The sequence below is a fragment of the Dipteris shenzhenensis genome, chromosome 17 (genome assembly GCF_047967505.1).
Source record: "Dipteris shenzhenensis isolate YYH24624 ecotype China chromosome 17, Dip_SZ_1.0, whole genome shotgun sequence".
Lineage (NCBI taxonomy): Eukaryota > Viridiplantae > Streptophyta > Polypodiopsida > Gleicheniales > Dipteridaceae > Dipteris > Dipteris shenzhenensis.
The window spans coordinates 35829991-35974169 of NC_141612.1; the positions used below are offsets into that span (position 1 = coordinate 35829991).

A 144179-nucleotide genomic window follows, 5' to 3' on the forward strand; every position below is an offset into this window, starting at 1 on the left:
CCAGCCTATGTGCCAACAATCTTGAGCTCCGTTCACCGAGCCGCCTCTTAAACAGCTACCTCTCTCTAGCCTCAACAACCTTTTGTCCTAATAACAGTGACAAATAGTAGTCTGGAGCCTACAGACTCCAAGACACAAGCCTCTCAGTGGCTATCTCCATGAGCAAAGCCTTTGAGGCTCGAGCGATGGACACCTTGCTGAGGCTCCAACTACAAGCGCAGCTCTATCAATGGACTTCCAGCCTATAGGCTCCTTCAACAACAAACACCTTCAAAGCTCCTCCATACGAGCTCCTCCACATAACGATAGCTTCTCCATCGCTTCACCAGTGCAAAGGGCTCTCGAGCAATGCTCTAAGCTAAAAAAGGCTCCGCTCCAATCTCTGCTCCATAACGAGCTCCAGTGACGCCCATGCTCCATCCAACTAGAAATCCACAGTTGACAAAATCTTCGTAGATTCTGGTAGCTGTTCTTCTCGAACATGTGGCAGATCAAATCTAACTAGGGTTAGGTGAAGATGACGCTAGGTTAGGATGTTGGTTAAGAAGAGCTCCACGTGGCAACCCTATCCCAAGGTAACCACTCAACTCAGGAGTGGGTCTACAATTTGACACATGGTAGATTATCTGCCACATCAGCAAGTACACCTAGCTGCCACATCATCTGCCACGGTGGCAGCCACATCATCACTCCAGTTCAATAGGCCAGCTCATCTGCCATGTCACCTCTAACATGCCATCTGCCACATCATCAGTGACACATCATCTGCCATGTCACCTGTGCCACATTATCACTGCCACGTGATCAGGGCCATGTCATTAGTGCCACATCATCTACTGACATCATCATTTGTGCCACCTCAGCTATCCAATCAGCACTAACCTCTACAAGCACACACAGTGCTCCATAGTCACTTCATGTGACCACTCCTGCCACCTCAGCACAAGGCTCCACTGGCACACCTCTTGCTAGGCACAGTGCCACATCATCACTGCATGTGACCCACAGTGACACATCATCATTGAGCACCATTTGCATTCCTTTTGCCCCTCCACATAGATCAAGTTGTATCTCTCGATCTAGGAAGAATTTGAGGGTGCTCCAAAAAGGAAAGTCGCTTGTTTTTTTGTGCTCTACGCGTCGTCACATCACACATACATTTCGATGCAAGTTACACTCACATTTTAGCCTCGCTGTCAAAACCACTTCCTTCACGCACATTTGCCTCTACATCGACGCATCTGACCCAACAGTTAAAAAGAACAAAAGAAAAGGAATTATTTGTTGTTCTTTCATCGATCGATGGTTGGTATAGATCTAGATCAGAGTAGACTAGATCACCATAGAGGGGACGCTTTGAATTTCCTCGAGTTGCCAATCTAAGCCATGCTCGAAATTCCCAACTAGTACCTACTCGGAGTTAGTCCATACGCTCACATACAGTTTCACATCATTACATTACCTGAAACCTTACGTTCATCAATTCAGTGGGTAAACTTCAGAGAGTACAGAGGCATTGCAGATTGTTTCAGTGGGCAAATAGCATTTAATTTCACACACACATGCCACCATTGTAAAGCCTATTCGGCTATCTCATGACATCATGCACATCATTTCAGCGTTGTAAAGCCTCTTGGCTATTCCTGGCATCATTGCCACAAGCCTTGTAATACATATCAGATTTTATATATTACAATTCTATCTTCACCGACGGTTCAGAGATTTCACTTGGCATAGTCAGTGTATTTGCAGTTGATTCATACATAGATTTTCATGACACTTTTGAGTACATTTCTTACACCATGTTGACTAGCAACCTCAATCTAGAGGCATCTGCTAAGTTAGACAACTCCAATTATGGTACATGGAAATACCAAATGGAGACCATTCTTGTACTTCAGGACAAATGGCAGTATGTCGATGGGTCTACACCTAGACCATTGGCCGATCCAGCCACAAGTAGCTCTACTCCATTTGTTGTCACAGCACCAGCAATGGGATCTACAACGGGATCTAAAACTACATAAATAGTTTTCGCACCAGTAGTAGATCCTGCCATTGCCCGCTGAGCTCAAGCAGAATGGGATAAGAAAGACAAGTATGCCTATCACCTGCTCAAGTAGAATGTGCAAGATGTCATGTTAGGACAACTCAACATAGTCAAAACATCAAAAGAAGCATGGGATATGTTCACAACTCTCTATGAGTCCAAGAACACATCTAGGATTCTCACACTGAGAAACCAGATCAACCAGAGTTTTCGCAACAGCAGCGAAACTGGTCATGCTTAAGTACTCTACATAAAAGACTATAACAATCAACTTGCAATAACAGGAGAGACTATGAACCCCGTAGAAATGGTTCAAGTAATTCTGAATGGACTAGGAGAGGGATATGAGAATCTAGTCTAGAGTATTGCCATCCAACGGCAAATTACGACACTGGAAGAACTTCAGTCAGTCCTACTTGGTGAAGAACTCAGGACTCAGGCAATTCAAGCATGTAAAGGTCATTCTAATGATTAGGCATTCACAGCTTCAGATAGAAGCAGAGGCAGAGGCAGAGGCAGAGGTAGATCATATCAAAAAAGTGGTCATCATCAGCAACAAAATCAAAATCAACATCAGCATCATCCTTAGCAACATCAGAATCAGCAAAGAGGAAATCATTCCAACCAAGGAAGATTTCAAGGACGAGGGAACGCATCCACCAATGTGTCAAACATCCAGTGCAACTACTGTCACAAGTTTGGACACTATGAAAGAGATATCCGCAAGAAGCAGTTCGACCAAGGCCTTGCACCATGTCTACATCTAGCAACCTCAATCTAGAGGCATATGCTAAGCTAGACAACTCCAATTACGGCACATGGAAATACCAAATGGAGACCATTCTTGTACTTCAAGACAAATGGGAGTATGTTGATGGATCTACACCTATACCATTGGATGATCCAGCCAGCAGTAGCTCTACTCCACTTGTTGTCATAGCACCAGCAACGGGATCTCCAACTACACAAACAGTTTTTGCACCTATAGAAGATCTTGCCATTGCCCAAGCATAGGAAGAATGGGATAAGAAAGACAAGTATGCATATCATCTGATCAAACAGAATGTGCAAGATGTCATGCTAGGATAGCTCAACACCATAAAGACATCAAAAGAAGCATGGGATATGTTTGCAGCTCTCTACAAGTCCAAGAACACTTCCAAGATTCTCACACTAAGAAACCAAATCAACTAGAGTTTTCACAACAGCATCAAAACCGATCATGCTTATGTATTCAGAATCAAAGACTACAACAATCAACTCATAGTAGCAAGAGAGACCATGAATCCCGCAGAAATGGTTCAAGTCATCTTGAATGGACTAGGAGAAGAATACGAGAATCTAGTCCAGAGTATTGCCATTCAATGGCAAATTTCAACACTGGAAGAACTTCAGTCAGTAGTTTTAATTAGTGAAGAGCTCAGGACGCAAGCCATTCATGTCATTCCAGAGAAGTAGTCATCACCAACAACCAAATCATCATCAAAGTCAGAATCAGCATCATCATCATCCTCACCAACATTAGAATCAGCAAAGAGGAAATGTTTCCAATCGAGGAAGATTCCATGGACAAGGGAATGCATCCACCAATGTGTCAAACATCTAGTGCAACTATTGTCATAAGTTTGGACACTATGAAAGAGATTGCCACAAGAAGTAGTATAACCAAGGTGTTCAATCTAGTAGCAATCGAGGGAATTTCCACGGAAGAGGAAATCATCATGGTGGACATTCTAATCATAGTCATTATGCAAATGGACATGGGAATATGTTTCTTGCAAACAAGGAAATGCAAAAAAATGATACAGTGTATCTAGATAGTGTATCTAGATACTTATTTCAATACAAAAGAAGATTTCAGCTATCAAGTCAACCAAGCAGATCAGGATCGTTAGTACATCGACAGCAGTGCATCATCTCATATGGCAAATCATCAAGAATGGGAATGGTTCATAGAGATGAAACCATTAGAAAGTCAAAAGAATGTCATCCACACAGCAAATAATACATCGAATCGAGTTCAAGGGACAAACATTATCCCTATGAACAATTTCACTAGTACAAAAGGATTGGTGAAAGATGTACTCTACATTTCGAAGCTCAGCAAGAACCTCTTGTAATAAGGTCAAATGACGGAACACAACTACCAAGTCATCTTCAACAGAGATGAATGCACTATCAGAGACAAATCTAGAAGATTTTAGCTAGTAGTAGTAAAAGGGAGTCAAGGAAGGATGCTTATATAGAATGCTAGCTACAATACCAGATTTGCATGCCATGTTAGCTCAACCGCAACAGATGCCACTATCTACAAAATGGCATAAGAGATATGGACATGTTAATTTCAAGAGCTTGATAGATTTCAGGAATCAGAATATGGCAATTGGGATTCCTAAGCTACACTTTTTTTGAAAAAGTTCGCGAAGCATGATGCTTCGGCAAACAAAAGCGAACCAACTTCGGTAGAAGTACCTCTAGAGCAAGAGGTATTCTTCATTTAATACATACAAATGTATGGGGTTATGCCTAAACCCGCAACATCAATGGTTCACTTTACTACTTGACTTTCATTGATGAGTACAGTAGATATTGTTGGGTCTACTATCTAAAAGAGAAATCTGAAGTGTTTTTCGAATTTCAAGAATTCAAAGCCATGGTAGAAATCCAGATAGGCAGAAAGATCAAAGTCATGAGATCAGATAGAGAAGGTGAATACATGTCTTCAACATTCATGAACCGACATTCGAAGACAATTCACTTGTGCAGATACTCCTCAACAGAATGCAAGAGCTGAAAGGAAGAATGGTACTTTAGCAAACAGTGCAATGCTTAGTGAGAAGCATCTTCCAAATTAGTATTGGGTAGAAGCAATAGCCACTGCAAACTAGTTGCTTAATCATCTTCCTACCAAACCAATACAGGGTATGACACCTTATGAGGATTCACTAGACACAAGCCACACATTGGTCATCTTCGCATATTTGGTTGCATAGCATATGCCCACATACATGACAACCATTGTAGGAAATTGGATACGAAGTCACACAAATGCATCATGGTTGGCTATAGTGAAGAAAGCAAAGCATACAAGTTGTATGATCCCATCAACTATCGCAAGGTCATTACCTCTAGAGATGTAATATTTGATGAGGAATCAGATTGGAAAACCTCAAACACACAGGAGATAGATGCACCGATTCACAGTGATCTACAGAAATGGTTGATGAAGAAGAGTAAGAATTACCAGAAACACCCTAAGCAGAGCCACAGCAACTCAAACGGTTTACTAGGGAAAGTAGACCGCTAGCCCGATTGACATATGCTTAGAAAGGCAAAGCAATTCAGGTTGAAACCACGAACTATGCTCTTATGACTACCATCATGGCTACAGAAGAGCAAGTGTACTTTGAAGATGCAATAGACAACCTATATGCAACAACTAGCAGGTTATGTTGAACCAAGAAAAGAGAATCAGGTTTGACATCTCAAGAAAAGTCTCTATGGCTTAAAGCAAGCACCAAGAAGTTGGTACAACAGAATCGACAAGCATTTTGTTGATCTGGGATACATGAAGTCCAATGCAGATCATACTCTCTACTACAAAGTTTAAGGGGAAGACATTAGTATTGCACTTTTGTATATAGATGATCTGATTGTGACCGGAAGCAAGGATAGCTGTGGGGGTTAAAGGTCACTCTGCCTTCACCCCAGTTATGTACAATACTCAAACACATATATAAATGAATGAAAAAGAAGATTAGGGTGGTTCTGCACCCACCAAAACTTGTGGCTCTCTGTCTTTCTCTCTCCTTCTTCCATCCTTGCTTCCGTTGAGAGCACTCTCAACTGGTATCAGAGCTCGGGTGATCTAGCTGAGCGTGTGTGAATGCTTGAAGCTCAGCAGCTCTGTGAGAGGAAGGAGAAGATCTGTGGGAAGCTTTGTGGGCGACTTTACTTGCATCCGAGTGTGCAGAGACCTTGGAGGAACATTTGGAAAAGTCACTTTGGCTTTGCGAAGTGGTTTTGAGAGCCTGTTAAGAGCTTTCAAAGAAAAAGTCGTTTTTTGAGCTTTTCCCTGTTCCGTTCGATGACAGAGACTCCATATTGACTTGTAGAGGCAACTATTGCTTGCTTTTGGTGTCCACATTACTTCAGGAGCTTGGAAACACCTTCATTCTTGAATTTGGGATCATTTCATTGGATTTCTGACTCACTGTGTCAGTTCCTGCGTTTTTTGCCCGGGTGTTGGAACTCAAGTTTGGAGCAACCATTTGCAGATCTGTCAGTTCTGGTGGACTTAGGAGGTCCTAAAACTTCTATGTTGCTCATCATTCACACTCCGGTGGATGGGACAAACTTTTCTTTGTGGAAAGAACAAATAAGGGATGTGCTTATTCAAAAGTAGCAGATTAAACCCTTGGTAGGTATTGAAGCTAAGCCTGCGGATATGTTTGAGGATGATTGGAATGGGTTGGATGCATTAGCAAAGTCTACTATTAGACTTCATCTTGCAGAGTCAATTTATTTCACAGCAGTAAAATGAGCAGACTACGGAAGATTTGTGGAAGAGACTGTGTGCCACTTATGAGAAGGAAACTGCCTCTAATAAAGTTTACCTCATGAAGAGGTTGTTTGAGCTGCAGATGAAGGAAGGGGTCTCCATTGCTTCTCACTTGAATGAATCCAATATTATTTTCAGCCAGCTTCAGGCTCAAAAGATGAATTTTGATGCAGAGACTAAGGCAATATTTCTCTTATGTTCATTGCCATCCTCATGGGGTATAGCTGTCAGTAACTCTGCACCTGGTGGAGTACTGAAATTTGATGATGTTGTGGGTAGCTTGTTGGCCGAGGAGATTAGACGGAAGTCTATGGATTGCAACAAGCAGGATGCAGCCTTAAATGTGCAAAGGGGTAGATCACAGTTCAGGGGGAAGTCCCAAGAAAGAGGGAAGTCTCGTAGCAAATCCAGGGCACGAAACATTGAGTGTTACCACTGTGGCAAGAAGGGCCATATGAAAAAGGATTGCTACAAGTTGAAAAGAGAGCGAAAGGATAAGAAAAAGAATGCGAATTGGGGTGCAAATAAAAAGGAAGAGAGTCCAAGGGAGGACAAAGCGAAAGTGAAGATCGAGGAGATCAATGCAGTCACACATGATAGTGACAATGACGTTCTCCCTCATCTCCACTCTTCTCATCTCCCCTCTTCATATTTAATGGTCCATGCTAGTTAACATTATATAGTTAATGAGCCATGCTAGTTATCACACCATGCAGATAGCTAGCATCTACTTGGAAGCATCAAATGCTAGTTATGAGACCCTAGTAGTTAGCATAATGTAGATCAGACCCTGCTTGTTATATTAGACCATGCTAGTTAGCATCATCAAGCTATCAAACCATGGTACTTAGCAACCAATACTTGCAAGCATTAGATGCTAGTTATCAGACCATGCTGGTTAGAAGACCAATCTAGATACCATAATGTAGTGATTAGCACATGCTAGTTAACATACCCTTCCTATTAGTAGACCATGCAACTTGGCATTATCTAGAGCTATTGAACTATGCTAGTTCTCAATTGTGATGCAAGATATCACAATATGCTATGCTATTTATCATAAAAAGTTATAATTTTATGACATGAAGCACTAAGTAGCATGAGTTATTCCTGCAGTCTTCCTGCAAAAATAGCAAGTACCAGGACATGTTCAGCATTACGATTTTATAACATGAAGGACTATGTACCATGAGTTACTCGTCCTAAATAGCATAGAGTTCAGAGTAGCAAAACATGCACAAGCATACAATTTAACAAGATTGATTGTACCTAAGGCTCATCGAGCAGGTGCATTGGGTGTTTTATGTAACTTTTTGTTCCCACTCATTTATGACAAACATCCTTCTTGTCAGGGGATACATGCGTCTCATCTTTCCAAAATGTGAATACCAATTCTTTCATTTCATTTGTGATTGCCCCATGCCTTTATTGCTTATGACATGCAACGAATGAGAAAATTTTATCAGCATCAGGTTCCACTGGTGTTTTTGCCTTGTACAGAGTGCGACGGGGAACTCTAAGGACTCATGAGATTTTTGCAATAGGCATGTTCTACTTTGTATTGAGCATCATGTATAGTGTTGTATTCTTGAAGAACAAGGCCTCTTTACAATATGGCTGCTTGACAAGAGCTAATGTGTTGTGCACATTGGAAACAATAGCAGTTTGAATAGCAGCCTCCTCTAGTGTAGATTGTGCTTGGATTTCTTGCACAACAGGTTGTTGATTAACTAGATTCTAGGTTTCATTTCTCTCTTCTAAGACAATACCCTTAGTCCTGTCCTTGAAAAACTTTAACAACCGAAGTGGATATTTCAAGATTTTCTATCTTTAAGAGTCCGCACTCCACCATCGCACTTCATATGCTTCTTCTGCCATTGTTTCTTCTTCCTGTCTCTCTCATACTGCCTAATGACAGCAAGATCATATGGGTCCTATGGGTTGGGATTCATTTCTTCTTTCTCATGAGTTTGGTGAAGATTTGATGTTGTTTGATAGAAGATGCATCTGCAAATCATATTTGATATTACAGTTGGAATGGAAAGCAACGAGCAACTGTCTCCATGTTAGATTTTACAGATTAGTCAAGACCCATTGCTTAGCATACGAGATCACAACAGTAGTGCCTGAAGGAGCGGGATGCAGATCCACGAATCATTGAGCTAGCATTAAATGCATAAGAATTGTTAGGGGTGGCTAAAATTGTCCCAACGGTGTCTTAGGATGCTGCTGATACGACTCCATTGGGAGACTAGCTGCAATGTGATATTTTCTTAGTAATCAAAACTATGGCATTGGCTAAGTGGCAAACCAATGATCAATTATGGGACAACCCACTTCAAGTCAGAGGGTCTGGACAAAAGAATCCAACCATAGAACTTGAGGATGAGGAAAATCATACGTCAGTAGTAGCAAAAGGATTTGAAACTATGAATTTATTAAGGAAAAACAATTCCTTAGCACCCATAGTAGCCCACGGTATCCAAATCTAGCAACACCTCAAGGGGTAGCCAGAACTATGATACTCTGGGCTCGCTCTGGGAAGTTCTAGAATGGTCCAACCAAAGACATAAGGCTAGAGAGCCATAATTTTAGACGTATTTGTTACCTGAGGATTTAGCAAGACCAAGCACATAATTGAGCCCATTTTGAGAATTCACTTTTGGACAACCAAACATAGTAAATTTATTGAATCTATAAAATCAAAGAGATCTGGTAAGCCAATTAAATCCAACAACGTACTTAAATGTAGTAAAGCCAAGAATTCTCGTAAGTTAATTAAATCTAGATTGATGTCCCCTTGAATCTGGTAAGGCAATTAAATCAAAACACAAAGTTTAATTCATAGCCAAATTTGGACCTAATGAAATCTCCAAAACGAGTATTGAATCAACTAGGCCCAAAAGTGCCACCATTGCCAAAAATGCCACAAGTGCCAAAAGTGCCACCAGTGCCGACAGGTGCACATGTTCCACCTACTGCACTAGCCAACCCAATGAATCCAAACACAGCTAGTATGAAGTGTAAGCTCACTGAATTTAAGGGTCGTAAGAAGGATGATCCGGATAGCCATGTGGTGTAGTTTACTCGATGATAGGTGAGTCGCTTTGATAGTATGCTTGGCGATCCAGAAAAGTTACAGTAATTTGTGGGTACCTTGAGTGGTAGGGCTATGAGCTGGATTAGCCCGTATGGTCTAGTACAGTTTACAGACTATGAGGAGTTGAAGACATCTTTCCTACATAGGTTTTGTAAGCAAAAAACACCAAATGACATTCAAAGGATGTTGTGACAGCTGCATCAGAAGAAATGGATGGTGGAAGATTATGCGCAAAAGTTCCAAAATTTCAACGCATGTTTAGATGTAGCAAAAAGACCGCAATCAAGATGTTGGAAGAATACTTCTACAAGGGTTTATAGAAAGAAATCTATAGTGCAATGAGTAGATTGGAAATCCATGGCTAGAATGGCTTTAATGACCTAGTGGATGTTGCAAAAAGAGCAGAAAGAAGGTGCGTATTGTTCAAAATTTTATCCTAGGATGACTCAAATATAGATGAATTTGACAACGACATGGATGATGACATAGTGAGGAATTTGAAAGTGATTCAAAACACAAGGACAATAAGTCAAAGAAAAGGAGGAAGCATAGGAAGAGGAAATCGACCAAGAAGGAGTCAAAGAATGGAGAAAGCGAGGAAGAAGACTAGTGAAATGGAGAAATTACTAGAAAACTATGTGTCACGATTTTAAGATGGGAGGGGTTGGATGGTGATTCAAAGGGATCCATAGGGGAGGAGGGGTGGATGGTGAGATAGAGGAATACATTAGGGAGAATCGGATGGATGGTGAGTTTTGGAACTCATTGTGCCTAGAGGTATCCATTGTGGGAGAAGTGGATGGATCACGAGTTTTGGAGCTCGTTGTGCCCAGAGGGATCCATTGTGAGAGGGGATAGAAGTTCAAGAGGGGATGCAAGTTGGAAGATGGTTGAGTGCAAGGGAGTATTTAAGTATGAGGGAGTGTGCTAGGAGTTAAGATGACTGAGTGCAAGGTATTCTATAAAGGTGGCAATAATTCAAGTAAAATGCACCACGAGGCTTGCATGTAGAGTAAGTAGTTGGCTGGCATGCATTGGATGCAAGTATATGGCTCAAAATTTGATTGATTGGATGTATGCAAGGGGGGTACCAAACTATATCCATGATGAAAACTACTAGCATGCATTGGATGCAAGGGGGAGTCTGCAAGGTTGGCAAAAATCTAAGAATGTACAAATCACAAGTTGAATGTAATGACGATTTGAGCTGAAGTCATGATGATACCCACTATTCTTGCATGTAGAGTACGCAGAGTGAGTGATCCATTAATGACCAGTCATCATGACAATCACCATTGTTGCATGCACCACCGAGCTTGCATGCAGAGTAAAGTAGATTGAGCAACTATTACAACCACTAGGGTTGCATGCAAGCACCATCGGGCTTCTTGTATGCAGAGTAAGTAGAGTGAGAAATTATTAGCAATCATGATGACAATGAGCGAGCTTGCATGAATGCATAGTAAATAGTGTGAGCCATTGTGAGTCACAATAGTAATGAGTGGGCTTCATGCAAAGTAAGTAGAGTGAGCTATCACTCTATCTTGCATGTAGAGTAAGTAGAGCAAGCAGCTAATTACCAGTCATCATTGAGCTCAATTTAGTGGCCCAACCCCACTGGAAATGGAGCCACCTCGCTGGCATGCATTGGACACAAGTATATGGCTTGAATCGAGTTTGTGCAAGGGTGGCATCAATTTAAGAATATAATGATTATCCAAACTATAGCCACTATAAAAACCACTAGGCTGCATGCAAGGGAAGAGAATGGAGAGGGAAAGAGAGGAAAGAAGAGGGGGAAGGAATAAAGGTAAGGAAAGAGCAAGGGAAGAGAGAGAGAGAGAGAGAGAGAGAGAGAGAGAGAGAGAGAGAGAGAGAGAGAGAGAGAGAGAGAGAGAGAGAATCACACTGCCATGATAGCGCGATGAAAAAAAATGTCATCGTCGCACTACCGCGGCAACGCGACTCTCTCTCTCGGTCTGTGTGTGTCGCTGCTGCACACTATAGAAGAAAGGGAGGGAGAGAGAAGACGAGAAAGAGGAGAAAGAGAGAGAGAGAGAGAGAGAGAGAGAGAGAGGGAGACACGGGGGGAGAAAGATAGAGGGAGAGAAGGGAGGAGAAAGGAGAGGAAGAGGGAGAGGGAGAGGGGGAAGGGAAGGGGAAGCGGAAGGGGTGCACAACACGAGAGAGAGGGAGAGGGAGAGGGAGCGCAACACAACACAAGGGAGAGGGAGAGGGAGAGAGGAAGGGAAGGAAGGGGAACACGATGAGAGGGAGGGTGTGATTGAAAAGGGAGAGGGAGAGATGAGAGTCAATATACTTCCCTCAAGGAATTCAAACTTCCCGCTCTAAAATTCAAACTTCCCTTTCCCATTCCCCCCTTTTCCCCATTCCCCCCTTCCCCCATTCCCCATTGCCCATTGCCCAATCCCCCCTTCCCCTCCCCTCCCCACCCCCCCTCCCCCTCCTCCCCCTTCCCCCCTCCCCCCCCCCCCCCCTCCCTTTCCCCCTTCCCCTATACCCCTACACCCCTTCCCCCCATTCCTCCCCCTCTCCTCTTTTTCCCCTCCTTTCCCCTTCCCCCTTTTCCCCCTCCCTTTCCCCCCCTTACCCCCTTCCCCTCCCCCCCCTCTCTCCCCTTTTCCCCCCCCCCTCCCCTTTTCCTCCCCCTCCCCCTTTCCTCCTCCCCCTTCCCCCCCCCTCTTTCCTCTCCTCCATTCCATTAATTTCCTTTCTTCCCTACCCTCCCTAAGATAAATTTTAAGGGCAAATATTTTCCCAAAGATGAATTTAGGAGCTTCTCCAAACTAGTGTGGCTAATCTTTCAATCTTAAAATTTGATAAATTCGCCCAAAAATTAACATAACTTTATCATATGAGGTCCAAATTTAGCCCTCCAAGTACTCAAATTCATCGGCATAAGCCATCTAAAGTCATCTATAGGGCTAGAATTTTCAAATTCCAACTTATTGAAAACCTGTGAATGAAGTTTAACTATACTTGATAAATTCGCCCAAAAATTAACATAACTTTATTGTATGAGGTCCAAATTTAGCCCTCCAAGTACTCAAATCGATTGGCATAAGCCATCTAAAGTCATCTATAGGGTTAGAATTTTCAAATTCTAGCTTATTAAAAACCTGTGAATGAAGTTTAATTATACTTGATAAATTCGCCTAAAAATTAACATAACTTTATTGTATGAGGTCCAAATTTAGCCCTCCAAGTACTCAAATCAATCGGCATAAGCCATCTAAAGTCATGTATAGGGTTAGAATTTTCAAATTCCAGCTTATTAAAAACCTATGAATGAAGTTTAAATATATTTAAACCAAATTCACAGGCTAATATTTGTAGCACGGCTAATATTTATAACTCTACCCCATACCCTAAATCCTAGACCCTGATCCCTATAGCCTAAACCCAAATTCCTATACCATAAACACTATTTCCTACAACTTAACCCTAAAACCTATACCTTAAATCCTAAATCCTATACCCTATATCCTAAACCTTAAGCCAAAAAATAGTATTTGAGGTGTGTTATTTGACCGTGCACATAACCGATGGGCACAATCCTTTGCACATGCATCAATCAAATCTATGTTAAAGCACGTGCAAAGTATAATATGCATCGGGCTTTTGATGGTCAAAGTCCCGACAAATTCCATTTTTCACCAGTGTTATGCACAACCCTCAAAAAATAGTATTTGAGGTGTGTCATTTGAACGTGCACATAACCTATGGGCAATGATACTTTCTACACATGAATCCAACCTATGTTAATGCACGTACAAATTATCATACCCATTGTATATGCTTTGGATGGTCAAAGTCGCCACAAACCCCATTTTCCATCAAGTGAAATGCACAACAGTTAAAAAATATTATTTGAGGTGTGTTATTCGTACGCACACATACCTAATGGACACAGTAATCTTCACTTATGTCAATCCAACCTATGTTGATGCCTATACAAAGTATCCAGCCCATCAGATATGCTTTGGATGGTTAAACTTGCCACAAATCCCATTTTTCACCAAGTGTTATGCACAATCACCAAAAAACATGCTTTGTGGTGTGTTATTCGAACATGCACATACCTGATGGGCATGATACTTTGCACGTGTATAAATATAATCTATTTTGAGCTATTTACAAAGTATCATGCCCATCAAATATGCTCTAGATGGTCAAAGTCACCACAAACCCCATTTTTCACCAAGTGTTATGCACAACCGTAAAAAAATAGTATCTAAGGTGTGTCATTCAAATGCGCTCATATCCAATGGTCATGATACTTTGCACACACATCAATACAACTTGTGTTGAGGCGTGTGCAAAATATCATGTCTATCGAATATTCTTTGGATGGTCAAACGTGCCATAAACACCTTTTTTCACGAAGTGTTATGCACAACCACCAAGAAATAGTACCTGAGGTATATTATTCGAATGCGCTCATACCCAAAGGGTACGATGCTTTGCATAAGTAAAAATAAAACCTATTTTGAGGTGCATGCAAAATATCTTGCCATCGGATATGCATTGGATGGTTAAACGCATCACAAACCCCATTTTTTACCAAGTGTTATGCACAACTACCAAAGAATAGTATTTGAGGTGTATTATTCAAATGCTCTCTACCCTATGGGTACAATACTTTTCATGTGCATCAATATAATCTATTTTGAATTGTGCGCAAAGTATTATGCCCATTGGATATGCTTTGGATGGTCAAAGTCATCACAAATCACCTTTTTCATCAAGTGTTATCCACAATCATAAAAAAATAGAGTTTAAGGTGTGTTATTCAAACACGGACATACTAGATGGACATAATACTAAGGTTTCAATCTTTCCAATAGATGTTCAAGATGTGTTGAAACAGACAAGGAATGCTTTCCTAAAAGGACAAGAACCATGAAGTTCTGGCATGTTCAAGCAGCAATAGAACAATTGAGTGGATGTATTTCTCTTTCTCAAGGGATATATCCAACATCATGATGACTAAACTTGAAGAATTGCAAGGATGGAAAATCTAGATTATTATCTCATTAAACTGGATGGGGGACCTCCCTCAAATCCTTTTTTGAGCAATACTATAAGAAGATGACTTTTCTACATATGGAAGTGACCGATGTAGTAAAGGAAAAATTACACGAGAGAATGCTCAAGGAGGGTGCAGAATCCAAGGTAGATGAGGTAGAAGAAAAGGACTTGTATTTGAAGATCAAAGAACCAAAAAGGAGGTCTTTTACAAATGGCTCTACAACATGCAAACAACTTGAATATTGATAAAGATAAAATGATACAGGAACTAAAAAAGGAGAATACAATAACACAAGTAGTGATGCATGAGCTACAAAAGAACTTCAAGGCCAAGAAGGACGTAAATAAGGCTGAGAGTAACCACGATGATCATGCAGAGAATAGCTAAATTAATAGAGAATACAATGAGACTATGCAATATTGGCAAGACAACTACATTTCGTCTTGAATTTTGCCGAGCCATCTGCATTGGGCAACATCTCTTCATCATGGGGCACTTGGAAAGACTTGCTATTGGCTAGTGTGGTGACTTGAAGCATGGCTTACTTGCATCAACACCACAGGTAGTACCTCTACATCCTTCTCTATTATGGATCTATGTTGAAGAGCATTTGTGACAATTCAAGGACATTTATGGATTTGGAGTGTAACCTCACCATTTGCAGTGTTACAAAGAGTATGCTCTCACTTACCAGTTAGATTTTGATAATGTAGCTAAGGCCAAATATCCTTGCTCCTCATGAGATTCTCTCCAAGTTGTAGGAAGCACAGTTTGTGGTGATCATATGTTGGGCCCTTAGACGTAGCTTTGGCTTTGCCTTCCGGTAGTAGAAATCTGCCAGAAATCTTGTAGCTCCAATTGGGCACTTGTATCTCTTCCAATCGACCCCTCAGTGATGTTTGTGGTACCTTGAATAGAGGAGGAATAGAGTGTTGTGGGGGATTCCCTCGATTGCAAATCCAATGTGCTTGAAAATGCCAAAAGGGGACTTCATTCTTTCTTGGAGAACTCCAGTTGCCTCACCAATTCAATGAATTCATCTTTGCGGTAGAGGATCGTGGCCGATGTTCTCATCTAAAAAATCATGGCAATTTAGGAGCTTCCATTTGCCTCATCGACCTCCTCTCTTTGTTGTGCTTGCAAGCACTTACCACTAATCTTCATCCCTCTTGTTCCTTAAAGGTCATCTTCATCCAAACTAAACTTCATATTTCCTTATACAAGATTGGCCAATTCTTCCTACTTCCATGTTCCTTATTTCTATCGTTCAAATACCAAACCTACTATGGCATTTGTAGGTGTCGTAGATTGTACATGCCTTCTCGATGGAAGAATTACCAACAATGAAAACATATTCATCAAATAAGTAGTTTCCTCTTCATATCCCCATTCTAAGATGCCACTCTAGTGCTTTCCAATAGTTGAAATCTTTGTTAATCAACCTTTCCTCTCCCTTTCGTGAGCTAAAACCCCCTGCTATCATTTGAACTCTCAAGAACTACGAGTTTTAAAGCATCTGGTTGTATGTACCTAGCTCATACTCCCATCTATTTTATCGTCTATACCACTGCTCCATCTCCATGTCAACTAAATGTGCTCTCCAATGGCTCCAACCCACCCAACCCATGGGAAAATCCCTCCCTTACATCTTCACTCAATGCCAAATCGAGGACTCAAACTCACATATGAAATGTTACCCACTGCCTTGGTGAGGAGATAGCTCCATGAGAAATTATTTGAGCAAGCAAGCCAATTGTTATCTTTGCAAGCAGTGCTAGTCTCCCTGAAAGAGGGAACATAGTGACCTACAATGGTAGCTAATATCATGTCCTTGAGGACATTGATTTTGGCAATGCATTAGATATGGGCGAGAGGGGTGTCTTGGCAAGGAAAGATTGACCACATGTGGATGGCCTAACAACATAGTGACCCACAATGGTAGCTAATATCATGTCCTTGAGGACATTGATTTTGGCAATGCATTAGATAAGGGCGAGAGGGGTGTCTTGGCAAGGAAATATTGACCACATGTGGATGGCCCAACAACATGAATGCTTCTGAAAATCAAAATGTGACACGAGAGAAACCTTGATTAATTTCATACTTTTCACTAAAAGCCATCAAACTGACGATGTTCGTTGAAAGATTCGATGTTCATAGAAAGAAACCTTTGCACTCATGTCTTGAAAACTGTGCTGCTCATAATGGTACATCAAAGAAAGCATGGATGTCATCTCCCATCGCCAAATAATTCCAACAATTTGGGTTAAAGAGCTAAAAGTACTCATCTTACATAATTCTCCCATGGAGGACCATAACGATCACATATTAGCCTACCTGCTATGTTGGGTGAGAAGCAAAGAGAAGGTCAAAGGAGGAGAAGGTGGAAGCAACGTCGTATGTTGTCTAACTGATGATACTTATTCTTTAATAAATATTTATATTTTGAGAATATATAGTGGGTGCTATATTGTGGATATAAATGAAAAGCTCAAAGTGGGAATGATGGATTGTATAGACTAAGTGAGCTTCTAAGTAGTTTTGTTGTCTCTCACTTTAGTTGGAAGTTTTGTTCCTTAGGAAACAATAATTGTGATCAACTTGGAACCACTAGAACACTACTACCACTTCAAAACAAGGCTAGTGTTGCCCTATTCTGTAGATGCTCGTCTTCAGCAAAGTTATCCACTACCTCAAATGTAGAAAAAAAATTGTTTGCATGAATGAACATCTTCATGGGAATGCATTCTAAGGTTCTATTAGAGCACAACCATGCGTAGGTTGTTGGCCATTCAAACATTGACAGCCATATAGCCATCTCGTGGGTTATCAAATGATGGCTTTGTAGCGAGGCTTGGATCGCTTCACAGGGCCCCATGCACTCTCTCCCTCCCAATCACTATGGGAACTTGGACAAAAATATGGAGTAAAGAAGTCCAACCATCAAAGAATCTTAGAGTGATACCTTTGCAGCCTCCTATGGGACAAAGGACTGACATAACCATTAATAGATGAAGCTTTGGAAGAAACAGAGTGGTAGGAGAAAAACCATGTGATAGAGAAGAGAGCATAAGACTATCAGACAGCTCCCATATTCAAGGTCAGAAAGGTGGAGGAAATGGCGAGCTGATCAAGGGAATGCAGGAAGGCCAGCCTTCCTCCTCCTCTTGAGAATGATGAATCGAAGGGAGACTACCTCCAATTGCACATGGGAAATTGTAGAGAAAGAGAGGGTGAGAGAAGACCTATTTTTTGAAAAAGTAATGGGTGTGAATACCATTCCCTAGTGTGTTGGGCAAGGCCTCCAAAGAGAGGTGCCACGTGGAGCCTTCCTTTGCTTAGAACAGGATTCCTCTCCATCCTCCACGTGGCACCTTTGCTTTAAGGAAATAAAGATATAGATATAGAAGATGTAGTGCATGCAAAATGTTTATTTGTTTACGTTTTGAGCACAATGCCTCTTGATACAAAAATGGTACTATTCTATCATTAATATATTTAATGAAGCTTTGTTTGATATGAAAGAATAACTAGTTACGAGGTGTGTGCATGTGCGTGTGCATGTGTGTACGTGTGCGTGTGTGTGTGTGTGCATGAGTGTGTGTGTGTTTAAAATATAAAACCTTTTAACAACACGAGGATGAGCATTTTCTGAGCGAAATCTTTCGAGCGTCCGAGCGAAGGAAAAAAAAAGCTTCCAACTATGCATAAATATGGCAAAAATCGATTAGAAGAAAACATAGTTTCACTTAGAAATATGCAAAGTATTATAGCAATGCCTATTTTATACAAAAATCTTTAGGTGAATCTGTAGGAATGGTGAGAGCATAATGGGATGGCTTTTGAAGAAACCCACATGTAGAGTAGACTTCTCTATGAAAATTCCCTTATGATCCTTCTTACAACTTTTACTTAATAGGGGGTGACATTGAAAACCCTCTCTCACCCTATCTTCATGAAAGAGTTTCTTCAAAGAAAACTCATTGAAGCAAGCCATCCAGGTAGTTTCGCCAGCGAAACCCCTTTGAAGCAAGTCTCCCAAGGTAGTTTCGCTGGCGAAACTACCTTGGACAGCACTTTAAAAGTGACATAACTTTCATATCCAATGTCCAAATATAGTCATTCAACCACTCAAATTGATTGGAACACCCCATTTGAGCACATCTATGAAGTTATATTTTGGAAAATCTTTCATATATAGTATTAAATATCACATGTATTTTATGAGAGTGATATATAAGCCCAAGTTAATACTTATTTATAGTAATTTAAACTTTAGAAACATGTCCATAAATATGCTATAAAAACACTAAAAAGATATTGCCATATGATATAAATGTGTTAATAAGTAATTATATATGCATAGTATTATTACATTGAGAGTGATTATGAGGAATGCTTCTTAAAGGAATCAACACTTTTTTAAGGTAATAACAGGGGTACAAAGGGATGTCTCTAAATAAGAAAATTATGTTGTGTAAAAATGAATGAGTGACTAGTCTGTATATTTTTATGATAAAGGGATCTAGTTCTAGTGAAAATAAAAGTGTTAAAACCATGTTTCCTAAAGAAAAACATTTTTAAAAATCTCTTGAAAAACATGCTCAGATAAACCTGCTCATAGGTTTTTGCTCGTAAAATTGACACATCCTAACAACACGACACACAAAGCTCAAATAAGGGTGGATTAAAAATTATTTATTACATGGGTGTTCATGAAACAAAAGTTGGTACAAAAGTGTCAAATCCTTCAGGTATCCAGGGTCAGGGTCCACTTACGAGAATGTAAGAGTTTATTTGGCAAGGAATGCCAATAACGTTTAAGCAAAAAACTATTTGCAAACAAAAGTAAAGCCGGTGAAGTCTTGACAAGCATCTCATTACTATAGAGGAGAATCTGCTTTTGAGAAATTTTTTGGGTTCACGGATTTTATCTTGATTGATTGGTCCTTTAGTTCTAGCAATGAGGGCAGAACTAGAACATTTTGAAGAGTCAATATCTGAGAGTTTAATCTAGCTAAGCTCAAAGCAAAAATCATTAGAAAGAATATGTTTAGCTTGAATAGTAGCTGATTTACAATAATCAACAAACTCAGAGGGGAAACTATAGATCAAAGCAAGAGAGGTGATAAAGAACATGGCTGTATGATTAATAACCTCAAAGTCCCATAATTTATGTTCCAAACGAATGGAGTCCAACTCAAGTTGACGAGGTGGGGGGAGAGGAACGGCACCAAAAAAGGCTTTGGAAATACCTTTTTGACATGAAGTAGTGAGTGGTTGGGAAGTCAGAGATGAAAGTGCCTCTTTTTCATCATTATCCAAAAGATCAAAGTCAACAAGAGGGTTAACAATGTCAGGAGTATTTCTTATTTCTAAAGGGATATTAGGGATACTATTTAATTGAAAGAGTTTGTTAACAATAGAAAGGAGGGTTGAGAAATAGAAATTGAGGTCACATGAATTTTGGCAGTCTATCATAGGAAGAGAAGAAAGCAGTTTATTGAATGCTTCCAAAAAATCTATCTGATCACATTTTGAGGCAACTAACAAAGCAATCGAGTCATTAACAGACGCTATGGTGAAGGAAGAGGGGGTATTTTCAAGAGAGGCTATTTTTTCAAAATCTAAAAGCTTCTTGTGGAAATCTGGCCCCTTGAAATAGGAAAGGATGCATTGAGTGCCAATAGGAGGAATGGGTTGACTGACATTAGTTGCAGAGTATCCCAACTTAACTAGAGAAGGAATTCATTGAATTTGCATAAGAGAAGATGATAAATATGGACAAAGAAAAATTTTACATGTGATTGAAAGCAATACTCACTATTGAAAGAAATGCATGGTAGTAGCCCGGACCAAAGGCTACTTGGGAAAGTTGTGTGTATGTAGACAATTCAGTATCCCACACATCAATGAACCATACATTAATTTCAAAGTAGTATCACAAATAATTGCAAATAATTTATAGCAAAAAGATAAAGTTTCAATTATTTATTTGATGAAAAAAATAACACTTGGAGTAACATATATGAATAGTCATGTTGTAGCCAAGGTAATTGTGTCCTTGATGTCGATTATTCAAGGAGGAAGGAACTATACCTACCAACCAACTAGACAATAACCAAAGTTAGAACTTTACAGATTATTGAATGGGTGCCAGGTGTCCAAGCATTTTTCCCTCGCTTTTCATTGCTGTCATGAATTATTCTCATCAAACATACAAGTACCCAGGCTAATAAATGTCATACATAAGGAACAAGTTAGAAAGAAAGAGTTAAAACCTATTAGGTGCAAAAAGATAAAAGTCAAATTATTTAGAGAAATAAATTAATTTTCTAGCCTTCCATAAAGGAGGTATGATAAAAGTAAGAGGAAAAAAAATTAGCCTACCATATAGGAGGCATATTAAAATATACTTTAGTGAAATAATTTCCTAGCCTACCATAAAGGAGGCATTAAAGTTTTAGAGAAATAATGCAATTATCAAGCCTTCCATAGAGGAGGCTCAATAATTGTTAGAAAAAAGTTAGAGAAATTAATTTACTAGCATTCCATTAAGGAGGCACAATAAAATTTTGAAAGTTACAAAAATAAAAAAACTACTCTTTTGTATTGGGGGCAAAAAGAATTAAAACTTAGGGGTATATATAGATAGGGAATATTAAGTAGGAGGTTGTTCATATCAGTGTGTCATATTATTAAAGTTAGGTTAAGGGAGGGGGTCAAAAAAGAAAGAAAGGGGGGTTAGTAGATTAATATATATGTTAAAGATGATGTGTATGTGTGATAGTGTGTGCATGTAAGTTAATAAAGAAAAAATACGTAATTTTTTGGAAAAAACTTTAACTGAATTGTGTGTGTGTGTGTTTGTGTGTGTGTGAAACAAGACAATAATCAAAGTTAGAACTTCATTGAATGGGTGACAGGTATCCAAGCATTTCTAGCTACTTGTTATTGATGTCACAAAAACAAGTATAAAATTCCATAGAGAAGAGTTTATAACTGCACATCCACCATTATTTCAAATGTGTCTTGGCATTTCTAGGGAGGTAATAAGCTCTAGTCCTAATAGTTTCTCCAATTTTCTCATACTCTTTTCGGGCATTCTCCATCTTTTGGTTGAGAAGGGATAATTTGACAAGGTCCAAGATAACTGGCATTCTACTGGTCCTTTTATATGTAGGGATGTTTGGTCCTAACTTTTTCTATCAATAATCATATAAAACCAAGGTTGCAAGAATAATAAATTTTTATTTAAAAGAAGATTGTCTATATCCAACTATAGGAAACTAATTATAAGACAGCTTTTAATTTGAATAAATGAGACCTCCACATAGGATATTATGAACATTATTACAAGAAAGGCATAGAGTAAACTATTGATGGACTAAGAAGCATACTAACATTTATATATATATATATATATAAAGATCCAAAAGAATTTATAAGGAAGACATGAGCGGCTCCAAATAGATAGAAATAAGTGGGGTGCATCAAGCATATAGTTAGTCAATCATGTAAGATTAACAATTAGTATGTAAGGAAAAAAAATGTTAGCATAGGATCGGTGGGTATGGTTAGTAAATAAGTAAGTATAGTAAGTGTAGGGGTAGTTAGCAAGCATGAAGCCTGCATGCAATACTCAGAGAAAAGTTGCACCAGCTAATGGAGCTAGGAACAAAGCAGTAGCAGGGTAAGGGTAGCTAGTGATGACGATGATCATCTATGACAATCATCACAAAGCGGCAACAAGCAATGATCATATACGGGTTTGTATGTAGTATTCCACATATATCTCTCAAACATGCAATAACGTTACACCACGTGCGCAGATGACTCTAATAAACTTGGGTCGTAGAACAAGGAGCTATAGTAGCAATCCAAGCATGCCATAGCCAAGACCCCGAAAGCAATACAGAGGAATTGAATGCAAGTGTGATGCTATGGTTGGTGTAGTCGGGACCCCGAAAGCAATATAGAGGAGCTAGACGCAAAGGATACTCATGCCCATAATCTAAACAGAGCAAAAATGTCTTCAAGGTAAAATGCCAACTTCCAACAGTATATAATGGATCTTATAGAGTACTGTGAGGAGAAAGAGCACAAGGAACAGGTTGGGGGATATCGAGGGTGAACGATAACTAAATGAAAGAGAGAAGAGGCTACGAACCTGAGTTGATGCCATCACGTATGTTTAGCAGATAGTTGAGCTTAGAGGGGGATGGAGTAGTGGCAGAGCTTAGAAAGAAATGAAGTATAGGTAGAGCTTAGAGGCGAATGAAGTAGCGATGGGAGAAGGTGATGGAGGCCGAGTAGGAAGTAGTTAAATAGGTAAACACATAGCATAGAATAGTGAGGGCATCGCAAAGTAGGTATGTCCAACCTTATCCATTCATTAAATTGAGAAATGTCTAAAGGTAGCTCATTTTAAAGTCCCCATATTAGGGTTGAAAATTCATTTGCATAATAAAGAAATTCTATAAGGCACAATGTGCAAAGTATTAGGGTTAAAAATTTAAAGGTAATTGCACAAAGGATCCAACCAAAAGTAGCTGCAAGTTACAATGATGTTTGAATCAGGCACCATTCTCCATACCAAGCAATGATGATACCATGGCCTCTAGGTAAGCTGCATCATACCAACACAATGTATTAATAATAAATGTGCTTTGTATTAGGGATGACAGTGTGTAAGTGTGTACGTGAAAACATATAGTAAGTGTGTGTGTGTGTGTGTGTGTGCATGTGTTTGTGTATGTAAGAGTATGTACTAAGTGTGAGCATGTGTGTGTGTGTGTGTGTGTATTTTCAATTTCTTCATTCATAGCAATTTGTCATTTTGGCTTATCAACTACGTCCTTGAAGTACAGTGGCTCTCCTGTAGTCATGATGGTAGTCATAAGAGCATAATTAGTAGTTTTAGTCTGAATTGGTTTGCCTTTCTAAGCATATGTTGACTTCGATGGCGGTCTATTTTCTCCGATAGACTGTTTGAGTTGTTGCTCTTCTAGAGGGTTCTCTTGCAATTCTTTCTCTTCTTCATCAACCTTTTCTATAGGTACTTGAGTAATAGGTGTGATGATCTCCTGTGTGCTTGATGTTTTCCATTCTGATTCTTCCTAAAAAATTACTCCACTGGAGATAATGACCTTTCAATTTTTGATGGGATCATACAACTTGTATGTTTTTTTCTCTTACTATATCCAACCATGATTCATTTACAAGACTTACCATCCAATTTTCTGCTATGATCATCATGTATGTGGGCATATGCTATGCAACTAAATAAGCAGAGATGCTGAATGCATGGCTTGCAGCCATTGAATGCCTCATAAGTTGTCATACCCTAAATCAGTTCGGTCAGAAGCTGACTAAGCAAGTAGCTTGCAGCTGTTATTGCTTCTACCTATAATATTGATTTGGAAGATGCTTCTCACTAAGCATTGCACTAGCACCTAAAGTCCCATTCTTCCTTTTCACTATTGCATTCTACTGAGGAGTATCTGCACATGTGAATTGTCTTTGAATACCATTACTTCTGCAAATTTTCATGAATGGTGAAGACATGTATTCACCTCCTATGTCCGATCTTATGACTTTGATATTTCTGCTTGTCTGGTTCTCTACCATGGCTTTGAATTCTTGAAGTCTGGAAAATACTTGTGCCCGCACCTCGATGTGACCTTGCATAGACTTTGGTTTGCCATTGTCTTATTTCGAGTAAGTTGTCTTCTATTCTTTGCTTGCCTCACCAGCTAGGTTCTCTGGGTCTATTTTGGACTGATCGTGGCCATGGCGTCAGTGGCAACATGCAGCTTGCCATGGCTTGTAATAGAAGTAGACAGAGGCTTGAGATAAGAAAGCTAAAAAGCCAAGTCAAGGCAGAAGGAACAGAGTGCAGGTCAAGGAAAGCAGTGGCATGGTATCGAATCAACAACGAAAGACACTTTTGCAACATCTGTGAAGGGAGAAACAATGAGAAGAAAGGATACTCCTTGCAGAGCAGCAACAAGAAGCAGTTGCAAATGCACGCATTCAGTCATTTCCATCGGAGTGAAGAGCATGAGATGTGGTGTCACGATTGGTGGGAGCATTCGAGGCAGCGACATCAGGCCATTCAGGTGATTACCAGTCTCAAGTCTTCACAAGCTATAGCCTGCACCCTAAATTTCATAGAGTAAAGACCCCTACCAACACCTCAGGAGATGCACGCCCAAGCGGCGATGCTCTGTAATCTGAAAAATGGCCTACAGAAAGTGAAAGGGGTGCACAACTTAGATCAACTAGCTACAAAGAGGGCAACATTAGCTATGTTGGTGTCCCTTGAAACAAAGGAGAAATGGCTTGGGTGCACAATGTTGAAGATGTTGTCAATCAGAAGGACCAACATGGCTCCAATGGTTGAACATAGAGTAGAAGCAATACACAATCATCCCAATCCAAGAAGTCTGTGGGCTTCAATAGAATGTAAGAAAGGAGAGACAGCCTAAGTGCAAAAGTCATTGCTACAGTGATGACGTTTTGGTACAAAAATATGAGAGTTTCTCCAAATAGAAAGGGCATATGTAAGAAGTGGATGGGATGCAAGGTGTTTGAGGACCACATTATACACATGCTAGATACAACGTAAGTCAGTAGTGCCTAAACCAGCCCGGTGGTTGTTTGTGATTGAGCTTTGGGATAGTTTACTTGTTTCATTTCTTAAACCAAGCTTGGACTAAATGTGATTGTCCTAAACCATCCCGGTGGTTGGAACATTATGCAACCGTAGGCTAGTTCATCTTAATTGCCAGCTATGTGATTGTCTTGAACCAGTGTGGTCCAATAGACCCTAGTTCGGCCTGGTGGCATGGTTGAGCAAAAATTAACAGCAATATATTTCGCAATATATTGTTATTTTACTAAACCATCATGGTGGTTTGAACATCATGCAACCGTGATTGCTTTAGCTCAATCACCAGTTAAGTGATTGTCTTGAACCAGCGTGGTTGAACAAACATTAGTTATTGACCTGCTTGGTGGTTGAAATTGTTGTTCTTTGCACTCTATACATCTTCGCGCCTCTATCATGTCCTGCCAAAGAAAACCTACATCATGAGCTTGACAAGGACCTTTGAGGAGCAGGAAAAATAATAGCCAGGGAAATTAATATTCATCGTCTTTGTCAACTCCAAGTAATACACCCACCACCAAAGCATGTCCTCCTTGCAGCTATTTTCCTCCTTCTCCGGGTCTGTTTCTATGAGGATGCCATACAACATCATTTTCCAAAGTTATTTGGGTATGCCATATATTCGCTCTAGGTGGATTGGCAGTAGGTGGATTGGTGTATAGAGTTTTGGGGCTAGATTTCATAATGGGCTCTTAGTTGTGTCTGCACTGCACTTAAATAGGGAGAGAGTTCATTAAGCCCAATCTTCTCAATCTTTAGTCTCATGTTAGTTTGGTAATCAAAATATTTGAGTTCATTGAGCCGGACCTTCTCATTCTTCAGTCTCATGAGGGCTCCTTTCCTTCAAATTATATCTTAAGGACTCCTTATTGAGCTCCCTGACTGCAAGCTCGGCCCTCCTTGCTCTTTTCTAGAATGGGATTGGTTCCTTCCTGCAGGGGCGTGGCCCCTCCCTTCATGCTGCTTCCTCTTTCCTTGATTTGATCTTCCTGGTTGCAGGATCGGCCCTTCTTGCTCCTTTCTTGAAGGGGGCTGGTTCCTCCCTTCAGGTTCCATTTCCTCGCAGTCAGGCTTGATCTTGGCCTTCTTCAATTTGAGCTCATTGTTTTTTTAATCTTTTTCCCAAATGGCAAATTGAGTTGTAGCATCTACTTTCTTGTCATAGATAGCTGTAACAGGGGCACATTTAATCTATCCATGACCTAGGCAATGGCAAATGGCATTCTCTACATAGCGATTTTGTATGCACAGACACCCCAAAGCAAAAAACATGCATAAGGTGGTAGCACGCAGGCCATCGGATACAATTGTCGTCTATGATATAGGTATGGCAGACCATGCATTTTGGACCCTATTGCATAGCACGATAGGCATCCGATTTAACTATTGTGGCCGTCAATACCACATTCTTGCTCTATACTTGATGAAGTTGCTTCTTGATTCCTTCCTCCCTCATCCTAAGGTTGCGGATGTTCTCCTTCATCTCCTCCACTTTTTGCTCACTCTGTGCAATAGCTTCATCTGAATCCCTCAGCTTGTGTTGAAGCTACTTAAATTGCTCAAAAACATCTTCATGGGCCATTTCCAAGACTTCCACTCTAGTTTGGAAATCTCTGAAGATGACAGACTTCTTTTCATAACTTTCAAAAGCCACGGCAAGCTTGTCCATAGCCCTATCATAATCTTCTTGTTGGGTATTGTAGCTTACTCTTTGGACTTTCAATAGTGTTTTGAAAAACAACCCTCACCATGGCTACTACAATTGCTCCACCATGGCTATTGCTTGGGGCTGCTCTTTGCATCCTTCCTAGCCTGGAGAGTTGCTTCATTGTCTTCTCCACTCTAGCTGCTCTCTTCCCCATCCTTCCTGGCCTTGAAGCTCTTGTAGTTCCTGCATCACCCTTTGGGTCCTGCATTCTCCCTTTTTAGCTCTTCCATCATCTGGTCTTTTTCAATGTTCAATGCATTTTGCATGTTGCAGAGCCGTTTGTAAAGACCCTCCTTTTCACCTCTTTGATCTTCAAGATCCTTTTGCATCTGTTCTAGCTCCTTGTCCACCATGTCCTCGTCGTTTCTCACTTCTTCGAGCCTATCTTGGAGCTCCTTCATGTGCTTCTCTGCTTCTTCTCTTCTATGCCTTTCCATGTCAACCATTTTTATAGCGTCCTCAGCTTGCTCACGGTGCCTGCAAGGCCCTCGCTTGTGCCTCCTCTACCTTGGCTTCTGCACCTTCCCTGAGACTTTCCTCAAGTTGCACTGCCTTTGCTGCATCGGTGGCTTTCTCTTGTAGGAAAGTCACCGTCTCAGACATCTACTTATTGTATTGCTCAAAAATCCCTTTGAGGGTAGATGCCATTCGGTGCATTGCAACTCCAGCGGACTGAGATGAAAATTGGGATTTGCCATCCACACAATTCTTCAGGTTGGTTAACATGCCCTTGGAGATCGCCCTTGAGAAAGATACATCACGTCCTTTCAGTTGCTCTATTGCTGCTTGAACCTGCCAGAACTTGCAAGTTCCTCTCGTATTGGGAAAGAAGTGAATGGTCTTCTTTAGCACATCTTGGAGGCCTGTTGGCAAGCTCAAAATCTTGACTCCACCATCTTCACTAATCTAAGTGTTGGGGTATACATCTTGAATATCTTGTCTCTTCCACTGCTTCTTGAAAAAGTGTGCTTGCAAACTGCCTCTAGAAATTCCTAGAGCATTTTCAATCACGCTTTCATTGATAGTAATCTTCTGATCTTGACAAACAAGTTGCCCCTCCATCTTCACCTCCTATACCAACTTGGTGAAGTTTTGGAGAGCATCCAAATTGGGCTTTTGAAGAGCAAGAGAGTAGCTCCCATATGTCATGATTTCAAGATCAAGGTAGGAGGGGCTCTCACACTATGCTATAGAGGGGGAGGAAAGATTGTGTGAGGAACTCCTGGATTGTGCAGGGTCCATTACAAGAGGGGATAGAAGTTGCAGGAAGAGTGCAAGGGAGATAGAATTGATCAAGAGGGATAGAAGATGAAACTGTGAAGGAAATGGAATAGTGGAGGCTTGAGTTTGTAGTCTAATTGCAAAAGAGAAAGAAATGGTTGAGAGGGATAGACGATGAAATAGTGAAGGAAATGGAATAGTGGAGGCTTGAGTTTGCAGTCCGATTGCAAGAGATAGAAGACGAAATGATTAAGGGAATGGAATAGCGGTTTGTAGCCCGACTACACTGTCAAGGTGAGAGCCACCACGATGGTTGGCACAAATTTTGATTAATTCAAGGCGGCAGTATCGACTTGCATGTTAATGAGTGATTAGAGGTGGTGTCATCTAAGATTCCCAGCCACATTTGTGGTAGCGGCTAAGACCCAGAGGGCTGGCAGTTAATTACTAGCCACCGTAGTGGCCCGCAATTACTCACCTTCCAATTACTAGAGTGCATGGCAATGAGGTATTAGAGGTGATTAGGATTCAAGATTTACTTTTGTGGGAATTACTGCCCATTGGTGGTGGCTGTCATCAGCCTCAGCTTAAGCATGCATGATCACTACAAGTGTAGTAAAAATAACCAGTCACCAGGCTCGCATGCTCAGTAGAGTACTAGAGTGCATGGTAATGAGTGATTATAGCTACGTCTGTCGTGGCTACGATTCCACTGAGCTGGCAGTTAAAATTACCAGCCACCACTCACCCACCACCAGGCTCAAGCATGCATGATCCTCGGGGCATTCACCTCTAAAACATTTAGTGTACCACTACATTCAAAAGGAGAGGTATTTTAATCCCACTTTTGGAAAAAATTTAACAGGATTATAATAACAAGAGGGGTTTTTAAATTCTAATTTAGAAAAATTTCCATTATCTCATAAGTAAAGAGGGGTGGGTATATTCATGAAAATATTTTAGTTGAGGGGTTTTTAAAATATCCCTTGAACACACGTGGTACCTAGGATTTCTTAGTAGTATACCCCCCGAGGCATGATCACTATGAGTGCAATAAAAATTACCAGCCATCGAGCTCGCATGCTCAGTAGATAACTAGAGTGCATGGTAATGAGTGATTAGAGCTTCATGATTTATCTTTGTGGGAATTACTACCCGGTGGTGGTGGCTCTCATTAGCCACATCTGTCGTGGCTAAGATTCCATCGGGCTAGCAGTTAATTACCAACCACTGGAGTGGCCTGCTCACCCACCACATGGTTTTTACTTCATGATTACCAGCTCGTCTAGAGTGGCGCCTAAGATTCCACCACGGTGGCCTGCAATTAATATGGATGGAACCCCAGGCTCCAGCCACCACAGTGGCTCGAACTTTATAATATATAAAAGATCTGTGGCATTTGGCATTTTACTGCGTTGCTCTCATCATTCGTGCTCTGCTACTTTGCTCCACACGCTCTGCTACTTTGCTCCACACCCCTCCTCCAGCTCTTTTCTATCCTTGCTCTACTTTTCTCCATGCTCGCTCGTCCAACTCTCATCACTCATCTGCTCCCCTGCTCATCTTCTACTCACCCACTCATCTTCACCATGCGTACTACCACCCCCCCTCGGTGCTCTGTGATCCCAATGTTATCTGCCTTCTCATATAAGGTGATTGTAATGCACTCACCTAGAGTAGAAATGCTAGCACTAGTGGAGACCCTTTGTTCCCACAGTCAATTCCCCACACATCTGCATGTCACCACCTTAGATGACATGCTCACAGAGGGCCTCTTTATGGCTGTGCTGTATGGGTTCCACATAGATGTCAACAAAGGCCTCAGTATTTTCATAACAGAGTACTCTCTACTTGTTGGGGGATCCATAATCTGAGTCCTGGAAATGTGCATGGTCTTCGGACTATCCATCCTATCCTCCTTTGGCTCCCTAAAACATTTTAATGCAATAAGATAGACTGGTAGAAAATTGAGTTGTACAAATCCCCTCTTGCTTAGATGAGGCTCTCAGCAATGGGGCTGGATGTAATATTTTGGCATCTAAGGCTCTCAACGATCTTTTGGCTCACTGGATGTAATTTCTTGGTCTTTAAGGTTCTCAGCAATTGATAAGGTTTTATCATAGTTATGTAATCTCTTTTTATTCAATTTGAGGTTCTCAGTATGCACTGTTGTTAACTTTTATATTTGAATGGTTATGGTTGCTAGCTGTAATCTTTTGGCCTTTAAGGCTCTCAACAATTGCTGAATTTTTATAAATGTAAGATCCTCTATTCAATTTTTGCTCGGTATAAGCTGTTGATGTTTATATATAACCTGATATTGGATGTAGATGTACATTGTAATCTCTTTTGCTCAATTTTCACTCGATAAATTGTACTTTTTTCCTCATTTATATTTACTTCAACGAGGACTAAAATGCCAGGAAAGAAGGACTACAATTTCCTCGGTTTATGATCAAAATAGCGCTAAAGTAACTCCAACAACCCACCGCTGTGGTTGCACATGGAGTTACATCTAGAAAAATACAATTAAACTTTCAGAAAATGCAATTGATGATATGGCCTTTGAGGGGTCCCCTCTGGGGGCAAGTGTCATATCGACATGCATTATACAATATCCAAGATGCCACTGGACATAAATGGCATGTTGATATGGCTAAAGGGGACCCCTCAAGGGCCATATCATCGATTGCATTTTGCTTGGAATACATTTTTCTTGGTGCACAAATATATAACTCCAAGAACTAGCATGGTGGTTGTCATAGATCTCCTTCTATTTGCTAGCACACTGGTCATCATAGAACTCCTCCTGTAATATGTAAAAATAGGTAATGAAGCTATAACTCCAAGAACCAGTGCGGTGGTCTCTCCAAGACAACCTTGAATTATGGGTGATGATAGGTCTGCGCTGAGGTGATGCTCAGAATGATAGATTGCATCTCATTATTATGCCAAAAACCAACACGGTGGTCTCTCTAAGCCAACCTATGATTTGCATGTGATGTGCACAAAGATGCGGCAAAAGGCTGCATGATGATGACAGATGATCAAGCCAGAGACTGCACTATGGCAGTGTTCAGAATGATAGATTGTGTCTAATTATTATGCCAAGAACCAGCATGGTGTTCTCTCTAAGCCAACCTTTAATTTTAATGATATGTATGGGTGCGTTGCCCAGTGACAGTGGCAAAGCTGCGGCAAAATGCTACGTGATGATAAGTGGTCAGGTGGCTTAGGCCAGAGACTACATTGCACGAAGCAGTGCAAAGATGTCATGTGTCGAGCTATGTGGTGTTCAGAACAAATAGATTGTGTCTCATTATTACACCAGTGCGTCTTCATGATGTCAAGAAAATTTTGACGAGAGCGCGGGTCTGCGCAAAATTCAAATATTCACCCAGAAGCGCATTGCGTCGTGGCTTCGAAAATAGTTCCACAATTGGCTACACCCAAGCAAACATTGACCCATACAAACATTACCCTTGAGTGTATAGACCATAACGTATCAAGAATTGAAAAGCCCCTAAGCATTAACTTTAAGGCATACTCTTTCTTTCTCTTTCTCTTCCTCTCTTCCTCTCTTTCTGTCTTCCCATTCTTTCTCTCTAAGACTTTAGTTTCTCTCTTTCTCTCTTTTTGTCTTCCCCTTCTTTGTCTCTTTGTCTCTTTTTGTCTTCCTCTCTTTTTTGCATAAGTTTTTAGCACAATACTGCATGATTTGTCTTAAGATGCAATTATCAAGGGAGAACATAGTTAATATTTCATAGTTTGGTGAATGATAATGTAGTTGTTTTTGCCTATTTCTCTAGTTTTTCATGGAGAAAGGCTACAATTTCTCAAAATATTTCCAAGCTAGGAATTGGGATTTTCACGAATTATCTAATATAGTCTTCATGCTAGGAATTGCAGGAAATATAGCCAACATTACTATCCCTCGATACAACATGATCCGAATCTTACTACCAAGAGCTGCAAGAAACACATCCAACATTACTACCCCCCTTCAATATAACGTGATCCCAATCTTGTGTGCTTTCTCGTACAAGTTCATTGTGTTGCACTTGCTAGGACTTGAAATATATACTCTTGTGGAATGTCTTTGTAATCTCCATCGATTCCCCCCACATCTCCATGTCGCCTCCTTGGATGGCATGCACACAACTAGTCTCTTTATGGCTGTGCTCTATGGATTCCTTGTAGATTTTGATGAAGGGATGAGCATTTTCAAAGTAGAGTTTTCTCGTGTTATTGGGGGGGCGAATTCTGATTCTTGCATTTGTGCACGGTGTTTGGCCTCTCCAACTTTTCCTCCATTAGTTCCCAAAATCTCAAACACAACAAGCTGGGTTGGCCTCTGAATATGAGTATGTATAGTGGTCTATCAACAAAATTGGAAATATTGAGTTATACAAATATCCTCTTTGCAACTTTTGCTCAACGAGGCTCATAACCAATCAATAATGGTTGAGTGGTTATCCTTGTCGGATATAATATTTTGGGCTTTAAGGCTCTAAGAAGTTGCTTGTTTTTGTAATTATATTGTCTTTTTTTCAATTTTTGCTCCATGAGGCTCTCAACAATTGCTGAGTTGTTTTTTTTCTCGATGATGTAATGTTTTTGGCTCTAAGGATCTTAGCAATTGCTGAGTTTTCATATTTAATGTAATCTCTTTTATTCAATTTTTGCTCCATGAGGCTCTCATCAATTGCTGAGTTATTAGTTTTTATAAACTATGTTTAGATGTAGATGTAATCACTTTCGTTCAATTTTTTCTTGATGAGACTCTCAACAATTGTTGAGTTGTTATAAATTATCTTTGGATGTCTAGTGTAATCTATTTTTTAAGTTTTAACTTTAATATAAATAATATTATTATCACAGTCATTGCTAGTAGTAGTCATTGCTAGTAGCGATCATCGTTGCTAGTTGCAACATGTAATTAGTGGACAAGGAAGCATAATTTCCTTGGCTTTAGGATTAACTGCAAGCATTAGTCTAAAATAGTTCCAAGAACTAGCATAGTAGTTGCAAGGAAATACATTTTCCTTAGTTTAGGATTTACTACTACAACTCACACTACAATAGAGCCAGCACGGTCGTTGCACCAATAAATAAATTTTCACTCATTTTGCATTAACTTTTAACCACTTGATTTTTTCAAACCTTGATGCAAAATATATGAACAATTTTGGACTCCAATGTGGGTCTCACGTGACCTAGCCCTAAGGCAATTAACTTAAATACATTTTCTTTGGTTTGATTAGAAGTTGCTACAATCACCTCCAAGAATCATTGCGGTGGTCGCACCAAGGCAACATTACCATGGTGGTTGCGAACCCACATCAGCATGGGAGAGATCTGTGCATAGATGATAGGTGGTGAGCTGTGGGTAGATGACATGTTGAAAGCTATGGGTAGATGACAAGTTGAAAGCTATGGGTAGATAACAAGTGGTGAATAGCGGATAGATGACAGGATAGACTATGGCCAATCTGATGTACAAAGTTGTAGCACAGAGATAGTGTGAGAGGGAAGAATTACTCGCTAGTGACATGTGCCGAGATCTGTGGTGTTCAGAACAGCAAGTTTTGACAGATTGCATCTCATTACTACACCAGTAAGGCAATCATTAAGTTGAAAAATATTTTGGCCAAAGTGCAAGTTCACCCCAAATTCAAAATATCGCCCAACAGCACATTGTGTCGCAGCTCCAAAATTGCCCCACAATAAGTTCCACGATTGGCTACATCTAGTCATGCATCAACCCTTTTGGAAACCCAAAGTACTATGGAGGCCTTGCAAGGGGCCTACAATGAAGTTGCTAAAGAGTTTTAAGCGGTTCAGCTACAGCAAGAAGAATTAGATACAGATGTTGTCGTTAGAAAGAAGCAAATAGAGAATCTTTTATCACATGGTATGTTTGTGTGCACAAATACATGTGATATGTTCCATTAGGAGATTACAAAATCATATTCCTTAGGGAACTAGTTGAGATTACCACTTACTATCCAAAAATGCATTTTCCCCCAACAACTAATTCGGGTATGACACCCTTAGCTTGCAAACACCTTGGAGTGTTCCATTTGCATGAGGGGAACCAAAACTATGCAACCTTAGTAGAAATCCTAATATACATCCTAGTTGACCACTTTGAAATGAAAGTTGGTGATGAACTCTAGCATTGGAAAGTCTCAAAATCATTAGACTGAATCCCCAAAATTGAGAGAGGAATTACATGTACAAGTTCAAGAAAGTATGCACAATAGGCCATTGTATCCTAGATTTTTTGCACAATATAAATTAGAAACACACCCATATTCAATTATTTCATGGCTTTATTTGCCCAAAGGAGATTGGAGTGATTAAATTTGGTCTTCTTTGACTTTAACCTTCTCTATTTTGGCTTACATTTACTTCCCAATTCAAGTGGCATGATATAATCAAATTTCTTTAAGAACTTGCTCAGAGTTGCCTTGTATAAGATCTTGTGGAAGCATTTGTTTCCGATATAATTTGGTGTTATATCGTTTCATAGTATTTAAAAAAGTCAATGCAGCAATCAAATACATTAATCATAATATCTCTTTTACATCAATAGGTATTGTATTCAACACACTACATAGCAAAGATCTTGCATACACTACATCTTGCGATGCATGAGAAGTTCACCTCTCCATTCCAAGCCATTAATTAATTAGTTTTCATGCATGGAGGCTTAATTGACTTATGTTTATCTATGGCTTAATTTATTTATATTTTAATAAACCTATGTTTCTTGATTTATTTATGCAGTAACTAACCTATGTTTCTCCATGGCTTAATTTATTTAATGCATAGACCATGTCCAAGGGGGGCTTCCCCAAACATTCAAGACAAGATTTGAACCCAAAACCTTCTTTTTTCCATGCATGAGCCCTATCACTATGCTAAAAAGTAATATTATATGCACTTTTCTTATAATAGTATTATAGATCCTCCCTCATCTTGCCCCCCCCCCCCCCCCCCCCTTTGGGATGTCTTTTGCTCTTTAATGCCCTTCATAAGTGGTCCCCCGCTCCCCAATCTCACACGTCCCTTCCCCTTTAATGCCTTGTCCCCCTCCCCCTTTTTTTATTCAAGCTCTCCCCCTCCCTGGAGTGAGACTAATTATTTCCCCTCCCCATCCCCCCTTTATTTAATTCAAGCCCACCCTCTTTATCCTGAAATATTTTGCCATCATAAAACACTCCCCTATTTCCCCCCTCGCAACTAACTAATTAATAAGGGGTTTTTTCTCACTGGGGGGGCCCTATTCAATAGAAGTTCAAAAGACTTGATAAAAGCTGAACTGGTATCCGATTCCAAACAAACCATTGCAAACATGTTGAATACAACACATTATAGTCATGGCAATTGATAATCACAAAGAGCAGTGAGGTTGCAAAAGCAACAATGGAATTCTTGGGGCAATGATGATGACACTTACAACAAATACTAGTAGCATCCAAATTCCGTCCTTTGAATCATCTTGGAAACATTTCAATTGCATGAAAAGAGAATGTGCAAGAAATTTTTAGTGTATAACTAAAAGTGTGGGACTTTCTAGGAAACTTTATTGAACATTAACAAGCATTAAAATGAAATTTGTCCTTCAAACCAGCACTTTTTTGGAGTCCCAAACTTGAGAGATTTCCCTATACTTCCTAACACAATCCTAATGACATGGAAATGTCGTTGATGTAAAGTTATGGTGACCTTATGTGAGAGTTATTGAAAATCCAAAGTTTATGTCCATAAGTCATTCTATAGATTGTACATATGGTTGTAGTAATCATTGAAATCCATTTGCTTTTATTTTTATTTTTGCATGCACTTGTTACACAAATATAACTAAATGCAAATTCATAAAGTGAAATATTAAATCGATTCTCTTTTTAAAAGTCTTTTGAACCACTTTGCAGAGGCCTTTGGATATCTCTCCAAAGTATTGTAATCCACAAAGTGTAGACCGAAACGCACACTATATCCAGATGTCCATTCAAAGTCATCAAGAAGAGACCATACAAAATATCCCTGCACATCAATGCCTTCCCTATAAAACAAAACACAAGTTCGTGTGGATATTTATCAACAAAATCTACAATCAAATTTCCAAGAAAGTCATAACACAACTTCCATATATTGAAGACGAATACAAGAAATAAAAGAGTTCCTACATAATGGATGATGCCAAATATAAAAGGTGGTCATTGTGATATTTGATCCTTATAGGGTCTTGCAAAGCTTGATTTAAATCCTACGAGGAATTGCTTGCTTCATCTACACCTAAAATTTTAGCAAAAGCAGTGTGTTAGATGTAAGCTTACATGTAGTATTCATGTGAATGTGATAGAATCTTTGACCTTTGTTATCATAACACGTGAGTTCAAATATTATAACAGCCATTTTGAAGAATGATGTCCTTACCATTCTCTGTGATGTAAATTGGTGGTATCATGTTGTACTTTTGTTTAATGTACTTCATAAGATGATAGATGCCTGAAGGAACAATGTGTAGCCAAGGTGATGCCGCCTAAATCAAGCTTGGAAATGTTATAAGGATATATACCAAATTAAAAGCTCTCTTTGACTTTGCGCATGCTAGTTATGGTGGGCATAAGTTGAAGAATTGTTCTAGAAAATGTATACAAAGGCTAAGGATAATTGCAAATAATACAATCTACGCATACTTTAAAAAAAGTTCACATCCATGAGAATATGCACCTGGGGTCCTATCGTAACTCCATTACGTTTCCCTGTCCAAGATGGTACAACCAATTTATGATTAGTAGTCGATTCCTCAAGGAATTTAGTTGATTTAGCACTTGTAGTTGAAGTGCCAAATGCAAATTTCCTCAAGGAGAGTGAAGTGTAAGTGGGTGGGAGAGGTTGATTTTCTAAAATTAAGATGTTAAGCATGCCACATAGATTCACACACATCATGTGTGCATGTGGTGTGCATACAGGCATATGCATATGCACATGCACATGCACATGCATATGTGAACATGCACCTAGGCTAACAAGGTTCTCAAGCCTTTACCATTTTCTTTCAAAGGTGAATGGGATAGGTGGGAGAGAGGGAAAGGGAGAGAGAGGAGGAGTGAATGACTAAAAAGGGATGATGCTAACTAAAAGTAGACAGTAAATTATCCAAAATTGTGAAATATACACAAATCCCCTTTTTCGTTTGTAGTGCAAAGCCTTCACTAAGACCTACACTACGACGAGCCAAAAACGCACCCACCCAAAACACCAGCACTCTCTCTCTCTCTCACTCACTCACTCACTCCCCCCCCCCCCCCCCCCCGCCCTCTCTCTCTCTCTCTCTCTCTCACACACACACACACACACACACCCTATGAACATGAGAAATTCCTCAAATTGTGAGCCCTTTCGGTAGCTTATTGTTGTTGACTTTGGAGTCGGAATAAAAACAGAACAAGAACCCTTCCTTGATGGGGCCTATCCGACCACACACGCAAGTAATGAAACGTTACCAATGGATAACCAATCAAAACACTGCTACCTGACTCCCATCACCCTTTCTTCCTACCGAATTCCCACGAGGTCATGTGCCCATAAAATCCGATAAAGTCCGGCCAACTTCTGGTAGACATGTGCCCAATCTCTCTCTCTCTCTCTCTCTCTCTCTCTCTCTTTCTCACTCTCTCTCTCTCACACACACCGACCCACCCACCGCGCTCAGCACACATATACTCATAGAATGAGAGTATACCTGTTGTGTTGGTCATGCTGTCTTGATAAAAGTCAGTCTTATTGGGATTGGGATACGAAGGAACTGCGGCCACGTAGGTGGTTGTGTAATAGTTTATCCCAACGAAATCTAAAGAGCCAGTAAGCTTTCGTTGCTGCTCCTTCGTAAAGCTAGGAAGACGATTTCCCACCAGCTCGCGCATGGTGGCAGGATACTCTCCATACAACAATGGCTCCATATACCCGTCGGCCAGGTAAGTAGTATATGATTAGTCCAATCATTCCTAAGATCTTGATCCACTCACTTAATTTCTTTCAGATCCATTGATCGCCCAACGTTTTAATCAATGCTAGTGACCTGCATCGTGAAAGAATCGCTTACCATCCGAACTTGAAATCGAGCAATCTCTCAACTGCTCTCGCATCTTCCCTTGATTTACTGAAGGGAACGTACCAGTCAACACTGTGGATTAAGCCAATCTGGCCTTTCTGATGCTTCTGCCATAGAACCCCAACTCGTTTGGTCTTTTAGTTTGTACGTCCAAGAGCTTAGATTCTCGCTAATTAGAAAGAAAATGGTTTGACCTTACAACCTGAAACTTTGTTCTGTATACATCTACTGCAGCCGCATGAGATAGTAAGACGTTATGCGCTACAATGTAAGGCTCCGTCGCCGAGTCTCCTGTCGTACAATTGCCAATCCAAGGTGAGCACCGTTGTGGTGGAAATGTCCCGGAGTTGTAACCGAACAAGATAAAGATGGTCGGTTCGTTGAACGTTATCCAATGCTTCACGCGATCCCCGAAATATTTGAAGCATGTCTCAACGTAATGTGCATAGTCCAGGCTGAAAATTTTCAAGGCTATAGAGCGGATCAGCTTGAAGGACATTCCTTAATCATAGGGATTACTTGAGTATATCTGTGTGAGAATTATATTGAACAGAAGAGAACTCAGCCTCACACGATCAATGGACTGAGCCATCCGCCATATTCGTCTTGAAGTTTTTGTGGAAGGTCCCAATGATATAGAGTCACATAAGGCTGGATGCCTGGGCAAAATGGAAAAAATTCGATCTCGTTATCGATTGGCTAATCGAATGCAGTAATGGCAAGAACGATGGGGTATATGATAGACCGGCGGGCTGCGATAAAAAATCCAAGCTTGTCCTCTGAATTGAGGCCAACCGTTCGAGAAGCGCAAACAAGACCGAAATCTCTGTATCTATACCACAAGGAACTCTCACAAGGAACTCTAAACCTATTACTATATAGGAAAGCACACTATAACTAGTAAAGTTTGCGTGATTTGCTACTTAGAAATAGCAAAATTTGGCTCTCTAACTAGCTAATTCATTTTCCTACGTACCATAAGGCTTCTATATAGAAACTTGTTTGTCTAACTAGCAAAATCCATGGTTTTTCTACATAGTAATTGTTGCAAATCTAGGAAATTCTAAGTTTTCCTATATAACAATCCCCTTCCAAGTTTTTAGATCTAGGAAATTCTTCTTTTTGCTATATAGTGGTCAAGTTTCAAACTTTTGCACCTAGAAAATTATGTTTTTCGCTATATAGTAATTTTTCTTTTGGAAGAGGGTCTAAGAAAATTTCTTTTTGCTATATAGTAGTCCTTTTGCAATCTTTTGCATCTAGGAGATTATTTTTTTTCTATATAGTAATTTTATGACTTTAGCAAATACATCCTTTTGCTATGTAGTCCAAAATTTTTAATCTTGGAAATCGCATGTATATTAGCCAATGTTCCACTCATATCTACTAAATTCATGTTTTTGCTTTATATCAATCTTGTAATATATTGTGAATCACATTATCTATATGGTCTTTGTTCTCAATCTAAAAATTTTGGATTCAATGTAAGAAATTTCAAAAAGCGTTCAAGAGCTCTCTATCTAGGAATTTTGGGTTTATTCTTGGAGGTTTTTAACATGCTATTGGCATCATGGAAATTACCTCAATGCTAATGGAACATCCTATAATATTTTAAAATGGTTGCTTCATTTGTCAAAACTATCATTTTTGTAAAGCAATGTGTTTAATAGGGTGGTTGCAAGCCAAGGGTGTCCACTTTTGGTTCAGTGCCCGAACTTTGGGGGGGGGGGGGGGGGGGGGAACAGGCCTTTTTGCACACAAATTTGGAAATCTAACCTACTTCTCTAGGGATTTAGTCAATACATCAGACATGGTTTTTTGCACACAATGGTATGGTCTGATCGAAAATTGGAGATTCACAATGATAATTTTATTGTGGCGCAGTGCAGGTTCATAGGGGCCGTCACACTTTGTCACAAACAAACACCATCATATTAATTTCTTAATATCTCACTCATTATGCATCAGATGATAGTGAAACTTAATATGTATTCTCCTCACATAGTGTGAAACTTAAATTGATTTATTGGTAATTATTTGAATGCATTATATAATTATTATTAATTATTTATAAAATTTAAAGACCTAAAAAAGGCACATTTTGGTGCACACTGTATTTTTTGAGTATTGTCAAAAAATTAGTCAAATCCAATTTGGTAGAGGGTTAGTACACACATAAGGATATGTGGCGCAAGCATCAAATCCCAAATCCAACGGTTAGATTTTGTGAGCTGTCAGATTTACTTTTACTTTTACTTGTTAGAGGAGTAGTAAAGAAAATAAGAATTAATCTTGGTCATTTGTGCACATAAGTAAACATGCCAAAAATCACATATTTTGTAGTCCTCCACGTGATGAATAAGAGGACAAAATTTTGGTCAAATTTGAGTGAGGAAAGCATCAATTATGGCCTCCCTAGGTGAAATCCCCATGTTTTGGAAAAAAAGTGGCACCCTAGCCAAATACCAAGGCTAGATAGGCTTGGTATTAGGCTTGGAAGGGTAGGTTTGTGGCATCACCAAGCCTAGTGGTGGTAGCCATTAGGGCGTGGGCATCTTGCTCATGTGGATTGAACAACTCATTAATTTTGCCTCATCACCATGCCATGTGAGCCATCTTGACCATGTTTGACTTGCCACCTCACCCTGTGCCACCTCCCACTCACCCCCACTCATGGTGCCACATCAACCACGTCTGCCACCTCATGAAGCCACATCAGAGACACCCTAGGTGCCACATCATCACTCAAGTGCCACCTCATACCACCACCTCATCATTGCCAACTCATCACCACCACCTCATGCTGCCACATCACCTTGCCACCTCACTTATCACTGCCACCTCATGCTGTCACATGAGGCTAGAGCATGAGATATCATCATCTTCATTAATGCCACATCATTAGCATGCTTGGTGTCACATTAGCCACGAGTTGCCACCATAATTAAAATGAAATAATAGCATTAGGATACGATATATGGTATATTGTTATGGCAAAACAAAAGTGAAATTATACATAAGAATATGTAACCACATTAGGTGATGCAAACATTATTGAATCAAATCATATTAACATTGGATTCCATAGTATATAATTTGATGTAAATTCAAGGGAACTACAAAAATTAGTCTAAAACAGAATGCCTTCAAATAAGAGGAGCCACTCATTCTATTCAAATCTCTACATCCACTCAATTTAATCAAATTGAATCCAATCAAAGCAAGGACATTGATATGTGACCTTATCCGATGGTTACCAAAATTGACAAGGGTCTTAAGGCAAGTGGGTTCCATGATCTTACCAAGTATGAAGTGCATCCGACATCGTATGTCCGGTCGAGAAGGTCAAATGCCCCAAATTCCATGTGCATGGTATGCACATGAAGGAGAAATACAAATTGGCCTACGACATTGATATGTGAACTTGTCCGATTGGTACCAAACTTGACAAGGGTCTTAAGGCAAGTGGTGTCCATGATCTTGACAAGTATGAAGTTCATCCAAAATCGTATGTCTGGTCGGGAAGGTCAAATGCCCAAATTTCCATGTGCATGGTACGTACGTGAAGGAAAAATACGGATCGGCCTAAGACATTGGTATGTGAATTTATTTGATGGGTACCAAAAATGATAGGGGTCTTAAGGCAAGTGGTTTCCATGATCTTTCCAAGTATGAAGTTCATCCGGCACCATATGTCTAGTCGGGAAGGTCAAATGCCCCAAATTCCATGTTCATAGTATACATCGTATGTCCGATTGGGAAGGTCAAATGCCCCAAATTCCATGTGCATGGTACATACCTGAAGGAAAAATATGGATCGGCCTAGGGTATTGATATGTGAACTTGTCTGATTTGTACCAAACTTGACAAGGGTCTTAAGTTAAGTGGTTTCCATGATCTTGACAAGTATGAAGTGCATCCAATGCCGTATGTCCGGTTGAGAAGGTCAAATGCCCGAATTTCCATGTGCATCGTATGTACGTGAAGAAAAATGTGGATCGGCCAAGGACATTGGTATGTGAACTTGTCAAATGGGTACCAAACATGACTGGGGTCTTAAGGCAAGTGGTTTCCATGATCTTGCCAAGTATGAAGTTCATCCGACATCGTACATGTCTAGTCGGGAATGTCAAATGCCCCAAATTCCATGTGCATAGTATGTACGTGAAGGAAAAATACGGATCGGCCTACAACATTGATATGTGAACTTGTCCGATGGGTGCCAAACTTGACGGGCATCTTAAGGCAAGTGGTTTCCATAATATGGTCAAGTATGAAGTGCATCCGACACCATATGTTTTGTCGGTAAGGTCAAATGCCCAAATTTCCATGTGCATGGTACGCACGTGAAGGAAAAGTATGCGTTGAGCAAGGACATTCGTATGTGACCTTATCCGATTGGTACAAAAATTAACAAGGGACTTTAGGCAAGTAGTTTGCATGATCCTTCCAAGTATGAAGTGCATCCGACACTGTATGTCTGGTGGAGAAGGTCAAATGTCCAAATTCCATTTGCATGGTACGTATGTGAAGGAAAATTACGGATGGGCCAAGGACATTGGTATGTGAACTTCTTCAATGGGTACCAAAATTGACAGGGGTCTTAAGGCAAGTGGTTTCGATGATCTTGCAAAGCATGAAGTTCATCTGATAGTGTATGTCCGATCGGTAAGGTCAAATGCCCAAATTTCTATGTGCATGGTACGTACGTGTAGGAAAAATATGGATCGGCCAAGGATATTGGTATGTGAACTTGTCCGATGGGTACCAAAAATGATAGGGGTCTTAAGGCAATCGGTTTCCTTGATATTTTCAAGTATGAAGTTCATCCAAAATTGTATGTCTAGTCAGTAAGGTCAAATGTCCCAAATTTCATGCACATAGTACATACGTGGAGGAAAAATACGGATTGGCCTATGACATTGATATGTGAACTTGTCCGATGGGTACAAAATTTGACTCCATGTGCATGGTATGCACATGAAGGAAAAATATACGTAAGTCAAGGACATTCATATGTGACTTTATCCGATTTGTACCAAACTTGACAAGGGTCTTAAGGCAAGTGTTTTCGATGATCTTGACAAGTATGAAGTTCATCAGACATTGTATGTCTGGTCGGGAAGGTCACATCCGATTTGTACCAAACTTGACAAGGGTCTTAAGGCAAGTGTTTTCGATGATCTTGACAAGTATGAAGTTCATCAGACATTGTATGTCTGGTCGGGAAGTTCATATAACTAATTGCATTGACATGTAGCATGTTGTGCAATTAGTTATATGTTTTGATACCATTCCTAGTACTATTGGCCACATGAAGATGCAAGGGGTAAATCCATCATCATTTTGGATGTAAGAGAGATTTGGAAGCCACCCATGCCATAGCTAGCATGTTATTTGTCCATTTGGGCCATAGTAGGAACCATTTTGCATGTAAGCATGAATATTTTAGCTAGCTACCACCGAAGGTTTTAAGAAAAGGGTTGGAGCAAATAAAGGAGTATCCATTTTTAAAGGAAAAACATAGTTTGAGTATAACAAAACAATCATTCTAGACTATACCTTACAAAGATAGAAGATCTCAAACATTTACACCTTTATGAGAGGGAGAGAGCGACGAGGGGAGGGGCGGGGGTCAAGAGGGGTGGAGATAAGGTTGATGGATAATCCATGCAAGCAACTAGAAAGGATGCAAATGGTCTTGGGTTGTCGGTTAGTCATGAAAGGAAATGGTTATCTCGAAGGTAGTGTCCAAACCATCTGAAATATAGATGATTTATTGGAAATACCATTGCATTGCCATGTACCATGGTGTGCAATTAGTTATATGTTTTGATGCTATCCATATTACTATAGGGCACTTGAAGATGCAAGGGGTTATCCATCTTCTTATGTTTATTCTTTTTTATATGCTTTGATGCCATCCATATTACTATAGGGAACATGAAGATGTAAGGGGCAATCCATTTTCTTATGATAGAGGTTCTCAAACATTTACACCTTCATGAGACCAACTCCCTATTCAAGATGATCTATGATCGGATGCTCAGTTGTTAATTCTATAGGACTCTTCCTCTCTTATTGAAGGAAGCTCAGTGTGGTGTAGGGCTTAGTTCTAGCATGAAAAGTGTTTCTAGTTCTTACTTCAAATAGAGATACCTTTTACAATCAAAGTGACAGAGTGACGAAGAAATGCCCCTCTTGCAATTAGTCAATCCCCTCTGCCATCCATATGTTTTGAAGGTAATGCACACACCATCTAAAATATAGATGTCCCACAGGAAATACCATCACATATGTTTTGACGCCATCCATATTACTAAATGGCACATGAAGATGCAAGGGGAAATCCATTTTCTTATGATAGAGGTTCTCGAACATTTACATCTTCTTGAGAGAGAGAGATTCTCGAAAATTAAAACCCTCATGAGACCAACTTCCTAGTCAAGATGATTTGTGATCGGATGCTCACACCATAATTATCCACTAGCTTCAACACATTATTTCAAATATTAGAATGTAGCATGCAAGCAATGCCTTGAATAATCTGATAGAGGCCGGTGCCCAATTGATTACATCGTTCTTTTGGGATCTAAAACACACATTTGGGCTCTTTTAGACACATGGTTTAGAATATCCCCAACCTTTTCCATACCTTTTCACTCTTTTAAACTTGTATCCGTAGCATACTAGGCATTGGTATACATGGCCTAATACACCTGTTTTGAGTTTAAGCTAAAACAAACACTTTGTATGAATGTGTAGGCTTTCATATAGCATGGATGCCCTACAATCAAACTATCATATGTTCTACTATGATTTTGATTTTCAACAACTCACAATTAAAATGCATAGGAGATCCTTGTAATACAAATAATCCTATTTTATTTTGTATCCTTGAAGAATCTTTACTCGTAAAGGAGTATTTCTTTATTGTTAAAAGAAGAAAATGATAGGTGACAAGTTGTCTTCACACGAGTGCTCTCTTTCACCTCCATGTTAGGGGTTGGTGATCATAGTAGCAATATTAATTGGTGTCTACTAACAATAGTAACAAAATTGGGTGGCGGCAAAACTCCCGCCCAACGTCTCTCTCATCCTCTAGTCTTTGGTCTTTGCTCTCCCCTGCAACTTCCTACTCTTCACTCGATCCTCCCTGCCTTCCCCTTGCTCCCTGATCTGGTGCACTCTCCTGCAACCCTCATGTCCTTCGATTCCTGTAAGCTCCAGCCTCAAACTAACTAGAGACGTGGAGAAGATACGAGTTCAGCCTTTTCAGATAGAGGTTTAGTAAACAATCTGAGCCCATATCGAAGGCTTCTTGGATGACCCATGATCAGAAGCCCAGCCAAAAGACTTACTTGTACCTGGGAGAGAGTGAAGAGTGCCATGGGTCTCCTGTCCAACTGCGTAACCGTTGAATCTCTGCAACCTGGCGACCATATCTACTCCTGGCGCCTCGCTTACTCCTACGCACACCACGGTACGCATCTTCGTCTTCAGCTTTCCTTCTACAGAATTGGCTTACCTTGAGCTACACACTAGACTGTGGACTCTATCATGCCAGAGCCTTTCTGTCGATTGAATTTTGAAGTTCATAACCATCGTACTTTACTGCTTGTTGTTGCTTCTGCCATGGCTCGTACCAAGCAGACCGCTCGTAAATCTACAAGAGGAAAGGCTCCCCGTAAGCAGCTCGCCACCAAGGTATCCTCCTTCCTTCCCCTCTTTGAAAATCCTCGCAAACCGCCCCTCCACGCTTCCTTTCCTGCAAAAATCTGAAGCATCACGGAGGTTTCCTTTGTAGTTCGATCTTCACCACTTGTTGCGAAGCTTTTCAAGCTCGTAGGCAGGGAATATGTAGGAGACAAGGAAGCCACTGACGTAAGACGGAAAGACAGAGAGACAGAGAGTGGGAGGGAACCGGCATGGTGGAACACCCCGCCTGGAGCTGCTGGCATTTTACCTCTTGTGCTGCCCCAGGCTGACAGAAAATAAAATACAAAAAGGTGTTTCTTTAGTGCCCAACTGTGGGCTTTTTATTGAACAGGTATATGCCCATTGCAAAGGGTCTCATTCTATTGATTAGTGGTATATCCTCATTCTATTGATTAGTGGTATATTCTCATTCTTTTGTGCTTGTATTGCAGGGTATATCCTCATTCTATTGATTAGTGGTTGCGCTACGAGGACCACTCTATCTCGTTTGATCTACTAATCCTCCAGGTTGGACAAATGCTTTATCTCCTTACTTGCGTTGCAATGTAAATTTAATTTATTTCTTGATTATCTTGTAAAGATTTAATTTGTTTCTTGATTATCTCTAAAATAAATATGTATAGATCTTGTATTTTTTTATTACCTTCTTGAAGAAAGAAACAAATTAGGGAGTATGAGTTGGTTCTTATATTATGCTATGATGTACTATTCTTAAGTTCTTCGCATTATGCTATGATTATGTTATAATTGTGTTCTTATATTACGCTTATATACTTGTGTTATATTATGCCATGCTATGTTACTTATCTATAAGTTTTTGCTATGTAGGTCAAATGCAAGTGGGGTTTAGGATTTGCTTTATGCTTGTATTATGTCTTACATATTGTATCATGTCTAAACACATTATCTATGTGTTAGCTGTGTTTCTTCCTCTAATGGTGTTTCATCCGTATGTTAGCCCTATGTATGTTAGCTAAGTTATATATCTTGGTCTCTACTCTATCTAAGTTAGCTCCATCATATACCTTGTGCCACATAAGCAAGAGTTGTCAGTTGTTAATAGGTTATAGATGCTTGCATGGCTCATGCACTTCTACTCTATGCTTCAATGCTTACATTTCCATGCTCTATTCTTCAATGTCATGCACTTTATATGTCATGGTGTTTCATCCTCTAATGGTGTTACATCCTTTGATTGAGTTTCAGATGGCAAGTTCCTCAAGCAATTTGAGAAGGTGTACTTGCAACTATAGGTGTGCCCATACCCCTCAAGGGTGGCAGCTTATTAGTAGAAGCACCTACTATGAGCATTGCAACCATGACTTATCTGGAAATGTGCATTCGATTCAGCAACCGATTCAGCAAAGAGAAGTTCAAATTGAGAGTGAAGAGCGGATGCCATCTCATGTAGAACAAGCAAGGGAGATGAATACGTCTTCTAGGGTGATGGAACGAAGAAGGGTTTTTTGTAGTTGTCTCGCATATTGTCAGGGTGGACGACATGTGGCTCCGTCAACTTATGTTTTACACCAACAATTGAGGCATAGATACGAAGGCTTGGGTACGCACTTGGGGTTCCTCGAACAAGGTGATACAAATGAAAATGTATCACAAGATCTTCGTGATGAGCCTAATGAAAATGAATTGCATGACCTCAATGATGAGCTGATTGACCCCCCTATAGTCTTTGCTAGTGTTGATGAATTGCAAGGACCCTCACTATGCAATCAAATACTAGAGAAGATAATTGAGTTCCAAGCTTGACTTGTCTGGAAATGTGCATCCGATTCAGCAAAGAGAAGTTCAAATTGAGAGTGAAGAGCGGATGCCATCTCATGTAAAACAAGCAAGGGAGATGAATACGTCTTCTAGGGTGATGGAACGAAGAAGGGTTTTTTGTAGTTGTCTCGCATATTGTCAGGGTGGACGACATGTGGCTCCGTCAACTTATGTTTTACACCAAAAATTGAGGCATAGATACGAAGGCTTGGGTACGCACTTGGGGTTCCTCGAACAAGGTGATACAAATGAAAATGTATCACAAGATCTTCATGATGAGCCTAATGAAAATGAATTGCATGACCTCAATGATGAGCCGATTGACCCCCCTATAGTCTTTGCTAGTGTTGATGAATTGCAAGGACCCTTGCTATGCAATCAAATAATCAAATACTAGAGAAGATAATTGAGTTCCAAGCTTTATGGGATGAGCATAAAATACCAATCAAGGCCCAAGATAAAATGCTTGAGCTCTTGTTTGGAGACATGGGTGGAAGAAGAGTAGGTAGAAGTGGAAAATGCAAGAAACCAAGCTTGAGTAAACTCTTGGTACAACTACCAAAATCATGGGATGGCACCCTTGATGGAATAAGAGTTCCTGCTTGTTGGGAGCAACTAAACTCTATGTTCAATGGACTTGGTATGATTCAATCTCAACGCTACAGACTATGTATCGGTCCAGATGATAATCGACATGATATTGAGCTTCTTCAACCTAGTGAAGAGGATGTGTATGCTAGAAATGCAATACTATGTTCTTGTCACGAGAATGCAAGGAAGAGAATCTTTAAACGTGATTGTTCTACATGTTGTGAGAAGTGTAATAAATGTAATAAGCCAAGGAAGGAAATGCTAGCATTTGACTACTTGCCTATCGGTAAGCAACTAGAGCTCCTAGTCAAGAGTAAAACAAATTGTCATGATTTACTAAATATGTGGCGTAGAAAGGAAAGGTGGTTGGGAGAGGAAATAAATGCACAACCAGATAGTATATGTGAATTTTGGGACGGATCAAAATGTCGTGAGGTGCAAGACTTTTGGAATCCGAATGCTGAATATGAGCTGCCAATGGTTTGTGGAAACCCCAAATGCAACAAAGTGTATACCACATATCCAACATCATGTTTCTCAGAGGTTTTAAAAAGAGGATGGAATGAAGGGACACAAGAGTACGAGCTTGTATGTAAGCAGTGCCGCTTTTCCAACAAGTGCAAAAAGAAATCATGCAAGGTATACATTTCTTTATAAAACGAATATAACTTCTTCTCTTTGGTTTATAACTGTGCTCTCTTTGTCATATGTATTAAAAGATATTATACTAACAAGTATTTTAATCACAAGGTGATCCTCGAAACTTTGCACTTCTTCTCCATTGGGATGGTTTTCAAGCTTCTCGAACCACCCAAAAGGATTGTGGTGCTGTTGAAATTATGGTTTTAAATGGTGGAAAGAGCTCCATAATTGGAGTTCTACCAGTATTGTTTATACCATTTAGTTGCAAGAAAATAATTCAAAACTCAAGTGATACCTTTAGCACATTCTTGCGGCCTCTTATTGATGAACTAGAACAACTTTTCATCAAGGGGATTGATGTGTTTTACAACTATCCCGTGGAACAAATATTTGATGTTTCCTTTGGTAAGACTAAACTATGCAATCTTCGTGCAATGTTGATGATGGTCACTGGAGATCATCCAGCCCAGTGCAAGATAGGTTTATTCAAAGATGGTGGACAATCATTTTGTCGAAGGGATAAAGCTCAAGCCACTCTAGATGTTACTAATCCTTCATTTCAAGGGAGATATGTGTATGATGGTAACAGGTTTCAAGCTAGGTACCCACCTCCCAAACGCTCTTTGACTGAAATGGTCGAGGCCTTGTCACAATCAAGAAAAGCCTTCACACAAGTAGAACGAGAAGGAATACTAAAGACTGCTGGATTATCTGGAGAGTCCATACTATGGAGGTTATATGATCTCTATGGTTTTAATTTATCATTGGACTTAGTATATGATGCAATGCATGTTTTTTCCTTGAATGTTTTTAGCAAATATATCACTTCACTCATGAGAGCATCAACCAATGAGACCAAAAGAGCGATAGACTCTTGTGTTGAGGTAGTAAGTAAGATTGCGCCTTCATCTATTCGGTATGGGCAATGGCCACATGTTCCAAGTAAGCATCATGAAAGCTTTAAGGCTGAGGAGAACCAAAAGTTTATGCAATGGTGCCCACCATATATCTTAAACAAAATAGAAGGTATTCCGAAGCACTTACATGACTTGGGTATTTTGTTGATTGATATTGCACATAGTTTCTATAATTATAGCCCTGACAATGGTTGGTCAAAGGAAACTATGAAAACAGTACGTGCTTTACTCCTTGCTTGGAGAGTAAAAAAAGAAGAGTCATTGGGAGCAAATTCTTCACCATTAGAGCATGTTGCAGGTTCGTATACCATCTTACTAGATGTAAACTTGTTGAACATTTGATGACTAGTGTTCCTTTTGTATCTTTGGTGTAGTCTAACCAAATTCTCTTATGTTTATAGGCAATGCGGAAATATTAGATGATGTTTATAGACATGGGATGCATGATGTATTTTGGTGCTATCTATTTGAATGCCTGGTTTCATCTTATGTGGGTGTCAATACCAATAATCGAAATAATGAAGTAACATATGCTCACTTCTATATGAGAACCCATTTTACTAAGGTTTTTAGTACCATGCAAGAAGAAATGGATGGTCTCATGCCACATGAAAGGTTGTTAATGGAGGTACATGGATCTATTTATCTCCCTGATGGTTATGAAACAACCAATCAAGAAAGTCCATCATGTCATTCAATACATGAGTTTGGACTTTTAGAGGTTTCTTCAATCATGAAAGCTAAGGATTTTTGGAGAGTTCTTGTCATTCATAATGGAAATCTTCCTTGCTGCAAAATGATGAAACTAAAAGGCATTCCAATAACAAGGAAGAGAAGAGTACTCTCTCAAGAAGAACAAAAGTATCTTGAACAACTTTGGTGTACTGAAGTGGGTTTTCTTCAAGGACGTCATGTCACAATATATCGAAAGGTCTTTTATAATGGTGATATTTATAAGGTTGGAGATGATGTAGTGGTAAGAGTGGATGGAAACGATGCAACGGAAAGTGCAGGTCATTGGAAGGCACACATTAGGGAGTTCTTCTCTATACAATGGGATGGAGAGTATATGGTTTTTTTTAGTGCAGAGTACTATAAGCAATGCATTACAATGATAAATGACAAGGAGCATTTGTTGATAGACCCAGTAACAGGAATGAGTGTATTACAAGCTCAACGTCTTCCATACAATTGGGATTGTATAAGATCCATAAGTTCTTTGTTGCATAAGTTTATGCCTTTGCCTATTAGTAGAAAACTTATTGCATATGAAACAAAAGACTTGGCTCAAAGAACGCGGCTATTGAAAATAGGTGAAGTTGGTTGTGTGCCTCCTTGGTTGGAACATGATGATGTTGTGCTAGCACGCATTGATGTTAGTGATTTGAATAGTCAATTCCTACATGCTGTGATAAGAGCAGTTGATTATGAAAGGAAGCAAATCATGCTAGCATGGCTGAAACAAGATCACACGCATGAGAACACATGGAAGGTTGATAATGAAGAGAGCTTTTGGAGGGACTGGAACTGTTGCATCATAATAGTACCAGGATGGGCGGTTATCAGTAAGAGGAGAGTAGTGTCATCTAATGGTGAATCTTCTTATTTACCTATGGTTTGGATATCATAATAATACCATGATATCGTTGGGTATGCATGATGCATTTTCATGCAAGCGAGAACAAGTAAGGATAATTATTCTTTTTCGTTTATTACTTATAATGCTCTTTTCTTAAATAGAAGAAATATTCTTATTGTAAAAACAAATACTAGCTATTTTTTTAAATTTTTTTGCTAAGCCTTATGGTTTTATTGAATTGTTGTTCAGGCTAGAGTTTATTATGTCTTCTCCCGATGTACCGAATTTGGAATCCTTATTGGAAACTATCTCTCAACTACAAAAGACAGTAGAGCAGCTAAAGGGAAATAATACTAGCTCTTCAAAAAGATTGCATGTGGTAAGCTCCATGAGTAGAGAGATGTCCAAAATGCCTCAACGATGCACAATGCAAACAAATAGTGGTGATGTATCTTTGCTAGAGATTCCTACTTATGATCAAATTTTTCGACCCCCAAAGTTGGCAGATCGTGAGTGTGGCATGCTCTATGGAAGGGATTTTTTACTACACCATTGCAGGGATAACCAAAATGTGACTTACTGTAAAAACCATCGTACAGTGCAGTTGTGGGTCAAAAATAATGAGATTATTATGGATTTACGGCACAATAAAGATGAACAACAAAAAATCAAGGATTTTATTCAAGATAACTATGATCAAATTTTGCCACTTAAGTTTCCCGGAGCTACATACTTTTGGAAGCAAGAAGATGTTTATATGTACTATGTTCAAACAATGCAAGCAAGCCGAAAGTACAAAAAAAGAAAAAGCATCACCTCTTCTGCGGGCTCTTCAGTGGGATCTTCTATGGTAATATCTTTCTTCATAATGCAAATTGTCTATTATGTTCTTCTTTTATATTTAAATAAATTCACTATATTATAATTATTGCAGGAAACAATTGGTGCATTATTTGAGAAAGAAGAACAAGTTTTGTAGGGATATGTAAGTTTGATGATTTATTTTCAAATTTGTATTTCCCTTCTATACGTTTAAGTCATTATACATGTGTTAATTCTTGAGCATTTTATTATAATGATGATAGGAGGAAGAACAACTTATAGTAGCTGCATCTATAGAGGATCATGCTCCATGTCAATATGACTTGGAACACGGTAGTGAAATGTTGGTTCAGGTTTGTATCACATATTTCATATACATTGTAATTTATACTTATTTTCTTGTGAATTTGTTTATAAGAATTATGTAAACTTTGTTAGGTAGGAGAAGGTGTTTATTGCCCAGAAATGCCACAAGAGTTAGCACCGACTGAAGATCATCATTTTTCAGCATCTAAATCTTTCATGGAGTTATTGCAAGAGACAGAACAAGTTGGAAAATTGATTATCGTTGCCATTTTATATTATATCAGTTGAGTTTAATATGGATATCTAATTAGTATTTTTTAATGATTTAGGTCGAGGATTTGAATCAAACTTGCGTTCATGAGACTTCTTTAAATCCTGAGGATATGTCAATTGCAAGAAAGAGCAAGCGCACACCAAAGGTATATATTATACCTCTTTATAACGGGTTTAATGTTAATTCTTATGCATTGTTTTTTTTTCGTTTGTCTCACATGGGAATCTAGAACTTAATATTTATTCTTCTTTAAAGTGGAGTGAGAAGATGAAAAAAAACATGTAAAAAATGAAAGCAAGTAAAGCTGCTAAAAAGCAACAAAGACTGAAGGTATTTATTATTTTAGTTTTTCTACTTTAAATCATATATCTTACATGTAAAATCATGCATACATTTTTGGTAGTTGGTTTCTATTTTACGTTATATAAAAGATTACTCTTTACTACTTGTTTTCCTTTCATAAGAGCTTAATGCCATCCATGTCGAGAAGGACCTCGATTTTTGTGTTGATATGTCTTCTCAAGTAAGCTCTTTTTTTAAATATGATGCATTCTTCTTTTTATAAATTAGTAAATAAGGATTATAATATATTTTTATTACTTCTTTCAGGTTGATGAATTTTGTGAAGAGGATCAAGAGACAATTCTCTTGAAGTTTTTAGAGATACATACTATTGATGAAATGTATGTGTCTCTAAAGACTAACTACAACATTATCAAAAGAGACCCTACTTTCCATGGACACAAAACTGAGCATAGCTTGCCTGCAATGAGGAAAGCTATAGTGGATTGGCTAGTTTTAGAAAAAAAAGTTATTGTAAAGAAGCATGAAGACCACATTTTGAGTCTTGATGATGTACATGTATCGGAATGACATGTGTGCATTTAGAACAATTGGATGAACTCTATTTTTGGATGAACAATTGGATGCATTTTGAACAATTGGATGAATAATTCAATCTTAATGATGTACATGTATCGGAATGATACATGTGCATTTTGAACAATTAGATGAACTCTATTTTTGTTTCTTGATGTCCAATAAGTATGCAAGTATTCATGTTGTTTAATATTTTTATAAAGTTTCTTAGTAACTAATTGTTTCTTTCTTTCTTTGAAGATGAGTTTGCATTCTACATCTTGATTATGCAGTTATCTTTAATTCATTCTAAATGTCACTTTACATTTTTTAATATGATGTATATGGAAATTTAATTGTGTGAGTAAAAATTGATTTTGTAATATATAAAATTTATCAATCTTAGCTTTTACTACATAGATAGAGTTACTATAGTGAATCTATTATATAGTAACATTCTAAAGTAAATTTGCTAGTCTATATGAAAAATGCTTGGTTTTACTATATTGCTAAATTTACTAGAATTAGTCTTACTAGTAAACTTAGAATATAGATTTGCTATATAGTAAAAACTTAACTATATAGTAAATTCTTGTCTATATGGAAAATGCTTGGTTTTACTATATTACTAAATTTACTAGAATTAGTCTTATTGGTAAACTTATAATATAGATTCGCTATATAGTAAAATCTTATCTACATAGATACTCCTTGGTTTTCCTATATACAAATTTACTAGATATAGTATATCTAGCAAATTAATGTTAATCATTTGCTATATAATAAATTACTTACTATATAAACAATCTAGTAAATGTTCAGAATTTACTATTCCGGAATTTTGCTAGATACGTTCATTTGTATCTAGCAAAATACATTTTTTTTACTATATAGACAAAGGTTTAGAGTTCCTTGTGTCTAAACCTTTGTCTATATAGTAAAAAAAAGGTATTTTGCTAGATACAAATGAACGTATCTAGCAAAATTCTGGAATAGTAAATTCTGAACATTTACTAGATTGTCTATATAGTAAGTAATTTATTATATAGCAAATGATTAACATTAATTTGCTAGATATACTATATCTAGTAAATTTGTATATAGGAAAACCAAGGAGTATCTATGTAGATAAGATTTTACTATATAGCGAATCTATATTAAAAGTTTAATAGTAAGACTAATTCTAGTAAATTTAGCAATATAGTAAAACCAAGCATTTTCCATTTAGACAAGAATTTACAAAGAGTTAAGTTTTTACTATATAGCAAATCTATATTCTAAGTTTACTAGTAAGACTAATTCTAGTAAATTTAGCAATATAGTAAAACCAAGCATTTTTCATATAGACTAGCAAATTTACTTTAGAATGTTACTATATAATAGATTCACTATAGTAACTCTATCTATGTAGTAAAAGCTAAGATTGATAAATTTTATATATTACAAAATCAATTTTTACTCACACAATTAAATTTCCATATACATCGTATTAAAAAATGTAAAGTGACATTTAGAATGAATTAAAGATAACTGCATAATCAAGATGTAGAATGCAAACTCATCTTCAAAGAAAGAAAGAAACAACTAGTTACTAAGAAACTTTATAAAAATATTAAACAACATGAATACTTGCATACTTATTGGACATCAAGAAACAAAAATAGAGTTCATCCAATTGTTCAAAATGCATATGTATCATTCCGATACATGTACATCATTAAGACTGAATTATTCATCCAATTGTTCAAAATGCATCCAATTGTTCATCCAAAAATAGAGTTCATCCAATTGTTCTAAATGCACACATGTCATTCCGATACATGTACATCATCAAGACTCAAAATGTGGTCTTCATGCTTCTTTACAATAACTTTTTTTTTAAAACTAGCCAATCCACTATAGCTTTCCTCATTGTAGGCAAGCTATGCTCAGTTTTATGTCCATGGAAAGTAGGGTCTCTTTTGATAATGTTGTAGTTAGTCTTTAGAGACGCATACATTTCATGAATAGTATGTATCTCTAAAAACTTCAAGAGAATTGTCTCTTGATCCTCTTCACAAAATTCATCAACGTGAAAGAAGCAATAAAAATATATTATAATCCTTGTTTACTAATTTATAAAAAGAAGAATGCATCATATTTAAAAAAAGAGCTTACTTGAGAAGACATATCAACACAAAAATCGAGGTCATTCTCGACATGGATGGCATTAAGCTCCTATGAAAGGAAAACAAGTAGTAAAGAGTAATCTTTTATATAACGTAAAATGGAAACCAACTACCAAATATGTATGCATGATTTTACATGTAAGATATATGATTTAAAGTAGAAAAACTAAAATAATAAATACCTTCAGTCTTTGTTGCTTTTTAGCAGCTTTACTTGCCTTCATTTTTTGCATGTTTTTTTTCATCTTCTCACTCCACTTTAAAGAAGAATAAATATTAAGTTCTAGATTCCCATGTGAGACAAACGAAAAAAAAACAATGCATAAGAATTAACATTAAACCCGTTATAAAGAGGTATAATGTATACCTTTGGTGTGCGCTTGCTCTTTCTTGCAATTGACATATCCTCAAGATTTAACGAAGTCTCATGAACGCAAGTTTGATTTAAATCCTCAACCTAAATCATTAAAAAATACTAATTAGATATCCATATTAAACTCAACTGATATAATATAAAATGGCAACGATAATCAATTTTCCAACCTGTTCTGTCTCTTGCAATAACTCCATGAAAGATTTAGATGTTGAAAAATGATGATCTTCAGTCGTTGCTAACTCTTGTGGCATTTCTGGGCAATAAACACCTTCTCCTACCTAACAAAGTTTACATAATTCTTATAAACAAATTCACAAGAAAATAAGTATAAATTACAATGTATATGAAATATGTGATACAAACCTGAACCAACATTTCACTACCGTGTTCCAAGTCATATTGACATGGAGCATGATCCTCTATAGATGCAGTTACTATAAGTTGTTCTTCCTCTTATCATCATTATAATAAAATGCTCAAGAATTAACACATGTATAATGACTTAAACGTATAGAAGGGAAATACAAATTTGAAAATAAATCATCAAACTTACATATCCCTACAAAACTTGTTCTTCTTTCTCAAATAATGCACCAATTGTTTCCTGCAATAATTATAATATAGTGAATTTATTTAAATATAAAAGAAGAACATAATAGACAATTTGCATTATGAAGAAAGATATTACCATAGAAGATCCCACTGAAGAGCCTGCAGAAGAGGTGATGCTTTTTCTTTTTTTGTACTTTCGGCTTGCTTGCATTGTTCGAACATAGTACATATAAACATCTTCTTGCTTCCAAAAGTATGTAGCTCCGGGAAACTTAAGTGGCAAAATCCTTGATTTTTGTTGTTCATCTTTATTGTGCCGTAAATCCATAATAATCTCATTATTTTTGACCCACAACTGCACTGTACGATGGTTTTTACAGTAAGTCACATTTTGGTTATCCCTGCAATGGTGTAGTAAAAAATCCCTTCCATAGAGCATGCCACACTCACGATCTGCCAACTTTGGGGGTCGAAAAATTTGATCATAAGTAGGAATCTCTAGCAAAGATACATCACCACTATTTGTTTGCATTGTGCATCGTTGAGGCATTTCGGACATCTCTCTACTCATGGAGCTTACCACATGCAATCTTTTTGAAGAGCTAGTATTATTTCCCTTTAGCTGCTCTACTGTCTTTTGTAGTTGAGAGATAGTTTCCAATAAGGATTCCAAATTCGGTACATCGGGAGAAGACATAATAAACTCTAGCCTGAACAACAATTCAATAAAACCATAAGGCTTAGCAAAAAAATTTAAAAAAATAGCTAGTATTTGTTTTTACAATAAGAATATTTCTTCTATTTAAGAAAAGAGCATTATAAGTAATAAACGAAAAAGAATAATTATTCTTACTTGTTCTCGCTTACATGAAAATGCATCATGCATATCCAATGATATCATGGTATTATTATGATATCCAAACCATAGGTAAATAAGAAGATTCACCATTAGATGACACTACTCTCCTCTTACTGATAACTGCCCATCCTGGTACTATTATGATGCAACAGTTCGAGTCCCTCCAAAAGCTCTCTTCATTATCAACCTTCCATGTGTTCTCATGCGTGTGATCTTGTTTCAGCCATGCTAGCATGATTTGCTTCCTTTCATAATCAACTGCTCTTATCACAGCATGTAGGAATTGACTATTCAAATCACTAACATCAATGCGTGCTAGCACAACATCATCATGTTCCAACCAAGGAGGCACACAACCAACTTCACCTATTTTCAATAGCCGCGTTCTTTGAGCCAAGTCTTTTGTTTCATATGCAATAAGTTTTCTACTAATAGGCAAAGGCATAAACTTATGCAACAAAGAACTTATGGATCTTATACAATCCCAATTGTATGGAAGACGTTGAGCTTGTAATACACTCATTCCTGTTACTGGGTCTATCAATAAATGCTCCTTGTCATTTATCATTGTAATGCATTGCTTATAGTACTCTGCACTAAAAAAAACCATATACTCTACATCCCATTGTATAGAGAAGAACTCCCTAATGTGTGCCTTCCAATGACCTGCACTTTCCGTTGCATCGTTTCCATCCACTCTTACCACTACATCATCTCCAACCTTATAAATATCACCATTATAAAAGACCTTTTGATATATTGTGACATGACGTCCTTGAAGAAAACCTACTTCAGTACACCAAAGTTGTTCAAGATACTTTTGTTCTTCTTGAGAGAGCAATCGATGTACTCTTCTCTTCCTTGTTATTGGAATGCCTTTTAGTTTCATCATTTTGCAACAAGGAAGATTTCCATTATGCATGACAAGAACTCTCCAAAAATCCTTAGCTTTCATGATTGAAGAAACGTCTAAAAGTCCAAACTCATGTATTGAATGACATGATGGACTTTCTTGATTGGTTGTTTCATAACCATCAGGGAGATAAATAGATCCATGTATCTCCATTAACAACCTTTCATGTGGCATGAGACCATCCATTTCTACTTGCATGGTACTAAAAACCTTAGTAAAATGGGTTCTCATATAGAAGTGAGCATATGTTACTTCATTATTTCGATTATTGGTATTGACACCCACATAAGATGAAACCAGGCGTTCAAATAGATAGCACCAAAATACATCATGCATCCCATGTCTATAAACATCATCTAATATTTCCGCATTGCCTGTGCAACATGCTCTAATGGTGAAGAATTTGCTCCCAATGACTCTTCTTTTTTTACTCTCCAAGCAAGGAGTAAAGCACGTACTGTTTTCATAGTTTCCTTTCACCAACCATTGTCACGGCTATAATTATAGAAACTATGTGCAATATCAATCAACAAAATACCCAAGTCATGTAAGTGCTTCGGAATACCTTCTATTTTGTTTAAGATATATGGTAGGCACCATTGCATAAACTTTTGGTTCTCCTCAGCCTTAAAGCTTTCATGATGCTTACTTGGAACATGTGGCCATCGCCCATACCGAATAGATGAAGGCGCAATCTTACTTACTACCTCAACACAAGAGTCTATCGCTCTTTTGGTCTCATTGGTTGATGCTCTCATGAGTGAAGTGATATATTTGCTAAAAACATTCAAGGAAAAAACATGCATTGCATCATATACTAAGTCCAATGATAAATTAAAACCATAGAGATCATATAACCTCCATAGTATGGACTCTCCAGATAATCCAGCAGTCTTTAGTATTCCTTCTCGTTCTACTTGTGTGAAGGCTTTTCTTGATTGTGACAAGGCCTCGACCATTTCAGTCAAAGAGCGTTTGGGAGGTGGGTATCTAGCTTGAAACTTGTTACCATCATACACATATCTCCCTTGAAATGAAGGATTAGTAACATCTAGAGTGGCTTGAGTTTTATCCCTTCGACAAAATGATTGTCCACCATCTTTGAATAAACCTATCTTGCACCGGGCTGGATGATCTCCAGTGACCATCATCAACATTGCACGAAGATTGCATAGTTTAGTCTTACCAAAGGAAACATCAAATATTTGTTCCACGGGATAGTTGTAAAACACATCAATCCCCTTGATGAAAAGTTGTTCTAGTTCATCAATAAGAGGCCGCAAGAATGTGCTAAAGGTATCACTTGAGTTTTGAATTATTTTCTTGCAACTAAATGGTATAAACAATACTGGTAGAACTCCAATTATGGAGCTCTTTCCACCATTTAAAACCATAATTTCAACAGCACCACAATCCTTTTGGGTGGTTCGAGAAGCTTGAAAACCATCCCAATGGAGAAGAAGTGCAAAGTTTCGAGGATCACCCTGTGATTAAAATACTTGTTAGTATAATATCTTTTAATACATATGACAAAGAGAGCACAGTTATAAACCAAAGAGAAGAAGTTATATTCGTTTTATAAAGAAATGTATACCTTGCATGATTTCTTTTTGCACTTGTTGAAAAAGCGGCACTGCTTACATACAAGCTCGTACTCTTGTGTCCCTTCATTCCATCCTCTTTTTAAAACCTCTGAGAAACATGATGTTGGATATGTGGTATACACTTTGTTGCATTTGGGGTTTCCACAAACCATTGGCAGCTCATATTCAGCATTCGGATTCCAAAAGTCTTGCACCTCACGACATTTTGATCCGTCCCAAAATTCACATATACTATCTGGTTGTGCATTTATTTCCTCTCCCAACCACCTTTCCTTTCTACGCCACATATTTAGTAAATCATGACAATTTGTTTTACTCTTGACTAGGAGCTCTAGTTGCTTACCGATAGGCAAGTAGTCAAATGCTAGCATCTCCTTCCTTCGCTTATTACATTTTTTACACTTCTTACAACATGTAAAACAATCACGTTTAAAGATTCTCCTTGCATTCTCGTGACAAGAACATAGTATTGCATTTCCAGCATACACATCCTCTTCACTAGGTTGAAGAAGCTCAATATCATGTCGATTATCATCTGGACCGATACATAGTCTGTAGCGTTGAGATTGAATCATACCAAGTCCATTGAACATAGAGTTTAGTTGCTCCCAACAAGCAGGGACTCTTATTCCATCAAGGGTGCCATCCCATGATTTTGGTAGTTGTACCAAGAGTTTACTCAAGCTTGGTTTCTTGCATTTTCCACTTCTACCTACTCTTCTTCCACCCATGTCTCCAAACAAGAGCTCAAGCATTTTATCTTGGGCCTTGATTGGTATTTGATGCTCATCCCATAAAGCTTGGAACTCAATTATCTTCTCTAGTATTTGATTATTTGATTGCATAGCGAGGGTCCTTGCAATTCATCAACACTAGCAAAGACTATAGGGGGGTCAATCGGCTCATCATTGAGGTCATGCAATTCATTTTCATTAGGCTCATCATGAAGATCTTGTGATACATTTTCATTTGTATCACCTTGTTCGAGGAACCCCAAGTGCGTACCCAAGCCTTCGTATCTATGCCTCAATTTTTGGTGTAAAACATAAGTTGACGGAGCCACATGTCGTCCACCCTGACAATATGCGAGACAACTACAAAAAACCCTTCGTCGTTCCATCACCCTAGAAGACGTATTCATCTCCCTTGCTTGTTTTACATGAGATGGCATCCGCTCTTCACTCTCAATTTGAACTTCTCTTTGCTGAATCGGATGCACATTTCCAGACAAGTCATGGTTGCAATGCTCATAGTAGGTGCTTCTACTAATAAGCTGCCACCCTTGAGGGGTATGGGCACACCTATAGTTGCAAGTACACCTTCTCAAATTGCTTGAGGAACTTGCCATCTGAAACTCAATCAAAGGATGTAACACCATTAGAGGATGAAACACCATGACATATAAAGTACATGACATTGAAGAATAGAGCATGGATATGTAAGCATTGAAGCATAGAGTAGAAGTGCATGAGCCATGCAAGCATCTATAACCTATTAACAACCGACAACTCTTGCTTATGTGGCACAAGGTATATGATGGAGCTAACTTAGATAGAGTAGAGACCAAGATATATAACTTAGCTAACATACATAGGGCTAACATACGGATGAAACACCATTAGAGGAAGAAACACAGCTAACACATAGATAATGTGTTTAGACATGATACAATATGTAAGACATAATACAAGCATAAAGCAAATCCTAAACCCCACTTGCATTTGACCTACATAGCAAAAACTTATAGATAAGTAACATAGCATGGCATAATATAACACAAGTATATAAGCGTAATATAAGAACACAATTATAACATAATCATAGCATAATGCGAAGAACTTGAGAATAGTACATCATAGCATAATATAAGAACCAACTCATACTCCCTAATTTGTTTCTTTCTTCAAGAAGGTAACAAAAAAATACAAGATCTATACATATTTATTTTAGAGATAATCAAGAAACAAATTAAATCTTTACAAGATAATCAAGAAATAAATTAAATCTACATTGCAACGCAAGTAAGGAGATAAAGCATTTGTCCAACCTGGAGGATTAATAGATCAAACGAGATAGAGTGGTCCTCGTAGCGCAACCACTAATCAATAGAATGAGGATATACCCTGCAATACAAGCACAAAAGAATGAGGATATACCACTAATCAATAGAATGAGGATATACCACTAATCAATAGAATGAGACCCTTTGCAATGGGCATATACCTGTTCAATAAAAAGCCCACAGTTGGGCACTAAAGAAACACCTTTTTGTATTTTATTTTCTGTCAGCCTGGGGCAGCACAAGAGGTAAAATGCCAGCAGCTCCAGGCGGGGTGTTCCACCATGCCGGTTCCCTCCCACTCTCTGTCTCTCTGTCTTTCCGTCTTACGTCAGTGGCTTCCTTTCTATTCTGCTGCGTCTCCTACATATTCCCTGCCTACGAGCTTGAAAAGCTTCGCAACAAGTGGTGAAGATCGAACTACAAAGGAAACCTCCGTGATGCTTCAGATTTTTGCAGGAAAGGAAGCGTGGAGGGGCGGTTTGCGAGGATTTTCAAAGAGGGGAAGGAAGGAGGATACCTTGGTGGCGAGCTGCTTACGGGGAGCCTTTCCTCCTGTAGATTTACGAGCGGTCTGCTTGGTACAAGCCATGGCAGAAGCAACAACAAGCAGTAAAGTACGATGGTTATGAACTTCAAAATTCAATCAACAGAAAGGCTCTGGCATGATAGAGTCCACAGTCTAGTGTGTAGCTCAAGGTAAGCCGATTCTGCAGAAGGAAAGCTGAAGACGAAGATGCGTACCGTGGTGTGCGTAGGAGTAAGCGAGGCGCCAGGAGTAGATATGGTCGCCAGGTTGCAGAGATTCAACGGTTAAGCGGTTGGACAGGAGACCCATGGCACTCTTCACTCTCTCCCAGGTACAAGTAAGTCTTTTGGCTGGGCTTCTGATCATGGGTCATCCAAGAAGCCTTCGATATGGGCTCAGATTGTTTACTAAACCTGTATTTGAAAAGGCTGAACTCGTATCTTCTCCACGTCTCTAGTTAGTTTGAGGCTTTAGCTTACAAGAATTGAAGGACATGAGGGTTGCAGGAGAGTGCACCAGATCAGGGAGCAAGGGGAAGGCAGGGAGGATCGAGTGAAGAGTAGGAAGTTGCACGGGAGAGCAAAGACCAAAGACTAGAGGATGAGAGAGACGTTGGGCGGGAGTTTTGCCGCCACCCAATTTTGTTACTATTGTTAGTAGACACCAATTAATATTGCTACTATGATCACCAACCCCTAACATGGAGGTGAAAGAGAGCACTCGTGTGAAGACAACTTGTCACCTATCATTTTCTTCTTTTAACAATAAAGAAATACTCCTTTACGAGTAAAGATGCTTCAAGGATACAAAATATAATAGGATTATTTGTATTACAAGGATCTCCTATGCATTTTAAAACATATGATAGTTTGATTGTAGGGCATCCATGCTATATGAAAGCCTACACATTCATACAAAGTGTTTGTTTTAGCTTAAACTCAAAACAGGTGTATTAGGCCATGTATACCAATGCCTAGTATGCTACGGATACAAGTTTAAAACAGTGAAAACGTATGGAAAAGGTTGGGGATATTCTAAACCATGTGTCTAAAAGAGCCCAAATGTGTGTTTTAGATCCCAAAAGAACGATGTAATCAATTGGGCACTGGCCTCTATCAGATCATTCAAGGCATTGTTTGCATGCTACATTCTAATATTTGAAATAATGTGTTGAAGCAAGTGGATAATTATGGTGTGAGCATCCGATCACAAATCATCTTGACTAGGAAGTTGGTCTCATGAGGGTTTTAATTTTCGAGAATCTCTCTCTCTCAAGAAGATGTAAATGTTCGAGAACCTCTATCATAAGAAAATGGATTTCCCCTTGCATCTTCATGTGCCATTTAGTAATATGGATGGCGTCAAAACATATGTGATGGTATTTCCTGTGGGACATCTATATTTTAGATGGTGTGTGCATTACCTTCAAAACATATGGATGGCAGAGGGGATTGACTAATTGCAAGAGGGGCATTTCTTCGTCACTCTGTCACTTTGATTGTAAAAGGTATCTCTATTTGAAGTAAGAACTAGAAACACTTTTCATGCTAGAACTAAGCCCTACACCACACTGAGCTTCCTTCAATGAGAGAGGAAGAGTCCTATAGAATTAACAACTGAGCATCCAATCATAGATCATCTTGAATAGGGAGTTGGTCTCATGAAGGTGTAAATGTTTGAGAACCTCTATCATAAGAAAATGGATTGCCCCTTACATCTTCATGTTCCCTATAGTAATATGGATGGCATCAAAGCATATAAAAAAGAATAAACATAAGAAGATGGATAACCCCTTGCATCTTCAAGTGCCCTATAGTAATATGGATGGCATCAAAACATATAACTAATTGCACACCATGCTACATGGCAATGCAATGGTATTTCCAATAAATCATCTATATTTCAGATGGTTTGGACACTACCTTCGAGATAACCATTTCCTTTCATGACTAACCGACAACCCAAGACCATTTGCATCCTTTCTAGTTGCTTGCATGGATTATCCATCAACCTTATCTCCACCCCTCTTGACCCCCGCCCCTCCTCTCGCTCTCTCCCTCTCATAAAGGTGTAAATGTTTGAGATCTTCTATCTTTGTAAGGTATAGTCTAGAATGATTGTTTTGTTATACTCAAACTATGTTTTTCCTTTAAAAATGGATACTCCTTTATTTGCTCCAACCCTTTTCTTAAAACCTTCGGTGGTAGCTAGCTAAAATATTCATGCTTACATGCAAAATGGTTCCTACTATGGCCCAAATGGACAAATAACATGCTAGCTATGGCATGGGTGGCTTCCAAATCTCTCTTACATCCAAAATGATGATGGATTTACCCCTTGCATCTTCATGTGGCCAATAGTACTAGGAATGGTATCAAAACATATAACTAATTGCACAACATGCTACATGTCAATGCAATTAGTTATATGAACTTCCCAACCAAACATACAATGTCTGATGAACTTCATACTTGTCAAGATCATCGAAAACACTTGCCTTAAGACCCTTTCAAGTTTGGTACAAATCGGATGTGACCTTCCCGACCAGACATACAATGTCTGATGAACTTCATACTTGTCAAGATCATCGAAAACACTTGCCTTAAGACCCTTGTCAAGTTTGGTACAAATCGGATAAAGTCGCATATGAATGTCCTTGACTTACGTATATTTTTCCTTCATGTGCATACCATGCACATGGAGTCAAGTTTTGTACCCATCGGACAAGTTCACATATCAATGTCATAGGCCAATCCGTATTTTTCCTCCACGAATGTACTATGTGCATGAAATTTGGGACATTTGACCTTACTGACTAGACATACGATTTTGGATGAACTTCATACTTGAAAATATCAAGGAAACCGATTGCCTTAAGACCCCTATCATTTTTGGTACCCATCGGACAAGTTCACATACTAATATCCTTGGCCGATCCATATTTTTCCTACACGTACGTACCATGCACATAGAAATTTGGGCATTTGACCTTACCGATCGGACATACACTATCAGATGAACTTCATACTTTGCAAGATCATCGAAACCACTTGCCTTAAGACCCCTGTCAATTTTGGTACCCATTGGAAAAGTTCACATACCAATGTCCTTGGCCCATCCGTAATTTTCCTTCACATACGTATCATGCAAATGGAATTTGGACATTTGACCTTCTCCACCAGACATACAGTGTCGGATGCACTTCATACTTGGAAGGATCATGCAAACTACTTGCCTAAAGTCCCTTGTTAATTTTTGTACCAATCGGATAAGGTCACATACGAATGTCCTTGCTCACGTGCGTACCATGCACATGGAAATTTGGGCATTTGACCTTACCGACAAAACATACGGTGTCGGATGCACTTCATACTTGACCATATTATGGAAACCACTTGCCTTAAGATGCCCGTCAAGTTTGGCACCCATCGGACAAGTTCACATATCAATGTTGTAGGCCGATCCGTATTTTTCCTTCACGTACATACTATGCACATGGAATTTGGGGCATTTGACATTCCCGACTAGACATGTACGATGTCGGATGAACTTCATACTTGGCAAGATCATGGAAACCACTTGCCTTAAGACCCCAGTCATGTTTGGTACCCATTCGACAAGTTTACATACCAATGTCCTTGGCCATCCACATTTTTCTTCACGTACATACGATGCACATGGCAATTTGGGCATTTGACCTTCTCAACCGGACATACGGCATTGGATGCACTTCATACTTGTCAAGATCATGGAAACCACTTAACTTAAGACCCTTGTCAAGTTTGGTACAAATCAGACAAGTTCACATATCAATACCCTAGGCCGATCCATATTTTTCCTTCAGGTATGTACCATGCACATGGAATTTGGGGCATTTGACCTTCCCAATCGGACATACGATGTATACTATGAACATGGAATTTGGGACATTTGACCTTCCCGACTAGACATATGGTGCCGGATGAACTTCATACTTGGAAAGATCGTGGAAACCACTTGCCTTAAGACCCCTGTCATTTTTGGTACCCATCAAATAAGTTCACATACCAATGTCTTAGGCCGATCCGTATTTTTTCTTCACGTACGTACCATGCACATGGAAATTTGGGCATTTGACCTTCCCGACCAGACATAAGATTTTGGATGAACTTCATACTTGTCAAGATCATGGACACCACTTGCCTTAAGACCCTTGTCAAGTTTGGTACCAATCGGACAAGTTCACATATCAATGTCGTGGGCCAATTCGTATTTCTCCTTCACGTGCATACCATGCACATGGTATTTGGGGCATTTGACCTTCTCGACCGGACATACGATGTCGGATGCACTTCATACTTGGTAAGATCATGGAACCCACTTGTGATTAAATTGAGTGGATGTAGAGATTTGAATAGAATGAGTGGCTCCTCTTATTTGAAGGCATTCTGTTTTAGACTAATTTTTGTAGTTCCCTTGAATTTACATCAAATTATATACTATGGAATCCAATGTTAATATGATTTGGTTCAATAATGTTTGCATCACCTAATGTGGTTACATATTCTTATGTATAATTTCACTTTTGTTTTGCCATAACAATATACCATATATCGTATCCTAATGCTATTATTTCATTTTAATTATGGTGGCAACTCGTGGCTAATGTGACACCAAGCATGCTAATGATGTGGCATCAATGGGGATGATGATGTCTCATGCTCTAGCCTCATGTGACAGCATGAGGTGGCAGTGATAAGTGAGATGGCAAGGTGATGTGGCAGCATGAGGTGGTGGTGATGAGTTGGCAATGATGTGGTGGTGGTATGAGGTGGCACTTGAGTGATGATGTGGCACCTAGGGTGTCTTTGATGTGGCTTCATGAGGTGGCAGACGTGGTTGATGTGGCACCATGAGTGGGGGTGAGTGGGAGGTGGCATAGGGTGAGGTGGCAAGTCAAACATGGTCAAGATGGCTCACATGGCATGGTGATGAGGCAAAATTAATGAGTTGTTCAATCCACATGAGCAAGATGCCCACGCCCTAATGGCTACCACCACTAGGCTTGGTGATGCCACAAACCTACCCTTCCAAGCCTAATACCAAGCCTATCTAGCCTTGGTATTTGGCTAGGGTGCCACTTTTTTTCCAAAACATGGGGATTTCATCTAGGGAGGCCATAATTGATGCTTTCCTCACTCAAATTTGACCAAAATTTTATCCTCTTATTCATCACGTGGAGGACTACAAAATATGTGATTTTTGGCATGTTTACTTATGTGCACAAATTACTAAGATTAATTCTTATTTTCTTTACTACTCCTCTAACAAGTAAAAGTAAAAGTAAATCTGACATCTCACAAAATCTAACCGTTGGATTTGGGATTTGATGCTTGCGCCACATATCCTTATGTATGTACTAACCCTCTACCAAATTGGATTTGACCAATTTTTTGACAATACTCAAAAAATACAATGTGCACCAAAATGTGCCTTTTTTAGGTCTTTAAATTTTATAAATAATTAATAATAATTATATAATGCATTCAAATAATTACCAATAAATCAATTTAAGTTTCACACTATGTGAGGAGAATACATATTAAGTTTCACTATCATCTGATGCATAATGAGTGAGATATTAAGAAATTAATATGATGGTGTTTGTTTGTGACAAAGTGTGACGGCCCCTATGAACTTGCACTGCGCCACAATAAAATTATCATTGTGAATCTCCAATTTTCGATCAGACCATACCATTGTGTGCAAAAAACCATGTGTGATGTATTGACTAAATCCCTAGAGAAGTAGGTTAGATTTCCAAATTTGTGTGCAAAAAGGCCTGTTCCCCCCCCCCCCCCCCCCAAAGTTCGGGCACTGAACCAAAAGTGGACACCCTTGGCTTGCAACCACCCTATTAAACACATTGCTTTACAAAAATGATAGTTCTGACAAATGAAGCAACCATTTTAAAATATTATAGGATGTTCCATTAGCATTGAGGTAATTTCCATGATGCCAATAGCATGTTAAAAACCTCCAAGAATAAACCCAAAATTCCTAGATAGAGAGCTCTTGAACGCTTTTTGAAATTTCTTACATTGAATCCAAAATTTTTAGATTGAGAACAAAGACCATATAGATAATGTGATTCACAATATATTACAAGATTGATATAAAGCAAAAACATGAATTTAGTAGATATGAGTGGAACATTGGCTAATATACATGCGATTTCCAAGATTAAAAATTTTGGACTACATAGCAAAAGGATGTATTTGCTAAAGTCATAAAATTACTATATAGAAAAAAAAAAATCTCCTAGATGCAAAAGATTGCAAAAGGACTACTATATAGCAAAAAGAAATTTTCTTAGACCCTCTTCCAAAAGAAAAATTACTATATAGCAAAAAACATAATTTTCTAGGTGCAAAAGTTTGAAACTTGACCACTATATAGAAAAAAGAAGAATTTCCTAGATCTAAAAACTTGGAAGGGGATTGTTATATAGGAAAACTTAGAATTTCCTAGATTCGCAACAATTACTATGTAGAAAAACCATGGATTTTGCTAGTTAGACAAACAAGTTTCTATATAGAAGCCTTATGGTACGTAGGAAAATGAATTAGCTAGTTAGAGAGCCAAATTTTGCTATTTCTAAGTAGCAAATCACGCAAACTTTACTAGTTATAGTGTGCTTTCCTATATAGTAATAGGTTTAGAGTTCCTTGTGTACCTTTTTCAAGAAGCCCGTTTATAAGATTGTTGTAGTATGATATGCCAACCTGATTGACTTGACCTTTGCCCTCTGCGCCATTCACAGTGAAAATTGTCAAATTGACATTGATTTCACATGAACTTGTAAGTGCAACACATTTATATCTCGTTTGCTCCGTTGAAACCGTGATCTACTCTAGTTACATTTGAATTGGATCTCTCCAAAAGCCTCAGAGAAACACAAACAAAAAGAACGATTTTCGATTCACTTGTGGGAACGAGGACATTCTGAAGACACGTAGGAGAGATGTCGATGGACATTACAATGACTACGATCGTGACAATTTCGTGGACACCCTTGAAACGAACAGAAGGCAAGCTTCGCTTGAAAGTTGCTAAAAAGATATTACAAGCATGCGAAATGAAACTCCTAGAGCAGATCATAGAGAGACTCAAGTTATGTTGGACTTAGGCCCCATCAACGATTACCACCTGGAAAGATGCGTGACCAGGATATGGAGAATCTATACGCTTCCATTCCCATTTCGGACATTAGCGAGATATCCTCCTGTGCACGAAACGCAGGGCATCAAAAGGTAAATTTCCCATTCAGAGATCCGCATAAGAGAAAGATGCACGACCGGGTAGATTTCTGGACTTTCCCAGAATCAGTGTCAAACCTTGTAGCGATGATACTGATCCGTGGCAACGCTTCCGTTAGCGTTACCAACGACGTCACCTGTATCCGAAGCCATATCGACATTTCAAACACGAGAGTAATTGAGGGAACGTCACTGTGCGTGGTGTATCGCCGAAAGATACGAAGAATGGAACAGCGCTAGTAGGAGTGCATTCTGATAGCTTCCACGAGCAACCGACCTTTCTTGAGCGAAAATGTGTCCCAGATGCTGGGTCCTCGTCCGCCGGTGCGCGCAGCCCCTTCATACTGGACATAAAAATAGCAGACAAAGAACCCAACTCGATGTTAATCTATGTTGAAACAACATCCGCTATCTCGGTCGCTTGCTGGCTAGTTCGATCTGTCTCTACGGATCATCTCATATAACGCTGCAAATGAAGCTATTGTTGGGACAGATAACTGCGAGGGCGGAGCAGTGGAGCAAACCTGATACGCAGAAGATGAAGTGCCGAAGACGAAGCCATCAGGGAATAGACGTCTGCTCAAATGAGTGGCGATGGGCTGAGCGAGCTGAAGCTGCAATGCAATGAGAGAGAGACTGAGTAAAAGGGACCTCAAGGCGAATTCTGAAGCCATTGTAATTTGGTATTAGGAGTCCATGTCCATTGATGCTTGACTTCTTCTAGACCTACTTCAAATATAATAATAAAGGCCTTCTTGGCTTCTTCGCCCACATTGAAACGTGGGAAACTATTCTCTCGAGGCCCCTTGGCTGAGAGAGAGAGGTCGCAGATTTCAAGGAAAAGAAATAGCAAGTGGAGAGTTGGACCAATCATAAGACTTAAGAAACAAAAATTTTGATTTTCGTTTCTTAGAGAAGTAAACCTCCACTTAGACCTACCTAGGGAGCAGGCTTATAATGGTATCATTTTTAAAAAATAATAATGGTGTCAGTAACTTCAATGTGTTATTTATCCCATTAGTTAATGTCAAGCATTGTCCAACCAAGGCCCCTACTGTCTTGGAAGGATTGTCCCCATTGTTTAAAATAGTAATAAGAATAATAAATAATAAATTAAGGAACTACTTTGCCTACAATAAAAACAAGGTCTATCGGCCTGCTTTCAATGAAGCTTTTAATTAAAGGAAGAGTAGATGGGTAGCATGAAGACTAAGCTAACACACATTTTAAAGTTGTTTCAAATACTAATGACTGCCTAGCTTGACCAAATATAAACTAATAAGGTGGACGAACCAAACCGGCCTGCTTATAGTTGATGTAAGGTTAATTTGTTTTCGTGATAATTCATTTTTTGGTTCCCTTATCTATGCATTTATCTATACTATCTATTATGGAGGGAGAGACCGAACCTTGGAGCCACGTGTCGGGAGCTGGGAGAGCGAACCTTGGAGCCACGTGTCGACCTCGGAGGGAGCTGGGAGCGTTAATGTTTTGGAGCCGTCGGAGCCGTCACGCCATGAATTGTCTTGAACCGCCGTCTGCTGCAGCCTCCATCGCGCGAGCCTCCATCGCCTCCCACCGTTGCTTCTCCAGCGGCTCGACAGCTTGCTCGCCACCTCCTCTCCAGCGGCTCGATAGTTTCGATCGCCACCTTCTACTATACCTTCCATTTCGATCGCCACCTCCGCCATTTCGATCGCCACCTTCCGTTTCGATCGCCACCTCCAGCAGCTCCATTTCGATCGCCACCTTCCATTTCGATCACGACCTCGACCTCCAGCAGCTCCATATCTCGACCTGCAGTCGCCACCTCCAGCAGTTCTTGATCAGCTCCCGATCTCAACGTCCACCAACAGCTCCATATCTCGACCTCCAGGCTCCATATCTCGACCTCCAGCATTTCGATCGCCACCTCTAGCAGTTCTTGATCAGCTCGAGATCTCGACCTCCAGCAGCTCCATATCTCGACCTCCAGTCGCCACCTGCAGCAGTTCTTGATAGCTCCAGATCTCGACGTCCAGCAGCTCCATATCTCGACCTCCAGGCTCCATATCTCGACCTCCAGCAGATAGATCTCGACCTCCAGCAGATAGATATCGCAGTTCCATATCTGGACCTCCAGCAGATAGATCTCGACCTCCATATCTCGACCTCCAGCAGATAGATATCGCCACGCCACCTTTGTGCAGCCTTTTGTACCTCTCCATATAGAAGTATAGAAGATATCGATCGCCACCTTTGTGCAACCTTTTGTACCTCTCCATATCTTGACCTCCAGCAGTTCCTGATCCGCTCCATATCTCGACCTCCAGCAGCTCCTGATCCGGCTCTATATTTCGACCTCCAGCAGTTCCGTCGACCAGCAGCCAGCTCCAAGAATTTCACGTCCTCAGTTCACGTACACGAGTAGGCTCCAGTAAACATCCTCTGCTCTTGTGTGCAGACTTGAAGTAGACATCCTCAGCTCGACGTCTTGGTGGACAATTCCTTCAACAACCATTTGTATTGCCAGGTCGATTTGCTATGGTTTACTTTCAGTTGATTGGTCTGCTAAGCGAGTTTATTTTGCATTCCGAGAGATAGTGGACGTGTTGCAATCTCTTTCTCTCTCTCTCTCTCTCTCTCTCCCCCCCCCCTCTTCCACTTATCTTTCTCTTGCATTGGATCATCCCTCAAGACGGTTTTTAAGCATGTGCAGGAGAGAGAGAGAGAGAGAGAGAGAGATTATATGTGTGTGTGAAAGAGAGAGTGTGTGTTTGTGTGTGTGTGTGTGTGTGCGCTTTTGTGTTTTTGTGAGAGAGGGAGAGAGAGAGAGAGGGGGGGGCAAGGTTTATAGAATTTTTGTATGTGGTTTTGAGAGAGAGAGAGAAAGAGAGGTGTAGGGGTTGATCGATGCTAGGGGAAGATGAAAGGGCATGAATATCTAAGGAAAGGAGATGAAAGAAAATGAAGATAATGGAGGAACGAAAGAAGGTAGATTTGAGCAAGCAAGGAGAGATTTTCCTGAAGGAAAAGAGGTAGTGTGCACCCTGCTATAGGTCAATCAATTGCCATCGTGCAACCTTGCATGTAGACACATATGCTACACCCTCCTTTCCCTTCAACTAATTAACTGATTTTAGCATATTCCTTAAGTTAGGGTACATGCTGGTGCCAATCTTACGTGCATTTTGGGAGATAGTGGCATGTGAAGTTTTGTAATCCTTACAAGCTATATGTATATCTAATCAATTGTGTGTGTGTGTATGTGTGCGCGTGTATGTGTGTGTGTGTGTGTTGTGTGTGTGTGTGTGTTGTGTGTGTGTGTATGTGTTAACACCTCTAGCTACGGGTTTTTTTTGTGTGTATTTTTGTGCCTCTAGCCTCTATCTATAGCATGCATAGAAGTGTACGTGCCATTTTTAGAGAGATAGAGAGAGATTATGTGTGTATGTGTTAACACCTCTAGCTACGGGTTTTTTTTTTGTGTGTGTGAGTTGAGATGTGCATTTCGAGAGATAGTGTCATTATTAGTCATTTGATAAACCCTTCTCTAGCTATGGTTTTGTGTGTGTGTGTGTGTTAAGATACACATTTCCAGAGGCAGTGGCGTTAGTCATTTGATAAACCCCTCGCCCCCCCTCTCTCTCTCTCTCGCATTCACAAATCTTGCATGGCGCTCACATTCACACACAAATGTAAAAACATAATGTTTATAATCCTTACAAGCTATATGTATATCTAATAAATTATGTGTGTGTGTATGTGTGCGCATGTATGTGTGTGTGTGTGTGTTGTGTGTGTGTGTATGTGTTAACACCTCTAGCTACGGGTTTTTTTAATGTGTATTTTTGTGCCTCTAGCCTCTATCTATAGCATGCATAGAAGTGTACGTGCCATTTTTAGAGAGATAGAGAGAGATTATGTGTGTATGTGTTAACACCTCTAGCTACATGGGGGTGTATGTCATTACGTATTTCTATGAGAGAGAGAGAGAGAGAGAGATTGAGATTATATGTGTGTGTGAGAGAGAGAGAGTGTGTTTGTGTGTGTGTGTGTGTGTGTGTGTGTGTGTGTGTGTGCTTTTGTGTTTTTGTGAGAGAGGGAGAGAGAGAGAGAGGGGGGGGAGGTTTATAGAATTTCTGTATGTGGTTTTGAGAGAGAGAGAGAAAGAGAGGTGTAGGGGTTGATCGATGCTAGGGGAAGATGAAAGGGCATGAATATCTAAGGAAAGGAGATGAAAGAAAATGAAGATAATGGAGGAACGAAAGAAGGTAGATTTGAGCAAGCAAGGAGAGATTTTCCTGAAGGAAAAGAAGTAGTGTGCACCCTACTATAGGTCAATCAATCGCCATCGTGCAACCTTGCATGTAGACACATATGCTACATCCTCCTTTCCCTTCAACTAATTAACTGATTTTAGCATATTCCTTAAGTTAGGGTACATGCTGGCGCCAATCTTACGTGCATTTTGGGAGATAGTGGCATGTGAAGTTTTGTATTTTTGTGCCTCTAGCCTCTATCTATAGCATGCATAGAAGTGTACGTGCCATTTTTAGAGAGATAGAGAGATTATGTGTGTATGTGTTAACACCTCTAGCTATGGTTTTTTTTTGTGTGTATGTGTGTTGAGATGTGCATTTTGAGAGATAGTGTCGTTAGTCATTTGATAAACCCTCCCCCTCCCCCTCCCCCTCCCCCCCCTCTCTCTCTCTCTCTCTCTCTCTCTCTCTCTCTCTCTCTCTCTCTCTCTCTCTCTCTCTAGCTATAGTTTTGTGTGTGTGTGTGTGTTGAGATACACATTTCCAGAGGCAGTGGCGCTAGTCATTTGATAAACCCCTCGCCCCCCCTCTCTCTCTCTCTCTCTCTCTCGCATTCACAAATCTTGCATGGCGCTCACATTCACACACAAATGTAAAAACATAACATTTATAATCCTTACAAGCTATATGTATATCTAATCAATTGTTTGTGTGTGTGTGTGTGTATGTGTGTGTGTGTATGTGTATGTGTTAACACCTCTAGCTACGGGTTTTTTGTGTGTGTGTGTGTGTTGAGATGTGCATTTCGAGAGATAGTGTCGTTAGTCATTTGATAAACCCTCCCCCTCCCCCCTCCCCTGTCTCTCTCTCTCTAGCTATGGTATTTCTATGAGAGAGAGAGAGAGAGAGAGAGATGTACAGTTATACGAGTGCCCTTGAGCATCTATCTTCTATCTATTGCCTTCCCTTCCTTGCCTCATCGCATGCTCCTCTAGCACATAACAAAAATCACTTCAAACATCCACTTTGAGACGTAACTGAGCATCATCGGCCCAAAAGTGAAGGAAAAGTATCCCCTCACTCATGGAGGTACATTGGAGGTTTGCGGCATAAAGAAAAAGGTGAGGGAGTGTGATTCAGTTTATGGAATCTAGACCATGGAGGGCCCATGTAGTGAGGCGAAGGGGTGCAATGACTATTTCATTGCATGCGCCGAAAACAAAAGAATATGGATTAAATCAAATATAAAGGAAATGGGGAGGGGGGGATAAAGGTGTAAGGCATTAGCTTAATTTATACGTGGGGGTGTAAGTCATTACGTATTTCTATGAGAGAGAGAGAGAGAGATGTACAGTTCGCTTAGCTTTACTTTTTTTTGGGGTTGTTTTTCTTGCAGGTGCTTCAATTTATTGTTGGACTAGCACTAGCTTCTCTCCACAACTTTTGTTTATCCAGGTAGGTGATCACTTTTTTTCCAATTGACATTGTGTGTGTGTGTGTGTGTGTGTTTGCATCTTAAACATTTTCAAAATCATTGAAACCATTCCGATCTGATAATTCATGAATTCTCTGTTACATTCATGAAACCATTCTGATCGTAATTCGTGGATGCTTAGATTCTTGGGAGGGGAAAATTGAACTAAGAACCATATTTTTTCAAAAAGATAATGGAGGCGAGAGAGAGAGAGAGAGAGAGAGAGAGAAGCTTAGAAGCTACATTTTTAAAATCATCCAAACCATTATGATCTTATAGTTTCTAGATGATTATATTATTGAGACAGAAGAACTAAAAGATTATGGAGGCGAGAGAGAGAGAGAGAGAGGGAAAATATAATGGTGGACAGAAGTGAATTAAGTTAGTATATTAGTTAGAGACAAGGCGATGATGGGGTTGGACCAGTAATCATTAAATGTAATTGTATCTTTCATAGGGGCATCTTGATGACCTGGCAATATGTCTAGAGATAAGCTTGCACTGTCTACCCTAAGTGATCTAATCTAACCTTCATTTTTGAGAAGCTAGCCTTGCTTTTCAATTGACTTTGCTTTCTATTTGGAATTCTTTGCTTCCTTAGGATACGTTGTGTGTGTGTGTGTGTGTGTTTGCATCGTTTAAGACAAGCTACATTTTCAAAATCATTGAAACCATTCCGATCCGATAATTCATGAATTCTTTGCTTCCTTAGGACACATTAGTTAGAGACAAGGCGATGATGTGGTTGGACCTTAAGTGATCTAATTAACCTCTCGAGGAGAGTAAAGGATTATGTATGTTTCATGTCATGTGCATTATACCCATGAGAAGTAACCTCCAGAGGTGAGGCAATTGGATATCAGTAATCATTAAATGTAATTGTATCTTTCTTAGGAGCATCTTGATGACCTGGCAATATGTCTAGAGATAAGCTTGCACCCTCTACCCTAAGTGATCTAATCTAACCTTCATTTTGAGAAGCTAGCCTTGCTTCTCAATGAGAGTAAAGCATCAAATATGTTTCATGTCATGTGGACTTTAGCCATGAGAACTAAGCTCGAGACGTGAGGCGATTGGATGATAGGTGGTGCTACACAGAGAGAGAGAGAGAGAGAGAGAGAGAGAGAGAGAGAAAGAGAGAGAGGGGACCAAAAAATATAATGGTAGGGCAGAAGTGAAATAAGACATGGCCATGATGTGGTTGGACCAGTAAGCATTAAATGTGATTATATCTTTCGTAGGAGCATCTTGATGACCTGGCAATATGTCTACAAATAAACTTGCACCCTCTACCCTAAGTGATCTAATCTAACCTTCGTTTTGAGAAGCTAGCCTTGCTTCTCAATGAGAGTAAAGCATCAAATATGTTTCGTGTCATGTGGACTATAGCCATGAGAACTAAGCTTGAGACGTGAGGTGATTGGATGATAGGTGGGGCTACACCGAGAGAGAGAGAGAGAGAGAGAGAGAGAGAGAGAGAGAGAGAGAGAAGGGACGAAAAAATATAATGGTAGGCCAGAAGTGAAATAAGACAAGGCCATGATGTGTTTGGACCTGTAATCATTAAATGTAAGCTACATTTTTAAAATCATCCAAATCATTATGATCTTATAGTTTCTAGATGATTATATTATTGAGACGGAAGAACTAAAAGATAATAGAGGCGAGAGAGAGAGAGAGGGGGGGAGAGAGAGAGAGGGAAAATATATTGATGGACAGAAGTGAATTAAGTTAGTGTATTAGTTAAAGACAAGGCGATGATGTGGTTGGACCCTAAGTGATCTAATCAACCTCTCAAGGAGAGTAAAGGATTATGTATGTTTCATGTCATGTGCATTATAGCCATGAGAAGTAACCTCCAGAGGTGAGGCGATTGGATATTAGTAATCATTAAATGTAATTGTATCTTTCCTAGGAGTATCTTGATGACTTGGCAATATGTCTAGAGATAAGCTTGCACCCTCTACCCTAAGTGATCTAATCTAACCTTCGTTTTGAGAAGCTAGCCTTGCTTCTCAATGAGAGTAAAGCATCAAATATGTTTCATGTCATGTGGACTATAGCCATGAGAACTAAGCTCGAGATGTGAGGCGATTGGATGATAGGTGGGGCTACACAGAGAGAGAGAGAGAGAGAGAGAGAGAGAGAGAGAGAGAGAGGGGATGAAAGAATATAATGGTAGGGCAGAAGTGAAATAAGACAAGGCCATGATGTGGTTGGACCAGTAATCATTAAATGTGATTGTATCTTTCGTAGGAGCATCTTGATGACCTGGCAATATGTCTAGAGATAAGCTTGCACCCTCTACCCTAAGTGATCTAATCTAACCTTCGTTTTGAGAAGCTAGCCTTGCTTCTCAATGAGAGTAAAGCATCAAATATGTTTCATGTCATGTGGACTATAGCCATGAGAACTAAGCTTGAGACGTGAGGTGATTGGATGATAGGTGGGGCTACACCGAGAGAGAGAGAGAGAGAGAGAGAGAGAGAGAGAGAGAAAGAGAGAGAAAGAGAGAGAGAGAGAGAGAGAGAGAGAGAGAGGGGGGGGGGGGGGGGGGGACAAAAAAATATGATGGTAGGCCAGAAGTGAAATAAGACAAGGCCATGATGTGTTTGGACCAGTAATCATTAAAGGTATTTGTATTTTTCTTAGGAGCATCGAGCTGGCAGTATGTCTAGAGATAAGCCAGCATCCTCTTCCCTAAGTGATCTAATCTAACCTCTTTCAGAAGTTAGCCTTGCTTCTCAAGGAGAGTAAAGGATTAAGTGTGTTTCACGTCATGTGCTTTATAGCCATGAGAACTAAGCTCGAGAGGTGAGACGATTGGATGATAGATGGGGCTACACACACACACACAGACACACACACACACACACAGAGCAAAATATAATGGTGGACAGAAGTGAAATAAGTCCATGATGTGGTTGGATACACCTTCATGAGTAGACAATAAGATTGCAGTAAGATTTCTTGGTGATGATCATAGGACTAAGGTCTCAGATTTAGGGTTGGGTAGAGGAGGCTAATGCATGGCAAGGGGAGGTTAGGGGGATTTGATTTTTGAAATAGACGCTAGGGCCATGTGCCCTCCATGTCGATTTCTCCTTTTAATATGTCCTATGATTTCTACTTCCTACCACCATATCCTTGGTCACTCTAAGCAACTTACCGCCTTTGAATCGGAAAATATTTGCACGAGTGCTTGGCAAGAGCTCATTCACAAATATCTCAATCCATCTAACTTGATTCCAAATTCTTTGTTGAGAGGAGATGGGCTACAATCTTTGGGTATCTACCTCCTATGCCAATTGATTTCTGCTCATGTTTATTCTATGGAATCTATGTGATCCAATTATACAATTGAGCCAATACATACCTGAAAAGGTTTTTGTATTTTATATGGATGCAGCTCCAGAAATGGCTTCTATCATTGTTTCAAATCTTGGGGAGTCGGGTTTCCATGGGCGACAAAGCCTTCGAGCAATAAAGCGAGCTGCAAGGGTGGAGGGCTCTGCAGTTCTGACATTGTGTTGTCATCTTTTCCTGAGCCAGATAGCCTTCATGTGATAAATCAAGTTTTTGCAAGGGCCGAGACTTCAACCCATGGAGCAAATCACGGTCCCAAGTTGCCTTCAAAGCGTTTTAAGTCTAGCCACGAACGTCGCACTGCTAATATAATGAAACGACTTACAAGGGGGAGAGCTTCAACCCATGCAACTGAGCATTCAAGTCATTACAATCTTTTAAAGTCCATTCAAGCCATGTGCGAGAATAATAAGGATGCATGTGCCATGAACACACGATATTTGGGCTCTTTGTGGGGAGAAATCCATTCAGATGGTGCTGCAGTAATAGCGCAGGGCATGGCAGAATTGCCTGGAACTCTCATTGCAAGGATTTCTCAAATTGAGAATAGCGTTAAGGACTCTAATCAATGGATGCAGCAGATTTTGGGGAGAGGTGGAGAAGGGGCAGTTGTATGTGAGAATGGGTGTAGACTACAAGTTGATAAGCTGAAAGACCAAGTTCAGCTACTGTCCACTGAGGTGTCAATGTTCAAAGTTGGTTTAAATAGGCTAACTGCTTTGATGACTAGGATGAGCCGTAAACTAGAGCAGGTCGCAACCCGTGACAATTAAGAGAGTCCTGAGACTTTTATGTCATTTTTTGTACTGGAATCCCAAATGCTTCTATGGGATTCATGTACTTGGGTTGCCCTTATGTTATTTGGCAAGACAAGTTTGACTCCTGAGACTTTTGTGTCACCTTTTGTACTGGAATCCCAAATGCTTCTATGGGATTCATGTACTTGGGTTGCCCTTATGTTATTTGGCAAGAGAAGTTTGACTCCTGAGACTTTTATGTCACTTTTTGTATTGGAATCCCAAATGCTTCTATGGGATTCATGTAGTTGAGTTGCCCTTATGTTATTTGGCAAGACAAGTTTTTTGCAAATGATTATATCTACTTTCATTTGACGTATATATGGCAATGGAAGCTAATTTAATTCAATATTTGAATTGCCTATTGTTCCTTCCCATTTTTGTTTTATTTAAGATATACTCAAATATTTGTGATTTTTTTGAATCATGTATTCGCATAAATGCTGATGCAATGCTTATACTTTTTTGAGATGGTCAACTTTGAGGTTTTTTAGATATGTTAGCTTTGGTTTTTATGTTTCAAATGATGGTTGCACATATGGTATTGTATTTTGCTCACATGTTGAAAAAATATGAGCATTACTCTTACCAAAGATAGTGAGACACTGAAACTTGGTCATGGGACACTATGAGTTCAATGCATAGATGGTCCGCTCTCAATTTTAGATAGATGGGAAGGGGATGGCTTTGCTAATTAACCTTGCTTCTTGCTTTTCTAAATTATTTTCTTCCTAGGGAACATTTGTTGAGATCCATCAATTTTGTCATGGTTAGGGATGATGCATAAGTTTTTTGATTAAGCTATTTTTCCCTTTGAGGAATAGATATTTATGTAGTTGGTTGAGTGGATACAGAAGATGGCAAGACAAATAGAAGAGAGGCTACATTCAATACGTTCTCATAGGAGAAGATTGTTGGATTCAACGCGGGCGGCCCGTCGTGCTTATGCTATACAAAGAACAAGGTCTAAAACACAAGGTGCTAGAAGGATGAGGGTGGCTGTGGAATCTATGGGTGTAGAAGTAGGAGTTTGCAGTCAACATAATCAGACACATGGATGCAGTAATGTAGCGTGCATTGTGGCTGAAAATACAATGGACCTCAATACTTCAGTAACAGTAGGTAGAGTGCATCAACATGCTTCAGTGATAGGTACACCTACTCAAATGGATTCAACACGGGCGGCCCGTCGTAGTTATGCTATAAAAAGAACAAGGTCGAAAACACAAGGAGTTAGAAGCGTGAGGGTGGCTGTGGAATCTATGGATGTAGAAGACGGCCTTCACAGACAACAGGACCAAATGTATGGGCACAGTAATGTAGCATGCATTGTCGAAAATACAATGGACGTCAATACTTTACCAACTGTAAATAATGAGCATGAACATGCTCCAGTAATAGGTACAACTACTCAAATGGATTCAACGCGGGCGCCCCATCGTGTTTATGCTATACAAAGAACAAGGTCGAGAACACAAGTTGCTAGAAGCAGAGAACAGAATCAAATGCATGGGCACAGTAATGTAGCATGCACTGTTGAAAATACAATGGACCTCCATACTTCACCAATAGTACGTAATGAGCATGAACCTGCTCCAGTAGTATGTACAACTACTCAAATGGATGCAAGCAGGGATGCTACTCATTTAAGAGCCCGAAGGCGTGTTGTTCACAACAGGGCTATGATTTTGGGTGCAGGGGGGAGCCTCTCTATCTTGCATACTTTTCCGTTAAGGGAAAATGTAGAGCAGCCATCTTTGTATCCACTGGTCTTCAATGCTCCTTCTGTTCATGCACTTTGATCCATGGATCATACATGCAGCTTTTGCCAAGCTCAACTGTGGAAACAAGAGACGCGAATGCATATGCATCAAGTTGTGGGCAAGCACTGTTGCAAAGTTGGTCGTGTGTCATTGTTGCCGTTAGAAGAACCACCAGAGATTTTGAGAGTTCTATTGCACGGACATGATGCTAGAAGCAAACTATTTAAGAAAAACATTAGGGCTTATAATAGTGCCATGGCATTTGTTTCATTGGGAGCTCATGTTGATCAAATGTTCCATGGGAATGGGGGTATACAAAACTTTCAGGTCCATGGTAGTGTCTATCATCGGATTGGAAATTTATTGCCCGATGAGGCTAGGCAAGAGATGCCATGTTTTGCACAGTTGTACGTGTATGACACTGATCATGAACTAGAACACTGTTTACATGGGATGCCTGAGGCATTTTGGAGTTGTTGCAGAGGATGATGCACGAGTGCAATCCATATGCCAGTGCATTGATGGCTATTGGGCAAGTGCTAAGAACAAATCCACATACAAACCTGAGGATGGTTATTTGTGAGAGCCGCTCCACCTCAAGGTAGTACTTGGCTCCTATGGCTAGCGAGGTTGCTGCAATCATGCCAGGACAAGGGGATGACTTCGATATTGGAAATCGGGACATTCAGATTTTTAGCCGCAATGGGTTTGTGCGTAGAATATCTAATTTGCACCGATCATACATGCCTCTCATGTATGTTCTTTTGTTCCCTCGGGGGGAAGATGGTTGGCATCCATATATCCCATATAGTGATGTTCCTAATCACACACCATTGCACGAGATACGTGGACAGAGTTGTGTCACCCAGAGACAATACTACGCATATCGTTTGCAGGTGAGATATGATACAAATGCATGTCTTTTGCGTGGGGGTAGATTGTTGCAGCAATACATGGTTGATGCCTACAGTAGCATGGAAGAGTCCAGGTTGGTGTGGATACGAAACAACCAAGCTTCACTACGCGCTGAAGTCTATCAAGGGTTGATGGACATGGTGAATATAGCTGATGGGACACGTACTATGCTTGGCAATGCTGCAGGGCATAGGGTGGTGTTGCCTTCTTCTTTTACGGGAGGGCCTCGGTATATGTGTCAGCTATACCAAGATGCTATGGCAATTGTCAGAAAAAGGGGCAAACCTGATTTATTCATAACATTCACCTGTAATCCCAAATGGCCTGAAATATCTATAGCATTGTTGCCGGGGCAAACTGCGCAAGACCGTCCAGATTTGACAGCCCGTGTGTTTTTCCAAAAGCATAAGGACATGATGCAGTCAATTACAAAACATAATTTGTTTGGGAAGGTGGCTGGATATGTGAGTGTCATAGAGTTTCAAAAGAGAGGTCTGCCACACTCACACATATTGTTGATATTAGAAAGTGGTTTCAAACCCGTGGAGATCGGTCACTATGACCGATTAGTGTGTGCGGAGTTGCCAGATAAGGCTATGTTCCCAGAGTTGCATGATATTATTGTGCAATGTAATGTCCATGGTCTGTGTGGTGCACTAAATCCATCTGCAGCTTGCATGGTTGATGGAAAATGCATTCGTCATTATCCACGTGGATTCTCATAGACGACTACTATTGGCAATGATGGCTATCCAGTTTACATGCGTCGTGATGATGGTAGAAAGATACAAGTGAAAGGGGGTGTGATTGATAATCGTTGGATTGTGCCATTTAATCCTTTCCTCTCCGTGAAGTACAAGGCACACATAAATGTTGAAATATGCTCCACAATCACTGCAGTTAAGTATTTGTATAAATATGTGTACAAAGGTCATGATAGAGCCATTGTCAAGATGCAGGTAAATAATGAAGGAGAGCAAGGGCATTTGCACAACATAGTTGACGGTGGCATTGATGAGATTAGTAGTTACTTAGATGCACATTACGTGTCAGCATCAGAAGCATGTTGGCGGATTTATGAGTATGCCACGCACGATGAAAAACCCGATGTGCAAAGATTGCAGGTTCATCTTCCAATGCGCAATAATGTCATCTTTCGAGATGATGATGATTTGCAAAATGTTGTAGGCAGGGAACAAAATCAAAAGACCACCCTCACAGAATGGTTCACTTATAATCAGTTGCAATTTGACGCAAGCAACTTGCTATATGGTGACTTGCTAGACAAGTTGGTTTGGAACAAAACCAATAAGCGGTGGACTAGAAGACAAAAGGGGAATACCATAGGTCGGATGTACATGGTGAGCTCTACTTCATGCGTATGCTTCTTAATGTGTGCACGGGATGCAAGTCCTTCAATGACCTACGTACTTTTGACAACCAAGTGTACCCTACTTTCAAGGCAACATGCATAGCACGGGGATTGTTGGAGAGTGATGATGAATGGTTTGTGTGTATGCAAGAGGCTGTGTTTTATCAAAATAGTGCACAACTGAGACACCTATTTGTGACAATATTGGTTTTTTGTGTGCCAACGTCTCCTCGACTTTTGTGGGAAAAATTTTCCCTTGAGCTTTCGGATGATTTTTTTAATATATTGGAATCAAGTATGGGGAATTTAATTGGTCATCGTGAACTAGCAATAAAGAAGGCTGTATTGTACTTGGAGCACATTCTTCAACAACATGGGCGAAGGTTGACTGAGTTTGACAGAATGCCTGTTGTAGATAGAACATCTTTGCTAGAAGCTGGAAATGGCTTATTGCAAGAAGAAAGAATGTTTGATTGTGTGAAAGAAGCATAGACTGCCCAGCAAATGGAAATGTCCTTGAATCACTGTCAACATGCTGCATTCGATTGGATTTTGGCAAGGGTCTATGGAGATGGTGGTGAGGTCTTTTTTCTTGATGGTATAGGAGGGTCTGGAAAGACCTTTCTCTACAATTGCTTGCTCTCTCGATTGCGTGGGGAGGGGCTCATCGCTTTGGCATGTGCATCTTCTGGGATTACTGCATTGCTACTAGCCAATGGACGCACGGCACACTCACGATTCAAGATACCGTTGGAGCTGGATGGTACTAGCAGTTGCAATATTAAGGTTAATAGTCAACTCGCAGATGTTTTGAAGATGGCTAGGCTGATAATATGGGATGAGGCACCCATGACTCACCGGTTTGCTTTCGAGGCACTAGACAGAACTTTACGAGATATCATGTCCAATGAGCAACTTTTTGGTGGGAAGGTGGTATTGTTGGGGGGGGATTTTAGGCAAGTCTTGCCAGTTCTTCCAAAGGCAGGACGAGAGGACATTATCAATGCTACCTTATGCCACTCAAGGATTTGGGGTCACACTACAATATTGAAGTTGACGCAGAATATGCGGGTCCTTCAGAATGGTGATAATTGTGCTGAGCAAGAGTTCATGCAATGGGTTCTGGACATTGGCAATGGGATAAATAGATGTACAAAAGAAGATACTGTTGTGATTCCATCGCATATGCTTTTAGAGACAAAGTCCATGGAAGGCCTCATTGGATGGGTGTATCGAGGGCTTGCAACTATTTTGGACTGTGCAACATACTTTCGAGAGCGCGCTATTCTTGCACCTCGAAACACCGAGGTTGATGCAATTAATGCTATGGCATTGAAGGAAATGCCCGGTGAGGAAAGGGAGTACCTAAGTGCAGACTCAGTGGACAACTTAGGGGGAGATTCCTTTTTGTTTGCAGTCGAGTATTTGAACAGTCTTGATCTTGGTGGTGGATATCCCCCGCATAGGTTGGTTTTGAAAAGGAATGCTCCTATAATTTTGTTGCGTAATTTGAATCCTCGCCAGGGTTTGTGCAATGGGACACGGTTGATATGCAAAGAGTTTCACACAAAAGTGTTAGAAGCTGAAATCATTACTGGTAACAATGCTGGTGGTAGAACGTTTATTCCAAGGATAACATTCATTCCGACCAACCTTAAACTTCCATTCGACATGAGGAGACGGCAATTTCCTATCCGATTGGCATTTGACATGACAATCAATAAGTCACAGGGTCAAACATTGTCAGTTTTGGGGCTGTACTTGGCGACACCGGTATTCAGTCATGGCCAATTATATGTGGCATTTTCATGTATCCGAGCATCAAACGCTGTTAAGGTTTTCATTTCGCAGGGTGCGTCTGATGCCAGGGGTGAGGAGATGGATAATACTTCTACCACAAATGTTGTGTACAAGGAAGTTTTGCAATTGGCAACAGCAAGAGCCTAGGAGTATGACATTGCTCTTTCAAGCCCTCCTCAGACTTTCTTGGGTGGAAAATCTTCATTTCGGTAATCTTTGTATAGCTTTTTTTAAGTTCTTTCAATATTCCAACTATCATAGGTCTTTGGGAATGTTGGCTATTTATACAAAGATAGAGTACTGAGACGTAATATTTCATGACTTTGTCCTTGATAATGTTTGGATTTCATTTTTCATTTGAGTTATGGGTTTGTAATACACTAAAGGCTATTTTCTCTTCAAAGCCTATTGTTTTTTTTCAGTATATGTAGATTGACACATGCATTCTTTTTTTGCAATGTGATAGGATGTCTAGGCAGTTCACGTTTGTCACCAAAACAAGAGCACAGGTGCAAGGTACATAGTTGCTTGACAACCACGTTTTATGTTGACACATTTAATAGTATAGTCACTCACTTTTTAGAAAATTGTAGATCCTGCGGGCTGGGGATCTCTAGAGAGCGCGCAACTGTTGTTGGATTTGCTTGAGCTGGAGAGCTACCTTGGGTAAGAACTGTGTACATTGTTTAATGCTTTATTTTTGTTAAAACAAAAATTTTTTTGGATTATATTTGAGTGGGAAAACATGCTATTGTTTGTCTTTTAGGAGTATTCCTGATTCAAGGTTTCTAATGAATCTCCACGTCCACAATCCTTTGGATGGACGAGTCCATTTGGGATATTACACTGTCCTGGCTTGCCGGCTTCATAGGGATGATGGACCACAGACCATCACTGTTCGCTGGCTGGGATACTATGAATGTGTGCGGACACAAATTTTCTATCGAGGGCAAAATGGGGACTACACGTATACCTTTGTCAGCGTTGTTGACAGCCCTTTGCGTCTGAGTAAGTACTCTAAAGAATGAGTTGGGTTTTACCAACATACATATATAAAAGTTTTATGGCTTAATAATTATAGTTCCTAAATTATCTTTCTATGTGATGCTGGTCCAGATACGATTGTTGGTACTCCGTTGTATGTTCGTAGCCGCGGTGGATGCGGCGGACGTGGTGGACGTACAATGAATGGCCGTCGCAGGCTTTTCCCTGCAGTACATGGCCGTAGACTTTTCCCTTAGGGATGTTTGTGTGTGTATTGTAGATTTTGTATGTTCAGTTATGACTTTATTTTGCGGCTGTGTATTTGGATATATCAATCAGTTCCTTGATGTAGCTATTGCATGTTCAGACATGTGACTGCACTTTTGGATGTGATATTTTTTGAAGTACTATGTCATAGAGAAGTTTATTTTGGACATGGCGGATGTGGAGTACATGGCCGGCACAGGCTTTTCCCTATAGTGCATGGCCACAGACTTTTCCCTTTAGGGATGTTTGTGTGTCTACTGTAGATTTTGTATGTTCACTTATGATTTTGTATGCGAATGTGTATTTGGACATATCAATGAGTTCTCTAGTTTCACTTTTGGATGTAATATTTTGAAGTACTATGTCATAGATATATTTTTTGGTTAGAATATGTTGCTGGTTTCAGACATTTTAGCATCTTAAGACCCAGCAGAGCGGGTCGCTAGCCCATCGTAGACGGGTCAGGTTACTCGAAAGAGTTTCACACGAAAGTGTTAGAAGCTGAAATCATTATTGGTACCAATGTTGGTGATACAATGTTTATTCGAAGGATAACATTCATTCCGACCAACCTTAAACTTCCATTCGACATGAGGAGACGACAGGAGCGCAGGTGCACGGTACATAGTTGCTTGACAACCATGTTTTATGTTGACATGTTTAATGGTATAGTCACTCACTTTTAGAAAATTGCAAATCCTGCGGGCTGGGGATCTCTGGAGAGCACGCAACTGTTGTTGGATTTGCTTGAGCTCGAGAGCTACCTTGGGTAAGAATCATGTACATTGTTTGTTGCTTTATTTTTTTGTTAAAACAAAAGGTTTTTTTTCGATTATATGTGAGTGGGAAAACATGGTATTGTTTGTCTTTTAGGACTGTTCGTGATTCAAGGTTTCTAATGAATCTCCACATCCACAATCCTTTGGATGGACGAGTCCATTTGGGATATTACGCTGTCCTGGCTTGCTGGCTTCATAGGGATGATGGACCACAGACCATCACTGTTCGCTGGCTGGGATACTATGAATGTATGGGGACACGAATTTTATATCGAGGGCAAAATGGGGACTACACGTACACCTATGTGAGCATTGTTGACAGCCCTTTGCGTCTGAGTAAGTACTCTAAAGAATGAGTTGGGTTTTACCAACATACATGTATAAAAGCTTATTGTTTGTCTTTTGTCCTAGATTGCCGGCTCAATAATTATAGTTCCCAAATTATCTTTCTGTGTGATGCTGGCCCAGATACGATTGTTGGTACCCCGTTGTATTTTCATAGCCGCGGTGGATGTGGCGAACGTCGCAGGCTTTTCCCTAGAGTACATGGCCGCAGACTTTTCCCTTAGGGATGTTTGTGTGTCTGTTGTAGATTTTGTATGCTCAGTTATGACTTTATTTGCGGCTGTGTATTTGGATATATATCAATCAGTTGTTTGATGTAGCTATTGCATGTTCAGACATGTGATTGCACTTTTGGATGTGATATTTTTGAAGTACTCTGTCATAGAGATATTTTTTTTGGACATGGCAGATGTGGAGTACATGGTCGGTGTAGGCTTTTTCCCTATAGTACATGGCTGCAGACTTTTCCCTTTAGGGATGTTTGTGTGTCTATTGTAGATTTTGTATGTTCAGTTATGACTTTGTTTGCGGATATGTATTTGGAAAGAGTTTCACACGAAAGTGTTAGAAGCTGAAATCATTACTGGTACCAATGCTGGTGATAGAACGTTTATTCGAAGGATAACATTCATTCCGACCAACCTTAAACTCCCATTCGACATGAGGAGACAGTAATTTCCTATCCGATTGGCATTTGGCATGACAATCAATAAGCCACAGGGCCAAACATTGTTTGTTTTGGGGCTGTACTTGGCGACAGCGGTATTCAATCATGGCCAACTATACGTGGCATTTTCACATATCCGAGCATCAAACGTTGTTACTTAAGGTTTTCATTTTGCAGAGTGCGTCTGATGCCAGGGGCGAGGAGATGGATAATACTTCTACCACAAATGTTGTGTACAAGGAAGTTTTGCAATTGGCAACAGCAAGAGCCTAGGAGTATGACATTGCTCTTTCAAGCCCTCTTGAGACTTTCTTGGGTGGCAAATCTTCATTTCGGTAATCTTTGTATAGCTTTTCTTAAACTTCTTTCAATATTCCAACTGTCATAGGTCTTCGGGAATGTTGGCTATTTACAGAAATATGAACTGAGATGTAATATTTCATGACTTTGTCCTTGATAATGTTTGGATTTCATTTTTCATTTGAGTCATGGGTTTGCAATATACTACAGACTATTTTCTCTTCAAGCCTATTGTTTTTTTCCAGTATATGTAGATTGACATGTGCGTTCTTTTTTTACAATGCGATAGGATGTCTAGGCAGTTCATGTTTGAATGGGGACTACACGTACACCTATGTGAGCATTGTTGACAGCCCTTTGCGTCTGAGTAAGTACTCTAAAGAATGAGTTGGGTTTTACCAAAATACATGTATAAAAGTTTTATGGCTCAATAATTATAGTTCCTCAATTATCTTTCTATGTGATGCTGGTCCAGATACGATTGCTGGTACTCTGTTTATATGTTCGTAGCCGTGGTGGACGTGGCGGACACGGTGGACGTGGAGTGAATTGCCGTCGCAAGCTTTTCCGTGCAGTACATGGCCGTAGAATTTTCCCTTAGGGATGTTTGTGTGTCTATTGTAGATTTTGTATGTTCAGTTATGACTTTATTTGCGGCTGTGTATTTGGATATATCAATCAGTACTTTGATGTAGCTATTGCATGTTCAGACATCTGTCTGCACTTTTGGATGTGATATTTTGAAGTACTCTGTCATACAGAATTTTTTTTGGGACATGGTGGATGTGGAGTACATGGTTGATGCAAGCTTTTCCCTATAGTACATGGCCGCAAACTTTTCCCTTTAGGGATGTTTGTGTGTCTATTGTAGATTTTGTATGTTTAGTTATGACATTGTATGTGGATGTGTATTTGGACATATCAATGAGTTCTCTGGTTTTACTTTCGGATGTAATATTTTGAAGTACTATGTCATAGACATTTTTTTTTGTTAGAATATGTTGTTGGTTTCAGACATTTTAGCATCTTGAGACCCGACGGAGCGGGTCACTAGCCCGTCGTAGACAGGTCAGGTTACTCGTGTATGTAATGGAGTGATCTATCCAATGTGTAAATGACATTTGAGTGTTTGTTTTGTATTGATATGTTTGTCCATATTCTGATATAAATATGAATGTATGGTGATGTGTGTCTAAATTGCAAGTAGATGTCAAATATTTCCATTGCCTTTTGTAACTTGAGTGATTGTGGTGTATATTGACACATGTCAATGTTAAAGTCACCCACTAGTCTGTTGTGTATCTATTATGTAATATATTGTGAATGTATGTTGTGATGTTTTTGTCACGCGAGGAATTCACAATGGGCCTCCAATGTTGTGCTACAGTGATGCACACCCATTTGAGGGCACACACCAAATCTTTTTTTTGATATGTTGAAAACTAAAACGAATTGAAAATTTGGAATCAAAACTAGTGGGATTGCTGCATGGTGGTCTCAAAACATTGATAATTGTTGATATTGGTATCTAGATTCACCCTAAAATGAAAAAAGTTAAAAATGTGCAATTTGTGCATGTGCAAAGAACTTTTAATAAATCCAAGACTTGCCACTTCAGTAGATAGATCACCGCGTGCCATGTCAGCAGTGACCTCACAGGTGCCACGACATCTTCCACGATGGCATGCCATATCACCATTACTGACATCAGCATCTGCCACATCACCTACCACCTATCTCATTGTCATGTCATCAAGGTTAACCTATACCCAAGTTAGGTCAACTTAACCTTGGGTTAGGAAACTTGACCATGGTTAGGTCAACTTGACCCTGGGTTAGGTCAGTCAATGCCACCTCAGCTATCCAGTCAGCACTGACCCCCTGTAAGCACAGTTATCCCTCTACAAGCACACTGTGCACTGCATGTGCGCCCTATTGCCACCTCATCAGTGCTCTGGCACACCCCTTGCTAGGCATGGTCACTACATGTGACCCTGAGTACCACATCATCATTAAGCACTTTGCACCCTTTTTTGCCCCTCCACCTAGATCAAGCCATATCTCTTGATCCAGGAAGAATTTGAGGGTGCTCCAAAAAAAAAATCGCTCGATTTTTTGTGCTCTATGTGCTCGTCATATCATGTGCACATTTCGGTGCAAGTTTCACTCACTTTTGAGCCTCACCAAACAAATCCAATTCCTACACGAACACTAGCCTTTACATCGATGCATCTGATCCAACACATAAAAAGAACCAAAGAAAAGAGATTATTTGTTGTTCTTTCATCGATTGGCAGTTGGTATAGATCTAGATCAGAGTAGACTAGATCGCCATAGAGGAGACGCTTTGAATTTCTCCAAGTTGCCAATCTAAGCCATGCCCAAAATTCTCGACTAGTTCATACTTGGAGTTAGTCCCTACGCTCACATATGGTTTCACATCATCACATTACCTAAAACCTGACGTTCATCAGCTCAGTGAGTAGACTTCAAAGTGTTCAGAGGCATTGCCAATTGATCAGTGGGCAAATAGAACATGATTTGATTTCACACACACATGCCGTCATTGTAAAGCCTATTTGGCTATTTCATGGCATTGTGCACTTTATATTAGCCTTGTAAAGCCTCTTGGCTATTCCTGGCATCATTTGCCACAAGCCTTGTAATTCAAACCAGATTATATATATTGCAGTTCTACCTTCACCAACAGTTTAGCTTTCACTTGCCACCACAATCAGTGTTTTGTAGTTGATTCAGATAGTGATTTTCACGACACTTTGAGTACATGTAATCGAGGGAATTCTTGAGGCAGAGGAAATCATCGTGGTGGACATTCTAGTCACAGTCATTTTGCAAATGAACATGGGAATATGTTTCTTGCAAGCGAGGAAATGCAGCAGACTGATACAGTGTACCTAGACACTGATTTCAATCCAAAAGAGGATTACAACTATCAAGTTGACCAAGTGGAATAGGATCCTTGGTACATCGACAGTGGTGCATCATCTCACATGACAAATCATCAGGAATGTTTCACAGAAATGAAGCCATTAGAAGGATAAAAGAATGTCATCTACACAGCAGACAATACACTGAATCCAATTCAAGGGACAGGTGTTATCCCTATGAACAATTTCACTGGTATGAAAGGATTAGTGAAAGATGTGCTCTATGTTCCAAAGCTCAGCAAGAACCTCTTATCAATAGGTCAAATCATGGAACACAACTACAGAGTCATCTTCGACAGTGATGAATGCACTATCAGAGATAAATCCAAAAGATGTCAGCTAGTAGCAAAAGGTGTCAAGGAAGGGCGCTTATACAGAATGCTAGCTATAGTATCAGATAAGCATGCCATGTAAGCTTAATTGCAACAAATGCCACTCTCTGCAAAATGGCACAAGAGATATGGTCATGTCAACTTCAAGTACTTGTTAGATCTTAGGAATCAGAATATGGCAATTGGGATTCCGAAGCTTTAGTTTCTTGGAAAAGTTTGTGAAGCATGCTGTTTCGGCAAACAAAAGCGAGCCAACTTTGGCAGAAGTACCTCTCGTGCACAAAGTATTCTTGATTTGATACATACAGATGTATGGGGTTATGCCCAGACCCACAGCATCAATGGTTCACTTTACTACTTGAGTTTCATCGACGACTACAACAGATATTGTTGGGCCTATTTTTTTGAAAGAGAAATCTGAAGTGTTTTCCAGATTTGAAGAATTCAAAGCCATGTTAGAAAACCAGACAGGCAAAAAGATCAAGGTCATGAGATCAGATAGAGGAGGTGAATACATGTCTTTAGCATTCATGAACTTTTGCAAAAATCACGGCATACGAAGACAATTCACATGTGTAGATACTCCTCAGTAGAATGCAAGAGCTGAAAGGAAGAATGGGACTTTAGCAGACAGTGCTAGAGCAATGCTTAGTGAAAAGCATCTTCTAAATCAGTATTGGGCAGAAGCAATAGCCACTGCAAACTATTTGCTTAATTGGCTTCCTACAAAACTGATGCAGGGTATGACTCCTTATGAAGCATTCACTGGACACAAGCCACACATTGGGCATCTCTGCATATTTGGTTGCATAGCATATGCCCACATACATGATGATCTTGACCATCAATTAGAAGGCTTTTAATTGGACATGCAAGCTTGATAGTCTAGAAGTGCTATTAAGTGGTCCTGAAGCACCATTAATTGGTTTTAAAATACTATTACGTAAGCCAAAAGTACTATTAAGTGCTTCTATGTGATCCAAAAGTACTATTAAGTAGTCATGAAGCACTACTAAGTGGTTTACAATACTATTAAATAGCTCTGAGTTACTATTAAGTGGTCCAAAGGTACTATTAACTGATATTTGTTTTGTGGTAGGTGGAGTTCTTCAAAAGATTCAAGGCTTACTACCCACATATCAAGATTTATCTAAGGATCTGAAGCCCTTCTTTATGTGCAAGTTGAAGGATCGATACACTTATTGTTGTGTTTCAAATGTGCAAATGATATTTTTGAAAGAATCATTCAATTACATGCGGCAAAAATAATTCAAACTCCATGGGACACTATGCTCATGTGCCTACAGTGTTTGTGACCATGGCAGGATAAATTTATATGTGAAGCTGCAAATTCTATCTACAACAGTAGCACAACTCTTTGTGAATCATTACTATGCCCAAAACCAGTAGACACATTGTTTCACTCTTATGAATGCTTAATGGGACTGTGTGCTGAATGTGGCATAACAAGAATGGTGCAATGTCTAAACGAGACAATAGATAATTACTTGATCCTCCTTATGAAGGTCTTTCAAGATATAGAGACAGGTAAACTTGATGAAGATGGTAGAAAGAAAAAGAGAAAGGATCTTTTGGTGCAACATATGAAATCTCCTAATTTTTTATCCTTCTTTACAAAGCACATCAAGAGACTTTTTATTCAGCACAACTTCATTTGCGGGTGGCAGGGTCAACAATATAGAGATTGTATTGAGAACTTTCTATGATGTTGTGGTCTCAATAATTGACTTTATTGAGAATTACATACCTCTAAAGGGCAAAATTAAATACAGTCCATGCATTGGTACAATTATATGGTTACCATCTTAGTGCACATAACATATGTGCACATTGATTCAAATGATGTTAGGTATACTCTCCATTTATATATTTCAGATTACAAGACACATGACACCCTCTTTGTGCAACATTGCTTTCTTTTACATGACCAATGGCTTAAACATCAGGCCCGTGACATCAGGGTCTTGCACTAAAACGTCTTTGGGTGTGGTCGGGTTTAAGATAAAAGCATCCTTTCTACTTTGTTGCTAGGCACTTTAGCCTAACTAGACTTGAAATATTATGGAGCTTTCCAGCTTTAGGCCATGGGAAAGGAGAACATGATGGAGCTAGAGTTGTCATCATAAAAAGAATTTTCTAAGGGCCAGGTTTTGTGGCAGTGAGGTGAACAAAGTCTTTTAGAAAATCAAAGAGGATGAAGTACAGGGAGTTAATGAGTTGGACTATAAGCATGTGGTAGGTTAATGGTCTATGCATTTCTTTAATGGATACTCAGCTATACAGATAAATATGCCTTGAGATGTAGGAGGCTCTCTTGGTTTTTTGATCCATGTATGCAGGGAAAATGGAGATGATGCAAGAATAAGGCATATGTAGAAAGTTGGTATTATCATAGTATTATCCCCATGGGTGACGGTGAAGGATCAAATGATAGATCGAGTGATGAAGAGGATGTTGATACCCCATGTATGTCGGTCAGTCAAATGCCTTGAGTGACGCATTGTGTGCGGGGGACAAATTTGTTGTCAATGTGTCAAGTAATGGGAAGGAAGATGCATACTTTTACATTATTAAGTGCTTTAAGGCAAAGGGAATAATATCCAGGGTGATTTCATACAATTGGGGCAGTACTCTTCCTACTAGATCACTAGTAGTTACGGGATACTACTATGAGAGAGTCAATGATGATGTGTGGTAGCTTCTTACAAACCTCCCATTCTCATGTATGCACACCTAGTGTGGGCCATCAACTTTCATATGGAGCAAATACTAGGAGAGGAAAATCTTTTCAAGTTATTACCCAAGGTTGAAGAAAATGTATATATAATAGCATGCCTTTCACCGTTTAGGTAAGCACTGATTTGTACAACTACCTTCTATACGTTAGATATGCTCAATGCCCCACCCTCCTGGTAACCACCAATGGTCCAAGGTGCTCAAGTTGTAAGGCCCCCATATGAGGAGAAGCCATGTGTGAGCCCGGGACACTGGATGGATCCTGACTTGCATGTCGAATGAGGTCTATCAATGAGACCATTGATGGTAGAAAGGTGATTATGTGGGAGCCCCTTATTCTTCTGGGTCCTGGGGGCCTGCTAGCCCCCAGCTGGGGGGTCGTAGGGGGGCCAGCGGCTCCCTTGGTGGGGGTTCGGGGGCAAGAGCCCTTGAGGCGATGATATAGAGAATATTCCTTGAATATTCCATGGACGGAATATTCCATGGACGACTAGGTTGACTGGTTGGTTCCACCAGCTACATTGATCTGACTACCGCCCTCATAGCTATAAAGAGGTGACCTCTCTAGTCCATTATACCAGATTAGATCTCCCAGTAGAGATCTTCCAGCTAGTAGCTCTTCACCTAGTATTTGTCTAGATTGCCAGGTGGACGGATCCATCATCTGTACTGCATCAATATTGAAGGAAGATTTTGTTCATCTCCAGTTTGTTGTGTACTCTCTATTCTTTGTTCAATTTTTGTTCCACTGGGCCATGTAATTTAACAGTATAGTTACAGCTGCAACATGATTTTTACACCCAAGTTCCACAGTTACAACTACAACATGATGTTTATTTAATATTGCGTAGACTAAATTAATGATTGGTCAGGTTGGGCTGTGGTGATGTTAGTATTGCATCTAGCTGGGTTTTCAAAGTTTCCAGCTCTTACTAGAACATTTTATTTGTACTGGAGTCTCCTTCCAACTGAAGCAGACAATCTCTCTTTTTTTGGTACTCAACTTTTGCTGTCCTTGAGGCTTCTTCCTTTCTAGAAAAGTTGAGTTTCACACTCGCAAGCATTGTCTATACGAGCTCTACCATGTTTGACTTAAGGCTTCTTCTCTTTCACATCCATAGGTTTGCATTCTGCAGTCTCCTATAGGGACATTGACATCCTTGCACTAGAGTAATATTTTATTGGCCCATTAGCCTTCCTCCAATTGTCGAGCTTCCTATTGAGGCCACCTGCTTGGGCCATAACCGTCTTCAAGAAAAGTTTCCCAAAAACTACCCATGCAATTTGGTGCTCTTCTTGATCATCTTTGACTACTTTGCATTTTTCAAATGCAAAGCACTTTGCAACTGGTGAGATCATTATTGGGCATAATCCCCTGGTATACTCTCTAAAAAAGTAGTCGGTACTCATCCAAGAACTCAAGGCAAACCATCCTAAGCAAAATTTTGCTGCCCTTTATGTGGCTGCTATAGTGAACACCATCAACCACTGACTCTTTGGGAGATCAGTGTAACTTATATGTATTGGGAGCTTGGCTAAAAGGCTTAAACCATACTTTGTGTTCAATTCCTTGGTTGTATAGCAAAACCGACTAAGACGATGATATTCAAATTACTTCCCACTTCCTAGAAAACCATACAACATAACTAAGAGTCATACTTGATTGTGGACTGCTTGCCTCGATTAGAATCACACATAAATAATGAAGGAATAAGGCATTTAAACTAATCTTGATAGAAACACCTTACCTTGCAAAAAAGATTTTGATAGTGACAATCCTATTCTGGCATCATCAGGGCGCACATTCTTCTTGGCACACTTTCTTGAAGGAGTTTTCATTTTGCACAAATGAGTATGTGAAGAGAGAGAGAGAGAGAGAGAGAGAGAGAGAGAGAGAGAGAGAGACTGGGGTCGTGATGTGTTTGCATTGGAGAGAGAGAGTGAAGTGTATAGAATCCCGTAGGATAGAATAGATGCATCTTGCAAGAGGTGTGAGAGCACAATGAAAGCAATATGGTAGATCTCTATTATGATTGTGAGAGAGAGGACTCTCTCTTATAGAAAGGGGGAGAAGGTAGTACCTTCCCTACATAGTGGCAATCACCCCTACATCAGTGGGAATCAATCCCTACATCATTGGGATTGCCTTTGTCTTACATCATCACTTAGGTTACAAGCCCTTGAACATACTTACCCCAACAAACCCCCCCTCAAGGGGTTGCCTCTTGCAGTGTCAAGGATACATCTAGTCTCATAGTTTCTCAAGCCATCTCATGGTGGTCAAGGATTAATTTATGGCTAGGATCTCATGCTAGCAAGGGTTTCCAAGGATGTGAGGTTCACAGAAATGGGATAGTCAAAACACATATCACACGGCCTACATCATATGGTGACCAGAGGTGATTTACATAACATATTTTTTTTGGAGTACTACTTGAGGCAGAGAACCTCAAAATTTGACCAAGTGATGATAAACAAAAAATTCAAAGTGCCTAAAAAGCATAGTCTTCATTTTCTTCATTTGTTGATGGAGTTCTTCCTTCAAGCATAATTGCTTTGTTGTTGAAGTAGTCCTTCTTGTCTTTAGCTTTTTCTTTTGAAAATGGTGGTTGTTTGTTTTACTAGTAGCTTGATTAGTTCAATTATTAGACGGTTAGTGCAATTGTTAGATTCATTATATGTGACTATATTAAACCAACCCAGGGTTGAAATTATTTTGTTTTCTCATAGGTTGATTAGTTTAATTAGACCGTGTTTTTGCACGTACAATGTTTTGTAGTGTTTTTTATTGTTTTAGTAGTACAAAAAGGGGGCTCATTGTACTGTTGTTCTTGTTAGCAGAGGAAAATGACCACCCGAATAAGGGGGGAAAGTATGTATGATCCAAAGGGTACAATTGTAAGGGTGTAACTTTTGGAGATTGGTTGTAGCTAAAAATTTGTAATCCACACGATGTGTGAGAGAACGATCATCTTCCAGAATAGAGAATGTATTAAGTGAATGTTTTTGGAAAGTACATGAAATCTGTTTTACTATTTTCCATGTCTATCTATATATTGAATGTTTCTGATCATCTTTCTTGAAATCTATAATACGAGATGAGAGAGAGAGAGAGAGAGAGAGAGAGAGAGAGAGAGTTCCTTTTAGAACACGCATTGAAAATACTTGCGGGTGTGGTGAGAGTTTCAAACAAAACATTCACCCTTTGCATTGTAACCTGATCAATCTGAACACAAATGCAGGTTATTCAGGCCGTTAACACTAGTGATCCTGTGGGTTCAAAAACTTGGTGACCTGAGGACTAGATGAATGGTAACCCTACGTTGTCACAATGGCAAAGGGGAATGGTGTGCGATCTCGTGAGCAATAGTGCTGGCACCTGCAAAGATTGAGACTGATGCTACGTATACATTAATGGCTTAGGGAACACATGGAAAAAGATGTAAATACAATCAAGAAGGCAACATCAAAGAACAAAAATCTTATGACTTGTCATCCACAAGGGAATGGGCAAGCGGAGATAGCGAACAAGCGTCTGATGTAGACCTTGTACAAATTTGTCCAGACGGACAACTACCAGATGGAATTACAAGAACTATTTGATGGAGATTCGGAAAACTAAAGATAGAACGGCAGTCGCAAGCAAGCAGGTGGTTCCCCGAAATGTGGAAATTCATAAAGAAGTGAGCTCCAACATTTTCGATAATCAATGGAATAGGTTTGGGTTTGCAATTGTTTCGAGAACCTAATAAATTAAAAGCAAACATGGGCATGGCACATCACATGTAGGATAATGAATGTCGGAGAAGAGAACCCACACAAAGGACACATCTTCAAGTTTGACTCCAAAGAGCATGAACACAATAACAAAATAAAGAATCAAGAAGCACTGATGGTGGAAGTGACTCTGAAATCCCACTAAGGAGGGAGAATCAGGTCCAAATAGCATCCAGGGAGGAGGATGAGGCAGAAAGCCTAGAAGACCAATTCATTATCCATTAAAGATTGCCGCGGTGTTGAGTTCGGATGAGTTAGATATGGGAAGGACTAACCATTGCATTCCCATCAATTTTTTCTAACAAAGTGGAATCAACATTGAGGGTATACTAGCTAACCTTGCGGAACTCAAGGATCTTGTCAACATTATGCCAGAAAAACTCAAAGAAGCCGCAAGTACAAACAAAAGTGTAGAAGAAGATAATCAAGAATTTGATCAAAATCTAGACGAAGAAAGAGACAAAGACACAGAGCCAGATTTAGAAATCAACAATCAGGGATATTACACAGTTCCAAATAGCCTAACAGAGAAGGGTCAAGACCCAAATGAAGGAGTACCAAAACACCCATCGAGATTTCCACAACCACCGGTACCACTGATGGCACACCCAAATGTGGCCAATTTGAAATGCAAGTTTTTAGAATATCGAGGACAAGAGAAGGAAGATTTGGGTAGCCACGTGGCTCAATTCAAGACACGATGGCAAGCAAGTGGCTTCGACACTTTGTTCAGAGATGGTCAAGAAAAGCTCCAACAATTTGCTGGAACACTTGCGAGTAAAGCAATGAGATGGTTCACCTGATATGGAGTGGCAAATTTTACAACATACGATGAACTCAGGACATCCTTTTTGGAGAGATTCAAAAAGAAGAAGACCCCAAGTGATGTTTGGAAAAAGTTGAGGAATTGAAACAAAAGAAGCTATCAGTGGAGGATTATGCTCAGCAATTCCTTAATTTGAATGCAATACTTGATACCATAGAAAGGCCAACACTAGAAACAATGGCAAAATATTTCTGCAAAGGACTGCAGATGGAAATCAAAAGCATCGTCATTGGAGGGATGGCTATTCTTGCAAGTCAAAATGGATTCAAGATACTCATAGAGGCAGCCGAATGCATAGAAAGGCAAATTGGCACAACAAAAAAAAAGAAGAAGACATGCACAAATTCTGAAGAAGATTCCAATAGTAGTCCAGACGACTCAAAAAGTGAGTCCAATTCTGGATCTGCCACAAGCAATGACTATTGTGACAACGATTTGGATGATGATGAAAAGGGGAAGTAGCAAGCTAAGGGTGTCCACTTTTTGTTCACTCCCCAATCCTTAGGAGGTGGAAAAACAAGCTTTTTAGCACACAAAAATGCAAATCTCACCTACTTCCCTATGGATCTAGTCTTTGAAGTCTTCATACACAACATCACACATGCTATTGTGCACACAATCGTATAGTCTGATTGAAAATTCGATGCACACACAAAAAATTTCTTTGTGTCACACGGCATGGTTCCAGGGTGGTCACACCTTTGTCACGAACAGAGAGTGTCATATTAAATTCTAAATTTCTCACTCATTTTAGATTAAATGTTATTGAAACTTTGTAGGTGGTCTCTTTATATTATGTAGAGCTTAACTTGATTTATTGGTAATTTTTTGAATGATTTATCTAATTATAAATAATTATTTATAATAAATAAAGTCATAAAATACATGCATTTTAGTAGCACACCACATTTTTTTAGTATTTTGAATAATTAAGCAAATCCAATTCGGTGGAAGGTTAGTAGGACATAAGGGTGTGTGGTCGAATCATCAAATCCCAAATCCAATGGTTAGATTTAGGAAGATTGAAGTTTAATTTTTACTTTTACTCCTTAGAGGATCAACAAAGAATATTAAAAATAAATCTAGTAATTCTCAAACATGACCAAACATTTCAAAAATGTCAATATTTTTAGTCCTCCACATGATGAATAAGAGGAAAACATTTTGGTTAAATTTGAGTAAGGGAAACATACGATATGGCCTCCAAGAGTGAAATCTCCCTTTTGTGGGGGAAAAAGGGCCACCCAAGCCTAATACCAAGACAAGGTAGGCTTGGTATTAGGATTGGTGAGGTAGGCTAGGAGCATCACCGACCCTAGTGGCAAGCCTTTGGAGTGTGCATGCTGCCCATGTGGAAGGCTGAGTCATCTATTTTTGCCTTGCAACCATGCCACGTTGTTAGACCGCGTGGTGCCATGTCATCAAGGAGATGTGACATCACTCCTTGCCATGTCACCTTACATTGCCACACGTGCTGCCACATTAGCCACATGTGCCACCTCATCATTCCACATCATAGGAACTCTTGGAGCCATGTCATCACACCTTGCCACCTTGGCATACCTCGTCAACCTTGCCACATCACCAATCCCTCCACCTCAATTTGCCATGTCAATCTACCACCTCATGAATGCCAACTCATCATGCCATATCACATTTCACACCTTGCCACCTTGGCATACCTCGTCAACCTTGCCACATCACCAATCCCTCCACCTCAATTTGCCATGTCAATCTACCACCTCATGAATGCCAACTCATCATGCCATATCACATTTCACGTCATGGAAGAGACTCATATATTCCACACCATATTGCCACATCATGACCATGCATGGTGCCACATCAGCCACATGTATACACATCACGATGTGTGCAAGGCATGGAATACCTCGATCGAGGTTTATGACCGCGATGTGCGAGGCATAGAATACCTCGATCGAGGTTTATGACCTGCATGAGGCATAGAATACCTCGATCGAGGTATATGACCATGGGGTATAGAGTACCTCGATCAAGGTTTATGACCTGCGTGAGGCATTGAATACCTCGATCGAGGTATATGACCTAGGCATAGCATACCTCAATCGAGGTTTATGACCACGATCAAGGTATTTGGAGGTACAAAAGTGGAATAAAATCAAACGATGCAAATATTCGAAATTAACATTGGATTCCAGCCAATTAGTTTCAATCTTAGCACCTTCTCCACCAATAATAATCAAGAGCAATCTAAGAGCAATCTAGTGGATGAGTTGAGGCTCTCTATAAGACACCACGTTTTGGTTCATTTCACCCATTCTTAGCCATTCTTGCCTCCTCATCACTTTGTCACACCTTCCATCCTACTTTCATTGAGACTGGATTCTCAAAGCCGTAGAGCTAGTAGACGTGAAAGATGTAGGAACCCCCCCCCAAATCTCATTGATGAGGAGCGCAAGCAGAAGGCTCGTGAGCACAAGAGAGCCTCTAGAGCTAGAGCTCGCGTTGCCACCACCGATCCACCTCCACCTCTACATCCCACCTCCACCTCCACCTCCACCTCCACCCCCACCCCCACCCCCACCCCCATTGTCCCCCCATCCTCATCCGCTCCCCTACCTCCAGCCTCCGCCCTTCCCCTAGCCACCTACATTTTGGCCTCCACCTCTACCTCTTCCCCCTCCCCCCTCCCCCCTCCCCCTCCCCCTCCCCCTTCCCCTTGGCGCCTCCCTTCCCCCCTCCACCCTACCATCTCCCATTGATCCCCTTGCCCCACCTTGCAGTAGCAGTGTTGCTTCACGATGTGACTTGCCGAAGTCCACTATACGTCATCGTACTAGCAAGATTGTGCAGTCTTTTTTTAGTGACCTCACGGCACGTAGAGATAGGGTTGTATGTAGCGAGGTCCTTAGCAGTGTTCGGCATTCCTATGCTTCTATTAAGCATAGGAACTCCAGTGATGCCTTGGCAGCACGTCGTGCTATTGTGGCTACCATTAGTAGACCTCATATGATAGGCCATGTGCGTACTGCTTCACGTCTTCTTCAGATTGCACCATGCACATTGCGAGTAGGCATGATTAGGAGGCAGAGTCTAGAGGATAGTGAGACTGATGCTCTTTGGGCTTCGAGTGGTCGTGCACCTCACAGCAATCGATTGTTGGATGATTCCACTAGGTCCTTCATACAACAGTTTTTGGGAGGAGCATTGCAGAGCATCCCCGGTGTTCAAGAAGGCATTGTAGAAGAGGGTGTCACGCGGTGTGTACATTGAGCATGGTGCATGTTTTTTGGAGTGTACCCAGACTTAGTTGTACACTCAATTTGTAGAGGCACACCCGGAGTTCAAGATTGGGCAAAGGTCATTTGAGCGATGCAGGCCATGGTTTGTGCGATGCTCTCAGGAGCGTGACACATGCTGTTGTCGCTACCATGTGGATTTTGGATTGATGTATGATGTATTCCGTTCCCTTGATGGTCATAGGGGAGTGGTTCCTACTAGCCCTCGTAACTTCATTCATTCCATATTGTGTACACGAGATTTCCACTCCCTTGATTGTGTGGAAGGCAGGTGTACTTTGTGTGGTGACTTTGCTAGAGTGCCATGAACTGCACTAGATACTCGCGATGTGCAGATGGTTCATTGGCAGCAGTATGAGTACAGTACCTTGACATTAGATGGTGGTGCACAGTCGAGGAGGTTGCAGCTTGTGGGGAAGGAGACACCACGTGTTGTATTCATTGACAGTTTTTGAGGGAAGTTGTACCACTACACACACCACTCGCACACTGCGAAATGGGAGGATCGTCAGTTCCGTGCATGTTTGAGGACATTTCCTATAGGGGTGGTTGTCTCAGTGGTGGACTTTGCGGAGAATTATACCTTTGCACCACAGCATGAGATCCAATCGGAGTATTATTTCTCCGAACAAGTGACATGTGATTGAGTTATTGATTTTTTTATGGCCTCATTATATTGAATTATTTCAATAGTCATATTTTTTTTCAATGCCATATTGCAGGTTGCTATATTTGTGCACATTAGCTACCGTCATGCACAGGCTCATGTGGATGGCATTGATAGCACCATGGACTCACGCGTCATTGTGCAAAAGTATCATTTCTACATTAGTGATGATCGATCGCATGATGCCCATTTTGTGCAGCATTGCTAGTTTCTTGAGGGATCATGGTGTCACATGGCAGCGGTGCTAGATCTAGTCAGATGGCTATGGTGGTCAGTTCAAATCTGCTAGACAGTTTTATTGGTTCTGCAGATGGCACCGTGAGATAAGCATTCCGATCACATGGAGCTACTTCGAGACAGGGCACAGTAAGGGAGAGCACGATGGTGCAGGTGCTTGCATGAAGCATGCTTTGCATCGATACCAGTTGCGTCACAGTGCCGATCGCTTCAAGGATGCACATGATGTGGTGCGGTGGTGCAGCCACAGCACTTATCCACTAGTGCTATCTCCTCGTTTCAGTCGCGTGATGATAGGGTGGTGAGCCGGTATTTTTGGTGCATGGACATTGGGAGTCTTGATCGGTCTAGGCCTTTTGATTGTCGTTCAGTGTCTAGCACTCTTGATTTCCATTCCATCAGGAGCATTCCATCAAGAGCATAGGTGAGACTCACCCCACGATCTTTTCTCAATGGTTTGCATGTTTTTGCTCTGCATGCATTGATGATGATTGGGGAGGGTGCTCCATGATACCATGGGCCGATCCATGGGTACGGCGAGTGCTTTCTCCCTTCCAGCCTTGGGAGGAGGTACATGATGATCAGGATGCGGGATTCAGTTCCTCTAGAGATTATGACCAGCTTACAGATATGTTGCATATTGGTGATATCTTCCCGGTTATTGCTTCTGAGGGCAATGAGGAGGGTGTGGATTATTACTTGTTGCAATTCTCTATGGTGAAGAGTGTGCTGAATGAGGATACAGTGGATGGGCATGGGATGCACTTCAATGCTCATAGCATGATCGTAGGTGGCCACTATTTTCAGCAGATACAGAGGCGTGGTCACTATATTGAGTTCCAGGAGTACATGGCGGATCAGGAGGCATACATGTATTCTCATCTTGTTGCGATCAAGATTACTTTGAGTCGTGTTTGCACTCGCAAGGCAACGTCCACTCCATGATGGCGCCTTGCAGTGGCAGATCACGAGACCATACTTGCAACTATTGGCATGAGAGCTGATCCTGAGGAGTAGCACATTACATATCATATTTTTTGGGATCATCAGTTGATCAGATTGATTTTTATTGGGTATCACTAGTTGATTACATATTTTTATATTCGATATGTATAGGCTCACTGTGTGCCCGTACCATTGTAATTTTCATGGACTCATATTTTGTATTTCACTATGATAGTTGTATACACATTCATACACATCATTGTATTAGATTCTATTTTATACATGATGTCCGTTGTCTTCTCAATGGGATTTGTTGTGTTTGTAAAACAAAAAATTGTTTATTAGTAGTAATGTTGTAATTGTGTTTTGTGCTTTAGGACATTTTAAAAACGTGACTAAGAAAATTCACGCACGTACTAACGAAATATGCGTGTGGACTTATCTATTGGTCCCTACTAGCATGACTATGTATGGAAAATGGTGCACGTACTAACGAAATATGCATGTGGCCTTATCTGTTGGGGATGAAACTTCACACGACTCTTAGGCCACCCTAGACATACATCCATGCAAGATTTGGTCTCCAACTGATTTGGTATGCGCCACGTGGAAGGTATAATGCGTACATTTTTACAATCCCTACTAGCACGATTGCAGCAAAGCTATGGCGTACGTACTAACGAAATATGTGTGTGGACTTATCTGTTGGGGATGAAACTTCGCACGACTCTTAGGCCACCCTAGACATACATCCATGCAAGATTTGGTCTCCAACTGATTTGGTATGCTCCACGTGGAAGGTATAATGCGTACATTTTTACAATCCCTACTAGCACGACTACATATGAAAAATGGCACACGTACTAATGAAATACATATGTGGACTTATCTCTTGGGGATTAAACTTCGCACGGCTCTTAGGCTACTCTAGACGTAAATCCACGCAAGATTTGGTCTCTAACCGATTTGGTATGTGCCACATGGAAGGTATAATGCGTACATTTTTACAATCCCTACTAGCATGACTACATATGAAAAATGGCGCACGTACTAATGAAATATGCGTGTGGACTTATCTGTTGGGGATTAAACTTTGCATGGCTCTTAGGCTACCCTAGACGTACATCCACGCAAGATTTGGTCTCCAACTGATTTGGTATGCGCCACATGGAAGGTATAATGCGTACATTTTTACAATCCCTACTAGCACGACTACGTATGAAAAATGCCGCACGTACTAATGAAATACGCATGTGGACTTATTTGTTGGGGATTAAACTTTGCACGGCTCTTAGGTACCCTGGATGTACATCCATGCAAGATTTGGTCTCCAACTGATTTGGTATGTGCCACGTGGAAGGTATAATGCGTACATTTTTACAATCCCTACTAGCACGACTACGTATGAAAAATGGCGCACATACTAACGAAATATGCATGTGGACTTATCTGTTGGGGATTAAACTTTGCACGGCTCTTAGGCTACCCTAGACGTACATCCATGCAAGATTTGGTCTCCAACCGATTTGGTATGTGCCACGTGGAAGGTATAATGCATACATTTTTACGATCCCTAGTAGCACGACTACGTATGAAAAATGGTGCACGTACTAACGAAATACGCGTGTGAACTTATTTGTTGGGGATGAAACTTCGCACGACTCTTAGGCCACCCTAGACATACATCCACACAAGATTTGGTCTCCAACTGATTTGGTATGCGCCACGTGGAAGGTATAATGCAAACATTTTTACAATCCCTACTAGCACGACTACGTATGAAAAATGGCGCACGTACTAATGAAATACGCATGTGGACTTATCTGTTGGGGATTAAACTTTGCACAGCTCTTAGGCCACCCTAGACGTACATCCACGCAAGATTTGGTCTCCAACCGATTTGGTATGCACCACATGGAAGGTATAATGCGTACATTTTTACAATCCCTACTAGCACGTCTACGTATGAAAAATGGCGCACGTACTAACGAAATACACATGTGGACTTATCTATTGGGGATTAAACTTTGCACGACTCTTAGGCTCCCTAGACATACATCCACGCAAGATTTGGTCTCCAACTGATTTGGTATATGCGCCACGTGGAAGGTATAATGCATACATTTTTACAATCCCTACTAGCACAACTACGTATGAAAAATGGCGCACGTACTAATGAAATACGCATGTGGACTTAGCTGTTGGGGATTAAACTTTGCACGACTCTTAGGCTACCCTAGACGCACATCCATGCAAGATTTGGTCTCCAACTGATTTGGTATGCGCCATGTGGAAGGTATAATGCGTATATTTTTACAATCCCTACTAGCACGACTACGTATGAAAAATGGCACACGTACTAACGAAATACGCATGTGGACTTATCTGTTGGGGATTAAACTTTTCACGGCTCTTAGACTACCTTAGATGCACATCCACGCAAGATTTGGTCTCCAACCGATTCGGTATGCACCACGTGGAAGGTATAATGCGTACATTTTTACAATCCCTACTAGCACGACTACGTATGAAAAATGGCACACGTACTAACAAAATACGCATGTGGATTTATCTGTTGGGGATTAAACTCTGCACGGCTCTTAGGCTACCCTAGACATACATCCATGCAAGATTTGGTCTCCAACTGATTTGGTATGCACCACGTGGAAGGTATAATGCGTACATTTTTATAATCCCTACTAGCAGAACTACGTATGAAGAATGGCGCACGTACTAACGAAATATGCATGTGGACTTATCTATTGGGGATTAAACTTTGCACGGCTCTTAGGCTACCCTAGACGGTCTCCAACTGATTTGGTATGCGCCACGTGGAAGGTATAATGCGTACATTTTTACAATCCCTACTAGCACGACTACGTATGAAAAATGGTGCACGTACTAACGAAATATGCATGTGGACTTATCTGTTGGGGATTAAACTTTGCATGGCTCTTATGCTACCCTAGACATACATCCACGCAAGATTTGGTCTCCAACCGATTTGGTATGTGCCATGTGGAAGGTATAATGCGTATATTTTTACAATCCCTAGTAGCACGACTACGTATGAAAAATGGTGCACGTACTAACGAAATACGCGTGTGGACTTATCTGTTGGGGATGAAACTTTCCATGACTCTTAGGCCACCCTAGACATACATCCATGCAAGATTTGGTCTCCAACTGATTTGGTATATGCGCCACGTGGAAGGTATAATGCGTACATTTTTACAATCCCTACTAGCAAGAGTACGTATGAAAAATGGTGCACGTACTAACAAAATACACATGTGGAATTATCTGTTGGGGATTAAACTTTGCATGGCTCTTAGGCTACCCTAGACGTACATCCATGCAAGATTTGGTCTCCAACTGATTTGGTATGCACCACATGGAAGGTATAATGTGTACATTTTTACAATCCCTACTAGCACGACTACGTATGAAAAATGGTGCACGTACTAACAAAATACGCATGTGGACTTATCTGTTGGGGATTAAACTTTGCACGGCTCTTAGGCTACCCTAGACATACATCCATGCAAGATTTGGTCTCCAACCGATTTGGTATGCGCCACGTGGAAGGTATAATGCGTACATTTTTACAATCCCTACTAGCACGAATACGTATGAAAAATGGTGCACGTACTAACAAAATACGCGTGTGGACTTATCGATTGGGCATTAAACTTTGCACGGCTCTTAGGCTACCCTAAACGTACATCCATGAAAGATTTGGTCTCCAACTGATTTGGTATGCGCTACGTGGAAGGTATAATGCGTAGATTTTTACAAATCCCTACTAGCACGACTAAACCCTAAACCCTAAACCCTAAAAAACCCTAAACCCTAAACCCTAAATCCTAAACCCTAAAAAACCCTAAACCCTAAACCCTGTTGGGGATGAACCTTTGCACGGTTCTTAGGCTACTCTAGACGTACATCCATGCAAGATTTGGACTCCAACTGATTTGATATGCGCCACGTGGAAGGTATAATGCACACACTTTTACAATCCCTACTAGCATGACTAAACCCTAAACCCTAGACACTAAAAAACTCTAAACCCTAAATCCTAAACCCTAAAAAACCCTAAACCCTAAACCCTGCTGGGGATGAAACTTCGCACGGCTCTTAGGCTACCCTAGACGTACATCCACACAAGATTTGGTCTCCAACTGATTTGGTATGTGCCATGTGGAAGGTATAATGCGTACATTTTTGCAAGCACTCCCTACTAGTGATTGCGTATGAAAAGTGATGCACGTACTAACCAAATACGCATGTTGTTGGGGATTAAACTTTTCACGGCTCTTAGGCTACCCTAGACGTACATCCATGCAAGATTTGGTCTTCAACTAATTTGGTATGGGCCACGTGGAAGGTATAATGCGTAGATTTTTACAAATCCTTACTAGCACGACTAAACCCTAATTTCTAAACCCTAAACCCTAAACCCTGTTGGGGATGAAACTTCGCATGGTTCTTAGGCTACCCTAGATGTACATCCATGCAAGATTTGGTCTCCAACTGATTTGGTATGCGCCACGTGGAAGGTATAATGCGTACATTTTTACAATCCCTACTAGCACGACTAAAGCCTAAACCCTAAACCCTAAAAAACCCTAAACCTTGTTGGGGATGAAACTTCGCACGACTCTTAGGCTACTCTAGACGTACATCCATGCAAGATTTGGTCTCCAACTGATTTGGTATGTGCCACGTGGAAGGTAAAATGCGTACATTTTTGCAAGCACTCCCTACTAGTGATTGCGTATGAAAAATGGCGCACGTACTAACCAAATATGCATGTGGACTTATCTGTTGGGGATTAAATTTTGCATGGCTCTTGGGCTACCCTAGACGTACATCCATGCAAGATTTGGTCTCCAACTGATTTGGTATGCGCCACATGGAAGGTATAATGCATACATCCATGCAAGATTTGGTCTCCAACTAATTTCGTATGTGCCACGTGGAAGGTATAATCCCTACTAGTGACTACGTATGAAAAATGGCAAGCATTGATATATACGAAATTCAATATGATATTCAAAATGATAAAGTTCATAGCACGAGAGAGCTCTAGAAAGAGAGAGATAGAGAGAGAGAGAGAGAGAGAGAGAGAGAGAGAGAGAGACCTAATACTTGAACACCTTTTTAATGCTTAATGTTTACAATTATGACGCATGGCATTATTTTTAACATACCTTATGTATTAGATGTGTGAATTGAGATATTTGAAATTGAAAATCATACTCTTACTTTTAAATACGCACGTGGGGATGAAACTTCGCACGGCTCTTAGGTTTAGTGTAACAATTGCAAGCATTGATATATACAAAATTCAATATGATATTCAAAATGATAAAGTTCATAGCACGAGAGAGAGAGAGAGACCTTATACTTGAACACTTTTTCAATGCTTAATGTTTACAATTACTTCACATGGCATTCTTTTTAAAATACCTTATGTATTAGATGTGTGAATTGAGATATTTGAAATTCAAAATCATACTCCTAATTTTAAATGTTTATGTTAGATTTGAACAAACTATAAACTGAGATAAAGAAAGTAAGAAGAATATCATGAAAGTACAAAAATGCTCATACATCATAAAAGTAAGAACAATATCATGAAAGTACCAAAATGAATGTGTACATCATCATCATCATCGTGCAGAAGTGCATCCCTAAACAAGAAATGTGTGAAGCCTAAACAATGATCCTGAATCAGAATCTGATAACTCCACATATGATCCTCTAGTCATCCTCTGACGTGGCTCCTGTATGACCCGCTGCCCAACCGTCCGCTATGTGCCCTCAGGCAAAGCCAGATCAGATGGGCCAACCTCATCCTGATGAAGAGGAGGGCATGCTGCATGAACCACCGCAGCCATCTCTGCCTCCCTCGCCTCCTCTATGTATGCGCGTCTCAGCTCCCAAAGTCGTGCATTTGTGAATACTTGTGCCTCAAATCCAGTGCGAGTAATCATCTCTACATATAGAATACACTGGTCTCGGCCCCGCCCAAGCTGCTACTCCACCCACTACTGCAATGATGTCTGAAGCTCTGCCTCTCGCTCAATACAGCCTCCTCTGCTCATGCCTCGTCACCTGGCATGAAATCACCATATGAGAAGCATCGTGGAACACACGCTGCAACCACTGACGTATCAGCACCCTCCTGCTATAGCAAAGCTCTCTGTGCCTCCTCCCTGTAGTGCTTTGTCAAGACCACATGGGCGAATGGATCAATGGCCTGACAATGTCCAGGATACAGATCATCCATGCCTAGTCCTCTGTATGTGGCCACATCAATGTCAGCAAAGCATACAGGGCACACTGATCGTGCCACCATGTGGTGGGTCATGCAATGGAGATGTGGGATGTGGCCGCACCCTAGTCCAAACCACCCTACGGTGTCAAACTCCTCGTGGCAAAGAACGCAAGTGGCGATAGGAAGCCTAGCTATGACTAGTGCATCTATGGGTGTCCTAGTCGGCACATCTACAGGAGGAGCGGGGTACAGGGCCACGTTCGGGTCGATCCTATGGCGAGATGGATCACGACTAATATGTCTCAACTGCAAAATATAGTGCTCCGCTCGATGGTATGCTATGCATGTCCGAATCCTCTGCTCCTCCAAATCTACCTCCAACAGTCCTACACGAGACTCCATATCCTATCACAATAGATGTGCTTGCAATGCAAACATGTCGCGTACATGGTGAGAATTAACCAAAAAACTTTAGTTCAAAACACGCAACAAAAAAATAAACTAAAATAATCAGAATAACTAACCTCGTCCCTAGACTCGGCCAACAATGCCTCCAACTCTGCAATCCATGCATCTCAAGTCTCCAACTTGTGCTGAGGTGGTGTAGATGTGGGAGGCTCCATAGATGTGGGAGGTGGGGGAGGTGGAATCGAAAGTGGTCTCGATAGGGCAAAGACCATGTCGTGCAAGGATGATGCCACCGAATGAACATCCCCCCTAATCCATCCTCCAACAGCTCGCAATGCCGGTGCAGGGATAGTGTGCAACTCTGGTGCGTCGCATCGATGCCGAACACCTACAGCCTGACGCTCCTGACACCCCATCCTACCATGTCCCGCTCCTGAACCTGGACGGGTACTAAGGTAGTCTACCCGATGACCAAGCACAAACTCGGCGTATAGCTGCATGGCAAATGACCTGGCTATCTGATGGTTGTGAGGCAATCGACCACCATTCGCAGCGAGATATCTCGGATAAATGTGTGCTACTATGACAGGGTGCCTACAATGTAAAATATGAAAGGGCAGCCCTGATCGTGGTCGCATCGCCTTAGTGTGACCATCCCAAAACATATCCTCTAAGGCCTGCCTGTGAGGTGACTCACGCTCAAACAACTCTCGAATGGCTCTCCAATCCAAGCCATGACCAGTGATCTCTGCCTCAGCCTGTGCCTGAAAGGTATCCACAATGTCCTCAACTGTGTCCAATCGACCCAGAGCATCAATGACTGAATCTAGACTCGCAACCAAGTGAGGGGGTGCCCTAGCATCCTGCAGTGCCCTCATCTCAGCTCTCAAAATTGCTATTTGCATACGAATAGTGGTGCCAGAACCTGTGTGCTGGCTAGCGCATGCACAAAAAAAACACATGGAAATTAATATTCTATTTGGGTAATGAAAATAATATTCTATTCAATATGACTTATAATCTATTTATGTAATGAAAACTATTTGTACGTACTCCTTGATGAGGTAGGATGTCGTTGGGATCATCCTATGCACCTACCGGTAGATGGGCCAAATGTGTGGCTATGCCTACAATAGTGCTATGTTGCAAATTCAATTCGTATTTACAATTATTTACAAGTTGTTTACTTTAGAAAGTCGGTTTCTTCAAGCTCATTCTCCTTGTCTATACTACCCACCCTTGCTGTAATTAATAGCAAATAGCTTTTGTTCTAGATGCTCCCTCCATTTTTCGAGGCTCTAGACTACCATGGGCTCTATTAGCATGTCAAAGTATGTAGTAGAGGTGTATTTTTGGAAGAGAGATGTAAAGATACTGAGTGATAGAAAGAAAATGTTATGTACAATACATTAAAATGGACTACAAGGAATAGATGCTAACTTGAAAGATATAACCCAAGGCAAGACCTGCATACTAGAATATTCCACATGAAGGTGGACAAATGCACCTCTCAATAATTGCAAGTGGAAGTCAAATTGCACCTCTAAACATATGCCAAACTAAAGTAGAATAGCATCTTGAAATGTATAGAATATATAGGAAATGACAATATTTATAGGATAGAGATAGGTTATGGTCATTGAGATAACCCTAGTTATACTGCTTGACTTATTTCATTAATTTTGGACTCATATGTCTACTTTTGGACTATTCCTTAAAATCCTTCCCAAATGAAAAGTTTACTTTATGAAACTGTCATTCGAGAATCAAAAGTTTACTTTCTGGCACTATCATTTTCACATAAGACATTTCAAAATATCTCTCTACAATGTTGTACAAATAATGCAAAAACTACTATTAAATCCTAAATTTGTATTTCTTGTTTATAAGAATCATATTCTTAAAATAAAAAATCCGAGTTATTAGTTTAAATCCATGAAAAACCATGCTATTGAGGATTCACAACATTTTAAAAATGTATACATAAGAGACCTGTAAGACTCTTTTTACTTTCAATGCAGAAAACTATAACACTCTTGAATATTCAAGAAATTAAAAGGTTTATATAGACATGAGACATGATGGAAGCCTCTTTTGTACTCCAAAAAATAGCAATAGCTATGTTTGCAATTTTACATTATCATGTCATAAGTTTTACAACAAATATTGCTCTGGATGAGTCTTTGTACAAAGGATCTCCTGTGGCCTTTTCAATAATTTAATTTTTCCTTTACAATGAGTTTAGTACAAATGGGTGATCCAAACATTTGCTTGTTTGAATGTCCTTTTCTATCATGATCACAGAAATGAGCGATCCAAACATTTGCTTGTTCAGAATGTCCTTTCTATCGTCACTTGTCGCTTGGGTGCCATCTTCATTCACTCTCATCTGACAACCACCACCACCTTCACTCTTTCTCGATATTTGAATGGTGTTATCATGGGCATTCTTCATTTGCGCTCCTTCTACTTCCTCCCGGGCGAGCATCTTTGTGAACTCTGTAATGTGCATAATAATTGGTTGCGGTAATTTTATTTTGTCTTCTACATCATACCCCATGTGCTTCTTTGTTTTCTTTGACCTTGATTTCCAGGATACTATGACTGTCTCTGTGGAAAGTCTTGAAATTGCTTCATGGTTTGGGACCCATTCCTTTTTCAAACAACTACTAGTATACAATGTACTGTTATCTTGGTTCTCCTTCCTGCCCCTTGGCTCATACGATACCGCTGTAAATGTTGTAGCTCTCCCCCGGTCATCCATGCTCACGTCAACTACTTTCGCAACCCAAAACTTCATGTTCTCATGTTCATCATCCGATGGTCGAACTGCAACAAAACAATGGACATCTATGTCTATTTGTGGCATAAACTCTCTCTTCTTGGGTCCACAATATGGACGTGGGAGCAACGATTCAAACTCATTTTCAAAGAGACCACATGCTGGACGCAAGTCATTACTAACATTTGGCCAAAATAAAGGCCGTTCTGCCTTAATATCATCTTCTCGCATTTTTGCAAGGTCCTTTATCAATTGGTAGGTCTTGCTAATTACAACAGTAGTGTGTTCCTTCCAAGAGGGCTTCCAATCAGGAAATCTCTGGAGCATTTCCTCTTTGTATGCAATAAAAGCTTTTAAGCCTTCTATTTCACCTTTGGATTTCTCGCTGAATTCTTTTATAGGAGCCCATGTTGGATGCATTTCTTTGCTCGGGATTGAAGTCAAGAGAGAGTAAGGTTCTTCAGGTTCCCATTTTGTATCAAGAGAATAGTGTTGCCATTGCATCACTGGTTTTTCATCCTTTAAGAAAAATCGAAAATAGTGTGGAGCGCTATGACCAATCAGGGCATCACCACCTTTTTGTATGAAAGGTAGAATAAAGCTCTTCCAATCATACATCCTCTCAACCATTGAGCATATTGTTCCTTCCTTACGGCCACCAACATTGCCTCCCACATTTTCTTATCAAGTTATCCATTATCTCCATGTCCTTGTGTTTTAGTTCTCTTGAAACTGTGCTAAATACTTGATCGATATCCTCATGTGTGTGCCCAACCAACAAAAACCCAATTTCAATCTCATTGAAGATTCTATGAGTGATTAGCATTGAGCAAAATGCAAAGAAGAGTACATTCTTATTCTCTCGTCCGCAATTGTCTGCTTGTACTCTCAAAGTTGCTGGTAGGCGACCTTCTTCTGCATGTACATTGTGAATTGCCTTCATAACGGATGTTACAACTTGATTGCTATCGTGTAGATGCAAGGAATCAATCCATATGTCTGCAAAAAACTTAAATCCATGCACTAACACTCCACATAGATGTGTCTTTAAAAAGTATTTGCCTTGTAGCTTAGGTGGAGTGTTAACGAATCGAGGTAATGTTGTTGTATTTTGATCCATACCATCTACAATAATGCACATGTACTCATTTGGGTGAGAAATAGCTTGCTCCTTCCAAAATGCATATTTTATTCTAGAATGTCGAACAAGTCCATGATGAAATTCTCTCTTTCTTTTGTAAGCTTCTTTTTGTTCTGGAGATGTTGCACTCTCAAGTGCTCGCTTTAGATCATCACAGTCGTTGCACTTTGACATTTTTTGCCTCTTTGGGATTTTAACATGTCCAAAGCTTTTTTTCCAAAGAGTATACAAAGTATGAAAAGATGCCAGTGCATGCCCTCTTTGCCTCTGTGTTTCTCCAATAGAGTTAAATACTTCTTTTTTGGTCAAACCTATCGGAAGATGCATTTCTGATAGGTGGGGTTGCGGTAAAGCATTTTCATAAATGTAATCTTTCAAAATTGCTGTTGCCGCAACCGTTGAGGCTCTTGTTTTGGGCCTTCCTATGTTTCCATGAATGTTAAATTTAACTCCATACTTTGCTTTATTAGCCAAATTCCAATATGTGCCATGTGATAATCCTGTAATAATGCGATATGCATTATTGCATATACTTTTTCCATTTATAAGAGGCCTTATTTGAGGTCCTGAACTTCGCCTTCTCTTATCATTTACAAGAAAGCAAGACAATCTCGTGAGTAGGTATTCATTTCTTCTGCTTCCTTTCCTTTGCCAGACATGTTCTCTACAACCCTTGATGTCATGTAAGTTAATGGATCGCATACATGTATGCTTACAGCATGTAGATCGCATTGCTTTTAGCATAACATCTTCATTCATTACTCTTATTCTCTTTGGTTGCTTTTCTGAATCTGCCTGCACTCATTGTCTTTTCATGCATCTGTATGTCCGTTTTGGGACCTTCTGTACATTCTTATTTGGATTTGTGTAGTTCTCCTTGTAAGATTTATTTGTCACGTTGTTTTCATGAGATGTTGCATCCTTTATCTTATCACTCTGACAGTCAAATATTGAATATTCCTTTGTTGATGTCATCCTTGCTTTTGATACATTCGTCAAACCATTTGTAACATTTACAAGTTCACAATCAAAGTCAAACACCGAATAGTCCTTTGTTGATCTCATCCCTACTTTTGATACAATCGTAGAACCACTTGTCACAATGGCATTAGAGTGTCCCGAATGATCTTCAAACTCATCTATTCCTGAGAGAACATCACTCATTGATGCACTTTCTATGGATTTCATAACTCCATAGTCAGTGGTGATAGAGTGCCCAGAATGATCTTCAAACTCATCTATTCCTGAGAGAACATCGCTCATTGATGCACTTTCTATGGATTTCATAACTCCATAGTCTTGAAACTCCTCTACTCCAGAGAGAACATCACTCATTATACTATCGTGCATGATTTCCATAATTCCATAGTTACCTGCTTTGACTCCAAGAACTTTATCAGTATCCATGAAGCCATCCATGCTTGAAAATATAACACTTTTGACATCTTTGCCCAAGTTCTCAATGTGCATGAACTCATCCACCCCGGATAAGGCATCACTTGTGAAATATTTTTCTTTCTCGGTACCAATGAACTCATCGACTTCTGATAAGACGTCAGTGCTATAGTTGAGTGCATTGGAATCATCCACTTGTGAAGGAATAGAGCTTGGTACATTGGCATATTCTTTCAATTCTTTGATGTTGTAGTATACATTATGTTTATCATTAAAAACCACATGCCGAGTCTTTCCAATCTTTAAAAATTGCATGCTCCATCTCAAATCCTTACCTACCTCATAGTAGGGACCATCCAATGACATTGAGTTATCATCCATACCATCATCAGTAACTTTTTGAATTCTCATCTGCACAAATGTCCAGTGTTCAACTTGTTCAAATCCCAAGACTTGACCTTCTGCTACATACTTATTTGCAAATGATAACATTTGTGAAATATCTCCCACTCTAAAATCCAAAGATATGCACTTTGTATTCCTAATGACATGTGTTGGATAAGTCTCATCTCTGTCCCATGCAATAAATGCTTTGTTGGAAGTATTATAGGGCATAACATCTCCAAGGATTTCCATATCCCCACACTTATGCTTTAGCTCAACATGTGCACTAAGAATCCTTGATACGATAACCGCCACCTTATCTTCGCCAAGTCTTCTAAAGTGACAAATAGAATTTGGATCACTTTCATGGATTGTAGCAAATGCAACTACTTCTCTTTTGCAACATAAAATCACCTCCATCCCCGGAATAAATTTTGTAGCCATCTCCTTTGTGAGTTTCCTTTGCAAACAAGCTGTAACAACCATTATAAAGAACATTAGTCTCTTCTCAATAATCTACTTTATTAATGATTTAAAAATCTAGAACTTGTTTGTAAATTTAATTAGACACTAACCAAAAACAACCGTAAACCAATAACAACCCTAAACCCTAAACCCTAAACCATAAACCAAAACAACCCTACACCCTAAACCCTAAACCCTCAACCCTAACCAATAACAACCCTAAACCCTAAACCCTAACTCCCAAACCCTAAACCCTAACCCCCAAACCCTAAACCCTAAACCATAACCCCCAAACCCTAAACCCTAACTCCCAAACCCTAAACCCTAACCCTCAAACCCTAAACCCTAACTCCCAAACCCTAAACCCTAAATCCTAAACCTTAGACCCTAACTCCTAAACCCTAAACCCTAAACCTTTAACCCTAACCCCCAAACCCTAAACCCTAAACCCCAAAACCTAAACCTAACTCCCAAACCCTAAACCCTAAACCCTAACTCCTAAACCCTAAACCCTTAACCCTAACCCCTAAACACTAAACTCTAAACCCTAACCCCCAAACCCTAAACCCTAACTCCCAAACCCTAAACCCTAAACCCTAACTCCCAAACCCTAAACCCTAAACCCTAAACCCTAAACCCAAACCCTAAACCCTAAACCTTAAACCTCTAACTCCCAAACCCTAAACCCTAACCCCCAAACCCTAAACCCTAAATCCTAACCCCTAAACCCTAAACCCTAAATCCTAAACCCTAACCCCCAAACCCTAAACCCTAAACCCTACCCCCTAAACCCAAACCACCAAACTCTAAACCCTAACCCTCAAACCTTGAACCCTAAACCCTAACTCCCAAATCTTAAACCCTAAACCCTAAACCCTACCCCCCAAACCCTAAATCCAAACCACCAAACCCTAAACCCTAACCCTAATTCCTAACGCACAACCCTAAACCCTAAACCCTAACTCACCAAACCCCAAATCCTAAACCCAAACCACGAAATCCTAAACCTTAAATCCTATGAGTGTTTTCAAGTAATATCATTTATTTAAGTAATATTTTTAATTAGAATTCATAAGTAATAGTGGAATTGATAGTTGGGAGGGTGGTAGTGGGTGGGAGAAAGGGAGAGTGGGAAAGTGGAGAAAGGGAGTGTGGGAGGGTGGTAGTGGGGGAAAGGGAGAGTGGGAGAGGGAGTGGGAATGGGGGCGGTGGCGGTGGGGGTGGGGGTGGGAGGATGGGAGTGGGAGTGGGAGAGGGAGTGGGAATGGGGGAGGTGGGGGTGGGGGTGGGAGAATGGGAGTGGGATTGGGAGAGGGAGTGGGAATGGGGGAGGTGGGGGTGGGGTGAGGGTGGGAGGATGGGAGTGGGAGTGGGAGGGGTGGGGAGTGGGAGAGGGAGTGGGAATGGGGGAGGTGGGGGTGGAAGTGGGAGGGGTGAGGTGGGAGGATGGGAGTGGGAATGGGGGAGGTGGGGGTGGAAGTGGGAGGGGTGGGGTGGGAGGATGGGGGAGGGAGTGGGAATGGGGGAGGTGGGGGGGTGGGAAAATGGGAGTGGGAGTGGGAGAGGGAGTGGGAGGATGGGAGTGGGAGGGGTGAGGTGGGAGGATAAGGGTGGGAGAATGGGAGTGGGAGTGGGAATGGGAGTGGGAATGGGGGGGGAGGGGTGGAAGTGGGAGGATGGGAGTGGGAGTGAGAGGTGGAGGTGGGAGGATGGGAGTGGGTGGGAGAATGGGAGTGGATGGAGTGGGAAGTGGATGGGGGAGGTGGGGGTGGGGTGAGGGGGAGGGGGATGGGGTGGGAGGATGGGAGTGGGAGAAGGAGTGGGAATGGGGAAGGTGAAAGAATGGCGGTGGGCGTGGGAGTGAGAATGGGAGAGGTGGGGTGGGAGGATGGGGGTGGGAGTGGGAATGGGGTGGGAGGATGGGAGTGGGTGGGAGAGAGAGAGAAGATAATCTAATAGAGAGGCCAATGGGAGAGGAGATAATGTTATAGAAGGACCAATGAGAGAGAAGCACTTAAAACCCTAGTTTTTCTTATATATACTCTCCTTCTCTCATTGTTTCTCTCATTTCAACAAGGAAGAGCAATAGGAGAAGCAAAAAGAGGAGGAAGAGCAAAAGCAAGCACAAGCATAGATTTCAACTTTTTTTCAGGTACTTTTTTTAAATTTTGTATTCTTTGAAATTTTATTATAGAGAGAGAACTCAGAGAGAGAAAAGTGAAGGAAAGACTTTTAGAGAGAGAGTCTTGCTGCCTCGGCAGCAAAAGAGAGAGAGAGAAAGAGAGAGGGAGAGAGAGGAGAGAAGGGGGGGAAAGAGAGGGGAGAGAAAGGAAGGGGGGAGAGAAGGGGGAGGGGGGGAAGAGAGGGGAGAGAGGGGGGAAGCCGCGAGGGGGGGGAGAGAGAGAGAGGGGGGAGGCCGCTGCCGCGGCAGCGGAGAGAGGGGGGGAGAGGGAGGGGGGGGGAGGGAGGGGAGTGGAGGGGAGAGAGAGAGGCGGCAGCGAGAGAGGAGGGGGGGAGAGAGAGATGGGGGGAGGCGCGGCAGCGAGAGAGAGGGGGAGGGAGAGAGGAGGGGGGGCGCAGCAGCGAGAGAGAGGGGGAGGGAGAGAGAGAGAGGGGGGGCCACTGCCGCGGCAGCGAGAGAGGAGGAGGGGGGGGAGAGAGAGAAGGGGGGGCATCGAGAGAAAGGGGGGAGGCCGCTGCCGCGGCAGCGGAGAGAGGGGCGGGAGAGGGAGGGGAGGGGAGGGGGGAGAGAGAGGGGGGGGCCGCTGCCGCGGCAGCGAGAGAGGAGGGAGGGAGAGAGAAGAGGAGGGGGCACGGCAGTGAGAGAGAGGGGGAGGGAGAGAGAGAGAGGGGGGGCAGCTACTGCGGCAGCGAGAGAGGAGGGGGGGAGAGAGAGAGAAGGGGGGGGCCGCTGCCGCGACAGCGAAAGAGGAGAAGGGGGGGAGAGAGAGAAGGGGGGGGCGCGGCAGCGCGAGAGAGGGGGGGAGAGAGAGAGGGGGGGGAGGCCGCTGCCGCGGCAGCGGAGAGAGGGGGGGAGAGGGAGGGGGGGAGAGGGAGAGAGAGGGGAGGGGCCGCTGCCGCGGCAGCAAGAGAGGAGGGGGGGGAGAGAGAGAAGGGGGGGCTGCCGCGGCAGCGAGAGAGGAGGGGGGGAAGAGAGAGAAGGGGGGGCACGGTAGTGAGAGAGAGGGGAGGGAGAGAGAGAGAGAGAGGGGGGGCCGCTGCCGCGGCAGTGAGAGAGGAGGGGGGGAGAGAGAGAAGGGGGGGCAGCGAGAGAGAGGGGGGGAGAGAGAGAGAGGGGGGAGAGGGAGGGGAGGGGAGGGGAGAGAGAGAGGGGGGGCCGCTGCCGCGGCAGCGAGAGAGGAGGGGGGGGAGAGAGAGAAGGGGGGGATGCGGCAGCGAGAGAGAGGGGGAGGGAGAGAGAGAGAGGAGGGGGGGGCCACTGCCGCGGCAGCGAGAGGGGGGGGGAGAGAAAGGGAGGGAGGAGAGAGAGAGAGGGGGGGGGAGGCCGCTGCCGCGGCAGCGGAGAGAGGGGGGGAGAGAGGGAGGGGAGGGGAGGGGAGAGAGAGAGGGGGGGCCGCTACTGCGGCAACGAGAGAGGAGGGGGGGAGAGAGAGAGGGGGGGGCGCGACAGCGAGAGAGAGAAGGGGGGCTGCTGCCGCGGCAGCGAGAGAGAAGGGGGAGGAGAGAGAGAGAGAAGGGGGGGAGAGGAGGGGGGAGGGGGGGAGAGAGAGAGGAGGGGGGCGCGGCAGCGAGAGAGAGGGGGAGGGAGAGAGAGAGAAGGGGGGGCCGCTGTCGCAGCAGCGAGAGAGAAGGGGGGGAGAGAGAGAGAAGGGGGGGAGAGGAGGGGGGCGGCAGAGAGAGAAGGGGAGGGGGGGCCGCTGCCGCGGCAGCGAGAGAGGGGGGGAGAGAGAAGGGGGGGCGCGGCAGCGAGAGAGAGGGGTAGGGGGAGAGAGAGAGGGGGGGCCGCTGCCACAGTAGCGAGAGAGAAGGGGGGGAGAGAGAGAGAGAGAAGGGGGGGAGGCGCGGCAGCGAGAGAGAGGGGGGGCCGCTGCCACGGCAGTGAAAGAGAGGGAGGGGGGAGAGAGAGAGAGAGGGAGAGAGAGAGAGGGGGGGGAGGCCGCTACCGCGGCAGCAAGAGGGAGAGAGGGGGGGAGAGAGAGAGAGGGGAGGGGAGAGAGAGAGAGAGGGGGGGGAGGCCGCGGCAAGTGAGAGAGAGAGTGGGGAGCGCAAGTGAGAGAGAGAGAAAAGGTGAGGAGAGAGTGGGAGAGAGAGAGAGAGAGAGAGAGGGGAAATGAAGAGGAGGGGAGAGAGTAGACTAAGATGAGAGGAAACGTAGACTAGAGCAGAGAGGAAAGAGAGAGAGAGAAGAGTGAGAGAGATGGACGAGAGATGAAAATTTAGAGAGGGAAGACACAAGAGAAAGTACGATCGAGATAGAAAATCTTACCAATGAAGAGGAGAAATGAGTGGGCGACGATCGAGAAGAGATAAAGGAGAGATGTTTTGATGGAAGAATTTGGGAGCTACGATCAATGAGGCATATGAGAGGAGATTGGTGTGTGATTTAGTCGAAACTTAAACAAACAAAACTATAAACCTTGGTGTTTGATGAAAATTTAGAGAGGAAGGGCACAAGAGAAAGTACGATCGAGATAGAAAATCTTACCAATGAGGAGAAAAAATGAGTGGGCGACGATCAAGAAGAGATAAAGGAGAGATGTTTTGATGGAAGAATTTGGGAGCTACGATCAATGAGGCATATTAGAGGAGATTGGTGTGTGATTTAGTCGAAACTTAAACAAACAAAACTATAAACCTTGGTGTTTGAAAAGAGAAACGTGTGGAAACTAGAATTTCAAATTTCCCGCCTTTTTTTAAACTATGAATCCTTGTGTTTGAAAAGATAAACGTGTGAAAACTTGAAAATTGTGATAAAAGACAACCTTGTGTTTGAAAAGACAACACGATCCAAGGGACCAGTGAGGGAAAAAGTCACTAGAAGACAAAGAAGAAAAGCCTAAGAAATTGCACTGGCAACACCAGGAAGTAGTTTGAAATTTGGCGCTGAAGGAAATAGAGAAGATACAAACTAAAGAGGCAAAGAATCCGATCTGGCAGCCAAAGGAGAATCAAGCACGATGGTAAATTCGACAGGCGATCCTACAAAAAGTCTGACGTAGAATCCGATTAAGACTGAAAAGGAAAATCTGCAAATGAGAATTTGAAAACAGAATATAGAAAATCATTGTAGGATGGTCTCGCAACAGAACTATTTTCATCCCTGAAGTAGGCATCAATAAAAATTATAGTGGATCAGTTGTTGAGTCTAGTTCCTCCATTTTAGGAAAATTTTATTGAGCAATTTCTAGACGAGAAAATTTCAAAGAAAAAGAAGGGAACCCTGCAAGAGGAAGAGTACCAAGATGATGCGACAGATCCACCAATCATGTGGGTTGAACCAAATGATGTGGATTATAAGGTCTCAGCCATAAAAGTACATTACAATGGTCAAGATATACAAGGTACATTATTGAATGGAGGATCGGGTGTGAACATTCTTCCGTATAGCATGTATAGAAATATGGGATTTAGCGACATGCTCATGACATGGAAGAGGCCCCATTTTAGATAGGGATGGAGGATGAGCAATGTGTTCAACCAATGGGCCTTGTTTGGATCCAGCAAATCAGCATTGAGGGAGTGACATTTAGAGTAAATTTTGTGGTCCTAAAAGTGGAACAAGGAGATTTGTCTTACCCAATGCTACTAGGCTGGACTTGGTTCAAGATGGCACATATTAAGAAAGATTGGGGAGCATATAAAATCATAGTCAAAAGTGGTAAAAACAAATTACCGTTGGAAATGACTCTAGAGTGGTTCTACAGAAGGAGAATAGGTCGATGACTACGCAATGCACCAATATGCTCATAGAAATGGACGATGACGAGGATTAGGAAATTTTGGATGCAAAACCATCTATTTTTTCGACAAAATGGTCATGAAATCAGAATTCGGCAAAGAAGTGGAGAAGTGTTCTGCACATAAAAAATGGAATGAACATGTGATAAAAGAAGCTTTGGAAGAATATGAGGACCAAACATCAAGAGTAAGTATACAATTTTTTGGACAGTTTTAGCAGGTATAACTAGATCCACATGGCTGATGAAGATATAGAAAAAACAACATTTGTGATAGAATGGGGGGTCTTTGCCAGTAATGTGATGAATTTCTGCTTAAAGAATGCACCACCTACATTCCAAGGGTGGATACAAAAAGTGTTTGACTTGTATCTCACAACATTTATGAGGGTATTCCAAGATGATTTCAGCATCTTTGGAAAGAATAAAGATCATCTGGAACACCTCATGCTGTGTTTCATCACATGTCAGGAGTATCGACTCACTTTGAATCCAATGAAATGTGCTTTTGCAGTCCAAAGGGGGGTTGTACTTGGGCACATCGTTTCCAAAGAAGGAATGGAAATCGACCCAAGAAAAGTGGCAGCCATTCAGGAAGCAAAGGCACCACGAAATGCAAAGGAAGTCATGCGATTTATTGGCCAAATCAAGTGGCACAACTGATTTGTTCGGTACACCTATCTCACGTATGTCAACCTCTAACAAAGTTGACAAAGAAGAATGAACAATACACCTAGAAAGAGGATCAGGAGAAAGAATTCCAGTTGTTGAAGAAAATGCTAGTGGTAGCACCAATTCTGATTCCCTTGGACTGGAAACCTCAGGGGGGTCACTATGTATAAATCCTCTATATCACGTGCGTTCAAGGCCTATTTTTAAAATTCCTTATTCATAAATTTTTCATTAATAAAATGTACCCCTTTTCTATACAAATCTGTAAATTTTTTCCAAAACTATTTTAAATAGTCCCTTATGTATATTTATTTCTGTAAATTTTAGAAATAAAATAAATCCTTCTGTTGAACTCCCGTGATAGGGTTACATATGATGAGTGACCCCCCTGAGCTAGAAACTAGAACTCCATGTGTTTGTAGATTCATCGGACATTGCTATTGGGGCAGTACTGATGCAGACACATAGCTCTGGGTAGTTCCAACCAATATATTATACAAGCCGAACTTTGTCACCAGCAAAAAGAACTTAGTCACACTAAAAGAGAGGGATTGGGTGTGATTTACTCACTATGAAAGTTTCAACATTACCTTCTGTGTAATCAGGTGGTGTTCTATGGGACCATCAAGCGTTGTTGTACTTAATGAATAAGCCTCAGCCGTTAGGCATTAGGGGAGAAATGGGGTCTCAAAAGGGCCTCCAATTAGTGTTTCCTAATTTTAAGGGATTAGAGCTCGGGATTTGAGGTGTACCAATGAGAGTGCTCCTTTGTGTGGGGAAATGGTATGTTGAGGTGGAGGGATGGCAAGTATGTAGAGAGCCCCTATTGTCTATTCTTCTCGCATTGGGGACCACCCAAACCATGATCCTTCCCCTTAACCCATGCTTGCCACCCTTCAATGTCACCCTAGATCAGCCCCAAATCACATTTAAGGCTTTGTGGGCCCTTGTGGGAAAATTTCTCTTCTCCTTGGGTGTGTTGCAAGTCTATCCCCTCTTTCTTTGCTCCTCTGCTCTGGTCCAACTACCCTCTCCTTGCATTGTGGGACCTTTTGGACAAATTTATTTTGTCCTCTAGCCTACTACAAGCCTTCTTCCTCTCTCTCGTCTCCTATGCTCTGGTCCAACTATTCTCTCCCTCCATTTTTCAAAATTTGGGTTGCAGCACCTCCTACAGGTGGTCTTCTCTCTCCTGCACTTCCCACTTTTTTTGTTCCTCCTACTCTATCCCCTCATTATCCACTTCCACCTTCTCTTTCCTATCTTGATCTTCCCTCTCTTGCTCTATGCCCTCTTCCCCTACAGGTGCTCTTTCCCCTCAAATATTTGCTTTGTCTCCTCTTACTTTTCTTTTTGCTATAGCAACTCTTTGCCCTCCTACAGGCAATTTTTCCCTCTCATATAGGATACAACTGCTCTTTCTCCTCCTATAGCTATTGTTTTCCCAACAAACATGGTATGGAATAAAGTGGCACAAGATGACAATGTTTTGAGCTCTAGTGTGTCCTTTAGGCATGGTCAGGAAGAAAGTGACACAAGTTGGCAATATTGTAAGCTCCATTGTGTTGTAGCTACATGGTTGGGAATAGAGTGGCCAAAGCTAGCAATCTTGTGAGCTCTAGTGTGTTTTGGAAGCATGGTCAGGAAGAAAGTGACACAAGTTGGAAATATTGTGAGCTCCAATGTGTTGTAGAGGCATGGTCAAGAAAAATTTGATGAAAGCTGGAAATATTGTGAGCTCTAGTGTGTTCTAGAAGCATGGTCAGGAATATTGTGCGTCTAGAATACTAAAAATGCATTGGATGACTTGAACTTATAGTTTGACTAACTAGATAGTCATGGAGGATTTTGCTAAGGGTCCACATAAGCTTCCCAAGAGGAGGTATGTCTTGCCAAGTTGCAACAAGTGTACAAGGCAAAGGACACATGCCTTGCTTCTAGGATACCATCACATTGTAAGTCATTCTTTCTATGTACCTTCCTTGCCTGTCTTCTTTACAAGTGTGGGTGTCAAGAGCCTATTTAAACATAGGAGTGGGAAGTAGTGGAATCTTTCATATTACTGATAATGGACTATCTCTAAGTTATGTGCAGGAATACCTTTTAGTCATGGATAATGAAATGGACAATCCTTCAACTTTACTTGAAATGGTGAAAAGGTAGGCAAGCAACCTATGCATATAAATATATTTAAGTAAATAAATAAATATATATATATATATAGAAATAAATATTTATAGTAAATTCAACTATATTCCTAAAACTGAATAGAGATAACCAAAGGAAAATTTAAAAAAGTACTTATAGGTTTTTCAACAAAGGTTTAAAAAATTAATTATAAGAAAGTGAATAAAAAATAGGACGCCCTAAGAAAATCAATAAAAGCACTATCTATATTAATTAAAGGGACAAAAGGGAAAAAATAAATTGAATTTAAGAATGCGAAAATTAGAAGAGGAAGAAAGAGAAAGACCTATGTGGGTGTTTAGATTTAATAATCCCATCAATAAATGAACCATACAATTAATTCAATCATATGGATAATTATAAAAAGATGCATATGAGAAATGGATTGAAATTCATTAAGAAAACTAAATTGAAGTAACTTTTGACAATATTGTAATCCAAAAATTTGGGATGAAAGGCCAAAGGATTGGCAATATAACTTTTTTTATATAGAGTTTGCAAAGAAACAATACAACAGTGTTGAATCTGTTAAGTAGTCTAGGCTCCGAGGTCAGGGTCTACTTACCTACCACCATCCAAACCAACCAATTGTTAGAACAATGAAGTTGAATTTGGGTAGACAGGTAATGCATGTATCCCGTGGCTTGTTATCACTTTACCAAAGAACAAGAACAAACCTTTTGGAATTCTAAGATAAAATGGAGCACTACAGGAATTTAAGAACATAGTGGGGGTAAAGTGAACAAATCCTCAGGAGAGTAATTTTGAATGATTCATTAAAAACAGCTGACCATCAATATGTCCAAGACAAGTAAAACATTAGAATAGGGGGTATTCCACACCCAATAGTGCAAACACTAACCTCTTTGCAAATGCCAAGGAGGGTAGTCCTCACCCATACAAAAAGTAACTTCACTTTTTGAAAAAATTAAAACAAAGGGGGAATTACAAAGGGGGAATTACAAGGGGGATATGCGACTCCCCTATGATCAACTAAATAATCACTCAAGGGGAAGAATCCATACCTTTAATTAAAAGCCATTGTAATAAACTTGAATAGAGTACTTGAAAAAGTTAGAAAATTTTGAAAATTAAACTATTAATTTATGAGTAATTAAATACATAATATTAAGCCAAAAAGTGGCCAAATAATGACACTTTGAACAAAGAATAAGAGAAAGAAACAAAAATGAGCTGTACATATATATATATTTATTTATTTATTTATATTTATATTTATATATCGTACTTGTAAATAAAATAAAATAAGTAAACAAGAGTGAGAAATCCAACTTGTCAAAATCACTTTCATTTGTACAGGTTGCTTTTCGGGCCTTTTTGAGTTTTTTGGGCCTTGTAGCAGCAGGAGCGTGGGCTGTAGGCTAGAGCTGAACGAGGAAGGAGCAGGGAGCAGGATCAAACTGCTCTTGAAACACAAGACCCACCAAAAAAGGGATTCCAATTGGAAACTGTAGTTGATACCCTTCGTACGGACTATACGAACTGTCGTTTGATTGCTTCGAGCAGGTACGGATGGGAAGCTCCCACTCTTTTGGGTTCAGTGTTCAAGCTCACTATTGTGTTCATGTGATTGATCTCTATTGCATCCATGCTCTCTTACACTATCATGTTCAAGCATGCACTTACCCTTGCACTCTCTACCCTTGTACTCCCTCCTCCTCCTCCTTAGTAAACCATTATTGAGAAGAGTACTAATCCGTATCTTGGGTGAACCAAAAGGGGCAATCTGCAAAATCGAAGAGCCAGAGTAGATCAGTGTTTATCCCAGTCAATGGAGTAGTGCAGATCATCATGTGCTTTTACTTTGGGAACTAAAGTAGAGGAAGAGCTTGGCAGGGAATTTTTAACAAGGGAGGCTTGTGAAAGATTAACATTAGGAGAAAGAGGGGATGCCTTCTGAAGTTTGGGGGTATACTTGGGAGGGGAGCTGTGTCTGCGCTTGAGAGGGGGTTTTTTCAGAAGAGGAGGAAGGGAGAGAATGCTGAGTGCAAGAGAGGGTCTGGGAAGGTTTTGGAAGGAAGAGGGGAAGGTAAAGTCAACAGAGGGTGTGAGAGACTTGGCTGTTTCAATAAGTATCACTCTAAAATGATAAAAGGTAATAAGGGAGAAATGACTTCCTTGGTAACTGAGAAATTCAATTAAGAAAGGCGAGGAACTTAGCTTGAAGGGAGCCGAGAGGGAAAAATATATCTAGGTGATTTAGCATATACCATAAGACATGGTCAAGCCAGAGAATGGAGGATTTGCAGGAGAGATTTGTCTTCTTGATAAGGCAGGTACATTTAATGTAAGGACGAAAAATGTTCCAATAGTTTTTTACATAGTAATTATCATCTTTGTTTGAAAAGACAAAGTCTTGTCGATTGGAGCCTTTGAAGCGAAAATAGATTTCCTTACTGAGACCACACTTGGAATGATCAATGGTTTTAAGAAAGAAGGGAATGTTAAGGAAGTAATTGGAATTCAGATGCTGACAACCATGGTAGGCATCATTTTTGCATTGCTCCACCTCTTTGGAAGAGAGGTTACAAATGAAGGCGAGAGACTGAATGGAGAAAGGGGCAAGGAAGCTGAGATTATCAAGGCACCAAATTTTGTGATCAAGCAAAGGGGCCTTCATTTCGATGTGTCTAGAAGGGAGAAGTGGTACACATGAAGAGAAGGTCTTAAGTTCCTTGCCATCGAGGGGTTGAGGAAGCTAGGAGTGAGACTGGGGGTCTCAAAGGAAGCTTTGTCCTCAGGGGAGAGCAGGTCAAGGTTGATGGAGTGAAAAGTGCTACTGGGAGGGGCAAGGCCAGCAAGGATGTGCAGGGGGAAAGCACCATTGAGGATGAGTATGTTGTTGGTGAGGTCGGGGATAATGGAGTGATACTCATTAAGAGCAGTAGTATCATTGAGTTCAATTGCGGAAAGATTAGAAGCGACTCTTTGAAGTCTTCCAAGAGCGTCATCCATTTCATTGCATGAGAATTTCAGAAGTTCAACCCAATCATTGAAGGAGAGCGTTCTGATGAGTAAGGGGGAGTTTTTTTGCAAGAGCGCTGAGATCGTGAGTCCTAATAAAAGAAAAGAACTCAAAAACCTAGAAACAAGAGAGTACCACTTGAGAAGCGGGAGAGGGAGCAGGAAGTGGGTTGTTGAGGGTCTTTGATTGGAGCAAGACATCCCAAGAATATTTCTGAAAAGAAGGGAGAAAATGAGAACCAACTTAGATCAAGGAGTCAAAAAGCGAAAGAAAGACCTTGATGACTTAAAAGTCCTATGTGCAACCGTCGAAAGTTGCAGGGGAAAGCGTGTTGTGTAGCAGACATTTACAACACCCCTTTCCATAGTGAAAAGAAGAAAATTTAGAGTAGGAATGAGAAATTTTTTATTGATAAACTTTAAAACAAACATCCACTAAGAATGAAGTAGCATCACTAGAGGGTGAACAATTTTTTTAAGAAAAAGGAAATGTGAGCAGTTGAGCTTTGATAAGTTGTTGGCAGCATCACTTTTATTGAAGAGGGGAATTTGCTTGCCTGCCACCATCCAACAAGTAGAACAGTGAGAACTAGTTTTAACTTTAGTTGGGAAGACAGGTGTCATAAACACCCCTCCCTTGTTATCGGAGTCACAATAAAAATCAACACCTTGCCCATATGCTTATCAAGCTTAAATGTAAAAAACAAGATTTGTTTGGGTAATACAATCAGTATAGAGGTTAAAGAGAGAAATTAAGAACCTTTGTAGGGGAGGAAAATTAATTAATGTAAAATAAAGGGGGGTAAAAAAAGGGGGGGATTTTGAATACAATTTAATAGAAAAAGAGGGGGGTGGGGGGGGGGTAATGTAAAGGGAAGGGTAAATGAAGATGGAAAGTTTAAAAATATGGTTAAGGAGAAAGGGATTTAAACAAAGGGGTTTAGAAGAGGTTAAAAAGAGAAAATAATCTAAGCCAAAGAGAAGAAAGAATGATTAAATGGGCTAAGGAGGTGAAAAAATAATATTGCTAATTTGAAAAAAAGGGGGGGGGGGTGATTTCAAGAGAAAAGAAAAAGGGAAGTGTTAGGGAAATAAGAGAGTAATTAGAAAGGAATTAGAGAAAGGGGGAAATTAAATAGCTAAAGGAAACTAGTAAGGTAAAGAAGAGACTTACAAAGTCCGTGAACTGGAAAGAGGGAAGGAGGTGAAAAAAACGTATGAAAGAGAGAGTGTGTGAGCATTAAAGACCTGTGAGTCCATCGAGGGCTTGAGTGATGGAGAGATCCACACAAGGCACGAGCCTCGTAGGTCATGTACGTCTAATCGCCAATGTATGCGGGCAGGAACAGCGAGGAGCAATGGGATGGTAGCCTGGCACTATGGCGGGACCGATGACTATAGTACTAAGGCTTAGCCATTTAGAGGTAGTTAGAACTTAGAGGCTTAGAACACATGGGTGCTGCGGGTTTGGACAACTAGGGCGCTGCACAATCCGCAAGGGGAGATGCAAGGACTGGAGCGCGGAAGGTTTGTGGCATGTGCGGCCAATGCATTTATTGCAGCTCGATGCACGCCTCCAAGACTATAGCAAGGGCTTTAGGGGATGCACAGTCGTGGGAGCTGAGAGGTCACAGGTGGTAAGCACGAGCTACGATGGAGTAGGGGAGCGTGGAGATTGAGGTAAGGATGAGTGGGAGGAACTAGATGAGAGGAGGAGGTTTTTTATAGGGGAGGGAGTCCATAGGTCGGTGAAGGGAAGGGTTGGAAAATAGAGGGAGTCCATAGGTCGATGAAGGGAGGGAGTTCACACACACATCCCATGGATGTGTCAATTTTACGAGCAAAAACCTATGAGCAGGTTTATCCGAGCGTGTTTTTCAAGAGATTTAAAAAATAGTATTTCTTTAGGAAACATGGTACTTTCACTTTTATTTTATACAGACTAGTCACTCATTCATTTTTACATAACATAAATCTTCTTATTCATAGACATCCGTTTGTACCCTTGTTATTACCTTAAAAAAGTGTTGAAAAATAATTTTTAAAAGAAACATCCCTCATATTCTCTCAATGTAATAATATTATACATAAATAATTACTTATTAAACACATTTATATCATATGGCAATATCTTTCTAGTGTTTTTATAGTATTAATAACAAGATATTTATGGACATGTTTTTAAAGAAGTTTAAATTACTATAAACAAGTATTAACTTGGGCTTAAATATCACTTTCATAAATCACATGTAATATTTAATACTATATATGCAAGATTTTCCAAAATATAACCTCATCGATGTGCTCAAATGGGCTTTCCGATCAATTTGAGTGGCTGAATGACTATATTTGGACATTGGATGTGAAAGTTATGTCACTTTTAAAAGTACTGTCCAAGGTAGTTTCACCAGCAAAACTACCTTGGAAGACTACTTCAAAGGGGTTTCGCTCGCGAAACTACCTTGATGGCTTGCTTCAATGAGTTTTCTTTGGAGAAGACCTTTCATGAAGATAGGTTGAGAGAGGTTTTTCAATGTCACCCCCTATTAAGTAAAAGTTGTTAAGAAGGATCATAAGGGAATTTTCATGGAGATGTCTACTCTACATGTGGGTTTCTTCAAAAGCCATCCCATTCTGTTCTCACCATTTCCAAAGATTCACGTAAAGATTCATGTATAAAATAGGCATTGCTAGAATACTTTGCATATTTCTAAGTGAAACTATGTTTACTTCCGATCCATTCTTGCCATAATTTTACATAGTTGGAAGCTTTTTTTTTCCTTTGCTCGGACGCTCGAAAGATTTTGCTCAAAAAATGCTCGTCCCCCCCATGACTTTGTGAAAATTGTATAGAAGTTGAGCTTGGATAAGTCCTGGCAAGCATCATTTTTATTGAAAAGGGGAGTCTACCTACCTATCACCATCCAACAATAAAAATGTGGTAAGAACCCGCTTAAGCCTTAGTTGGGAAGACGGGTGTCATAAACACTCCTCCCTTGTTATCGGGGTCACAATAAAATTAACTCTTAACCACAAACCTATCAAGCAAGTTTTAATCTTATGAAAATCAAGTAAATTGTAGTAACCATGAGTGAGTTTTGCACTTAGGGGTTAAATAAATGAGAAATTGAAAAGGTGAGGAGAGATGATAAAAATATTGACAAAATAGTGATGCAGGGGTAGGGAAGAGGGGAGGTGGGGGAGTAGATAACATTAGAGACATAAGCAAACTTAGCTTAGAATGGGAAGATAGAAGAGGGGAAGACTTATAGGTTTTAGTCTAATGCAAAGCGAGCTAATAAAAAGGAATAAATGAATAAGATAAGGTACCTAGGAGCGTATTTTTTGACAGATATGCATCACACTGAAGCAAAAATGGTGTTTAATGCGAGAATCAACCATGTAAAGCATATCGGATGGGCACAATACTTTGAACACACCTGGGAGCATGTTTTTTGACTGTTGTGCATAACACTAGGGGGGAAACGGTGTATAATGCGTGATCAACCATGCATAGCATATCCGATGGGCACAATACTTTGCACACACCTCAACCTAGATGTTATTGAGTTTCATGCAATGTGGTGCACCCATCTGATAAGTACTTGTTTGGATAACACACTTAAAATTTTTTTAATTGAAAGTTTCAAAATAAAAGATAGAGAAGGTCAAATTAAGAGGGGGGTAAGTAGTAAAGAGAAAATTATGGAAAGAAAATACAAGAGATAAAAGGGGGGGGGGAGTGAACTTTAGAAATGTATATGAACTTAGCTTAGTAGGCCTTTACAATTATTAAAATTAGAACTAGGAAAACAAATTTTTAAGAGTAATGAGCGATTAGTACACTTGAGTTTTATAAGGTTAGGGAGTTAGGACTTTATACGATATTATAATTAATTAGGTAGAACTTATAAAGAGGAAAAAGTAGGATATTCATAATATAATAATTAAGAGTACATATATATATATATATATATAAAGAAAGTAAAATAAGATATAACCGGAGAAAAAAACGACAAAATAGAAAAAAAAGGGAGGGGGAGGAAAAGAATTGAAAAAGAAAAAGGGAAGGGAATAGTAATAATCCAATTTTACAACAATACTTTTAAGAAAATTAAAAGGAAACAATGAGATTTTAAAGAAAACTAATGAAAATTTAAGAAAAAGTTAAAAAAAAAACAAGAGAGAGCTACATAGAGAGAGAGAAAGACAACGAGAGAGAGAGAGAGAGAGAGATTTTAATATTACCAAAAAAAATTGTGAGAGAAAGAGATAGAGAGAGAGAGACAGAGACAGAGAGAGAGAGACCATGGGGCCAGGGTCTGAACAAAAAGGAGAGGAAGGTGTAGGACATGTGTGTGTGTGTGTACCCACCCTTACCCAAGGGGACACCACCAGATGGGGGCAGGACACCCATCAAGTGGTGTCCTGCCCCACACCCAAAAGAGGAAGCCTCTTTATAATTATTTGAAAAAGGGAATATATCGCAAGTGTTTGTAAGTGGTTTATTCCAATTGTGATCATCAATTTGTTCAATGTAATTTGACACATAATGAAATTACCATAACTATCTTGAAACAATCACACACCAGGCACAACGATTGCGTAGTTATGACAATTTCACCAAAAAGTACAACTTGAAAGGTATAAATCTTACCTCAAGCCGAGTTGTACAAGAACCTCATCCCTGGACAACCTGATAAAGGTTTAGCGAGCAACGTGGCATGTGGCATGTGCCAAGTGGCAACCTAGCCAAGGGTTACCAACGTGGCACATGGTTAAACCCGGCCAAGGGTTAACAAGGTTCGGGTGTGTGTGTGTTTAAAATAAAAAACCTTTTAACAACACGGCACATGAAGCTCAGATAAGGGCAGATAAAAAATTATTTATGACCTGGTTGTTCATACAAAGTGTAAAAAATTATAACGCCGGTGCAGTCCTGACAAGCATCTTACTTACTGAAGAGGAGAATCTGCATACCTGCCATCCAACAAGAAGACATGATGAGAACTAGGTTAACTTAAGTTGGGAAGACAGGTGTCATAGACAGTCCTCCCTTGTTATCGGGGTCACAGTAAGTTAGAAACTTAGCCAAAACTTCAACTAGCATAATGTATAAAAGTCCCCAAGTGTAAAAGGATGGGTAAATTTGAGTGTGGATCTAGTAGAGTAAATCAAGTAAAGGGTTAGGTTGCATATTTAGGGGAGGAACATTAGGCGAAATATTTTAGTTATAAACCAAATTAAACAAAAAAAGGGGGGGGGGGGATGATTATAGGGGAAAAGGTAGGTTAGGATCATGGCTAATTAAAGGGGAAGTGACGAAAAAACAAGGGGAGAGGGGGAGACTCTATACATAGAAGGGGGGGAGTATGAGTAAACTTTAATAAAAAGAAGGGAAAAAATCAATTTAAAAAACATTTATTATAACAAGTACTGAAAAAACGTTTGGGGGGGGAGAGAGGATTAATCATTATGGAAAGAAGGGAAAGAAATTAAATAAGGGGGGGAAATCATGTAAGAAAAGAGTACATTTAGAGGAGTGATAAGAGGGGTGTGTGAACATAATGATCAAGCTAATGGGAACTTAGAGGGGAGAAACAAGAAAGGGAGAGAGAGCAGGGGGGGTGTTATCCACAAGCAAGGGAAAGAGAGGGGGGTGGGGGTTAGGGATTATATATTGTATAATGAGGGAAATTTTAAAATTGAATTATTAGGGAGAGGATAAGGGATTATATATATCTATAGAGACATATAGATAAGGGAAAATAGATATAGATTGATCTATAGAGAGGGGGGCGGGGGGGGGGGGGGGAAATAGGTATAAAGAGAACTGTAAAGAGGGAGGGAAAGTGTAGGGTAAAAGTCTTTATATCTAGAAAGAAAATTTTTAATATATATATATATATAAAGGGACATATGTGTATTTAGCTAGTAATAATGTAAGACAACACCAATTAGGACTAAAAAAGGGGGGGGGGAGGTGGAGAGAAGAGAGGATAAATAGCTAAAACAGGGGAAAATTATATATATATAGAAGGGGGAAAAAAAGCGAGGAGGGGGGGAAAGGGGAAACCAAACATAGAGAGGGAGGTTAATTAGATGGAAAAAAAGGTGTTGAATGAACCTGGAGGTCTGAGACGTCTTGCAGTCGTACAGGGATAGAGGCGGATCAAGACAGTCGTGTTGCAGGACTACAGTGGCCCGGGCTTTATGAGGGGAGCGCAATGGGCGAAAAGGGGCTTGAGCTTTGGATCAACAGCCTTGTCTCAGTCAGTGCAGTAATAGGTAAGGGACGGGAGGCGACCTAGATAGTCATGGACATGAGTTGACAGGCTTTTAACAAGCAGGCTGCGAGCATCAGCAGAGTGACTCAGCTAGGCCTGAAGGAGCAGGAGGTGGGAGGCAGCGACTAGCATAGGAGGCGAAGAATGTGAACGACCACACAGGTGGAGGGGAGTAAAGGTTGGTACTAAAGACTAAAGCGAGGTACGGGACAGAGCGCGAAGTTTTCTAAAGAAGGAGCCTCCATTTATAAACCAATGAGCCGGTAGTCGGGCCGCGAGTAAATAGGTAGTCAGGAGATCATAGATGGCTAGGGATTAAGTAGGTCTTGGGAGGTGGGTCAGCCAAGCGGTTGGCCGGGCGGCTAATAGACTCAAAGTGCGAGATGGGCGGTTAGTTAATGGCAGTTGGAAAAATGCAAGAGGGGGTCTTTGTGGGTAGGACACTAAGTTAGGCCTTTACAATTATTAAAATTAGAATTAAGAAAACAAATTTTTAAGAGTAATGAGCGATTAGTATATTTGAGTTTTATAAGGTTAGGGAGTTAGGACTTCATACGATATTATAGTTAATTAGGTAGAACTAATAAAGAGGAAAAAATAGGATATTCATAATATAAGAATTAAGAGTACGTATATATATATATATATATATATATATATAAAGAAAGTAGAGTAAGACATAACCGGAGAAAAAAACGACAAAATAGAAAAAAAAGGGGGGGGGAGAGGAAAAGAATTGAAAAAGAAAAAGGGAAGGGAATAGTAATAATCCAATTTTACAAAAATACTTTTAAGAAAATTAAAAGGAAACAATGAGATTTTAAAGAAAACTAGCGAAAATTTAAGAAAAAAAATTTTAAAAAACAAGACAGCTACATAGAGAGAGAGAAAGACAACGAGGGAGAGAGACACAGAGAGAGAGAGAGAGAGAGAGAGAGAGAGATTTTAATATTACCAAAAAAAATTGAGAGAGAAAGAGATAGAGAGAGAGAGAGAGAGAGAGAGAGAAAAAGAGAGAGACCAGGGGGCCAGGGTCTGAACAAAAAAGAGAGGAAGGTGTAGGAAATGTGTGTGTGTGTGCGCGCACGCGCAACAGAGAGAGAGAGAGAGAGAGAGTCTACGAAAGACTGGAAGGTCTATGAGACTAAAGAAACCCAAATCAATTAAGGACCGAGAGTCCATCAAAAGCAACAGTCAATAGCTCGATGAAATTCCATTGCAACAAAAGCTAGAAAGAACCCATCATTAGATCAGGTTATGCATATACACAACTCAAAACGGTGATCTTGGAGCCTGCATCACATAGTCCCATTTTTCATTGGTGGCAAAATGTTGCGTAATGGGATCTCACTTTCCATCACACAATGGAAGGAGACGTGTTTTTTACGCATACAGCATTGGTTTTTACCCAGTATGAGCAAAATAAAGTTCAAGTCTTTGCACAAGCAGTAGCTTCTTGTAGAAGGCCCTAATCGGTGTCTTAGTTTGTGTACCCATGAACGGTCAATGTCCCAATCTCGAGCATAATGCAAACCAAAAGTTAGACTACCATGTACATGTCTAAGAACCCTTTTGGCTGCATTTCAATGTGTGATTGTGTGACAACGCCTAAACTGATGGAGCTGTGTAGCATAGGCAATGTCAAGCCTTCTACAGCACAAATAAATGAGCTTGCCCATGTGTACCATCAAACTATTCAGTTTTGTCATACTTATTGAGCTTGAGGCCTATTGGAAGTTGACCAAATGGGAGTTAGCCCATACAAACTGGAGGAGCAACACTTCATTTAACAACAAATTGAAAATATGAAGACTTGGGTTATGTATGAAAACCCAAACTGGCGTAACGAGTTCACATGAGTAGAGTTAGTTTACATAAGCATACCATTGTAATATTCCTGCAAATCTCTGCTCAATGGTATGGCCAAAGTACTCTCCAAATGTCTTAGTAGGACTTAGGGTACCTGGTTGCACAAATTCATCCATAGGAATATAGCAGCCTATGGGAGTACAAATAAATAGCAATATCATTTCAACTCTTAAACTCTCCATCATATTATCATGTCGTAAAAGATTTTATCAAAGACACATGCCTCGGGAGATATAATACCTTCTTAAGCAAAAAAGATACAAGATAAAATAGCCTTAGTAACAAACTTCAAAATTGAAATACTAGAGCTAGCTTATAGAAGAATTTGTCCACGTTAACAAGGGAATTCACTATAGTAGGGACGAATCTGTAATTAGACAAAATGCAAACACCACACTTAACAAAATCACTAAAAAGTCACGAACTGTACTTTGCAGAAATAAAACGTCTTTTGAGGTAAGGAGTCTGGATTTCTAGAAACTCACAACCTTGTTCACTAATGCGGACGTGATCCCAACTCACTTTCAGCCTTTCATTCTCCTGGTCTGAGTCCGTTTCTCCTATGTTTCATCAACATTTCAAAAGAGGAACAAACACTACCATAGTTCCAGTAGGATTACCAATAGTCCCCACAAGAACAATTTCTGTTCTTGAAAACATGAAAACGGTTAGCATCTCTGATAAGAATAGTTCGCTGCTCTACTTTGGATATAAGTGCTGTAGCCGAATAACAGTCTCTGCAACCCAAAGATATTTTACAACATGTATGGGTACCCCCCTTGGGTGTATTAATCAGGGCACAAGCGATAGCCAACTTCTCAATGTGCACATAACTCAAATTCCTTTAAATTATCAGATATGTCCACATAACTCAAATTCCTTTAGATTATCAGATATGTCCACATAACTCAAATTCCTTAAGATTATCAGATATGTCCTGGGATAGCCAATGCAAATCTGATACATATCCTTCCTCCCTTATTTTGAAGGGAAGAACTTCTACCTATGCATATATATAATTGCTTTGGGGATGTCCTATATCCCCTCCCAAAAATGAATGCACAATTCTGCCAACATTAGTCCACCGCTGTTCTGGCTTCTTCCATGCTTCTTCTTTTAATCTCATTAACTCAACCTGCTTAGCGTCCTCCTGCATGTGAGCATCTGCATAGATGTTACACATCAAGTCATAAGCTGCAGCATCCTTTTTATCCAACTCCACTGCATGTTCAAAGGCCCACCTTCCAAGCTCCACATTCCCCCACTTCCGACAAGCACCCAACACAGTGCGCCACAACACGAGATCGGGATTTAACGGCATCTTCTTTATCATCACTACTGCCTTGTCTAATTGGCCTGCACGGCCAAGCAGATCAACCATGCAAGTGTGGTGCTCAATGGTAGGAGTGATGCCATAGTCTTTGCTCATGGACTCAAAGTATGTCCGACCCTTCTCCACTAGACCTGTGTGACTGCATACATTAAGAATGCTAAGGAATGTGACCCCGTCTGGTTTTATGTCTTTTGCTCTCATTCTGTCAAACATAAGAAAAACCTTGTCACTCTCTGCTAGTTGTGCATACCCTGCGATAAGTGCATTCCATGAGACTGCATCTAGAACTGGAAGTTTGTCAAACACCTCCTGTGCATTTGCAAGCAAGCCACACTTGGCATACATATCAACCAAGATGTTACCAACAAAAGGATTTCTTTCCAACAACCCCATTCTCGTAATCTCAGCATGTATTTCTAGGCCCTTGTCTATGGCTCCTATGCTGCCACAAGATTTCAAGCTGCAAACATATGTGACCGCATCAGGAGAGACTCCCTGCAATTTCATCTGTTCGAAACAGTTCAGAGCATCCTGACCAAGATCGTGTTCAGCATACCCTGCGATAAGTGCATTCCACGAGACTGCATTTCGAATTGGAAGTTTGTCGAACACTTCCTGTGCATTTGCAAGCAAGCCACACTTGGCATACATATCAACCAAGGTGTTACCAACAAAAATATCTCTGTCCAACAACCCCTTTCTCGCAATCTCAGCATGTATTTCTTGGCCATAGACAATGGCTCCTATGCTGCTACAAGATTTCAAGCTGCAAACAAATGTTAACCCATCAGGAGAGACGCCCTCCAATTGCATCTGTTCAAAACAGTTCAGAGCGTCCTGACCAAGATCATGTTCAGCATACCCTGCGATAAGTGCATTCCAAGTGACTTCATTTCGAATTGGAAGTTTGTCGAACGCTTCCTGTGCATTTGCAAGCAAGCCACACTTGGCATACATATCAACTAAGGTGCTACCAACAAAAGGATCTCTTTCCAACAGCCCCTGTCTCGCAATCTCAGCATGTATTTCTTGGCCTCTTTCTTTATCTTTCAGCCTAGCACAAGCCTTTAGTAAGGCTACGAACGTATACCCACTAGGATGTACACAATCCTCCTGCATTTTTTGGTGAAGTGCTAAGGCATGCTGTAACTCCCCATATTCAATATAACCTGTGATGAGAGAAGTCCAGGAATACTCATTCCGGTCAACCAACCTATCAAAAACCTGCTGGGCATCACGCACGCTTCCAACTTCCACCAACATTGGGACGACGTAGTTCCCGAGTAAATTATGAGCTTCCAGCCCACTTTTGCGCAGGTAGGCATGCAAGCGCAGAGCATACGCTGGAATTTTGTGTTTTCTGCACTGGCGCGAGATGCATGTCAAGTTTTCAACCGAGGGCGGATGGGGCATGCGTTCCAAAGAAGCGAGTGCCTCGTCTAAGCTAAGCTCTGGCAGTATGGCGTTGTTTGTAGTCTCCATTTTCTGGAGCGTGCCTTTAACCCGACTTGGATTGTACCAGCCGTCTGGGTGAGGTTCTGCTTGAAATCTGGGGCTCTTGGGTGTGTCTGCAACAAGTGACAGAAGAGGCAATCGAAGCTAAAACGTATGGACTTGAGCTCGTAGTACACGTACTTTGTTGTTTCGATTGGCAAATAACTGGGAGGGATAGGTGAAGTAGTCCATTCATAATTGCTCAGTATTCGATCAGTGTGTCGGTGTCGTTTGTATGGTAGAGGATGACGCTCAAAGGCGGAGGAGTGGGGGAGGCAACTAAAGCATTGGCACATGGCCCTGTCAAGGCAGTTGGCAAAGTGAGACAAGACAACACACACACAACATGAGAAATGAACTGAACTCAGAAATCATATTTCAATGGCCAATGTTGAAACTTTAAAGGGAACAAGACCAGGTTGATCCCAGAGGGGAGGAAAGGAAGGATCGCACTTGATGGAAGTGAAATGTTGATCCACTCCCTTCTCGGTTGCCACCCGGCCACTCGTCTGATTTTGGGCACTTTCCACCCAACTCCGGCTTATTCCTTCGCGTGGTGGGCCAGCACGTGGGGCTCCTCCAACTAACACGTGACGATTATCATCGTGTTATTGGTTTGTCGATGGTGGTAGCGGCGACCAATTTAGAGGAGAGCAGATTCCCTCTATTAATTAGGCCGCATCAAATAGTGGAGATTAAATCTCCGCTGACCGCTGACCTTTACGTTAACGACATTATTCTTCTCCTCCTCGTCGCATCTCTTCTGACCCTCCCTCTCCTCTCTCCCAGTAGCATCCACTTCCATGGATCATTTGTCTCTGGTCCCTTCGTGATTTGGTTTTGGCCTCACTACTTTAGCCCATCAAGTTCAATCTTCGCAAAAGCAAAGCCGCTACAAATCTCATAGTTGTAGACATACAAAATCTATGCGATATTGTGTCAAAGCGATGAATAGTCTCATATAGCCGAGTCTTCAAAACAATTGTATTGCAATGGCTTCTTTCATAACTGTCATGATGCAAGAGGGCATTGAACTCATGGTAGACATGGGAATAGTTGCATATCGATTCTCCATATCATGGTCACACATATATTCTAGTACCTGTCATTTTTAAAAACCCACATGGATTCCTAGTGCCTATTATCTTAGAAAGCTCAAAAGGATTTCAATCAACCACACATGATGTAACGATTTCCTCGTTTTGCAAAGGACAAGGGATTTGTAAATCAAAGGACCATCACTATAACTCCGTGTGAGTAACGCTCTCATTGAGAAAGGTATGTGGAAGATCACAGTCCTTTTGCAGTTTACAATTACTAGAGGTCATGAGCAACGCATTTCTCATCTGAATGTGTGCATGAATCCAACCATATGTGTCTCTATCCTACTGGGCCTTACCTGAGGAACTCATAGATGCTGTCAAAGGATGGTTAAACCAACAAATCGTGTAAGGCTTCTTTCCTCAAAAATCACAGTGATAGTGTTGTGCTCGTTTTGATGTTGCATTTCATTTTGCATCGCAATGGTAGTAAAGACTATGCTGCATATGCAGAGACGTGCTTCAAGGAGTTCGAGGACCGAATGAAGCACTAGACCATGCTCAATGAGCCACACTCTTCAGTAGCAGAGGGTTATGGAAGCTTAGGCCAGCTAGCTTCAATAAAATGAGCTACATTTTCATTGTCAAAGAACCATACATAATAGGGCACAACTTGTTGTTTTAGCAAATGCTCAACCCTACTATATACAGAAAATCCTATGTGGTCGCAAGTTGCTTACTCCTTCCTACCTATTTTTCTATTTGCGCTCTTACTAAATTCTTCTAGTATAATAGCCCCATCGGGTATAGCATTAGATAGCAAATGGTATGAATCATACTCAGATTCTAGCAAAGACAAAGCAACAGTCCAAAGAGCTCTGGATTTCAAATTGGTCAGGTGAGTAGCAAAAAGCAGCAGTAAGAACTAGGATGATTCCATGCTACCATCATCTATAATTGTCTGAATTGGGACTACTTCATATTCTTTGCTCCAATGTGGTCCTCTGACATGTTGTTGTACCGTATGGTCCTTTGGATTGGGTTGTCTTTGAACGTTTCCATGGCATGTCCTCCTTTGAAATGGATCATCTTCAAAGGTTTCAATAGTCTATGGTCCTCTAAATTGTCTCATCTTCGCAAGTCTGCACCCACTCATATTTGGAGATTACCCTAACTCCATGCACCTGAACGTGGATGCTTGACTGCGCTCCTTCACCTCGCAACAATAAATTGGTCACAAGCTTTGTGGATTTTGTGAGCATCAACCATCACACCACGTGCTATGCTTATCCCTTCAAATTTGCTTTTCTGAAGGATGCTAGGTTTTGTTGCATTTGGAGTAGCTTGAGGCCTTCTTTTATGGTGCATGCGTTTTTTTACCGCACATGTCAATGATGGATTTTTCGTAGGATAAGTCCAAATGTAGAGATCAATGTCTTGTAATGCGACAAATGGTTGTGCATATAGGGAAATATGGACCCAATAATCATGCCAACTATTTTTGTATAAATAGGTTAGCACATGTTTCAAGAAAACCCTGAGTGGCATGCACTAGGACATGTGTGGGTCCACTAATGTTGATACTGCATGGGGAAGTTGGGCATTGGCAATCAAAATGGGATCAAAATTGATTGACCTATAAACCACAATGGGAAAAATATTCATGCTAGGTTTCATTGGATTTAGAGTAGCGGATATTATGGGTTTGTTTTATCCTTTATTTCTTTGTGCTTTTGACACAAAACACAAAAATGCAGATACTATAAACCACAATGGGAAAAATATTCATGCTAGGTTTCATTGCTACAAAAAACCCACCCAGATGATGCGGAGGTGATCACTTCACATAAGAAATCTCTCTAGACTCTCTCTCTCTCTCTCTCTCTCTCTCTCTGTGCAATTCATCGTCAAACACCTTACATATGCAATGCTTTGTGCTTTCCCTTCCCCTTATACCAGCATTTATCACCTAAGTTTGCATATGAATTGGTATTGCTTTTTCTAAAGATGCTAAAGTTGCTAGCTCTCATACTTTGCTGCCTACTTATAGCCATTAGAGAAGGCTAAGGACTAGGTGATAGGGTAACTCATATCAGGCTTCTTACTTATCTCATTGTCCTCCTATACTTTGGGTTCTTCTCTTGCGGAGATGAGGCGGAGATGTGCTTGGTAGATCTTGCATATTGTGTGTGTGTGTGTGTGTGTGTGTGTGTGTGTGTGTTTAGATTTAATAATCCCATCAATAGATGAACCATACAATTAATTCAATCATTTGGATAAAAAGGCACTGGTTGGAAAATATAAATAAATAAAACTAAATTGAAGTGACTTTTGACAATATTGCAATCAAAAACTTTTAT

The 144179-nt window shown here is 40.5% G+C and overlaps 3 protein-coding genes across 3 annotated transcripts; 1 reads left to right on the forward strand and 2 right to left on the reverse strand.

Moving 5' to 3' along the window:
• Positions 1–36261: 36261 nt before the first annotated feature.
• LOC147892047 (beta-glucosidase 13-like) lies at positions 36262–72027 on the reverse strand. The gene is given in 14 exon segments (XM_087388560.1): positions 36262–36436; positions 36561–36669; positions 36811–36916; positions 37108–37139; positions 38123–38344; positions 38484–38598; positions 38694–38946; positions 39063–39150; positions 69754–69825; positions 70227–70302; positions 70415–70473; positions 70614–70680; positions 70861–71000; positions 71781–72027. Coding segments are annotated over 14 exon segments (1761 nt in total).
• Positions 72028–72747: 720 nt separating this feature from the next.
• LOC147892048 (uncharacterized) lies at positions 72748–87305 on the forward strand. Its single transcript, XM_087388561.1, has 6 exons — positions 72748–72848; positions 75974–76032; positions 86531–86580; positions 86658–86730; positions 86831–87072; positions 87181–87305. The coding sequence occupies exons 3-6, from the start codon at positions 86532–86534 to the stop codon at positions 87303–87305; spliced, it is 489 nt and encodes a 162-aa protein (XP_087244687.1). The 5' UTR covers positions 72748–72848; positions 75974–76032; position 86531.
• Positions 87306–138696: 51391 nt separating this feature from the next.
• LOC147892049 (pentatricopeptide repeat-containing protein At2g13600-like) lies at positions 138697–141068 on the reverse strand. The gene is made up of 2 exons (XM_087388315.1): positions 140915–141068; positions 138697–140770 (listed from the first exon to the last, which is right to left on the reverse strand). Exons 1-2 carry the CDS (start codon positions 140969–140971, stop codon positions 138956–138958), a joined length of 1872 nt encoding a protein of 623 aa, XP_087244441.1. The 5' UTR covers positions 140972–141068; the 3' UTR covers positions 138697–138955.
• Positions 141069–144179: the final 3111 nt, after the last annotated feature.

Coding starts and splice junctions, on each gene's coding strand:
- LOC147892048 (XM_087388561.1), top strand. CDS start 86,532: ATGTCTAGGCAGTTCACGTTTGTCACCAAAACAAGAGCACAGGTGCAA. Junction 86,581..86,657: donor AACAAGAGCACAGGTGCAAG/GTACATAGTTGC, acceptor AGAAAATTGTAG/ATCCTGCGGGCTGGGGATCT. Junction 86,731..86,830: donor GAGCTGGAGAGCTACCTTGG/GTAAGAACTGTG, acceptor TTTGTCTTTTAG/GAGTATTCCTGATTCAAGGT.
- LOC147892049 (XM_087388315.1), bottom strand. CDS start 140,971: ATGGACTACTTCACCTATCCCTCCCAGTTATTTGCCAATCGAAACAAC. Junction 140,771..140,914: donor ATCGAAACAACAAAGTACGT/GTACTACGAGCT, acceptor GGCACGCTCCAG/AAAATGGAGACTACAAACAA.